Raw genomic sequence first — 131,836 nt, 5'->3', positions numbered from 1 at the left:
GTCGTATTTTTCAATACAAAACATAGGTAGGAAGATAATCTGCTGTGGTTTATCTCAAACAAAGAAGAGAGAACAGGTAACAGCAGATAAAGCAAGTAGCAAGCACAAAACAATAAGAAAGAGTAAAACTTTTTCGAGACCTTTAATAAGGATCTAGTTCAAGTAGAACTAGTCAGAGACAGATAGTTCTTGCGAACAACCTGCTCTGATACCAATTGTTGGGTCCGGGGGGTCTCGAATAGGTGTATGGGGGGGGAATACACCTATAGGCTATTTTATGACTATCTACAAACCTCAATCAGAGGGATCTCAGTCAGAGATAGAAACGAAACTTTACACGCAAACAAGACACATGTTTAACCGAAATAAGTGTTGACCAACAGGGTTGACGACTGATACTGAAAGCTCTTCAGTAAAGAGTTATCAGTTAAGTCACTGGAACTTAACTGATCCACGTAAGGGCTTCAGTCGTGTTTGCAAAGATGAAGATGATATCTCTCTTCCTTACTATCAGAGGATAGTGAGTCAGATTGATATCATACGCAGCGGAAATTAAACTTAGTTTCGAATAGCCTCAGTGGAGCAGATAGTTGGATTAAGGTTTCTCTTTTCAGTTAGTCAGCATTCAGTTTTATCAATTGAAATAACACAGTTATGAATATAAAACTGAAAGCTGTAAATAACACAGAGACTTTTACGTGGTTCGGAAAAACTCTTTCCTACATCCACGGCTGGTTGATCAGACCAACAATCCACTCCGCAAGTGCTTCCCGGGTGCACTGCAAACCGTGAACTGAAGATAGCTCTCTCTTCAGCACCTACACACCTCGCGTAGGGTTTCCCTACCTACACACCTCGCGCAGGATTTCAGCACCTACACAGCTCGCGCAGGATTTCCTTGCTAAGCACACCTCGTGCTCAGACTTCCCTATCAGAGTTCAGAACACCTTCTGAAACTCCGAGTCACTCAAACACTCTTATGGGGGAGAGGTTTAAACGAGTGCCAACTATACTTACAAAGAACAAGTTTTTGAAGCAAGTTTGACCTTTGGCTTCTGGGTACACGAATATATGCCTAGCGTCTAAGAGAATGTATGTAATCAGCAGTGACTGATTTTGGCTTTGGAATTCTCTTCTTCGATTCAAGCTTTGGGCGGTTTAAGCTTTAGGCTGAGTAGCTATTTCGGCAGAGCTTCAGCTTATGTCGTTGAATCGGTGAAGATTGAAGTGATCCTCGAGCGCTATTTGTAGGAGAACTCTTGAATAGATCCGTTGGCGTAAATCGTCCTCAAGATTTCTTCCGTTGGAGAGCAATTTGAATTTGGGCTGAGGCTTCAATCTTCGAGGTTCCTTGTCTGTGTGGAAACGACTCTCTTTGATGGACAGGAGATGTGACATCTCTGAAAAGTAACCACCAGATAGGAATGACCTCTGCAGAGATAAGATATTGAGATATCTCTGCATTTAATGCGGCTGTACTTGAGCGTACGTGGCTTCCTCTGAACGTTGGAAGATCAGTCCTAGGAGGAATGTTCAACTGATACTTGACTTTAGTATCAGTCCATGGCGCGCATTAAATAATCAGTCTCCAACTGATACTTCAACTGGTAACTGCAGTCTTCAGTCTTCAGTCTTCGTTCTTCAGTCTTTGACACCGCAACTAAACTAGAAACGAACTCTAACACTTGAGTTCAAAAACGATTCTAGTCTATTACATTTAAGTCCTATGAATTTTGGTATCATCAAAACAAGGGTTAGGATATTCCACAAGGTTCCCATATTTAACCTTTGGCTTCTGGGTAAACAGAGGTTTGCCTAAGGTCTAAGAGAATATGTGTAATCAGCAGTGACTGATTTTGGCTTTGGAATTCTCTTCTTCGATTCAAGCTTTGGGGAGATTAAGCTTTATGCTGAGTAGCAATTTCGGCAGAGCTTCAGCTTATGTCGTTGAATTGGTGAAGGTTGAAGTGATCCTCGAGCGCTATTTGTAGAAGAACTCTTGAACAGATCCGTTGGCATAGAACGTCATCAAGATTTCTTCCGTTGGAGAGCAATTCGAATTTGGGCTGAGGCTTCAATCTTCGAGGTTTCTTGTCTGGGTGGAAACGGCTCTCTTGATGGACAGGAGATGTGACGTCTCTGAAAAGTAACCACCAGATAGGAATGACCTCTGCAGAGATAAGGATATCCTGAGATCTCTGCATTTAATGCGGCTGTACTTGGTGAGTACGTGGCTTCCTCTGAACGTTGGAAGATCAGTCCTAGGAGGAATGTTCAACTGATACTTGACTTTAGTATCAGTCCATTGCGCGCATTAAATAATCAGTCTTCAACTGATACTTCAGTTGGTATCTGCAGTCTTCAGTCCTTCGTTCTTCAGTCTTTAGTCTTCAGTCTTCGACACCGCAAGCTAAACTAAAACCGAACTCTAACACTTGAGTTCAAAGCAATTCTAGTCTATTACAATTACGTCCTATGAATTTTGGTATCATCAAAACAAGGGTTAGGATATTCCACAATGTTCCCTACAGAGGTCTATCAAGATTGTGTTGCACCATAATTATTGATTTCTTTCTTTTGAGAAGCATGTTCCTTGTGGACTATGAGAGGTGGCTTGTTGAAATGTTTGGCGGTGTTTGTTTGCGTGTGAGCCGCTTCTTTACTCTGTTTTTATGGATTTTGCTTGAGGACAAGCAAAAGACTAAGTGTGGGGGAGTTGTTTAGCATTATTTTGTGATGAGTTTAATGGGTGTTTAGGTGTGATATTGGTTTATATATTGGTCTCATTCACTCAAGAGTTGATTGAATTGAGCTTTTGTGCTAATTTTTTGTCTCAGGATTTTATGCTCAAATTGATTGATATGTGGACAAATATGAAGTCAGAATTAAGTTGAATGATCTGAAGAAGAATCGAAGTCGTCTCGATATGAGTTCGTAGGCAAAAACGGATCTAAAATAAAATCCGACTTAGAACGAGGGAGAACGGACCAAAACAAAAACACTGCGCATTGCAGTGGCCTGCGCCTGCCGGAAGGCGGCGCCCGCCAACTCCACTTTGCGTAGGGGTGCGGCGGCGGCCTCCGTCTCACGGCGCCGCCGCCTACTGAGCCTCTGCCCGCGCGAAAAATGGCAATTACAAAATTTGCTTTTTAAAACTTTTTTCTAGGGTTTTGTGGCCACTCTCGCCTCCCACAACCTCTAACCCTTTTTTCCACCATTTTCCCTTAGTTTTTGGAGCTAGAAACTTGTCCTAACAACATTAGATCGCAATGGATTGTTGGTTACATTGAACTATTGTACGAATTTCTCTATTGGTTAGTTGCTACTTATGTTTCTTGATTGCTTACCTTTGTTGCTTATAGATTAATGTTGATTGATGCATTTGATTATCTCATCGCCTAGTTAACATATTGGCTTGTTCAATTTATTAGTTTAGGTTCTCCATTGAATTTTGTGTTGTGATTTCATTTACATGTTTTAGGGGTTAATGGTGGTTAGTATTCTCTATGGAATTGGATGCTTGTTTGAGTATTACTGATGTTAGATTGATGATGATAGGTTGATTAAGTGAGTTAGGTAATTGACATTCTCGGTGTTTGGTTATCTTATTGGATCGTTGTTTTTCCTCTAGAACCCTAGCCTAGATTATATGTTTATTGTCTAGCGTTATGTTTTGTAGCTTTTGTTTATTTACATTCGATTCTTGCCTAGGTAATTTTACATGCTTATTTTCAATCACGCTTTAGTTATAAGATAGCGAGTATCAGACCGAAGCTTTTGATTGGGTGTTTAGGTTTATTTTCCCGTTTTATGTGCGTAGCATGATTAGTCGCCCTGCTTAACCTTCCTTTTGAGACCACTTGGGTTAACTTATCACACTAGGACGACCTCATACGATTGCGAGTCAATCCCTTAGGTGTTTTGTGTTGAGTCACTAGCCACCATCGTTGATAACCTCCAAGCTTCTAAATTCATTCCATACTAAAGATCTCCATAAAATCAAGCTCTAAAACTCCATAACCTTGAATCAAGACCAAGAATGGAATACACCCTCCCTCTTTCTTTAAAATTTTCAAAAATTTGGAGTAGATTGCCCTTCAAAAAAAATTCATCTTTTTTTCTTAATTTGAGGTGATTTATGTGCTATTGAGAACCTACTGAATTCATTTCCATGTGTTTTAAAAAGAGGTGTAAAGGATTTTTGGATTTGATGGAGTTAAGTTTGTCTAAGATTGGGAAGTTTTGATCTTTTTGGCTTGAATGGTGAATTGATGATTAATTTATGCTATTGAGAGTGTTGATGTGATGAATCATGGATTAGATTGACAATTGATATGGAATTGTGAAATTTCTTATGAGTTACTTTGATGAAAATTAGGTATATTTGATTCTATAGTTTAATTTGCTAATTGATGTTATACTCTCTCCGTCCCAATATTGTTGGCCACATTTCCTTTTTAATTTGTCCCACTATTCTTGGCTACTTTCTAAAAGAAGAAAAAATTAGACTTAATTAAAGCCACTAATTAACTCACTAACTAAACCGTAAATACTCTTTAAACACACACACTCACAAACACACACACACACCACGCAAACCACAGAGTCGCACCCTCTCTCTCGTCTGCACTCTTCGGTCGACGGCGGCGGCGGCGCCGCTGCGCCCTGACCGCGTCTCCTCCCCTTCTCGCATCTCTTTTCGTTTTCCTCTTTCCCCTCTGCCGTTGCCAGCCTCCATCCTCGCCGCCTCCACCCTCGCCGCTTCCACCGTCGCCCGCCTCCATCTTGCCAGAAATTATGGCTCTTTCATCTCTCGTCGCCACCTTTCTTCCCACGGCCGCTTCCACCCTCCTTCCTCCTCCGTCGTCGGCTGAAAATCGAAGCCTGGATTCGCGATTTGGGGGTGAGTGATGGAGTACGATTGGTTTCTGGTTCGAAGCTCGCCTGTGCGCCGATTTGGGGGTTAGGGCTATTGATGGGCGCCGAAGCTCATCTGCTGTTGGTTCGCTTGTGAAGGTGAAGGCGACATTTCCCTTCTCGGCGGCGGCAGCACCACCACCTACCTCTGTTTCTCTCTCCCTTCCTCGGCGGCGGCAGCACCGCCACCTACCTCTGTTTTAAATCTCATCTTCTCCTCTTTATTTCTTGAAGATTTTTGCAAGATTTGAGTTGTTCTGCGATTTGCAATCGGAAGAAATTGGGGATTCTTTACAGTGGGTATTTGTCGGCGATAGACAGAGAGGCGAGGGAGGTGAGGGTGGCTGATGGTGGCGACTTCATCGAAGGAGGGAGGCAGTGGATGAGAGGTGGCCGGTGGGTAGGATGAAAGTGTCTTAATTAACTCAATAATTTTGGTGGGCCCCACTCAATTAAAACATAATACTCAATTTCTTAATCTTCGTGCCGAACAGAATGTGGTCAACAATATTGGAACGGAGGGAGTATATGCAATTAGACGAGTCTATATGCTAGATCTAAAGTTAGATTGATGATTTATGCTTGTTTAAATTTTTTTCCAAAAGTTTGGTTTACTAAAATTTGGGACTTTTTGTTTACATGCTAAATGTCTAAATTTATTGAGTTTAATTAGTTATGAGCATGTTAGAAACAATAATTGAGGGTTAATTTGGTTAATTGATGTGTATGTGTAAAAATGCTTGAGTTTAATTAGTTTACTAAGAATTGGGTATTTTTTATTAATGAGATAATTTTGGATTAATGACTATGTGCTAATTAGACTATTAGGAAGGTGAAAGCATGGTTAAATTGAATAAAAATGTTGAGTTGTGAAAATTCCTTGAGTTTAATTTGCATATATGAAAGGGATCTTCCGTGTGAGAAGATTTATGAGTTATATGTGGTTATATGAGTGTTATTGATGATTATTTGAGGCTATTTATGCGATATGTTGATGAAACGAATCCTCCCCTAATATTTTATGAAGTGGCCGGATGTGAGGTGTAAAAGGGGAAGAAGATTTTGATTTTTCTTTTGTAATATGAGCACGTATTTGTGCTATTGTGTTATGTGAGTTTAACGTGAATTTTTGAGAATTTTTCGATGAAGAAATCTAGAGGTTAGTTTGTTAAAAATGTTATAAATTGAAATTATATTCTCGTGTGATTTATTTTGAGATTTGGATTTAAGAATGTTCTATTATATGCCCTTGGCATTCTAAATTGATTTTTTGAAATTTTACCCAACTAAAAATATTTTCCGGATTTTACAAAAAGATTTTTATATGTCTTTGCTAAGATGCTATATATTGAACTTGTTTAGTTGTTATGTGAGCTAATCTAGGATATGATGCAATTGTGTTGGATAGTCTATGTGTTTATTTCTTGTTGAGTATAGTCCTAAAATAGGAGATAAGTTGTGAGTAGGATTGGTGATTACTTAGGAAGTCTAGTTGTTATGAGATTGATATAGTTGGAGTGAAGTGATGAAAAATGGTAAGAGTAACACTATGATAAGGATAGTTTTGTTAGTAAAGGTGTTTCTAACTAATTTTTATCTTATCTCATGGACCATCTATGCCGTATAGATAGTCGAAGACACGAGCAGAGGGCGGAAGTGAGCGACCTCAAGTACTAAAGGAAGTAAGTTAAAGTCTACAAGTGGGAATTTTCTACTACCCTAATTATGAGGCTACAATCTTCGAGATTCCTAATTTGCTGAAGAACGGCGTCTCAGTTACGGTAGGAAAGGCGCCTTTGAAAAGCTTGCACCAAAAAGGAACGCTCTGCAGAGAAAGGACGATCTTCAATATCTCTGCATTTAATGCGACTGTACTTGAAAGTAAGTGGTTTCCTTTTAACGTTGACACTTCAGTCCGAGGAAGAATGTCAACTGATACTTGACATTGAGTATCAGTCCGCTAATTCCACGTGGCCAGCATTAATACTTCAGTCACAACTGATAGTTCAGTGAAACTCTCGTCCAGTCATTTCATCAGTATTTGACTTGATCCTTTCACAGCAATCTTCAGTTGAGGTCTTCAATCTTCAGTCATTCGGTCTTCAATCTTCAGAACTGCAGTCTAACTAGAAAACATGAACTCTAACACTTGGATCGAGAGGTTCTAGTCTATTACAAGAAGATCTAAGAGTTTTTGGTATCATCAAAACTAGGGATAGGATATTTCATTAAGTTCCCTACACAATCTACCCAAAATTTTTGAAAATTTTAAAGAAAGAGGGAGGGGTGTTTGTTTGCTTGTTTCTTCCATATACACATATACATCACCAATAGGTTTAGATCTAAGTAGATCTATCACTTACTCAAAGACTTGAATGAGATATAAAAACTTCCTTAAGCTTAAAATTGAAAACTCTTCCAATCTTGGTCTTGATTCAAGGTTATGGAGTTTTAGAGCTTAATTTTGTGGAGATCCTTAGAATGGAATGAATTTAGAAGCTTGGAGGTGATCAACAATAGTGGTTAGTGAGAAAAAAAGTGTGTGTGTGTGTGAGAGAGAGAGGGAGAGAGGGCAAAAATGAGGGGAGAGATAGAATGAGAGATTTTGCTAAACTTGTTCACTAAGCCACTAAGGGCTCGTTTGGTTTTCAGTAAAGGATTATGTAGGATAATTTGTAACCAGGATATTTAGCGTGGATAATGACAGATTATTAATACTGAGTTGGTGTTTGCTATCATGGCTAAATACAGAATATCCTGATTTAAGTTAATCCTAGGGGGAGGTGGTATTATTAATCCTAAGAAATCTGGATTAATAATACTGGGTCGTGGGATTAAACTGGGTCATTCGCATTATTACTAAATAATACCAAACACTAGACTGATCTGTACTAAATAGTTAATACAGTGTATTAGCCAATATCAAACACGCCTATGGATCATGGCTATCCAAATCTTTTCTTATCTCTCATAATTAATGCATTGGCAAGTGGCTTGCTAACTACTTCACTTACTAAAATATCTCAATTAAAAGATTAAAGAAATAATGTTACACTAATGTGTGTAGTAAAGTTTGTAGGAAAAGATAAATTAAGAAAAATTACCCACTAATCAAATCATAATCAAACATCATGTAATTGTGTGATCAAGACTAATTATAATAATTAGTGCACACATAATTCACATCACATCTAACTCATAAAAATAAATACCAAGAAATTATGTTAGCAAAATTTATAATATGAAAAATATATGTTACCAAGTCTAAGGAAAAATATAAATTACTCAATCTAAAATATATCATCAAGTAGGTCACATAAAGGACAATCAAATTTTCTTAGCTAAACATATCATCTTAGACAAGCAATCTAGCAATAAATCAATCGTCTCATGAATCCGACAGCTCTCTATAGTGATTCTCACACTCACATCGTCTCTATTTTCTTAGCCGGGTATTCTCATAAAACTTAATAAAATAAACATCACGAAATAATTCTCCTTCCTCAATCGGAAATAAAACTACAATCTATTCTCAATTCAATCAGCATCTCTCTAAACTCATTATATCAATATAACTCACTCAAACTCCATCATCGGATTTCTAAAATACTCGCTTAATCTACTGAGAAAACTCCATCTCATCAGCTATAACTAATACTAATATCTTAGTACTCTTACTAGCATCTCAATAATTAAGTTACAAGGAAAATGACACTATCTCGTTGGTAGTCAAGTTACCCAATTTGAGAAGCTCGATATTAGCATATGGCCCGAGTATAAATCACTGTTCCGCCTGGGATCCACGCACGAGGGTTCCCCTGATTAACGATGCTAGGCTGCTACAGTGTTTCTGGAATAACTTCTTTTTTTTCGCAAAATTGCCCCCGCAATCAATTGAAAGGATTTATTATCTCATTAGGTTTTTCAAGCGCTTTAGCAAAATTTACGCTTGAAAATGCTCTGAGGAATTCGGTTATGATTTGTTTTAGATGGTTCGGTAAGAAGCTCCAATCTATATTTTGAATTTTTAGTCTGTTGAATGTAATTGTCGGTATTGACGATCCAGCTACACCGTCATAACCTCCATCCCTGAACAGAAAACGATGCAGCCCACGAAGAAATTGAGAGTCTCCGTAAACAACCAAAAATCGAGATCCAAATTCGACGATCAGAAATGAGAAATCGAGCTGCTGCCCATGAAGGACTGGTTTGTTGGGCTGAACTGAATGGTTTGCGGCGATGGCGGTTGAAGTTAAGGTCAACAAAGAGTCGATCCCCAATTTTTGGTTTGTGGAGAATTGATGGCAATTGTGGAATTTTGATTTATGTTCAGTTGGTTTAGAGAGTTGATTAAAAAAAATTGTGAAGAAGATTGAGAGAAAATTGATTTGTTAATTGATTTCGTGAAATGGTTTGTGGGGACTTAGATTGAGAGAATTGATTTTCCTGGGATTGGAATCGGTAATTGGAGCCATTGAAATGGTTTTCTTGTGAAGACGTGGTTTTTTTTTTTTTTTTTTTTTTTTTTTTGGAGAAACTCATCGCCAAACAGAGTAGGGTAACCACCCTAGAAGAAATCTCATCTCGTTGTTCACCTCATTTTTTCCTTGATTGTTTGTGAAATTATGAGCTGCTGGATTACTTGATTTTAGGAGATGGGTTGGGCTTTGAATTTATAATGGTGATGAGGTTTTATTTGCCCTTGTTGGAGCTCTTGTGAAGACGTGGGGGTGGGGCGCACTAGAGGGAGGGAGGCGGCGCTATGCCGATTACGTGGGGGGCGGGAGGCTGGGGCTGAAGACGAAAAAAATTCTGTAACAGATCTACTCATATTCACTTCCTTCTATCAAACAAAAATAGTGTTTATTTTTTAATTTAAAATTTTCAATTAATTGAATATAGGGTTAAAATAGTTTTGCTATTTAATCTATTTTTAATCTAAACTATCAAACAACTAATTCAACTAATTCATATTATTTAGATTTTATCTTGCCGACTAAATACTAAAATACATTACTAATCTCACCCAATCATATTATTTTAACTAATTTTATTTATCACTCTTTATCTCAACTTAGATATCAAACATGATACCCTAACTTCCAACTTTCACAATCAACATGATGCAAAAATTGGACCAATCTGGACCAACTTACATCTACTAATGAAAGCACCCTTAGAAACTGCTATGCCTTAATTTCTAGAAGGATATTTTAGTATATTTTTTTATTTCAATTTAAATTATTTTATCCTGATCTTAATCATTTCAAGTAACAATGGATTGTTTGATTAATTTAGTCCGAATCCATGAATTAATTCAAAAATTAATCTATCATGAAAAGTAACGCTCATTTAAGCACGTCAGCTTACTCAATGCAATATTACCATGGAACGAGGTAATGTGAATGATGTTCAAATGAAAACCTGATATTTAAGATGATTCTACACCAAAAATTTTGAGGCATGCCATTAGACTATGAAAATCTAACTAGCAGTGCATTAACTTGGTCAGATTTTAAGGGTTCAGTCAAACAAAAGAAAATTAAGGATTAGCAGAACGGTTAAAACCGGATCCTTTTCTTCTCCTCCGGCGCTTCTGCCTAATTTTCCAGAAACTCCAGAGCACAAGAAAGCCTGCAAACAGCACCATTTTGGTAGTTAAACTATGCTGGATATCCATGGTTCCCACACAAGAAACTCAGTCAATATGGTCTCTTACCAAAAACTGCAACGATAGCTGGTAGAAGCCAGTGACTGGCAGACTAATTCTGGAAAATCGAGCATGCAATGGAATTGGATAATAACGTTAGCTCTTAAAGATACAAATAAAAGCTAATATGATAGGCAGATATGTTCAACAATCTTGTCCTTACATCATTCTCCGTACAAGTAGCCGAGGTAAGTGTTCCCCAAGGAGTTGCCATCTTTGTTACCGATTTGACTTTCTGAACTGGGACCTCTGGAGTAGAGTTCGAACCTCGACCCAAATCAACTGCTGCATAGCCAGGCAATCTGTGATTTCTACCCCTCACATGTAAATCATAACCCTTTGTTGCCCAAACTTCAAACCTTGAGTCACTCCCGCAGATTAACTCCTTATTGACAACTTGAGAGTAGGTAGAGAAATTTACATCTGTTCTTCGGGAAGGTAGTTGGTTATCATCCAGATGCAATGTTTTGTCTTGTCTACTTGAATCTGAGAAAAGCACTGGATCTCTAACATTTCTTGCAGTAAAATCTAATATTTTTTCAGAAGCCAATAACAATTTGTAACCATGTGGCTGCTGTCCAAACAGTTGGAATCTCCATAGACTGCGATTCGCCCTTCTTCACCAACCTCTAGAAGACCAAGAATAGGGGAATCTGCCTGCATTGATCAGAATCATAGTTTAAGTATCATAGCAAGCTAGTATTACGCATAAAATTATGCAAAGCAAAATTAGCCACAATAATCACGGGACTTTCTATGGAAGAGTGAACAGACAATGTGTATTACCACAACAGACACAAGCAAAGAGTCCTTCTAAACTCATAATCCTGTTAATGGTAACCTAGAAAACCCATCCAACAAGGAAAAAAACAGTGTTCGAGAAGCTCATATATTATAATAACACATGCTTGCTAGAATATAACCATTACAAATATTGGTGCCCATAACAAGCTCATGAAAAACAGACAATTTCCACAATCATATTTAGGATTACGACATAAAATATAAGAACTCCCTGTTACCCTACCCCTTTACCTCTCTTTTGTAATTTATTTTTGTTAGGGTTAACAGGTAAGATTTTAGTACAAGAGAACTCACCTTGCTCATACCAGATAATAGGACATTTTGAGTAGCACCACTTTCTGGAGCTATCTAAGAAAGGGAAACGATGCAAGTAACCACCTTTCGGGAATTTCACAACATCAGTTCCGGATGCATATCGACTCTGCTCTCCATTAATGACAAAATCACCATTTAGGATCTTGTCTCCAAAAGCTATTCCAAATGGCGACAAAAGATCATTCAGAGCAGGAACATTGGCACCTCCAGTGACAGGAGTCCACCAGCTTCTCGTATTATCATCAAAAAACTTCATTTTCATCATAGAATCCACATTGTACCAATCAGCAAAAACTACAAGACCTAAACCATTAATCATGATGTCGTCTTTCAGTTTTTTAATTTCTTCAACAAAGTACTCATCTTCAAGATCTACCAGCAGAAGTGTCCCATATCGGTTAGCATCAAAACAAGTAAAAGGAGAACCAAGAGTTTCCACATAATATCCAGCATCCCTTAACATGTTATACATAATGTGGAAGTTCGTATGCAAGTGGTCTCCATGCCAGTCAAGGATATCATTCCTAACATCCAAGGAATCTCTTGGAATATAACCAGGTGGGTATTTGATACTATGAAATTGGTCCCATAAGACTCTCTGTGATCTTTGAGGTGTAGGAACAACCTTTAGTTTGAGACGTAGGATGCAGGTACTTTTTCGAGGATCCTTATCACCTTGGCCTGGGGGGCTGTAAACATTTACAGTTACATTGCCTTCAATTTCACCAGAAAAATGCACCCCTTCCTCTTTGATTTGCATGTGAAGTGCCAGATAACCAGTCCACGGCCAAATAACATCTGAATAGGTAAAGTGAATGCTGAGAAGATTACCTTCCTCACTATCAGGAAGCCACATTGGTGGACCATCAACATAACCAATCACACCCATTCCATTCAAGATGGTAACATTAAAGATGACAGGCATTGCCCCTGCATACAATGGTTGACGGCAAAAAGGCCACGAATAGGGGCAATCCATATAGTTGAGGACACTGGGAAATATGCTTGCTCGAGGTTTATAATTTTTCAAAATTTCATAAGATTCCAATCTGACATAATCCGATATACAAGAATCAATAACTGTTATTAAAGTGCACCTTAGAGGAAATAAATCAGGAGTACTCACAGATCAACCCTTCCTGCTCCTTGCTCATACATGTTTGGACCAGAGAGCTTTGAAGCACCTTCAACAAGTGCTTGTTTCATACTGCCTGGATTTAGGGTCTCTTTTCTCTTGTTTTCAGGAATAATACTAACAAGAAGGCAAACTATTCCAGCAACCACAGGACTCGCCACACTGGTGCCTGACAAGCTTTTACAACCTGTGCTAATCTTGGATCCCATAATCTCACGTCCATAAGCAACAACATCAGGCTTCACACGACCATACCTGTAAAAGAAGTAATCATTATTAAACATGGTACACAGAAAAAATAAATCACTTGAGTTTTTATTCAGGAAGTAAGCAGGTCCTCGCCCACAGACCTCTTTTTAAGTTCCAAGGTACTCTTCTCATCACATTTGTGCAATTCTTTTCAATTTGGTACATATTGGTAGTGAAATTAAGTTTTACACATTTCTTTTTCTCCGCCTATTAGTCATTAAGATTTCACCACATGAAAGCTAGTTAAGTAGAAACCAAATGACAGAACTGACAAGTTAAGAGCCAATCAATCTAAAAGAGTAACTTAGCCTAAACTTCTAAGGATGTGCCTTCTCCAGCTTCCTATTCGATAAAGAATACCATCCTTCACAAAAGATGCAAAAAGAATGGGATGAAGCAGAGTAAAAGGGACTGTCATGTGGAAAAGAACTCCCCATACTTTATGAACAATAACCTTAAGTGGCTCAGTTTAATGTAAAGCTATAGCTACATCAAAAATGAAAAATAACAGCATTCTAAAATTCATAATCATGCGTGTTTGGATGCATGTGTGGAACAAAATTTTCAACAGATTGCTGGTAAAATTTCAAATGAAATCAAGCATTCAAATTAACAAACAATCAATTTTGGGAGCTGGTGCAACATGTCACGTATCTTGACTTAAAACTGAGGGGAAAATAAATAGAAGTACTAGAGATCCCGGCATATATAAATAAAATCAGTTGTAGTTTACAGTACCCATGAGGAATCTCCCAAGTGCTCATGCCACGTGATGAAAATGATGCTATATGATCACTGTAATCAATGCCGCCAACACCAATAACATCACTTTGATCTGCAGGATTGTTCAGAGTTCCATAAAGTGGTCCGTCATTTCCGATCGCTGATACCATAATAATATTATTTGCTGTAATTTCCCAGACCTAGCAGAAAAGGACGCATAGAAGAAGTTGCATTTTTAGGATGATCGTGTCTCAGTTTGTGATATTACTGTACTCATAGTATGATCGTGTGAAGAAATCAAAAAGATTTCCTTAAACAAGAAACATATTTGCATGAAATGAGACGATTAGAGTTTCACATGATTGCCTCGGCAAATCAAAATATTTGACACTCTAACGCACTAATTAAGTCTTAAACTTGATCAGGTTACTAGATTTTGACATCATGTCAGCAATCTAACCCTAGAGGACTTAGAAATTTTAAATTACACTAATAGTAATAATTTTTTAGCAATTAATACATAATTTAAGATTCAATAAACATGATATAGCCAACTAAAGGATCTATAAAGAGCAATTTGCATGAAAACAGAGAATCTCTATTCTCTATTGATTTTTTGTCCACACATCTTTCTTTATGACTAGCAAACCTTCCATCAACCACTATCTATCTCACTTAGGAAGAGAGAGTGCACATTGCAGATCTTGTAACTAAATCTGTACACCATATTCATATATGGTAACATTCATCATGTTCAAACGTGCATATTCTTCAGGGATAAAGTAAGAACCTCCATGTAAATTAAATCCTCCATAAATTTGTTCATCTCATGAACATAAAAGGAACGGAAAAGAACAAGCATAAATCTTAAGTCATCCGAAAACCATGCAATTAACAAAATTTACATAATTGGGGAATCCGTGAAACTGTTTCGTTCCTTTATGTATGCAAGGAAAAGTAAAAACATTTGGCATAATTTCCTACTGAAGAACAAGCCCTACAGAAACATACCAGTAATCTTGCACAGAACATCTTGGACACTTTCACATTTAGAAACTTACAGTTAATGACGGAGGTATTGACGAGGCATTAAATGGGCATTGTGCATAAAGCTGAGACAGATACAAATCTAAGCAATTCCTGCAAGATGCAAAACAGACATTCCTACAAGCTGCTATTGCTACTAAAGAGAGAAAGATATCAATGTTTAGGGTTAAATACCTAATGAAATTTGCATCCTATCTGAGATTTATTCAAAGAGAAGGGTACCAAATATCTAGAGTTCCCTTCCTTAGTAGCAATAGCCTTAATTTAGAAAAGGGAATGTTCTTAACCAGAAGTATAAAGGTTGCATCTGAAAGATGTACAGACTAAGGGCACAATTAAGCAGCTAATCACAAATCATAAAGCCAGAGGAGGGAAGCAAGAAAATGGTAACAAGTATAAAGTTGGTTTGGTCAAATGAAAACAATTCGAAATTGTTTGGATCACTGTATACCTTCTCAACAAATGGGAGATCCAGATAATCAGGTCCACCAATGCTCAAATTCAAAACATCCATCTTGGTAGCAATAGCGTAATTGAATGCATCAAGAAACCATGATGTGTAAGAAACCTGCAATAAGCTGAGAAGAAGTTTCTCATAAACTTACTAAGTATAATACAGGCAAGCAAAGAAAAGTAAAAAACATGTGTAGGAGATTGCCACTGCCTTATTACATGATCTAATGGGGCCAAACAGATACACTATTTACCTTAAACAACCTGCATTTGCAATGTTACAAATTAAGGCTGTTCGAAAACATGCTACATTCACTATTAATAACGTTCACTTATTGCAGCAGTTTGTGTACAGAAAATACTGAAATGGAAGTAGTCTGCTACACTAATAAGACCCAAATCATTCAAGGGTTGTGTTACACACACACAAACTTGGCAACAAAAATTGAGGCATCAAAGTTTGATAGTTGACTTAATGCTTAGCACTCACATTAGCCTACTTTAGCATGTAATCATCGCAGAAATAATGGTGATATATTCACACAACAATCTTTTGTGCGCTAGGTATACTCACTGTTGCATAGACAAGAAATCATACCCAAGCCAATAGAACAATTACGCTGGTGCTGCAGTTACCACTATATGTCTCAACCCAGAAGTAGTATACACTATAAGCATTATATTATATGCCATATATATACAACAATAAGTATTACCTGTGCATCAGTGAACACACGAAAAGCATAGATCTCTGTGTCTGGGGCAAAACCAAGACACTCTGCATCCTGACCAGCAATAACTCCAGCCACAAATGTACCATGCCCAAGATTGTCATTTAGTGTATCTTCATTGGTCCAATTTGTGCGCTCCTGATAATAGTTCAAAATTTACCAGAAGATAAAGTGGGTAAAAAACTCTCATGAAGCTTTTCCTATCAGCAAAAAAATACCTTGATATTACGAAAATGTGGATGATTTGCACGGATCCCAGTATCAAAAATAGCCATTTTCACTTTAGCTCCAGTATAACCTTTTGACCAGAGAGCATCTGCTCCAAATAAGGAGGTAACCTGAGATTTCTGCACCAAGAGAGAAAAACCAGAAATAAGTTCACATGACAGCTAGAGGCAACGATAAATTTAGTGAAAGCCCTGACACGCATGTAAGTCCCTAAACCTAATACGAGGTACGAATTCTATGAGATCTTTAAGCAAGAAAAACTAAGATCACCAATCAATAGTCCCCCCCCCCCCAAACACACACACACACAAATAATAGTTCAATAATGACCTGTTATAATTTAAGTGAATCATAGTTTTGTTTACAAGCCTATATCTATGGGTTATGATCTCAATGACAAAAGGAGAAACCTACAGGGCTGGAAGTGTTTAAGATGTTTTTTGGAAGCAGCCAGACGCTATGCATGATTACATCACAAGAAGGAAACAAAATAAGTGTACTCAATCAAGGGATCAGCATAATCAATCAATCAATCACCCCAAGTACATCGTGTTCTTGCACCTAAAATAGCCTTGCAATATTTTCACATCAATCTGCATCCACAAGTATTTCTGAATTTCAATTCTCACCATATATGTGAAAGATAAAACAGAAGTTCACAGATTGTCACATATGTCAAGTGATGAGCTGTTGCATACATTTACGCTCTATTACTCATATAAGGCAGACTAACATTTTGTGTTGCATGACTGGATGGTAAAGAATAGATATTGGTTCACCGATGTAGATCCGTGGCCAGTTCAATCCCTCTAGCAGAAGTCTTTTTCTCTTAACTTATTATGTTCTTTCTATGGGGTGATATATTCTCTCTATTGACCGCTACTGGATTTCTATCATAAGTTCATAATCATTGATTACTTATCCTCAAACTCTCACTTCAGATAGCCCATATTCCTTGTCTTACTCAGTTCTTCTATCTTGTTGGTATCATGTTCCTCGCCGTCGTACATTTCTTGCCAATTGCTGACACCAATCCAGCAAGTCCTTAAGCCAGCTTATAGTACTGCTCCCTCAATCTAACAGCTTACTTAATTTGATAAGGCGGATCAGGTGCATAAAAATTTACTTGCAGAGTTAACCTCACTTTTATGTTAATGGCCTTGTCATCACGTGCTCCGTGGAAATGCCACAGATAGCCAATTAAGAGATAAAAGAGGCTCAAACCATCAGACTAAATCCAATAGAAAATAGATTAATTAGATCTTCATCACGTGTAGTAAAGGTCTTAATGAAACTGAATAATTGTGAGCCAAAGCTGTATCACTGACATTTGGCTAGAACATTGAGGTACAGTTATGAAGACACGCACCCTTCCCAAGCTATAATAGCACTGATAGATGTTTCCACATTAAAAGCTAATATCCATGGCCAGTGATGAAAGATAACTCTTCGGATGCCTATGAGATGGCATAATAGTATGAAGTCGTCACTATACGGAATCATTATACCTAAAAACCTTCCGTGAAAATAACTAATGAACGGAAAGTCTTAACGTTAAGTTCTATGTCCAGTAGATGTCTCTTTACTTAATATAGACAGTCGAAAATGCAACATGACATGGATCAATAAGATCTCCAACATTCCATGTTTTTCATATACCAGAGGAGCAACCTTAATCATCTTAAACCATCACAAACACAAAACCTAAACTGTAAAGTGTTCCCTAGTTTATTTCTTTTTGAAAACCATTTCTTACTTTTCCAGCTGATAGATTAAAAACTCAAACCTCAGAAAACCTAATTTACTTATTCCAAATCATAACAGAATCGCAACTAACAAACTAAGAAACAAGAAAAGCAAGGCCGACCTGCATCATCAGATTTCTCCTCCAGCTAGAATTTGCCGGGACGGCATTCTCCCGTTCGCTAAACGACATGGCAGTGAAAATCTTGCCGGGCCTCTTCTTCCCATCCGAAAATGCGCCAGCGCCACCACCTTCCTCGTCAGCATTGAGAACCCCTCTTTGGTAGCTCAAGTCCAAGGAAACATCCTTCACCAGCTCCAATTTCCCAAATTCCCCAATCAGGAAGTCCCGGCGGCGGTCCTCGATCGTCACGAGGGCGAAATCCGTGGGGAACTTCGTGGCGGGGTTGCGCCGCTCGACCCATTGCCAGCCGCTGGATTTAACTTGGCGCTCGAGGTACTCCCTAAGTTCCTGAGCCTTCTTGTATTGGAGAAATCGGATTATGTGGTTAGTGGCGGTGGAATTCTCCGGTGGGATGACTGAGGGAGTGGAGGTCGGGTTGCGATTGGGGAAACGGTAGGCGTGGTAAGAAAGCACAAGGAAAATGAAAGCCGTTAGGGAGGTGAGGCGGCGGCTCATGGCGGTGGAACCCGCATGGGGAAAATTGGGTCCTTGATGATTCGGCGGAATGTATAGAAATCAAACCTGGCTAACGAGGCAACACGAGAGAAACAGACTACTTTCTATTGGAGATACTACGGAATCGTAATCTTACTTTCCAAAAAAAAAATAATATATTCTTATTACTATATCAAGACTTCCCAGAAAATTATGACATTTTCTTTATTTGGAAATGACTCTACAAACTTTCATTTTCCATTTAAATACAATTACCACACTTCTTTTTCAAACTCGTGCCGCCTTCTTTGGGCCTCAATTTTTAGGGACGAAAGGAGTAATTAGTGTCAAATCTCCTAAATTATCACTTTTTTAATAAAAAAAATAATAATAATCACAAGAATAAAATATATTAATGTTAATCAATTTTATAAAAAAAGACAGTTTTACCCTTTCAATAAAATTTTCATCCTTTTTACATACTATAAATCTACAAAACAACTTAAAAACCAAAAATATCATTTTTATTTATTTTTTGAAATTTATAGTAAAAAATACCTCTCAATAATAAAGACACACTTCATTTGGGCACGGAGATTAATGTTAGTTAGATTAGGGAGTTAAGTGTAGATTTTAAATATATTTAAATCCTATTGACTGCATTTTAAAGAGTATTAATTTTCTCTCTCCTCTGTAATCATACGCAACTTCTCACTCTCTCATCTTCTCTCCCACTGTCTTCCTCTCTCTCCTATGCTACACCACCGCAGCACCGCTTCACTTCCTCGATCGGAATCGCCGCCGGCCACCACCACCAACGTCCTTCTATCTCCCTCACAAATCTAGTATTCCTCTCCCAAAACTGAATCTAGAAGAAAACTCAAAAATCAATCTCCCATTTATGCTGTCAAATTTTTGGTAAAAGATGAAATTATTGGTTTTGATATAGTAGATTGAAGATGATTGGCAGGGAATGGAGAAATGATAGGATGATTTTTGTGATTGGTGATGAAAGACGACACATAGTAGTGGTTCTCTCCTAATGAACACAATCCTATACAATAAAAAATTAGCACCAAAAACAGATCTAAAAGAGAACCAGAACAACCAAATTCTCAAACCCCATTTCAATTCCCTAACATAGAGCCTTCCCATTTGGGGCCTAGGGTTTCAAATCGCGACAGTGGGGGGTGGTGACCTCTATGTTGAGTCAAGGGGTGACAAGAGTGGACGAAGAAGGTGGCTGTGCAGTCGTCGGAAACTTGGGAAAGTGGCTTGTAACACCCCGCATTTTTCTCATTATAAATATTTTGATATTTACCATTAAGAGCACTGAGGTATAAACAATAGCATATGACGAGGTGAAATATCCCAATAGATTGAGTTATTATTTTTTTTAATGATGGAGCTAGTGAGTATATCACCATGAGAGAATATTTTATGATGATGCTCGATTAGAAGTAGAGTCGATTAGTGTAAGTGAGAGTCATTATAGAGAAGAGTTGAGATAGAGAGACGGTTGAGTTAACGTTAGATTTTTTTTCACCGACGTTAGGTTTTCAATAAGTTAGATTATGTGAAAATATTTGAATGATTGTTGTGTGACCTACTTGTTCCATATGTGATTGTGATTGAGTGATTATGTTTTTCTTGATTTGATTGCACACGAATTCATTTTGAATTTCCAAAATGATCAATTAAGTTTTATCGATGAATAGATTAATTATTAATCGAGTAATATTTTTTCCTAATGAATTTTCTCATAATTAATTTTTCTGAGATAGATGTGAAGTGAATTATGTGTGTACTAATTATTATCATTATAATTATTTTTAGTCACACAATTATTTGATGATTGAATAATGACTTTATTAATGAGACGTGCACCTCAATTTATTTATTTACTATACTATACTATATAATTGTGGTACATGATTATTAATACTAAGTATTTTGATACATGATTTTAATATAATTAAAGCATGTTGGGAGTCAAAGCAAGTGGCTAAGACACAAGATTAAACAATTATATCATATACTTGGAGGCTAAGCAATTGAGATAAACAAAAACAATTCTTCTCCCTATTTTTCCTCATAGTAGGCGCCCGCCCCCCCCTCTTCTCTCCCAACTTTCTTCATCCACCACCATTGTTGAGCAAGTAAAAGCTTCACAAGCCACTTCTACACCATAATCACCTATTAGATCAAGCTAAAAACATCCATAAATCCTTAAAACAAAAGCTTGGTTGAGGGTTTGAGCTTGGAGTCAAGAAGGTGGAGCTATACTTTTCTCCACAAAAATCATAAGAGTGAGCTTCTAATCACATGAATCTACTTATGATTGAGCTATATAAGCATGAATATGGATGATTAAAGCATGAAAACAACTTCTAATTCAAGATTGTAATTTTTTAAAATTTAGGGTTGGAAGCCTTCAAAAAAAAAAATCATCTTCTAATCTTTAAGTGAGACCATATTTATACTATTGGGAGTCTATTTAATCATCTTTTATATGCAAAGCATGAGTTTATTATGATATATGAAAGTTTGAATATGTTAGTATACATGACTCTAGAAAGGTTGAAGTTCATGGAGTGATTGATGAATTGGTTGTGATTATGAGCTTGTGAGATTGTTGGGATGATATTTGATGGATTAGAATGATGATTAGAGATGATTGATGAAGATTGAGATGAATTCGTTTGATGAGGAATAGGGTATAGTTGGCTATCATGCATAAGTGGGCAATTTGATGAGTTAATTTGGCTAGCTTAAAAAGCTACTGATCTGATAATTTTCAATGGGGCTGTTGAAACCCAAAACTCTTTAAATTTTTATGGTAAGTATATATAAGTGTTAGGAACGTTCATGTAAAATTTTAAGTCATTTGGACATCGTTTTCTACCTTTTTAAAATATAAATCTCCAACTGCAACTTTCTACTGAAAGTTTAGAAAAGTTTGGAATAAACAGAAACTAGAGTCACCTTTTTCAGTATTTTTCACTGAGTTTTTGCTTTCCAAATTTTTATATAAACAAGATGAACATGTTATCTAGTCACCCACAAAATTTCAAGTCATTTCGACAAGATTTACTATTATTCAAAAATCCAAACTTCCAGTTGCACAAAACTGCCGAATATGGTAGGCTGTGGGAGAATGGTCATATCTCTTGAACTACTTAGAGTTTTGCAACTTACTTTTTTTTTAAATGAAAATATACTTCAAGAGGTTTCAAATGGTATGAATCCGAAATCCAGGGGAGTTCCGAGGTAAAACAGTTTATTTCTTGAAGTTGAAACAGAGTATATGTGGTCAAGTGTAGGTATTTATAACACTCCTACTTTTGATTTATTGTAATTTCAAGTGTTAATGGCGATGACTATACACCGTATTAATTCATGAGAATGCTATTGGAGTATATATATATATAAAACTTTTTTCGAGTTTAATTTACCTAACCGAATTTGGTTTTTCTTGAGATGTTTAATCACATAATTGTGTCATTGAGTATGATCATGTGAATTTTATGTGAATTATCGAGAATGTATTAAAGAATGTGATAAAATGCCATAACTTCAGTATGTGATTGTTAGATGCTATCTGGGTTTGATTATCTAGGAGTTTGTTCCTTAATGAAATTTTTTAGACTTAAAAATTTGGTGATGAGTCGAGAGTAGAAACGGTGAATATTTAGGAAGTATTATTAATATAAGATTGATTAGTTAGAAGGTACCAATGAGAAACGAAGAGTAGTACTAAGATGAGAACAATGAACTTAGTGAGGAATTTTCTGATCGACGTTTATTTTATTACATGAACCGTCTACGCCAATAATGATGTCTGAAGATACGAGTCGAGGGCATAAGTGAGATCACTCCAAAGCACGAGAGCTAAAGCTAGGATTGCCAGGTGGGCATTACTTTCTTATACTCTATTACTGGTTTTCCAAAATGATGATTATGATGATGTTGATAACACTCATGTTTCCATGGTTTTAGTGTTCATATGATGTCACTTTTATAGGAAATTGAGTGTTGAATGATTGTTTTGTGCTTAATTTGCTTTATCTTTTGAAATATGATTCTTACTCGAACTTTGAAGGAAATTTCAGGTTTATTGAGTTCGAATTTGGAAAACTGTGCTGAAATACAAGTTGTAGATCGTCTCGATAGGAGTTCGCGAGCTCAAACGGATCGCAAATCCGAGTTCGGACGAGAAAGTTATGGCCGAAACGAAAACATCGCGCGTAGCAGTCAGAACCCGGCGGTCAAACACCGTTGACCACCGCCCGAAGAAGGATTTCCGGCGACCTGACCGGAGACCGCCGCCTGGGTCAACGGATCTTCTGGAACGTTGGAAAAGACGCGGCGATCGTCGCCAGATGAAGGAGTTTTGTGCTTGAGACAATGACCGCCGGATGGGTCGCCGGGCAGGTCGCCGGCTACCCGGATTTTTCAGTTTTGCGCGTTTTTGAGTTCTTCTGGGTCTCAAACTCTGTATTTTACCCTGGTACTATAAATAGGTCTTCTTTTGACCTATCTAGGGTTCCCAGCTTTAGTTTTTCAGTTCCCAACTTTCATATTTCAGTTTTATAGCTTTAGAACTTTTTAGCTTTCCAGTTTTCAAGGCTTGGATCAAGATTGAAGATTCAAGCCGCTACAATCGTTTTAATTTGGTTTTTATACAATTTGTTTTTACAATTGCGTTCAATTTAATTATGTTTATGTTTGATTTTATTATGTCTGGCTAGTCTTTTAATCTGAACCTAGGGTTTGTACATAGCTGATTGATTATGTGTTTTTGATTTATTGATATCAATTTGCCTTCAAACTTATGATTCATGATTCCTGGTGCCTGTTCTCTTGTGAATTATCTGATCAATGATTTACATGTTTAGCTGTTCAGTTTGAGTCTTGAATGCGATAATTGTTCAGCCGATTCAGGAATGCATGATATAGTGTTAGCCTTGAGTCTTGAATGCGATAGGTGAAGCTATAGGAAGCTATTCTTTATGTGCTATTTGGAGTTAATTTATTCCTTGGAGTCTTGAATGCGAAAAGGGATTAATTAATCTACGTTCATAGGTGGTCGTTAGAGACGCTTGTGAATAATATAGTGATCTTTCATCAGGGTTGGATTAAAATTGGTAATTGAATCAATAGGTTGAATACATGTAGTTGATTAGTGAAAGTACATCCCTAGGGTCAGAGCTTTCCTTATATTTGAGTTAATTATCATAGTTTACATGCTCTTTAGTTTTTATTTAGTTAATCTTAGTTCATAATTCACCTTCAATTTCGTTTCACTTGCATACTGTGAGAGTCTGTTTAGGAAGTAGATAGAGTAATTTCGTTTTTTGGCGCCGTTGCCGGGGACTGTTTAGATTTTGCTTTAATATTTCCAATAGGACTTTATAGTACTGCAAGTTTTTTTTTGTTTTTATTTTTCTTTTATGATCTTTTTGCTGTTTCTGTAGGTTGCATATGAACACACGATCTCACGGAAATCCTCTCTTTGAGTTTGACCCTGAAATCAATAAAACCTTGTGCAACCTAAAGAAGCAGAACGATCAAGTTGAGACAGAAACGATGGCTACTCCAGAGCAAATTCAAATTCGAGCTTTGCAAGAGCAGTTGAAGAAGCTGCTTGATGCACAGGAGACAAGAGAGGCTCAGAAACAACCAGCCATCAATGAAGCGTTCATACCACAGTATGTGTACCAGGAGCCCCCACGAGTGAACGTTAACAACTTTGAGCTGAAAACGGGTTTGATCACGATGGTCCAACAGAGCCAATATGGTGGACAAGCGATTGAAGACCCTAATGCGCACCTGGCGCATTTCCTGGAGCTGTGTAGCACGGTGAAGATGAATGGTGTCCCTGATGACATTATCTGTCTTCGTCTTTTTCCCTTCTCACTGTGGGATAAGGCGAAGTCGTGGTATCATACGCTGCAGCTGGGAGAGAATATCGTGTGGGAGGATTTGGCTCATGCATTCCTACGCAATTTTCATCCGCCTGGCCTTACGTTGAAGTTGAAGATGGACATCGTACAGTTTCAACAGTACGATGGAGAAAAGCTAGCGGAGACTTGGGAGCGGTATCAGGAGAAGCTCAGAAAGTGCCCAAGCCATGGATTTGATGAAGGCACGCTCGTGATCATGTTCTACAATGCCTGCGGGGAGCGTACAAGGATGCACATGGATACAGCTGCAGGTGGCTCTCTATTGCAGAAAAGCAGTTCTGAAGCATGGAGCATTATTGATAGCATGGCTTCTACAAGCTACCAATGGCCATCTGAGCGAGTACAATTGAAGAAGGTTGCAGCTGCGTCAAGTTCTGATCCTATGGCAGCAATGGTTACTCAACAGGCAGCGATGGCTACACAGCTGGCAGAGCTGACTACAAAAATTGGTGAGTTGAATGTTGGACGTCATGATCAAGCTGTGATAGACCCGTCAAGCATGGAAGATGTCAATTTTGTGAATGGCAGAAATTATGGGAATTTCCAGCAAGGACAACCAGGAATGTATGGCAGAAATCAACAATTTCAACAGGGTCAGCAGCAGTTCCAGCTAGGAGCACGCCCGTATCCTAACCTTTCTTACGGCAATCCGAACAATGCTTTGCAGCCTCCACCTGGATTTTCTGTGTCTAGCGGAGGAGTTATCAATGAGCCAAAGAAAGATTCGATGGAAGACATGATGAAGCAGGTGTTGGGAAAGATAGGTGGTTTGGAAACGAATGTAGGTGCGTGGAAGACCAACATGGAGACCCAAGTGAGTCAAATAGGAAATCATGTTTCATCACTGTCTAAACAAGTGCAGATGTTGGAGACTCAAGTTGGTCAGATGGCCAACCAAGCAGCTGCGCAGCACACACCAGGAAAGTTTCCTAGCAACACTGAAATCAATCCTAAAAATCAGTGTAATGCGATTCTTCTAAGGAGCGGGACTCAATATCAAAATCATACAGAGCAGCGAAATCCAGAGCAGCGGGATCATCCAGAGCAGCGAGACGACAGGAATGGCAAGGGAAAAGGTGTCGAGATTGTTGAGGAGGATGATTTGGAGACGATTTTATGCGATACGCCGCCTACTTCTAAGGCGTCGAGTTCCTCTGCTGTTAAGAAGCCTATTCCTACTCCTATGTTTCCCAGGCCATAGTACAAGCCTGTAGCACCCTTCCCGAATAGCCTAGCAAAGCCAAAGATGGATCAGAAGTTAGCCAAGTTCATGGAGATGTTTTCAAAGCTTCACATCAACATTCCTTTACTTGATGCTTTGAGAGATATGCCAGGCTATGCCAAGTTCCTCAAGGATGCAGTCTCCAACAAGAAGAAATGAGACGATTAATCTTTCCGAGGAATGTAGTGCAGTGCTACAAAGGAAGCTACCATTGAAGCAAAAGGATCCTGGCAGCTTTACCATCGCTTGTATGATGGGAGGACAGAATTTCTCTCGTGCTCTTTGTGATTTAGGGGCTAGCATCAATTTGATGCCTCTCTCTATTTTCAACCGGTTGGAGATTGGAGATATCAAGCCTACCTCTATTGCATTGCAGATGGCAGATCGTTCCATCACATATCCCAAGGGAATTGTGGAGGATGTCCCAGTGCAGGTGGAGCAGTTTATTTTTCCTGCAGATTTCGTAGTCTTGGACATGCCGGAGGACAAGAATACTCCATTGATCTTAGGACGTCCGTTCCTAGCTACCGGCCGTGCTCTTATTGATGTGCAGGATGGAGATCTCACATTTAGAGTCAATGATGAAAAATTGACTCTATCTATCTATGATGCTATGAGAAAACCAGCCGAGCCGCCGCTGGATGAGTGCAACATGATCGACTCTCTGATAGCTTTTCCTGCAGCTGTAGAGGATCCTTTGGAGGAGTGTATCACACAGAAACCTCCACCAAAGGAAGTTCCCCAGAATGAAGTGATTAATTTGGCTGACAGTTTTCTAGCAAATTTGGAGGATGAAGAGGTTGAGAAGAATGAGCCCCCCAAGTTTGAAGCCAAGAAAAAAACTCCAAAACCAAAAGAAGTTCTGACTTTTGAGAAGTGTTTGTTTTTGGAGTATGATGGGGGGTCTTTGAAAACCCATACCCCCAAAAAGAAGAAAGTGAAATTCCGAATTTTTTGGAACAAGAATGAGAAGGGGGCAATGCTTGTGGAGGATGTCCGAGCCAAGAGAAGTGTTTTTGTGGAGAGGGCACCCAAGAGTAGAAAAGCTTTCCAATGGTTAGAGTGCTGTTTCCGACCTCCATGAGTTTTTGAGGTATCGTCAAGCTCTAGACGTTAAATTAAGCACTTGTTGGGAGGTAACCCAACCGTTTTCTTTGTTTTGTTTTCCTTTCGTTTAGTTTCTTTTTGTTTCTTTGTTTTCTTTGTTTTCTTTGTTTTCTTTGTTTTGGGGTTTTTAGTGCAGCGTTGAGCTTGGAAGATGCGGGAACTCGCGCTTGGTTCATACCACCACCATGGAGCATGTTTTTCCTGTGAGTAGTGACACACATATCATCATCCCTCCAAACTTATTTTTGAACTTATGTTCTGTAATAAGTTTGGGGGAGGGGGGTGAGAGTAGATATGTGTATCACTTTTATCTTTTTGTTAGCTTTCTTGTTTTATCCTGCTTGGTTGGTGGTGTGTGATTGTTTTTGAGATGATTATTGCTCCATTAGATTTCTGGTGAGATGCCAATGATGATTTCTATGAAAAAAAATTGGAATTTGATTTTCTTTGATGATTTAAGTATAATTGGAACTAATTTGCATAATTCTAGAGTGATTTTGACCTTGACTTTTGGACGTTGAATAAACCTGTGAGGATTTGAGCTATAACTGTTTATCATGCACAGTTTATTCTTTGTTGTGAGTTTTGTCATTGCATGTGGTGATATTCTAGAACTTGCCATGGTTTCTGTGTCGAGGTTGCTGTTGTGCCCAGGATTAGGAGATGATTTTAGGCCATCTTTTGCTAGCCACATTATTATCCCAAACACTGTCCTTGAAAAAATTATCCTTTGTTATCCACTTTGAGCCTATTTAGCTTTTATTCTTTAGCTGGATGATAGGGGGTGATGAAGTATATGGGAATCTTTATGTGGTGAATATTCATAGTGGGTTGTGAAGAAGAAGGGATGATTTTGTGTTATTATTTACTCTTATGAGCTCTAGAAAAGTTATGGAAAGAAAAGAAAAAAAAAACTGTTCAAAGGAAAAAAAAAGAAAAAAAAAGAGAGAGAAAAGAAAAAGAAAGAGAAAAAAGTATAAAGTCGAGTGTATATTGAGATATTTGTTAGAAAATCGACTTTGTGTGTTGGAAATAAATTGAGAGCATAAAAGAGTGTTTAGTTCTGTATTGTGATGATTAAATCCCTTGAGTTGTGTTGTTTATGGTGATATAGTTGGGTGGAAGATGGAATTTATTCCATGCTTGATTAGTGAAGTCATATGGTGTTCTTGATTTATTTGAGTCACTTAACCTATATTTCCCTACCTTAACCAATGTCCCTACATTATAACCCAAAGAAAAAGACCTTTTTGATCTTAGTCTTGGCACACTTTTAGCGATGGAGATTGTAGACGATTGGCAAGCCTATGGTAAGTGATCTATATTGCATTGAAATCGATGAGAGCATACACGTCCTATTCCATTAAATTGAGAGTTGAGTGATACACATACCTTGTGAGATTCAATTGTTTGGAATGTCAAGGTTGATTTTGCTATAGGTTGTGTTTATTGGTGAATTTTGTGCTTAATTATTGAGGATTTGCGAATTCTATTATTCTTTATTTTTCGGAGGCATCGATGAGCTAGAGTTCTTACCCATTCGTGTTATTGATTGTGTTCTCCTCATTATTCGAGGACGAACAATGGCTTAAGTTTGGGGGAGTTGATAACACTCATGTTTCCATGGTTTTAGTGTTCATATGATGTCACTTTTATAGGAAATTGAGTGTTGAATGATTGTTTTGTGCTTAATTTGCTTTATCTTTTGAAACATGATTCTTACTCGAACTTTGAAGGAACTTTCAGGTTTATTGAGTTCGAATTTGGAAAACTGTGCTGAAATACAAGTTGTAGATCGTCTCGATAGGAGTTCGTGAGCTCAAACGGATCGCAAATCCGAGTTCGGACAAGAAAGTTATGGCCGAAACGAAAACATCGCGCGTAGCAGTCAGAACCCGGCGGTCAAACACCGTTGACCACCGCCCGAAGAAGGATTTCCGGCGACCTGACCGGAGACCGCCGCCTGGGTCGACGGATCTTCTGGAACGTTGGAAAAGACGCGGCGATCGCCGCCAGATGAAGGAGTTTTGTGCTTGAGACAATGACCGCCGGATGGGTCGCCGGCTACCCGGATTTTTCAGTTTTGCGCGTTTTTTGAGTTCTTCTGGGTCTCAAACTCTGTATTTTACCCTGGTACTATAAATAGGTCTTCTTTTGACCTATCTAGGGTTCCCAGCTTTAGTTTTTCAGTTCCCAACTTTCATATTTCAGTTTTATAGCTTTAGAACTTTTTAGCTTTCCAGTTTTCAAGGCTTGGATCAAGATTGAAGATTCAAGCCGCTACAATCGTTTTAATTCGGTTTTTATACAATTTGTTTTTACAATTGCGTTCAATTTAATTATGTTTATGTTTGATTTTATTATGTCTGGCTAGTCTTTTAATCTGAACCTAGGGTTTGTACATAGCTGATTGATTATGTGTTTTTGATTTATTGATATCAATTTGCCTTCCAACTTATGATTCATGATTCCTGGTGCCTGTTCTCTTGTGAATTATCTGATCAATGATTTACATGTTTAGCTGTTCAGTTTGAGTCTTGAATGCGATAATTGTTCAGCCGATTCAGGAATGCATGATATAGTGTTAGCCTTGAGTCTTGAATGCGATATGTGAAGCTATAGGAAGCTATTCTTTATGTGCTATTTGGAGTTAATTTATTCCTTGGAGTCTTGAATGCGAAAAGGGATTAATTAATCTACGTTCATAGGTGGTCGTTAGAGACGCTTGTGAATAATATAGTGATCTTTCATCAGGGTTGGATTAAAATTGGTAATTGAATCAATAGGTTGAATACATGTAGTTGATTAGTGAAAGTACATCCCTAGGGTCAGAGCTTTCCTTATATTTGAGTTAATTATCATAGTTTACATGCTCTTTAGTTTTTATTTAGTTAATCTTAGTTCATAATTCACCTTCAATTTCGTTTCACTTGCATACTGTGAGAGTCTGTTTAGGAAGTAGATAGAGTGATTTCGTTTTACAGTCTCCGTGGATACGATACTCTGCTTACTGTTTTAGTACTACAATTACACTGTTTAGTTGCAGTTATTGTTGCTATAAAAATAGTGATCAGATGTTTATGAGTTTTAAAAATATTTTGGGATTTAATGATGATGTTTGAACTAATTAATTTGCCGAGTTTTGTTGACGACGAGCCTGTACGTTACCCTCTACGGATGAGACGAATTTGGGTCCTGCCAAAAGCGGGATTGTGTACACAGAGGTGACCGTGAGCTATATACCGGGTTGGCAGGTTAGAAATGACTGTGAGCCGACTGTCGGGACGGCCGGTTACGGTGCTTGAGAATGAGGCCTACTTCTCAGTACCTTGATGATGATGAGTTGTGGAAGTGGTACTACATGCTGAGTATTTTTTACTACAGTCTATCATTCATTGTTTATGATGATTATAATTTATCAATTACTTACACGAGTTCTTTTGAGTAAAACTCCCGTGTATAGCATAAGTGGCAAGTTAAATTTATAGCTCTAAGAGCGAGATTGCTTATTTTCGGCTTATGTCCACTGAGTATTTTATACTCAGCCCTGCATGTATTTCTAAATATGCAGGATGATCAAGGAGAGAGATTGGTTGGCCGCTGGAGGGTTTGTTGTTTCAGACATCTTTTGGTACCGTATTCTGTTCCCATACGGTAGTGTGAACATGTCATATCCCAGTTTTTAATCACTGATTAAAGACTTAATAATTAGGGTTCGGCATCCATTAATAATAAAACTGATTTGATTTATCTGATGTGATTTAATTGTTATATATGTGTTTTGATGTGCTAAATTCTTATTATTATTTGAATCCGTTTGAGATTTAAAGGATTATTGAGTAGTCAATAATTATTATTTCGGATTATAACTGACTTAGCAAAGTCATGTTATTTAATTTATATACGATAGAAATAGTATTTCTATTATTTACTTGAAGTCGTAATTAATTTTCGACTTATAAAACGAGTTATAAAATATGTAATTTATAGAGAGTTATAACGAAGCTTCGTTATATGGGAACCCGAAATTAGTATTACAAATACAGAATAAGGATTTTATTCATCACATTCATCTAGCACCTACACATACTTTTCATTTCCACATCCATCTTACTCTTAAATAAATTGATGGTGTTGGAAACACTCATCATATGCCAACCATTCCACTAAATAAAGAGATTCTTTACACTTTCTCCAGATCAGCCCATTCCTTTTGCCAGCCATCTTCTACACCTTTAACATCTCAACATGCATCTTCTACACCTTTAACATCTCAACATGCAACTTACTTTTATTTAACCAAAATCAGCAGCCAACATTCCTCCCATTCCTCCTTAGTTCTTCAATAGCCAAAGAAGAGATTGACTTCATTCAAAGCTCTTACAGTAAACCTCAAGAGGTAAAACTTGCTTTAATACTCCATTAATTTTCAGTTTCTAACATTCTGATCCAAGCTATACGTTCTTATGCTTGAATTATAATTCACAGATTCCAGCTAGACACCAAATACCAGCTACATCGAGGTTACTCCAAATTTCTCTTTATATTTTTTTCTAGTTATTTCTAAATCAAGCATCAAAGAACAACAGAAGAATACGCACGCACACATGTTAAAATATTTTCTAAGCTATTACATTTACAAGGTTTGATTTTTGCTAAGGAAATGATAAATGAATGATGAAAGAACAGATTTCTAAACAAAACCCTAGCTTTGCTATACTTGTGAATCTGGACTTAAATTTTGGGGGTTCTTGTACTCTGTCTTGTGTGTGTGTCCGGGAACGGAGTGACGGGGATGAGAGCAGCCGGCGGCTGCTCATGGCCAGCGACGGCGCGGCGGTAACCGCCTAGCCTTTGTCCTGCCAAAAATGAGAGAGAGGAGGGTAGAGAGAGAATTGGTTAGGATTTCAGTTTAAAATAAAAAAAAATAAAAGAGAGAGAGAGACGGGAAAAAGGGGAAGAGAGAGAGAGAGAAGGGAGGACTCATCTTCTCCGGTGACGACGATGCGGCGGCATCGGCAGCGGCGACACGGCGGCGGGAGCAACGGGCTGTTCCTGACCGGCCGGAAAAGAGGAAAAGAGGGGGGAAATTTCAGATCCGGGTTTAAAAATAGAAAAGAGAGGAAAAAGGGGAAGATTTGGAACCTACCTTTCCGGCGAGGCAAGGCTCGGCCTCCACCGCGATTCCAGCCAGACGGACGACGGAGGAGGTAGCCCCAGTGACCGTGAGTCCGAGAGAAAGGGAGATGGCCGAGGGAGGAAGGGAGAAGAGGAGTGAGCAGAGAGAGGCGCCGGCAACGGCGGCTTTGCTGCTGCTGTCCGGCCAACGATGGAGAGTGAGATGGAGAGAAGGGCGGCGGCCATGGCTGTCCTGTGGTCGCCGGAGCAGCTCACGGCGGAGCTCGCGAGGAAAACAGTGAGAGAGAGACGATCGAGTGAGATAGAGTTGAGGGAAGAGGGCGAGAAGTGAGAGGGAGAGAGGGAGGTAGAGCCGCCGGCCTCCGGCAACGGCGCGACCGTCCGGTGGCGGCGGCAGGCAGGAAGCCGAGAGGGAGAGAGAGGCGTAAGAGTGAGAGAGCAGCTGTGAGTGTTTTATGTGTTGTGTGAGTTTATGTATATGTGTGTATAGGTGTTAGGGTTAGGATTTAATTGGGCTCTTTATTAATTTTGTTTGGGCCGATTTATTTATTTAGCTTGGGCCGAAAATTTTAAATAAAATGGGCCGATTTTATTTTATGTTGCTGGGCCTTCCTGCTTTGTAAAAAAAAAGGAATGGGCCGATTTTTATTTAATAAAATGTAATGGGCCCATTTTAATTAAGTTTTGAACTGTTAATTGATTAATAAAGCCTACGAATTTTTGGCCTTATTTATTTTAAAATGTTTGAATTTTCACTAAATTAATTTAGTGAATTTAAATATCTTGATTTAATTTTTAATATTTAAGGTTGGGACTATTTATTTTAAATGAGGTCCGTTCTTTTATTTAATTTATTGAAGGACTAAAAAAAAAAAAATTTGGGATTAAACCCTCATTTTTATAATATTTCAAGGCTTTTTGAGTATGGATTTTTAAATGGTTAAAATGTTTTATTTCATCTCAATGGATTTTTAAAATGTTTTATTATTTATAAATGAATAATGGAATTTCTTATTTATTTACATGATAAAAAAATGTGGAATTGTGTTATAGAATGATTAAGTATATGATTTACTTTATCAAATGAGCTTGGGATTTAATTGAGATATTAAATTACTAAGCATGTGTTTTTAAATGATTTATTTATTTAAGTGATGAAAATGTACGAAGTATGAGAAAGCATGGTTTATAATGATTAAATTTTCAGGATGATAATATATGAATTGTTCTTAATTGATGGAGTACTTGACTAAATGACGGGTGTAAAGGGAGGTTATGGATTATGTACATGTTGATGTTCGAACAATTGGGTTCGAACCTATATGATAGTTACATGATAAGTGATTACATTTTATTGATTGAATGAAACGAGATTAATATGGATGCTGCTAGAACCCTAAAACTTTAAAAGATACCCTAGGCACGTAGAATTAGACTTTGTCTTATGACAATTTCTTCACGAACTTATCGACTCTTCATCAATGAAGGTCCGGGCGACAGAAAGTGAAGCAGAAGAAGAAACGACTCCACGCCAGCTTTAAGAACAATTGAGGTGGGCATTATTTTATTATTACGTATATAGAGATCCCCTGCGTGACGTAGGCCTCATATGCGAATATATATGCATGATATGTTTTGACTATTTATTCAGTTCTTATAAAATGCTTATATGTTCAATGCCCTTTATGAAAATGAAAATGTTATGAAAATGAAATGTTTATGAAATGATTGACTGCCAAAATGTTTATGTTTTTATATGTATCCTATCTGTGTTGGTTCGCCAACTTTAAAGGAAATCCAATTGGGATCCTATGCTAGACAAAGGTCGCTAGCTAGGGTTAACGTGTACACTTATGGAGACCGCGAGTCGCTTGCGACCGGTCTTGGCGTCCGTGGTAAGGAGGCCTCCTTCCCGGCGCGTGATAGAAAGGACAGATATGGATCATATAGACTGAAAATGGGATGCATCCACCTTTATGAAAATGAACGAAATGTTTTAGTAAGCGCAGGTCATTTATGAAAACCCCTGTGTGTTACTGTTATGGCAGTTCAATTTATATATGTATGCATGTTGTATTTCGGCTTATGTCACTGAGTATTTTTATACTCAGCCCTGCATGTATTTCTAAATGTGCAGGTTGAGCAGGCGATGGAATGGATTGGTGTTGAGCGGATTTCCCTTTTGATGTTTATGTAATGAAACCTTGAGTATGCATCTCCATATGCATAACTCACACGTTTTTCCGCTGCAAACACTCTGAATTTGTTATCGTATTGTGGAACTTATTACTCCTTCATTTTGTTTAACTTTCATTTGGGGTTTAGTCGTTATGGCTGGCTCATTTGTTAATTACCCAAGTGGTTATATATATATATATACCACTAGTTTGTTGTTATTAATGTTGGTTATTTAGTAAATCCCTTTTTAATTTCCATTTCTTATTGTTCACCCAAGTCATAACCCCGGTTAACCCGTCATTGGGATAGTGGGCTGTGACAGAGTGGTATCAGAGCAGTTCGTTTGCTCTGGCCCTAGAAACCATTTTCTAAAAAGTCATGTCTAGATTGATTCACTTGACATATGTGGGATCATACGACACCGCTCAACACTCCATTGCATCGTGCTCAATCAAGGAAAAAGGTAACTGCAGTTACAACGTTTTAAAGATGTTATCGTTCTAAACTGTTTCATGAAAATGTTTATGAGCATGCTATGATGAAATGTTGAATGTTTTGCCTTTCATTGAAATGTTGAATGTTTTGCCTTTCATGGCATATCATTGCAGTTATGATGTTATGATAAGAGAAGAATGATAGAGAATTGACACATGCTTTCCCCAGAAAACATAGATTGCTATAAGTTGCATGATCACTATTCTAAAAGAACATAGACTGCTGGATTAGTAGGATATCTCTACAATCTAGATTCTTAAAGTGATGATGTAGAAGAATGAAAGAGAACTTAGAGCATTTCAGCTCCCACAAGAAAACAATGGTTCTTTTGAACTACAAAGAGGAATGAAAAGACATGTACACGTTGAAGGAAAAATACGGGATGATGATACAAGACGAATTCAAGGCAAACGCTGCATCAAGGGTTTGAGCATAGTCTCTACGTTCAAATGTTCACACGTGATGGAACACCGAATCGACTTTTAGTACACGATAGATTTTAAGAACAGTATGCTTTGCCTATATATATGTATATATTTGTGTACATGTTATACGTGGGGGTTTGAGTTCAATGGGACATAGAACTTTAAATTAAGCTTTTGGTTTGCCAGTACGAACTTGAGTTTTATTATTATGAATAGTTGTCCACGGCTCTCTAAGTTCGGGATGATGTCTCCCGTGTGACTGGAAGGTGATGATGTTGGACCTAGCCAGTCCACATGATCCAAATATCAGTAGACGTATTTTGGGTTGAAAACCCATGTGTTTCAACTTTCGGTTGAAAAGCCAGATGAGTTTTTACTCTAGATCATTTTGTTCAACCTATTAGTTACTCCTTTCTACCATCTGGTTATTCGTTTGAGTTTCTCAACAAATTTTTCTGCACCACTTTGTTTTGATATCGTTCAAGAATTGAGCCTTACAATTGTTGAGTTGTCCTAGTACCCTCTTGTGATCAATAAGGATTTAGATGTTTTGTTATGATGCTTTCATGATTAAATCAAGAGGAATATGTTATGAATTGAGGTAAGGAATATACTGAGGATCTTTTATTTTTGAAGCACAGAATGCCTCCCAGAAGAGCCCCAAGAAACAATGTGGGAACCGCAAACGAACCCCCACGAAGGGTTGAGGAACTTTTTCTTAAACAGAGCCCGCCAACATTCAACGGGACCGGCAACCCGACTGATGCCGAAATCTGGATTAGAGCAATGGAAAGGATTTTCGACTTTCTTTACTGTTCTGACCAAGAGAGACTCTCTTGTGTTGCATTCCAACTAACTGGGTCGGCAGATTTTTGGTGGGAAACCAAGAAGAGGGCAATGACCCTCGAACAATTGGAAAACCTGACTTGGGAAGACTTCAAGACGGAGATCTACGATAAATACATTCCCAAGAGCTACAGAAAGAAGAAAGAGACGGAGTTTTTCAATCTGAAATAAAACAAGATGTCCGTGACGGAATACGATCGCGCTTTCTGCGACATGTCTCGCTATGCCCCTCATCTGATCGACACTGATGAAAAGATGGCCGAGAAGTTTCGTTCAGGCCTTAGGCATGAGATCAAGATGGCGCTTGCTGGTCATGGTAATCTCACCCACTCTGAGGCACTTAGCAGAGCCCTGGATGTTGAAGCAGCCATGCCTGAAGACCGCCCAACCCAGACTCAAGCTTCGGGAAACAACGATCGTGGGAAGAGAAAATGGGATGGCAACAACAACAATAATAGGGGTTACTACAACAACCAAGATAACAAAAGGCCATGGCAAGGAAACATGATGCCACAAGGGCAATGGCAAGGACGACCAATCAATCCAGGATCAGCTGGAAACAATCAGGGCCAGCTCAGGGCACCTTTGTGTCCCAAATGCTCCAAGTCACATCACGGCATATGCTTGGCTGGCAGCAATACCTGCTTTAAGTGTGGCCAGAAGGGCCATTTTGCCAGAGACTGCCAAGGAAAACCTCAAGGAGGAATGAGAGGGCCGAATCAGCCGGGCCAAGTACAACCACTCAGGGCTATCCAAGGCCAACAGTTACTCTACCCACCACCACAGCAGCAGTATCGACCTGCGGCACGTCCACCGCAAATTCCACAGGCAAGAGCCTATGCCTTGCACAAGAATAAGCAAGGAAACAACCAAGGGAATTTGGCAGGTATGGGCACATTACTCGACACACCTGTTATACTTCTGTTTGACACGGGTGCCTCGCATTCTTTTATTGCAAGTGCATGCATAAAAACTTTAAAGCTCCAACCTGAAAAGACTAATCAGGACTTGAGAATTTCTTCACCAATAGGAGGGACGACAGTAGTAACACATGCTTGCTTGAACCTAGAACTGACCATAGGATCGTTTAAGGTCATAGCGAACAACTTGCACGTCATATCGATGGAGGACGTTGATATAATCCTGGGGATGGACTGGCTAGCGGAGAACTATGCCACGATATTGTGCCAAGAGCGGAGAATCGCTTTCAACTTTCCAGGAAGGGACGCTTTGAGTTTCCACGGAATATGCAGGAGGAACAGAGTGCCGATTATTTCAGCTTTACAGGCAAGGAAGATGATGAACAAGAAAGACTGCCAAGCCTTCCTCGTATACCTGAACGGGGGAATTGAGACCGAAAAGACAATAGAAGATGTAGAGATCGTGCGGGATTTTCAAGATGTTTTCCCAGAAAATTTGCCAGGATTACCACCTGACAGACAAGTAGAATTCACCATCGATCTAGAGCCAGGAGCGGCGCCGGTATCAAAAGCACCGTACAGAATGGGCCCGAAGGAATTGGAAGAGTTGAAAATCCAGTTACAAGAGTTACTGGACCTAGGCTTCATCAGGCCTAGTGTGTCCCCATGGGGAGCGCCGGTGCTGTTTGTCAAGAAGAAAGATGGAACCTTGAGATTGTGCATCGATTATCGAGAGCTGAACAAGCTAACGCTTAAGAACAAGTATCCATTGCCCAGAATTGATGATTTATTCGACCAACTCAAGGGCGCGAGTGTTTTCTCCAAAATCGATTTGAAGTCTGGGTATCATCAGTTAAAGGTTAGACATGAAGATATACCCAAAACGGCTTTCCGAACAAGATATGGTCACTACGAGTTCGTAGTTGTACCGTTCGGACTAACAAATGCACCAGCTGTGTTCATGGACCTCATGAACAGAGTATTTCATCCTTATTTGGATAAATTCGTCTTGGTGTTTATTGATGATATCCTCATTTACTCCAAGAATGAAGAAGAACACAGGGAACATCTGAAAACTGTTTTGCAAACTCTTAGGGATGAACGCCTTTATGCCAAATTCAACAAATGTGAGTTTTGGCTCAAAGAAGTTACATTTCTGGGACATATTGTATCTTCAGAAGGTATTAAGGTGGACCCCGCCAAAGTGGAAGCAGTACAAGGATGGAAGTCGCCAACTACCCCAAACGAGATCAAAAGTTTCTTGGGATTGGCTGGCTACTATCGAAGATTCATTGAGGGATTTTCCAAGATAGCAAAGCCGATGACGCAATTGCTCCGAAAGGGAATTAAATACACATGGACTAACGAGTGTGAAGAAAGTTTTCAGCTGCTCAAGGAAAAGCTAACTACAGCGCCAGTGCTAACAATTCCGGAACCAGACAAGGAGTATGTGGTCTACACGGATGCATCAAAGAACGGACTAGGATGCGTTTTGATGCAGGAAGGCAAAGTGATTGCATATGCATCGCGGCAACTTAGGCCACACGAATTGAATTATCCGACCCATGATCTAGAGCTAGCGGCGGTAGTGCACGCACTAAAAATCTGGAGACATCATCTATATGGTGTCAGGTGTGAGATTTACACCGATCACAAAAGTCTAAAATACTTTTTCGAGCAAAAGGATCTCAACATGAGACAGCGAAGGTGGCTCGAATTAGTAAAAGATTATGACTGTGGTATAAATTATCACCCGGGGAAGGCCAATGTAGTAGCCGACGCATTGAGCCGCAAGGTCCCATTGAAACTGGGATACATCCTTACAAAGGAAGAAGAGCTCATACGAGATTTTGATAGGATGAAATTAGAGGTGATAAACCCACCTGCTACAATAGCGGGGGTGGTCGCGATTATACCGAATTTGAGGAAATTGGTGGTAGAAGCTCAAAGGAAGGATGATAAATTGGAGAAATTACGAGCTAAGATAAGAGAAGGAAATCTTAAGAACTACCACGAAGAAGCCGATAATGCTATTTTCTTTGAGAAGAGAATATGCATCCCTCATGACGAGGAACTCAAGAACAAGATCATGAGCGAAGCCCATGACACTCCTTATGTCGCCCACCCGGGAAGCACTAAGATGTATCAAGATCTAAAAGAGAATTTCTGGTGGGAAGGAATGAAACGAGACGTGGCTTTATTCGTCGAAAAGTGTCTAGTTTACCAGCAAGTAAAGGCTTTACACCAACGACCTTACGGCGAGCTACAGCCTTTGGAGATTCCAGAATGGAAATGGGACGATATTGCAATGGACTTTGTTACAGGATTGCCAAAAACAAGACGAGGTAACACGGTAATATGGGTCATTGTAGACAGACTCACAAAGAGTGCACACTTTCTGCCTATCCCTATCACGTATAGATCAGATAAGTTAGCCCAACTCTACATCAAGGAGATCGTGCGTTTACATGGGGTGCCGAAGACAATCACGTCCGACAGAGACTCTAAGTTTACCTCCAGATTCTGGATAAGCTTGCAGAAGGAATTGGGGACGAGGTTGAATTTCAGCACAGCTTTCCACCCGCAGACCGACGGACAGTCCGAAAGGACAATTCAAACGCTAGAAGATATGTTAAGGACTGTTGTGCTAGATAGAGGAGAAGATTGGGAGCGTGTGTTGCCACTAATCGAATTTGCTTACAACAACAGCTATCAAGCAACTATCGCCATGGCACCTTATGAGGCGTTATACGGGAAGAAATGTAGATCGCCGCTTTACTGGGATGAAGTCGGCGAAAGAAGAATCTTGGGGCCAGATACAGTAGGCGAGATGATTGAAATCGTCCGTCAGATTCGACAGCGTATTAAAGAGGCCCAAGATAGACAGAAGTCTTATGCCGACAAACGTCGAACCGACTTGCAGTTTGAGTGTGGGGATAAAATCTTTTTGAAGATTTCTCCCTCTAAAGGGATTACAAGATTTGGCGTAAAGGGTAAGCTTAGACCCCGTTTTATAGGACCCTATGAGATCCTAGAAAGGGTGGGCCCGGTAGCTTACAGGCTGGCGTTGCCGCCAAGCCTTGGGAATGTGCATAATGTGTTTCATGTGTCACAGTTGAGAAAATATGTTTATGATCCAAAACACGTGTGACTCAACCCAAAACACCTAATGGATTGACTCGCAATCGTACGAGGTCATCCTAGTGTAATAAGCTAACCCAAGTCGTCTCTCAAGGAAGGCTAAACAGGGCTTTGATCATGCTACGCACAGAAAACATGAAATAAACCTAAACACTCTAATCAGAAGTTTGGGTCTGACACTTTCTCTCCGATTAACTAATGCGTAATTAAAATAAAGCATATAAAGTTAACTAGGCAAAAGATAGAAAGCCAATAAGAATGCAAGAAGGCAAACAAAGCTAGGGTTCTAAACTAGCAATCTAGAAAGCAATCATCAATTCAACACTATAAACAACGATTATCTAGGCGAAATAACATATTAACATTTAATCAAATGAATGTTAAGCAAACACACATGGACAAACTAATTAGAACATGGCATTTGAACATTAACGAAATCAACTAGAGTTTCAAACTCAAACACTAAACCAAACGATCATAAACTCGTAAACATCTAAGATTAATAACTACCTAGGCAAGAAACTCAATCAAGCATAAGATTCGAATGCAAGAAAATCTTAATCTCCATAAAAGAAATCTCTAAATATTCATCAACAAGAAAGGAAAAGGGTAAACAATAGCAACAAACTACGAATCACGTAGATTATCTAAACTCAACAACAATTATCTCCAATCATCATATTAATCAAAACACAAAATAAAGATTCAAATAAACCAAAGGATTTAGAAAACCAAGAGAATCTAGAATCAACAACAATGAACTTCAATCTTCACATTCATCAAATACATAAAACACAAAACTCAATTAACCAAAAGATTCATAAAACCAAGAGAATATAGAATCAACAACAATAATCTTCAATCATCATATTCATTAAAGACAAGAAACAAAGACTTAAATAACCAAGGGATTCATAAACAAAGAGAATCAAAGGGAGTTCTTACAAAACATAGCAATCCAAGGAAAACCAATCCGATGAAGTGTTAATTGACATCCAAAGCAATCCAATGAATCCAAGATTGAAAGTAAGTGTTGTGGAACTCTAAAAACCTTAAGAAAGAGGTGAAAATCGCCTATGGAGACTGCTGGAGACGAGAATGATAAAGTAAAACCCTAGAAAGGGGTTTTTAAACGCAAAATCGTACTGTCGGATCTGAACAGAGGCGGCGGCCGCCGTGGGACGGCGGCCGCCGTGCACGGCGCGCGCCGTGCCACGGCGCCGCCGTGTATGCCTTTCGCAGACTGCAATGCGCAGCGTTTTTGTTTTGGTCCGTTCTCCCTCGTTTCAAGTCGGATTTTAGATCCGTTTTCGCCTACGAACTCGTATCGAGACGAACTTTGATTCTTCTTCAGACCATTCAACTAAATCCTGACTTTATTTTTGTCCACATATCAATCAATTTGAGCACAAAATCCTGAGACAACAAAATTAGCACAACAACTCAAATCAATCAACTCTTGAGTGAAAGAGACCAAAATAAAAGTCAATATAAGATGTAAACACCCATAAATTCATCACAAAATAGGGCTAAACAACCCCCCCACACTTAATTCCTTGCTTGTCCTCAAGCAACAATCACAACATCAAATGGAAATCCACAAGCGATTCTACTCACCAAGCAAAACACCAACAAATCCAAGTCTTTCTAGATATCTATGTTCCCAATCAAATGTTCAAAGCTAAGGTTTAAAATGCAACAACAAGATGATACAACTCAATCCGATCAGACCCAATTCTCCGCTAGGGGTGAATTTCCTAATGCAATTTCCTTTATAATCATATCTCGTTCCTTTTTCACATTCTTTCATCTTTTCACATTTCACTCTCTTTTCTGGGGTCAAGTTATTTTTGCTCTTAATAGATAGGCCATATTTCACGAGATTGACATTTTTGGAGGTGGTCCAAAACATTCTCGTGTGGTTTCCCATGCTCATAACGATACTATTAGAGGAGCAGAGACCCAGAGCTATCAAGTACTCAACAACCAACCAAACATTTCAACACAGAGAAAGATATTAGGAAATTGCAATAAAAACACTCCCCCTAGCATCTACCGGACAAATCACGTCAAGAGTTGCTCATCAGGGTGTTACATCCAAACATTAAACTAATTACACCACACTGGGAACATATCTATCACAAGAGACAAGGACAACAATCAACACAAATCACAAACCAGAATCGCTAGTGAACCACCATCAACATGCGATGTGTACTTTAAAACAAACATGAAATCAAGACAAGGGGACCATTCGCCCCACACAAGAAAGCCCAAGAACACAACAAAAAGACACCCACAGGATTCACAACTACCAACAAACACCCCCCCCCACACTTAAAATCTGGCACTGTCCTCAGTGCAAACAAAAAGAGAGGTGAAAGAGGAAACTTCCCTAAATATCGATCCAGTGGTGAGTCTGTAGTGTCCCACGATGTCTGCCTCTCTCTCATCCATAGAACAAGCAGTCTCCAACGCAACAACCTGCACCAAACAGCAGAAGCAACAAAACACAACACAAACAAAACGAAAGAAAAACGAAACAAGAAAAAGCAAGAAAACATGGGTTGCCTCCCATGCAGCGCTAGTTTTTAAGTCGCCAGCCCGACTAAGAGAACCCCTTAACCAAAATCCGATTGAAGCTCCAGCTGCCTTAGCGCCCTTGTAAACACATCTTCTTGAATTGCAGCTGCGGGTCCTCCAAATGAGTCCTCCATGCTCGTATCCTGGGATGGCCCTCCATCCACACATCCCACGAGATTGAATGAAGCAACCTCATCAAGCTTCTCTTCTAGGAGCAAGGCACACAGAAAGCCTTGCTCAATATCACCTTCCTCGTGCAGCTTATCCAGAGATTCCTGCTCAATGTCAGCTTCATCCTGCAAGGTAGCAAGGAATTCCTCCACAATCTCGTCCTCCTCCTGAAACTTATTAAGGAATTCCTGCACAATACAATCCTCATCCAAAGCATCAAATGCTTCAACATAAGAGCAGGTTTGAATTAAGCGAGTGGGGGTAGTAGGTTTTTGATCAAAAACAGAGAATGTTACCGCTCTACCCGCCCCTACCATACTTACAGTTCCCGTACCCACATCGATGCGAGTACGGGTGGTAGCCATAAAGGGTCGGCCAAGTAGCACGAGATGCCCATTCTCGCCTCTAATCCCTTTTCCCTCATCAAGTACAACAAAATCAGTGAAAACACTAATCCCCCTCACGACCACCTCAACATCCTCAACAAGGCCTCGTGGGCTGCTAATGGAGCCGTCAGCTAGCTCTATCTTAATGTTCGTGCATTTCAGCTCTTTATTTCCCAACCTCTCAAAAATATCAAGCGGCATCAAATTGACTGCCGCGCCCAAATCAAGCATTCCCAAAACCTTTTCAACCCCACCTAAGCTAATATCAAAAATAAAGCTACCTGGATCTCCTTGCTTGGGTGGTGGTTGGTCTAGTGCAACAGTGACGGGTGGCAGTGGCTCACTGGGGCATTGGGTAGCCTTGATTGCCTGCACAGTTTTGCTTCTCCATCTCCCCATGGTTATTGGGGCCTTGTCCTTGACTACCTCAACGGCATGAGCTTGATGCGGCTGTTTGTCCTGGTTCGGGAACTTTCCGGTCGGCTGTTCTTGCTGCAGCTGATTCAGGGCTCCTGTAAGTTGCCCAACTGTAGTCTCGAGACGCTTGATGGTAGCACTCTGAGACTCCATGTTCTGTTTGGTCATCTCCATGAAAGACTGCATGGTGTCCTCGAGAGACGGCTTCTGTGGTTGAGCTTGCTTCTGAAACTGTTGGGGAGCATTCTGGTATTGCTGCTGCTGCTGATGCTGAAAATTCCCTTGTTGTATAGGAAACTGTTGATACTGCTGATACTGCGGGGGCTGCTGTTGCTGATAAGCTTGAGTGTAGTTCTGCTGCTGAGCTCTCCAACCCGAGTTAGAATTTTGTTGCCCTTGATTAAACACGGGCCTCTGTTCAAATTGAGGCCTCCCCGGATAGCTCTGAGCAGCATAGACCTCTGCTTCTCCTTCAGGTGTGCATTCCCCCATGCGATGGCACACGTTGGTTCCATGACCAAAATCGCCACATATGCCACATCCTTCTGTTGGTGGCGCATGAACTGGTGGAGCCTTCACCTGGTTCATCGTGAGGTGTTGTACTTGCCTCATCAGGTCCGCTACTTGCTTCTGAAGCTCATTGTTGGGAGCTACTGCATTGGCTTCAACCCTCCTTCCTCTAACTGATTTCTGTTGAGAACTCGCGGCAAGTGTTTCGAAAATCCCTTTGAGCTCATCAGCTGTCTTCCGGGCAATGTTGCCCCCTGCTGTACTGTCCACCATAAACTGTGCCGTCTGGATCAATCCGTCATAGAAGAACTGCATCAACATGACGGGTGCTAGCTGGTGCTGCGGGCACTGGCGGAGGAGCTCTTGGAATCTCTCCCAAGCCTCGTGGAGAGGCTCGTCAGCTCCTTGCATGAAGTTCATTATTTGGCTCCTAATCTCTTGAGTCTTGTGATTAGGGTAGTACTTGAGCATGAACTTCTCACACGCCTCTCCCCATGTAGTGATGGAGTTCGGCGGCAGGGACAGCAACCACGTTCTCGCCCGGTCCTTGAGTGCGTAGGGTAAGCACTTGAGTCTCAACTGATCCTCGGTGAGTTCCAGCAGTGGGAAGGTCTGCACTTGGGTGCAGAAATCACGGATGAACTGCAAGGCGTCCTCACTGGGCATCCCATAAAAGAGCGGCAACAGGTTTGAATCATTGGGCTTCAGATTATAATTTCGGACCGCCGTGGGAAGCACTATAGCTGATGTGCTAGTGGTCCCAATAACTGGCCTGGAAAAATCTCCCATGTACTGAACATTCTGCTCCGCCATTGCTTCTTGGTCAGGATTGGGCCAAGCTTCTTCTTCTTTTTCAGAATGCACTGAAAGTGTCTCCTCAAAAGCTTCCAGAATGGGATTGGAAGCAATTCTCTCTTCACAATTTTTCTCTCGAAACTGTGATTCCACAAAACTTCTCGAACTGGACTCGGACTCCTTCTCCAGGCTTGAAAGAACCTCCCGAGGTCGATGAATGTTGTCGTAGTAAGGTGCAAGCTTTCTCTTCAAGCTTCTACGTCCTTGCATACACAACACGAACAAACAAATCAAACGCACCGGAGGGAGAAAATAACCGAGTCAAAAGAAATAAACAAAAATAAACACGGAAAACAATGCAACACAATCAAATGCCTAAAGCCTTCCCCGGCAACGGCGCCAAAATTTGACTCAACCCAAAACACCTAATGGATTGACTCGCAATCGTACGAGGTCATCCTAGTGTAATAAGCTAACCCAAGTCGTCTCTCAAGGAAGGCTAAACAGGGCTTTGATCATGCTACGCACAGAAAACATGAAATAAACCTAAACACTCTAATCAGAAGTTTGGGTCTGACACTTTCTCTCCGATTAACTAATGCGTAATTAAAATAAAGCATATAAAGTTAACTAGGCAAAAGATAGAAAGCCAATAAGAATGCAAGAAGGCAAACAAAGCTAGGGTTCTAAACTAGCAATCTAGAAAGCAATCATCAATTCAACACTATAAACAACGATTATCTAGGCGAAATAACATATTAACATTTAATCAAATGAATGTTAAGCAAACACACATGGACAAACTAATTAGAACATGGCATTTGAACATTAACGAAATCAACTAGAGTTTCAAACTCAAACACTAAACCAAACGATCATAAACTCGTAAACATCTAAGATTAATAACTACCTAGGCAAGAAACTCAATCAAGCATAAGATTCGAATGCAAGAAAATCTTAATCTCCATAAAAGAAATCTCTAAATATTCATCAACAAGAAAGGAAAAGGGTAAACAATAGCAACAAACTACGAATCACGTAGATTATCTAAACTCAACAACAATTATCTCCAATCATCATATTAATCAAAACACAAAATAAAGATTCAAATAAACCAAAGGATTTAGAAAACCAAGAGAATCTAGAATCAACAACAATGAACTTCAATCTTCACATTCATCAAATACATAAAACACAAAACTCAATTAACCAAAAGATTCATAAAACCAAGAGAATATAGAATCAACAACAATAATCTTCAATCATCATATTCATTAAAGACAAGAAACAAAGACTTAAATAACCAAGGGATTCATAAACAAAGAGAATCAAAGGGAGTTCTTACAAAACATAGCAATCCAAGGAAAACCAATCCGATGAAGTGTTAATTGACATCCAAAGCAATCCAATGAATCCAAGATTGAAAGTAAGTGTTGTGGAACTCTAAAAACCTTAAGAAAGAGGTGAAAATCGCCTATGGAGACTGCTGGAGACGAGAATGATAAAGTAAAACCCTAGAAAGGGGTTTTTAAACGCAAAATCGTACTGTCGGATCTGAACAGAGGCGGCGGCCGCCGTGGGACGGCGGCCGCCGTGCACGGCGCGCGCCGTGCCACGGCGCCGCCGTGTATGCCTTTCGCAGACTGCAATGCGCAGCGTTTTTGTTTTGGTCCGTTCTCCCTCGTTTCAAGTCGGATTTTAGATCCGTTTTCGCCTACGAACTCGTATCGAGACGAACTTTGATTCTTCTTCAGACCATTCAACTAAATCCTGACTTTATTTTTGTCCACATATCAATCAATTTGAGCACAAAATCCTGAGACAACAAAATTAGCACAACAACTCAAATCAATCAACTCTTGAGTGAAAGAGACCAAAATAAAAGTCAATATAAGATGTAAACACCCATAAATTCATCACAAAATAGGGCTAAACAACGTGATCCAAAGGGACGACGTTATCCTAAGCCCAGATATGAGCTATGAAGAGAGACCCGAATCTATTCTAGATCGGAAGGTTCAAGTACTAAGGAATAAGTCGATACCCTTAGTAAAAGTCCTTTGGAAGCACCATGATCAAGAAGAGGCGACATGGGAACTCGAGTCTAGCATGAAGGAGAAATACCCAGAATTATTTCCTGAGGTACAAATTTCGGGACGAAATTTCTTTTAAGGGGGATAGTATGTCATATCCCAGTTTTTAATCACTGATTAAAGACTTAATAATTAGGGTTCGGCATCCATTAATAATAAAACTGATTTGATTTATCTGATGTGATTTAATTGTTATATACGTATGTGTTTTGATGTGCTAAATTCTTATTATTATTTGAATCCGTTTGAGATTTAAAGGATTATTGAGTAGTCAATAATTATTATTTCGGATTATAACTGACTTAGCAAAGTCATGTTATTTAATTTATATACGATAGAAATAGTATTTCTATTATTTACTTGAAGTCGTAATTAATTTTCGACTTATAAAACGAGTTATAAAATATGTAATTTATAGAGAGTTATAACGAAGCTTCGTTATATGGGAACCCGAAATTAGTATTACAAATACAGAATAAGGATTTTATTCATCACATTCATCTAGCACCTACACATACTTTTCATTTCCACATCCATCTTACTCTTAAATAAATTGATGGTGTTGGAAACACTCATCATATGCCAACCATTCCACTAAATAAAGAGATTCTTTACATTTTCTCCAGATCAGCCCATTCCTTTTGCCAGCCATCTTCTACACCTTAAACATCTCAACATGCATCTTCTACACCTTTAACATCTCAACATGCAACTTACTTTTATTTAACCAAAATCAGCAGCCAACATTCCTCCCATTCCTCCTTAGTTCTTCAATAGCCAAAGAAGAGATTGACTTCATTCAAAGCTCTTACAGTAAACCTCAAGAGGTAAAACTTGCTTTAATACTCCATTAATTTTCAGTTTCTAACATTCTGATCCAAGCTATACGTTCTTATGCTTGAATTATAATTCACAGATTCCAGCTAGACACCAAATACCAGCTACATCGAGGTTACTCCAAATTTCTCTTTATATTTTTTTCTAGTTATTTCTAAATCAAGCATCAAAGAACAACAGAAGAATACGCACGCACACATGTTAATATATTTTCTAAGCTATTACATTTACAAGGTTTGATTTTTGCTAAGGAAATGATAAATGAATGATGAAAGAACAGATTTCTAAACAAAACCCTAGCTTTACTATACTTGTGAATCTGGACTGAAATTTTGGGGGTTCTTGTACTCTGTCTTATGTGTGTGTCCGGGAACGGAGTGACGGGGGTGAGAGCAGCCGGCGGCTGCTCATGGCCGGCGACGGCGCGGCGGTAACCGCCTAGCCTTTGTCCTGCCAAAAACGAGAGAGAGGAGGGTAGAGAGAGAATTGGTTAGGATTTCAGTTTAAAATAAAAAAAATAAAAGAGAGAGAGAGACGGGAAAAAGGGGAAGAGAGAGAGAGAGAAGGGAGGACTCATCTTCTCCGGTGACGACGATGCGGCGGCATCGGCAGCGGCGACACGGCGGCAGGAGCAACGGGCTCTTCCTGACCGGCCGGAAAAGAGGAAAAGAGGGGGGAAATTTCAGATCTGGGTTTAAAAATAGAAAAGAGAGGAAAAGGGGGAAGATTTGGAACCTACCTTTCCGGCGAGGCAAGGCTCGGCCTCCACCGCGATTCCAGCCAGACGGACGACGGAGGAGGTAGCCCCAGTGACCGTGAGTCCGAGAGAAAGGGAGATGGCCGAGGGAGGAAGGGAGAAGAGGAGTGAGCAGAGGGAGGCGCCGGCAACGGCGGCTTTGCTGCTGCTGTCCGGCCAACGATGGAGAGTGAGATAGAGAGAAGGGCGCGGCCATGGCTGTCCTGTGGTCGCCGGAGCAGCTCACGGCGGAGCTCGCGAGGAAAACAGTGAGAGAGAGACGATCGAGTGAGATAGAGTTGAGGGAAGAGGGCGAGAAGTGAGAGGGAGAGAGGGAGGTAGAGCCGCCGGCCTCCGTCGACGGCGCGACCGTCCGGTGGCGGCGGCAGGCAGGAAGCCGAGAGGGAGAGAGAGGCGTAAGAGTGAGAGAGCAGCTGTGAGTGTTTTATGTGTTGTGTGAGTTTATGTATATGTGTGTATAGGTGTTAGGGTTAGGATTTAATTGGGCTCTTTATTAATTTTGTTTGGGCCGATTTATTTATTTAGCTTGGGCCGAAAATTTTAAATAAAATGGGCCGATTTTATTTTATGTTGCTGGGCCTTCCTGCTTTGTAAAAAAAAAGGAATGGGCCGATTTTTATTTAATAAAATGTAATGGGCCCATTTTAATTAAGTTTTGAACTGTTAATTGATTAATAAAGCCTACGAATTTTTGGCCTTATTTATTTTAAAATGTTTGAATTTTCACTAAATTAATTTAGTGAATTTAAATATCTTGATTTAATTTTTAATATTTAAGGTTGGGACTATTTATTTTAAATGAGGTCCGTTCTTTTATTTAATTTATTGAAGGACTAAAAAAAAAAAAATTTGGGATTAAACCCTCATTTTTATAATATTTCAAGGCTTTTTGAGTATGGATTTTTAAATGGTTAAAATGTTTTATTTCATCTCAATGGATTTTTAAAATGTTTTATTATTTATAAATGAATAATGGAATTTCTTATTTATTTACATGATAAAAAAATGTGGAATTGTGTTATAGAATGATTAAGTATATGATTTACTTTATCAAATGAGCTTGGGATTTAATTGAGATATTAAATTACTAAGCATGTGTTTTTAAATGATTTATTTATTTAAGTGATGAAAATGTACGAAGTATGAGAAAGCATGGTTTATAATGATTAAATTTTCAGGATGATAATATATGAATTGTTCTTAATTGATGGAGTACTTGACTAAATGACGGGTGTAAAGGGAGGTTATGGATTATGTACATGTTGATGTTCGAACAATTGGGTTCGAACCTATATGATAGTTACATGATAAGTGATTACATTTTATTGATTGAATGAAACGAGATTAATATGGATGCTGCTAGAACCCTAAAACTTTAAAAGATACCCTAGGCACGTAGAATTAGACTTTGTCTTATGACAATTTCTTCACGAACTTATCGACTCTTCATCAATGAAGGTCCGGGCGACAGAAAGTGAAGCAGAAGAAGAAACGACTCCACGCCAGCTTTAAGAACAATTGAGGTGGGCATTATTTTATTATTACGTATATAGAGATCCCCTGCGTGACGTAGGCCTCATATGCGAATATATATGCATGATATGTTTTGACTATTTATTCAGTTCTTATAAAATGCTTATATGTTCAATGCCCTTTATGAAAATGAAAATGTTATGAAAATGAAATGTTTATGAAATGATTGACTGCCAAAATGTTTATGTTTTTATATGTATCCTATCTGTGTTGGTTCGCCAACTTTAAAGGAAATCCAATTGGGATCCTATGCTAGACAAAGGTCGCTAGCTAGGGTTAACGTGTACACTTATGGAGACCGCGAGTCGCTTGTGACCGGTCTTGGCATCCGTGGTAAGGAGGCCTCCTTCCCGGCGCGTGATAGAAAGGACAGATATGGATCATATAGACTGAAAATGGGATGCATCCACCTTTATGAAAATGAACGAAATGTTTTAGTAAGCGCAGGTCATTTATGAAAACCCCTGTGTGTTACTGTTATGGCAGTTCAATTTATATATGTATGCATGTTGTATTTCGGCTTATGTCACTGAGTATTTTTATACTCAGCCCTGCATGTATTTCTAAATGTGCAGGTTGAGCAGGCGATGGAATGGATTGGTGTTGAGCGGATTTCCCTTTTGATGTTTATGTAATGAAACCTTGAGTATGCATCTCCATATGCATAACTCACACGTTTTTCCGCTGCAAACACTCTGAATTTGTATCGTATTGTGGAACTTATTACTCCTTCATTTTGTTTAACTTTCATTTGGGGTTTAGTCGTTATGGCTGGCTCATTTGTTAATTACCCAAGTGGTTATATATATATATATACCACTAGTTTGTTGTTATTAATGTTGGTTATTTAGTAAATCCCTTTTTAATTTCCATTTCTTATTGTTCACCCAAGTCATAACCCCGGTTAACTCGTCATTGGGATAGTGGGCTGTGACAGAACAGTTGAAGACTATTTCTTTTGAACTTAATTAGGATTGTCACTCTCAGCTATATGTCTTCATACATATAGTCTGATCCCGTTTTGCTGTGCTACCCAGAACATTATGAATTCTTGTAAATATTTAGCTATACTCCCTTTGTTTTTATTGACAAGAATCTTGATACTTTTGGATTTATGAAGCCAAAAATATTTCTATTAAGGTTGACGATATTTTATTTGCTTTAACATGAATTATTATTAGCTTCCGCTTGATGAGTTATCTAGTTTCCCTTGTTTTACCTTATCATTTTATTAGTCGTATCGATACCCGATCTATGCTATCACTGGCTAGATGTCGGGCTGCGACATGGCGACCGCGATTTGGGACCTAAGGTTCTAAGTGGCAGTAGTGGGGGTGGCGACCTCCGTGTGAAGTTGAGCGCCGCCTCCGCCACCCTAGAACCAGATCCGCCACTCCCTTCCTCGTCAGTGTGTGTGCGAGTGGTCGGAGGCTCGCCGGAGGGCTGGAGGGGCGGCGGGTTTTCGTTGGTCGGAGAGGCAAGGGGTGCTCGACGGTGGCTGTGGCTCGCCGGCGGCGACTTGGCTGAGAAGGGGGAGGAGAGAAGGAGGGACGTGAAGAGAGAGAGTGAGAGATGTGTTTAGAAATTAATTAGATATTCTTAAGGCCTAGTTATTTTCTTATTTAGAAGTGTGTCTTTATTATTGGGACAACCCAATAAGGAAAGTGTGTCTTTATTATTGGGACGGAGGGAGTAGTTTAGAAACATAAACAATAAGAGAAGTATAAAATTTCTTTCTTCTTATTTTTTTTTCTAAATGTTATTCTTTATTTTTTCTATTGGATTTCTTTGTTTATTATTTTTTATAGGATTATTGCAAAAAATACCAAAAGTTTGTCGATTTTCTTATTATTATCATGACCTTTATTTTTTGCCAGAAAATACATGAATTTAAGATTGATTTTGAATCGTCCCACGATAGACAATTTCGTCCAATTCAATTTGAATAATCCACTAATTAGGGGGTTTAAGCAAAGCTATAGACCAATAATAGAGTGGAACAGAACAATTTTGCCCAAATCCAATGTGAATAGCTCCACAACTTGTTATTTCCTACTAAGACATCAAATTGGATTTGGCGAAATTGTCCGCCATGAGACAATATTAAATTCATGTATTTTTTGACAAAAAATAAAAGTCAGAAAATAGACAAACTTTAGGTATTTTCGAGCCATAACCCTTTTTTCTCATTCTCTAATCTTCTTTTTTTCTTCATCTTCTTCCATATTTCTTTTTCTTCTTTTTTCTATTACAGTTTGATTGCTTTCTTCATTTTTTTTCTGTTCAATTGTTTTCTTTTTCTTCTCTAAGATAGTAAAAAATTTGCTTCTTCTCCTAACATATGTGTCTTATGATGAGGAGTAAAATATGCGTAAGGCAAATTGGGAAGAGCTGAAGATTACAGCCCTGCAACCAAAAGAGGGAAGAGGAACTTAAATAGTATCCTTTGCGGAAAGCTCGAAGGATAGAAGCTTGAGGGCCATTTCGAGAGGATTCTACCATTTAAGGAGCTAGGGCTGACATGATCAGAAAGGAAGAAGGCGGACCGAAGGACAAATCTGGAATAAAACATCGAAGAAGTAACCTGCGGACTCGGGCAGAGCTGACGAATCTAAGACTGAAGGCGTACCGGCTACTGACAACTTTTACCAAAGATTCTTCCTAACTACCAGGGTCGTTATCAGATGTAAAATTACGAACTTACCCCCATTATAAACGCCTATAAATAGGGGACGCGGCCACACTTGTAACACATGCTATTCAGAATATACAATACAACTCTTTTCTCTCATGCCTTAACGATTTCACCATTTTCTCGATTCATTTCACACTACAGGTGAATCACTTTCTCCGTGAATAAAGGGGTGTAATTATTGAACTCATCAACTAGCGCCGTCTATGGGAAAGTGCGAATCGAGTCTAAGACGTGAAGAAATCTATGCATGAATTATGCTCGTCTTAATTTCTTGGCAAAAGTTGTATATCTTTGTCGGGAATTCGGGTCGAAGGAACATATACAATTGTTTGTGGGTGTTTTCTTGTGTTTTGGTTGGTTCCGTGGTCGGGTGTTTGTCTGGGTTCTTCATATTTTACGTGCGTCTCAGCTGATTTCTGATTTTACGTGTTTTTCGTGTTCACATACTTTTTCTTGCGCTGAATTTCGTTTAAATTCATGTTTTCTGTGGTATCGGGAGTTTCTTGTTTGCAGATCTATGGAATATACGGGATTTGGTTTTCTGTCGCTTTATTTGCGGCAGGGATTCGTTCGATCTATCGGATTTCTTGGGAAATTTCTTGCATGACTTCCGTATCGAGTGGGAACTGGTCTTCTTATGGGAGTTCTTCATGAGAATTATGAGCTACTATCTCTGCGAATAGAACACTTATTATCCGGAGAGTTTACTTTATATTATTTTTGGGATTTTAAACTTTGCCTCTACAGGTCATGGTGGACACGAACATCATCAAAAATCTGATGGGGGATTTCGCGGGAGAGGGCAGGGCTCCTGTTTCTACTACGGCTGCTACCATAACTAATAAGGGAATCCGTGTTGAGGACTTTACACCTACTGCCCCCTTAGGCCTGTACTGTCAGGGCTGCAAGAGACGCCGACTGAACAGGGAACATGACTGGTTAATGTCACCATGACCGAACAGATGTTGTATTTTCTGAGCTACGCCTGCATGAGATAGGTGTTGGGAACATCCGCACTATCACTGAACTTGGGGTTACCAGCAATCGCAGGGCTAGAAACTTCAGGGCTGCCGACTCAAATTATTCCAGGAGGACTGCCAACTTGACGAAGCCGTCGTTTGAGCTTCGCGCAAATATAATATCCTGTGCCCACAGCTAGACTAGCTAGTGGTAAGTCCAGAGTCGAATCCACAGGGAAGTGAGCTATAACTTCTCCTGCAAGGGTGTCTCTAAAAAGGGTTTGTATTCTGTCGGGTTCTGACCGCAACGTGCTTATGGGCAAAACAAGTAGATTAATCAAATAACAAAACAATCCTGAGTTGGGTTCGAATCACTAAACATGAACTAGACACTCGATCATTGGTGCAAAGATAAATTACTATACTAGCATAGCAGTGGTTATAGGCATAAGAATTGTTGCGCCCCTATTGTCACTCATCACGCACGCAAAAACCCCTTGCCCAATCTATCCTTTCAGTTTATGATCCCTTAGAAGGTTTAGTTAATGGAAATCAACTACCCCGGGCAACATCCACGCTCTCTGCGATGGCCTATCGCTAGTTGTGCTTTGCCCAGAATGCTTTAAGATTTAGATAGACCCACTTGACTCTTACGCAGATATTTCACCACAGTCTCGGCTCCAACACTTGTTGTACTTGTTTGGAGGTCGATGGTGTCTCGCCTTTTGCCCAAGTTTACTTGTGGCCAAAACTCCCTAGTTAACTAGTGATCAATTAATTAACCAAGTTGTTACAACCTTATTGGAATCAAACCTAGTGTATTAGGAATATGCTCGTACAGTGATTATGCCCAAATTAGACCTCTCGAGTTAAGTGTTCATGCTTAGATCATCTTGCCCAAATCAGAATATAAAACTAGCCAGACATAAAGTAAAGAACAAAAACAAAAGACATGATTAAAGGCAAACTGAAAATACTTAAAGAAATAAAAGAGTACTTACGACCAAAAGTGCCGCAAAGAACATACGCGAAATAACCTAGAACTACGCCCACAGCCTGGGCAAGCTTGAACTCCAAAAGATCGTAAACAAAATGCACAACAGGCGGTTCTTCAACACCCTTAGCTTCGAAAGCTCTTCGGGTATATATAGGCGCAACTAGGGCAAAAAAAGGCCCAGCCCATGTTGTTGCGGCCGGATCCATGCAAGGCATGGAGATGCTATCCACTTTCAGATCTAGTATCTTAAAGATTTCTTTCCTTCCGGATAATGCAGAGGTTTAGCCTTATCGATCTCTTCTTGGATGCTGCCGCCTTCGGCCCATATCAAGCGCCTACTCCACAGTCCTGCCTCACCCGTCTGTTGTGCTTCTGACTTCCTTCCCTGTTCTCCTCCTCATGCCTGTCAGCTTCCGTGCGGTACCTATGGGCATAAGGGATGGTTTTTCCTCTGAATCCCCCTTGCTTCCGGCACATGCATCTTTCACGGAAGGTGACAGCAGTTCTGACCCCTAAAACACCTTTTGCCCACAAGCGAGTTCTGCCAAAGAACTACGCCCTCCCAGGCGGCCAAACAACCCAAGACAAAAGGAAAATACTTGATCTAGACCTAAAACAGACGCGAAAACAGAGCACAAACTTGGGCTCATCACACGCACATACTTTAAACACGATTGTGCACGTATGATTTTGCCCAAAAGCGGACACAGACGAAACATGAAACAAAACAAAAAACACAACCAACAAAGCATGCTAACATTTCTTAGTCCAACAGTCAATGATGATTAAAAAGAAGACCAATAGCAAGATCAAGTAAACAACGTGCCATCAGTCGAGTCAAGATCAGGTTCTGGGCATGAGGATGTTCCTCCCCTTTCACTCTCTCTCTCAAGAGTTTAGGCTCGTGTCTTCACTCTGGACATCTTGTTGGGTTCTGACCATAGGCTTGCATATATTCTATTGTCCCGCCCTTTAGTCAAAGCTCTAGGTGCATCTCATTAGGTCTTTTATGGGTTGTAACGTGGCTTAAGGCATAAGGTGAGAATTTTTGGCACGAGGCTAAGGTCATTCCTGAACTTCATTCTGGGCAACAAATTTCCCAGATTTTTAAAATCCTTGTCTATTCTTGCGGGCCTAAGCACATATTTCCCATTACTCTTCTCTTTTCCTTTTTTTTTCTTTCTTTTTCTTTACGGACTTTTTCTTTATTTTGGGATCAGAAATCCCATTTTGCAATTTTTGCACTAGTCCTGCCCATAGGATCCACTACACTATCTTCCCTTCTTTTGCCCTGTAGTTCAGTTTGACCAGGACGGCTCAAATCTAGGCAAATTTATAAGTGAATTTAAACGAATTATTAAGCTCAAAGGGGTTCACAAGTGATAGATGTAGGGTTGGTCAGTTTGGTTTCGTGGGCTATAGAAAGAATTGCCTAAATCATTTAACGCACCTAGACTTTGTACACAAGGTTTGACTAAGAATCAAGGCAAGTTTTAGCATCACCCTAATCAAGATGTCAATTTCACACAAGAAAGAAAGAGCTGCTTATGGGCATCAGTCAGCGCAGCTTAGCTCAAATCCTCACAGGTTATATGCCCACAACTCTATCCATCGTCCTCAACTACATACGGCACAGCAGTTTGGAAAAATCCTACTTACATAATCGAACTAAAAAACCATCAAAACTTGAGCAACCTCGAAAATATAGCATGCTGACTCAAGACTCTACTAAAACTAGAAAAGTGGGTCTTCCCTCCCACTCACACACTTTGCCTTAAGGCAAAGGGTGTGAGAACAAGGATTACCCTGCACAAAACCAACAAGAGCCGTGGCCCCCTCCACACACACACTTTGCTTTGAGCAAAGTAGGTGTGTGGAGGGGGTCAAGGAGAACAAACAGATTCCAACAAAAAGAACTAACGAAAACACAAGTGGCCAATGCTTTGGGTGCCTGCACCAAGTGTGTTACCTTTTGGGCATAACACCGGTGCAGGCAAAAGGTTACCCTTCCCTTAGCATTGGCCAAACAGACTCAACAAAAACAAACAACACAACACAAAAACAAAACAAGACAAAATACACAACAACTAAAAAAAACTAACATCCTAGGGAGGGTGAAAATTCAAGGGGCAGGTGCAGGTGGGTACCTGAAGCCCTAGTGCTTGAAGAAGGCCAAAAGGGCCTTTTGGGTTGCAGCCAACGCAACCTGGGTCTCCACAATCCTGGACTCAATCCTATCCAGCTGGTTATCTTCGTCCTCTGACTCCGATTCTTCCACCTTCTCTTTTCCTTTGCCCATAGCAGGGCTTTAGCCTTCGGCCGCTGAAACCTCTCTCTCCTCTGGGTTGGTGAACTTGGGCACACCTCTCTCCATCCTCACGTCCCTCATACGAATCAAAGCCTCAATATTGAGCTTTTCTGCCTCGATCCGAGTATTTTCTTCCTCAATCTCGATCTCGTTCAGTTGGGCGAATGCGGTGGTGAACTGGATACATGAGAGCCTTTGATTGGGCTTGCTGATTATGGACTCTATATGCTCGATCAGGAAGGCTCCAAAGTTGAGCTTCATCTTGTTGTGCATTGCCCAAATGATGTCAAGATCCTTTTTGGACATTGCATTCCCACTGTCCAGTTTTCCAAAGAAGGAGTATGAGAGGATGCGGTGGCACATCCTTAGGGCAAAATCATGGATTCTATGCCCCTTCACCTTTTGGGTCTTGAACTGTCCTCCATCTCCAATGTCTGCCCACATGACATCCCATTCCTGCGCAGTGAAGGTTGGGATTCCTCTCTTGGCTTCCTTGTACTTTTTCTTCTGCAGATCTTTTAACTTTGTTAGGTCCCGGGGGGGTCTTGAATAGGTGTATGGGGAGGGGGGGAAATACACCTATGGGCTATTTTCATAAAATCCTCAATCAGAGGGATCTCAAGAAAGAGATCTAAACGAAACTTTACATGCAAACAAAGACACCTGTTGACTGAAAACAGTTTTGACCAAACAGGGTTGACGACTGATACTGAAAGCTCTTCAGTAAGGAGATATCAGTTAAGTTACTGGAACTTAACTAATGCACTTATGGGCTTCAGTCGAGTTTGCTAAAACATAGATGATAACACTCTTCCTGACTATCAAAAGATAGATCAGTCAGACTGATATCATACGCAGCGGAAATTAAACTTAGTTTCGCAATAGCCTCGGTTGAGCACGTTGTTGGTCTTAGGTTTCTCTTTGCAGTTAATCAGTATTCAGTTTATCAATTGAAACAACACAAGTAGGAATGTAAAACTGAAAGCTGTAAACAACACAGAGACTTTTACGTGGTTCGGAAAATCTTTTCCTACATCCACGGTCGGTTGATCAGACCAACAATCCACTCCGCAAGTGCTTAACAGGTGCACTGCAAACCAAACCGTGTGCTTGCCGGGTACATGTGGATGTCGCTTGGCTCGACTGGACTCAACATTGTTTTGTCTCCATGGATGTTGTATTTCTGAAACTGAACTGATGTCAGTCTCTGACTGATGTGGCCTTTCTTCCCCCTGGACTGGTGAGGAAAATTCTTCTTGATTCCTGATGTTCCTTCCCCGATCTTTGACTGAAATATGCTTTCCAGTCTTCTCAGTAGGATGATCTGGTTGGGGGCCTCCTTTGCTCGTCTGTAGCTTGATGGAGGTGGAACATTTGATCTTGCCATCAGTTTTCGTTTGCGAACTTCATCCATATCATAATCTTTTGATTCTTCTGATGTTGTGATTTCAGAAGTATTGTCCTTTGAAATGATCATGATATTATTTCCTTTGTCAGCTGCAACCTTTCCTCCAATGCTTTTAACAAGGCCTTTTGATGGAAAGTTACTCATCATGGGTGACTGCATCATGCAGTTCTTGACTGTTTCTTCCAGCTTGTGATTGAGCCTCTTGATCTCATGAGATGCTCTATCACGTTCCAAGTTGGAGATTCTGAGCTTTTCTTCCAGTCGACTGTTCTCCATGATTAGCTGATCAAGACAAGTTTCATCCGAAAAGTAGATGATTGTCTCATTCCTAGCTCGTTCATCATTGATCTCCTTTTCAATTTTCTGATTCTGCTTGAGGAGATCTTCGAACATTTTCCTCAACTGACAGTGATCTGTTATGAGCTGATTGAACTCGTCAGTTTCATTGGATGAGCTTTCTCCAGATTCTGAGTGGTCTCCTGAAAGCATCAGGAAGTTATAAGTGTAGGGAGTTTTTGAATGAGAGATTACCTCTGAGCCATTCATTCCATTGTCGTAGCTGTTGTCAGCCACGCTTTCAGATCCATTGGCCATCAGGGCTTGACTCTCATCGTCTGAGCTAGTGCTGTCGAAGTCGGATGATTCTGATGTGTCTTTGAAAGAATCAGCATCGTCAGCAACCATCGCTTTCTTCTTCGAAAAGCTGCGATCTTTCTTGGCTTTCAGCTCTTTGCGCTCAGATTGAGTCAGTTCAGGGCATTCACTTCGAAAGTGCCCTTTCTTTCTGCATCCAAAGCATTCCATATCTTTGATGTCGTAAGCGGTTGACTTCCTTTCTCCGCTTCGATCAGTGGAATGTCTGGAGTTGCTTTCTCTTTCCTTTCCTTTGTAATGCTGCTTGTGGAACCTTCTGTACTTCCGGAACTTGGACTCCATTTTGTTGAATCTTTCAGTCAACAAAAAATATTGACTGAAGAAGTCCTCAGGGTTGAGTTCCGCTGGTTCCTTGATTTGCTTCTTGCCTTCTCTTGTTGAGGCTTTCAGTGCTGCTCCTCTTGAGGTTGATGGACCATCTTCGTCTGATCCTCCAGCCTTCTTGATTCCAAGATTTCTCTGAAGGTCGAACTCATTTGCCATGAGGTCAGAGAATAGCTTATTTGTCAGGAGCTGACTGAATCCTGGCTTATATTGATGAGCGACTGAGTAGATCTGCCATTCTCCTCGTGGCAGTGCTCGAAGAATCTTCAGGTTGATTTCTCGTTGAGTGTATTTGTCTTTAGAAATGGATTGAACTTCATTCAGGATTTGATTGAATCTAAGTTCCATTTCTTTGACAGATTCATTCTTGAGAATGAGGAAGGAGTCGAACTTCTAGCAAGCTATGGATAGCTTATTCTCCTTGATTTCCTCTGAACCTACGCACATTCTTTCAAGAATATCCCACATCTCCTTTGCAATTCCGCACTTGATGATCTTCATGACATGCTTGTCGGGAACGGTGCCGGAGATGATGCTTTTGGCGAGGTTGTCTAGCTCATCTTGCTTTCTTTCTTCGGTGGTGAAGTCTGCATTTTGCTTTGGCTGGACCTCATCGTAAGGATCCTGATATGGGTCAACAGGGATCCGTTTGACGGTGTCGGTGATGATGATTGGTCCTTTGGTGATGACTTCCCACATTCGGCAATGTTGGGCGGTGAGGAAGCTTTCAAGCCGAAACTTCCATATGTCGTATTTTTCAATACTAAACATAGGTGAAGAAGATAATCTGTTGTGGTTAGTCTCCATAAAAAAAAAGAAAACAGATAACAACAGATAGAGCAGATAGCAAGCACAAACAGAAAGAGAAAAACTTTTCCGAGACCTTTAAGAAAAAGGATCTAGTTCAATTAGAACCTAATCAGATACAGAGTGTTCTTGTGAACAACCTGCTCTGATACCAATTGTTAGGTCCCGGGGGGTCTCAAATAGGTGTATGGGGGGGAATACACCTATGGGCTATCTTCACAAAATCCTCAATCAGAGGGATCTCAAGAAAGAGATCTAAACGAAACTTTACACGCAAACAAAGACACCTGTTGGCTGAAAACAGTTTTGACCAAACAGGGTTGACGACTGATACTGAAAGCTCTCCAGTAAGGAGATATCAGTTAAGTTACTGGAACTTAACTGATGCACTTATGGGCTTCAGTCGAGTTTGCTAAAACAGAGATGATAACACTCTTCCTGACTATCAAAAGATAGATCAGTCAGGCTGATATCATACGCAGCGGAAATTAAACTTAGTTTCACAATAGCCTCGGTTGAGCACGTTGTTGGTCTTAGGTTTCTTTTTGCAGTTAATCAGTATTCAGTTTATCAATTGAAACAACACAAGTAAGAATGTAAAACTGAAAGCTGTAAACAACATAGAGACTTTTACGTGGTTCGGAAAACCTTTTTCTACATCCACGGTCGGTTGATCAGACCAACAATCCACTCCGCAAGTGCTTAACAGGTGCACTGCAAACCAAACCGTGTGCTTGCCGGGTGCACGTGCACACAACCGTACCACTGAAGAAAACCCTTCTTCAGTACCCACGTTTCACTCGCGTCGGATTTCTCTTGCTTAGCACAACCCGCGCTAAGACTCTCCGAGTCAGAGTACCTTCCTGAACTCCGAATCACTCAAACACTCTTTTTGGGGGGAGGTTTGAACGGGTGCCAACTATACTGCAAAGAACAAGTTCTTTGTAGCAAGTTTGACCTTGGCTTCTGGGTGAACAGAGGTTTGCCTAAGGTCTAAGAGAATGTATGTAATCAGCAGTGACTGATTTTGGCTTTGGAATTCTCTTCTTCGATTCAAGCTTTGGGGAGATTAAGCTTTAGGCTGAGTAGCAATTTCGGCAGAGCTTCAGCTTATGTTGTTGAATCGGTGAAGATTGAAGTTGATCCTCGAGCGCTATTTGTAGGAGAACTCTTGAATAGATCCGTTGGCGTAGAACGTCCTCAAGATTTCTTCCGTTGAAGAGCAATTCGAATTTGGGCTGAGGCTTCAATCTTCGAGGTTCCTTGTCTGGTGGAAACGGCTCTCTTAAGGGACAGAAAATGTGACGTCTCTGATAAAGTAACCACCAAATAGGAATGACCTCTGTAGAGATAAGATCCTGAGATCTCTGCATTTAATGCGGCTGTACTCTTGTGAGTACGTGGTTTCCTTTGAACGTTGGAAGATCAGTCCGAGGAAGAATGATCAACTGATACTTGACTTTTAGTATCAGTCTGTGGCACGCATTAAGTAATCAGTTCCAAACTGATTCTTCAACTGATACTTCAGTTGGTATCTTCAGTCTTCAGTCTTCAGTCCTTCGTCCTTCAGTCTTCAGTCTTCAGTCTTCCGAACCGCATACTATACTAGAAACGAACTCTAAGACTTGAGTTCAAAACTGTTCTAGTCTATTACAATTAAGACCTATGAATGCCAAAACCATACAGCAGGATATTCCACAAGGTTCCCAACAATTTCCCCCTTTTTGATGATGCCAAAACCATACAGCAGTTCCAGACAACAAAAAGACTGAACTCACAACAAAAGTTCTAAAACTGGGGTGAAAACAGTTCCCCCTTAACAATAGAACCTAAAAACTTGTACTTAGAGTTAAGAACGAAACAGTTCTAAAACAGAACAGGAGAAGACAGAAAAACATAATCAGAGCCTGGACAAAAAGTCATTGTCTTCAGGTTGAGATCAAAAAGAAGTTCTTTTCATTTATAACGGACTGATAAGTCATCAGTCAAGGTACAGAGCGAGACTTATATTGGAGTAAAAGGTAAAAACAAAAACAACATGGGAAACCCATGGACTCCAGCAGTCTGTTTGGCACGCATTAAGTAATCAGTTCCAAACTAATTCTTCAACTGATACTTCAGTTGGTATCTTCAGTCTTCAGTCTTCAGTCCTTCGTCCTTCAGTCTTCAGTCTTCAGTCTTCCGAACCGCATACTATACTAGAAACGAACTCTAAGACTTGAGTTCAAAACTGTTCTAGTCTATTACAATTAAGACCTATGAATTTTGGTATCATCAAAACAAGGATTAGGATATTCCACAAGGTTCCCAACAAACTTTACCATCCCCAAATTCAGGTTCAACTCGTTCACAGACATATCCCTGGTTTCCCCTTTCATAGAGAAACTCATGCCCAGAGGGCCACAAGCAGGGTTGATGTCCACCTGAATCGAGTCAAAAACCTCCCTTACCACTTCCTCGTATGCGTGCCCTGGCCATTCCAGAAATGTCGTCCATCCTATGTTGGCAAAGTACTCCTTGATCCTTCTCACTATGTCCAATTGCTCCAGCGACTCCATATCTGGGATTTTGGGCACAATAATCCCCTTTGTCGTCTTCTTCCTGCTTCTTGGGGCGGACGCCGGTTCTCCTTTGATCATCCGGATTGGGGTTGGATTCAACGCTTTTCTCCTCCTTTTGGCTGGTGTCTCATCTGCCTCATCGCCGGATTCTCCCTGCTCCTCTTGCAGCACTGAACCCGAAGGTTCATTTCTCTCGTTTGACGAGCCTTCGACCGGTGTGGCCGATTTCTCGACCGCTGGCTTCTTTCTCTTCGAGGCGGGGAGTGGTTGCTTCCTTTTGGTGGACTCTTCTTCACCTTTCTTCATCATTTCCGGCGTGGTTTTTCCCTCTCCTATGACAGCACGCGGCTCACCGGTGCCAAAGGTTGGCACATCAATCTCCGCCGTGAGTTGGTCGATGACGTTTTCATCCACCGACGAGGGGCTCTCGGCTTGCGGCAGGGTTTTGGACGATGGAGTTGGTGTGGTTTCCATTGAAATGGGTTTCAGACGTGGGGTTTTTCTTAAGGGGTTGGATTTGGATGGTGTGGGGCTTTCTCCGGTGAGGTCGATTGTTGTGCCTTGGGGGATTCCTCTGAGTTTGTTTTTCGGCCGTGTGGAAACCATGGTGGTGGATGGTGGTTTTTGTATGATAGGGGCCGAGAAAGGGGGGTAGTGATTATGGGAAGTTGGATAGTTTAGGGTAGTGACGTCGTGGGTAGAGGTTTAGGGTTTTGATGGATAGGGCTGACAACTGTCACATGATGTGACGTGCGTCAGGCGATTTCAGCCGCTTTTTGCCCGAGAACCCTTCTTGCCTTTGGATCGAACGTCACACCCGTGGGCTGCTCTTGCCTAAAACTGCTTCTCTTGGTTTCTGCACAAAGAAATTCAAACTCCCGCGAAGGCGGGAAACTCAAACCTGCCCACTGTTGTGGGCAAAACCTAGTTCTAGGCAAAACAAAGAAAGAAACAAACTTGCGAAAAGAAAGAAAAAAACGTAAAACAACAGGTTACCTACTAGCCAGTGCTCTATTTTATCGTCCTGAGCATGACGTAGTACCCCTAAGTTAAACCAGGTGGTTTGTGGCTGGGAAAGGATCTAGCTCTTCCCCAATGTTTGGTTCGTGCCCATAATTGGCTTTCAGTCTCTGTCCATTCAGCTTGAACACTGCTCCTGACTTAAAGACTCTTGACTTCGATGGCCCCATTTGGAAATTGGGCTTGTACTTCAAAGGGTCCAGTCTATTTGGTACCCAGCTTCCCTTTGGCAAATTTGAACCGAGTTTGTTACAGAAGTACCTTTTGCCCAAAGCTGAACTGCTTGTTTGTGATCAAGGCATCATGGCTTTTCTTCATTCTTTCCTTGTAGAGCACTGCATTATCATATGCCTCTCTTCTGATTTCCTCTAACTCTTGGATCTCAAGCCTCCTTGCTTGCCCTGCCTTATTCCAGTCATAGTTCACCTTATTGACTGCCCAAAAAGCCTTGTACTCCAGTTCTACCGGTAGATGACACCTCTTGCCATACACTATTCTATATGGCGACATTCCAAACAGAGTCTTGTATGCGGTGCGATATGCCTATAAGGCAATTTCCAGCTTTAAACTCCAGTCCTTCCCTGTTGGGCCAACGGTCTTTCGCAAGATTGTTTTGATGATTCGATTTGATAGTTCAGCCTGACCATTGGCTTGTAGGTGGTAGGATGTTGAGACACGATGTTGAACGCCATATTTTTTTAACAGGTTTTCGACCGAGAAATTGCAAAAGTGAGATCCCTAGTCGCTGATGATTGCTCTGGGCACACCAAACCTGCAAAAAATATTAGTTTTCAAAAAATTCACCACTATCTTTGAGTCATTCGTCGGAGAAGCTTTTGCCTCCACCCATTTGGAGACATAATCCACCAAAAGCAGGATGTACAAGTTTCCTCTCGAACTGGTCAGGGGTCCCATGAAATCCATTCCCCATATGTCGAATATTTCCACGGGCATGATGGGGATCATGGGCATTTCATTCCTTCTGGTTATGTTCCCTTCTCTCTGGCATTGTTGGCAGTTCTTGCGAATCGTGTAACTGTCTTTGAAGATGGTTGGCCAGTAAAATCCGCATTCCAGAACTTTGGCCGCAGTCCTCTTGTGCCCAAAATGTCCTCCACATTCTTTTGAATGGCAAAACTCTAGAATGCTTCTCTGTTCTTCTTATAGGATGCATCTTCGTAGCATTTGGTCCCCGCATTGCTTCCATAAATACGGTTCGTCCCAAATATAATCCTTGCTCTCCTTGGCCAATTTCTTCTTCTGGGCATAAGTGTACCCGGGAGGCACATATCCAGAGCATAAGTAATTGCACAAATCTGTATACCAATGGTCTTCCTTCCTTCCTTGGACGTGGAACAACTGCTCATCAGGAAACATCTCTTTGATTGGTTCCCCCCTCATCTTTTCTCACAATCCTGCTCAGGTGGTCGGCCACTTGATTCTGTGCCCCAGCCTTGTCCTTGATTTCCACGTCGAACTCCTGCAAGAGCAAAACCCATCGGATCAATCTGGGTTTTGACTCTTTTTTGGCCAAAAGGTACTTCAGGGCCGCATGATCGGTGTAGACTGTGGTTTTTCCTCCAAGCAAGTTGGACCTGAATTTCTCAAAGGCGAACACCACTGCCAACATCTCCTTCTCTGTTGTGGAATAATTGATTTGAGCCACATTGAGGGTTTATGAGGCATAGTAGATGACATGACTTTCCTTTCCCCGCTTTTGCCCAAGAACTACCCCTATGGCATATCCACTGGCGTCGCACATCACCTCAAAAGGCATCCCCCAGTCTGGAGGTTGTATTATGGGTGCGGAGATCAGATTGTTCTTCAAAATTTGGAAAGCCTCCTTGCAGTCTTCATCAAAATTCCATTCTACTTCATTTTGGAGCAGCCTTGTCATGGGTTGAGCGATTTTTGTAAAATCCTTTACGAACCTTCTGTGGAAGCCAGCATGTCCGAGAAAACCTCTCAATTGCTTGATGTTTGTTGGGTAGGGCAGCCTTACTATAATTTCAATCTTGGCTTTGTCTACTTCTATTCCTCTGCCTGAAATCACGTGTCCGAGAACAATCCCTTCTTTGACCATAAAGTGACACTTCTCATAGTTTAAAACCAAACTCTTATCGACGCACCTTTTTAGCACCTTTTCCAAATTAGCAAGGCATGAATCGAAGGTTTGCCCATAGACGGTGAAATCATCCATAAATACCTCGATGCAGTTTTCGAGAAGATCTGAGAAGATGCTCATCATGCATTTTTGAAATGTTCCAGGGGCGTTGCATAGCCCAAACGACATCCTCCGATAGGCAAAAGTGCTAAAAGGGCAAGTGAACGTGGTTTTGCCTTGATCCTCCTCTGCAACCCAAATCTGCATATATCCCAAGTATCCGTCCAGAAAATAAAAATATTGATTTCCCGCAAGTCTTTCGAGCATCTCATCGATGAAAGGCAAAGGAAAGTGATCCTTTCTTATTTTCTGATTGAGCTTACGGTAGTCAATACACACCCTCCGGCCGGTTTGTAACCTTGTAGTGATCAATTCCCGAAACTCATTCTCCACCACTTGTATGCCAGACTTCTTGGGCACAACGTGCACTTGACTCACCCATCTACTATCGGACGTTGGGTATATTATGCCCAAATCCAATAGTTTGAGTATCTCCTTCATCACGACTTCCTTCATGGCTGGATTTAACTTCCTCTGGGGATCTCGGACTGGGATTGCATCTTCTTCTAGCAATATATGATGCATACACACTGTAGGGCTTATGCCCTTGATATCGACAAGGGTCCATCCAATAACTTCCTTGTATTTACCTAGGGTCTTCTTAACCTTGCTTTCATCTTCTAGTGTCAACTCTGAGTTAATGATTACGGGCAAAGTGTCATTGTCACCCAAAAAGATGTACTTGAGATGTTTGGGCAGAGACTTCAGTTCGAGCTTGGGAGCTCTATGGAGTGAAGGCACCAATCGATCTTTATCCTTCAAGGTAGGAATGTTTAGAGCTTCTGTGTGGTTGACTCATTCGCTCCAAGCATTTAGCATTTTCACCGCCTCATGCAGTTGTTCCTCCTGAACATCTTCCTCGGTGATACTGTTCTGGATTATCACATCAAGAGGTTCCCTGAGTGTCGTTCTGGGCAATACCTCCTCAACAACCCTGTCGATTATGTCGACACTTTTCACCATCTCTGTATCGGCTGGATGCTTCATGGCGTTATATATATCGAACGTTATAATCTCTCATTCGAACTGGCATGTCAATTTGCCCGTATCACAATCGATGCGTGTCCTGGCAGTTTTTAGAAATGGTCTCCCTAAAAGCGTAACTGCTTTTGACTTACCCATGTCAAGGATGTAGAAGTCTGCTGGGAAAATGAGTTCCTCCACTTTGACCAAAACGTCCTCCAATATTCCTTCTGGGTATACATTTGACATGTCTGCCAGTTGAATTACCACTCGGGTAGGCTTCAGTGGTCCTATCTCCAGGTCCTGATACATGGATAAAGGCATAACATTAATGGATGCCCCTAGGTCGAGCATTGCCTTATCCACCTTCATGGTCCCTATCACACAAGGAATGTAGAACATCCCTGGATCTCCACACTTTATGGGCATATCTCGTTGCAAGACTGCGGATACTGACTTGCCCACCTGAAACTTGGCATCATCAGTGTATTTGACCTTCCGGGTGCAGAGTTCCTTGAGGAATTTCGCACATATGGGCATAGAGCATAGTGCGACCAGAAGAGGCATATTGACTTCCACCTTTTTGAAGATTTTCACCAATTCGATTAATTCTTTCTTTTCCTGTTCCTTGGCCATTCTGCCTGGGAAGGGGATTATGGGCTCAACATGTCTCAATTTTTCTTTGCCTTTCTCTGCTGCTTTCTTCTTGGCTTCCCTCTCTTGGGCTAATTCTTCCTCATCTGCTGACCCCATTCCAACTTCCTCACTAACCTCTGGTTCCTCTTGATTTTTCTTTCCAACTACTTCGGGTAATTCCTTGCCACTTCTAAGTGTCACAGCGTTTACTTTCTTTACCTCCACTTGGGCAGGAAGTTCTTCTTGTTTGCTTTCCAGGTGAGCTACTGCTTGGGCAAGATGTGACAGTTGGGCATTCACATTCTGCATTCCTCCCCTTGTCTCCATCATGAATTTTTCGGTCTCCTGCTGGAATTTCACTTGTTGTTGCGCCATTTGGTGCACAAGTTCTGATAGGGAGGATCCTCTTGCCTGTTGAGGTTGTTGCAAGTATTGTTGTTGATTACTCGTTTGCCCTTGGTTCGATCCCAAATAGTTGTTGTTGTCGTACCTAAGGTTTTCGTGCTGTCTCCATCCTTGGTTGTTGTATTGCTGCCTGTATGGTTCGAAAGGTTTTTGATGTTGTCCCCCATTATTTCCTCTTGGCTGTTTCCCAATAGCATTAATTTCTTCATCTTCGAACAATTGTGGGCATTCATCAGTTGCATGTGAATTTGCCATGCAGAGTTGGCAAGTCTTCACGGGCTTCCGAGTGTTGGGGGCCCCTTGGTTAGATGCTCCTTGGTTCGTCATGAACTTCTCGAACATGTTGCATAGCTTATCCAGATTATCATCTTGAGCGGAAGGATTCGGTGTTGGAGCATTCCTGACTATTGTTCCTTCTTCATCTCTGGACTCCTCGGCCATGTCAGCTATAAGTTTGAAAGCCTCTGCAGCAGATTTTTTCAGGATTGATCCTCCACAGGCGGCATGCAACCACTGCCTGTCTTGCCTTCGAAGTCCTCTCACGAAGTACCGAATAAGGTCATGATCCGATATTTGATGTTGTGGGCATTTGGCCAGCATTTGCTTGAACCTCCCCCAATATTCGTAGAGGATTTCTCCTGACCCCATCTTGATATTGCTTATCCGGGTCCTCAAATTCTGGATTCGGGCTGCTGGAAAATACTTCTCCAAGAACTTGCTCTGCAACTCCTGCCAGGTCCGAATGCTTCCTTCGGGCAAATCGTACAGCCACTCCCTCGCTCCTAATAGAGAGAACGGAAAAGTAAAGAGTCGGATGTATTCACCAAATGTTTGGCTTGCGGTGCGCACTGTTCCACATGCTATCTCAAAATCCTGAAGGTGCCTTTGAGGGTCCTCCCCGGGCATATCACTGTACTTGGGCAAGATTTGAATCAGCGTATGCTTCAGCTCCAGTTTCCAGTGATCTCCGGTAGCACGATGGCAGATGGACGGAGGTTTAGATTTTTCGGGAACATCATGTCCCGGAGGGTCTTGTTGGTGTTGTCATTTACTACTTCTGGATTTTCCGCCATTTCTCTTTCTTCTTCTAACTGCCTTTGTCTCTCTCGTGCCTCTTGTTCTGCCCTGCGTCTGTTCTCGTTGTTCAGTCGTACTAGTCGCTCAATCTCCGCGTTGAACAAAAGATCTTCATTACCTGCACTCCTGGTACGATGAAGCAACATACATTAAGGCAAAACTCACACTTTAATTGCAAAAGAAATTACTAACGCTCTCAGTTCCCCGGCAACGGCGCCAATTTGACGAAGCCATCGTTTGAGCTTCGCGCAAATAAAATATCATGTGCCCACAACTAGACTAGCTAGTGGTAAGTCCAGAGTCGAATCCACAGCGAACTGAGCTGTAACTTCTTCTGCAAGGGTGTCTCTAAAAAGGGTTTGTATTCTGTTGGGTTCTGACCACAACGTGCTTATGGGCAAAACAGGGTTTCCAACTAAACTGAAATAACAAAAGTAGATTAATCAAATAACAAAACAATCCTAACTTGAGTTCGAATCACTAAACATGAACTAGACACTTGATCATTGGTGCAAAGATAAATTACTATACTAGCATAGCAGTGGTTATAGGCATAAGAATTGTTGCGCCCCTATTGTCACTCGTCACGCACGCAAAAACCCCTTGCCCAATCTATCCTTTCAGTTTATGATCCCTTAGAAGGTTTAGTTAATGGAAATCAACTACCCCGGGCAACATCCACGCTCTCTGCGATGGCCTATCGCTAGTTGTGCTTTGCCAGAATGCTTTAAGATTTAGATAGACCTTTACGTAGATATTTCACCGCAGTCAAGGCTCCAACACTCGTTGTACTATTTTGGAGGTCGATGGTGTCTCGCCTTTTGCCCAAAGTTTACTTGTGGCCAAAACTCCCTAGTTAACTAGTGATCAATTAATTAACCAAGTTGTTACAACCTTATTGGAATCAAACCTAGTGTATCGGGAATATGCTCGTACAGTGATTATGCCCAAATTAGACCTCTCGAGTTAAGTGTTCATGCTTAGATCATCTTGCCCAAATCAGAATATAAAACTAGTCAGACATAAAGTAAAGAACAAAAATAAAAGACATGATTAAAGGCAAACTGAAAATACTTAAAGAAATAAAAGAGTACTTACGGCCAAAAGTGCCGCAAAGAACATACGCGAAATAACCTAGAACTACGGCCACAGCCTGGGCAAGCTTGAACTCCAAAAGATCGTAAACAAAATGCACAACAGGCGGTTCTTCAACACCCTTGGCTTCGAAAGCTCTTCGGGTATATATAGGCGCGACTAGGGCAACAAAAGTCCCAGCCCATGTTGTTGCGGCCGGATCCTTGCAAGGCATGGAGATGCTATCCACTTTCAGACCTAGTATCTTGAAGATTTCTTTCCGTCCGGATAAGGCGGAGGTTTAGCCTTATCGGTCTCTTCTTGCATGTTGCCGCCTTCGGCCCATATCAAGCGCCTACTCCACAGTCCTGCCTCACCCGTCTGCTATGCTTCTGACTTCTTTCCCTGTTTTCCTCCTCATGCCTATCAGCTTCCGTGCGGTACTTATGGGCATAAAGGATGGTTTTTTCTCCGAATCCCCTTTGCTTCCGGTACATGCCTCTTTCACGGAGGATGACAGCAGTTCTGACCCCTAAAGCACTTTTTGCCCACAAGCGAGTCCTGCCAAAGAACTATGCCCTCCCAGGCGACCAAACAACACAAAACAAAAGGAAAAGACTCGATCTAGACCTTAAACAGACGCGAAAATAGAGCACAAACTTGGGCTCATCACAACTAAAAATCCACCACTCTTGGTGAAGAGCACTATCGTCGTTCCCCCGAAAGGAACTGGGGAGACTAGGGCTGAGAAAGCTAGAGATATACGTCAGCAGGGACCTTTATTCCAGGAAATATGGAGGGTATCGAGGATGTTGAGGACCTGTTACAGAACATCGGGAGAAGGTACAGCTCTGGAGGATCCAGCCCAGTTGTAGGAGAGGGTTTCAGGTATGCAGCGACACCTCCAACAATTGGAGGAAGTAATCGAGGAAAAAAAGAAAGAAAGAAGCAAGGCTGTCTCACGAAAGAAAGGACAGTATGAGGACTCTACCCATTCCAAGGCTGAGAGTCACCAGGATCGACATGTTCATCTAAGGGAGAAAAACAAGCATGCCAGCAGAGCTGGTGAGAGTAAGCGGAAGCATGCCAATCAGCACTTCCCAAGTGAGGGAAAAGGGAAAAGCTGTCGTCGCCCGTATTATCCTGTGACTGCCCCTCGGATGCGATCAAGTCCTTTTTCGGAGGACATCTTGGCAGATCCGTTGCCTAGGCACTATAAACCCATTAACATGGAATATGATGGATCCGATGACCCGGAGGTACACATGGCTAGATTTGAAACCATGATCACGTTGCATCAGTATACGGAAGGGATTAAGTGTCGAATCTTTTCTATCACTGATGAGGAACCAAACTGGCAGGGCTGGTATCGGTTGAGCAAAAAAATAACGCCGAGTACGAGGAACGAAGGGTATGAGGCAGGGCTGTCTCTAAGCATTCCTATGGTCTCTTATCATTTAATTTAGCTCAGGGCTGCGACCCCAAATTTACCTTTATCCCCCTTTGTATGTATCTATAAATAGAACCATTGTATCATTATGACAGTAGTAGTGATTTCTAATACAACAACCTTTATTTTTCTCGTCAATTACTCTCAACTCTCGTTTAACGCACAACAGGTAAATTCTTCTTAAAACAATCCACCGAAAATGGACACATCAACTGGTGCCGCCTATGGGAATATGTATGTATGGAGGTCCTTGGAAACCCCCACTTGCTCCTGGGACTGGCTGACACTTCGGGAGGTGTCAGCCGCGGGTAGGACAGGAGAGCTGGTGGGCACAGCGCCAAAGTCGGCAGCTCTACCTTGAGGGTTGCTAGAACCCTCGTCTCTGGCTATTACAGGGGGAGGGAGCAGGTCCTCGAATAAAGCCATACAATCCATCCCTGAAATAGCAGAAGCATGTCCTTAAGGAAAATGAAATATGCAAGATAGGGAAGCACTGATATTAATAAGAGAGGAATCTCCCTCCTTACCTATGCGGGATTCGGGATAGCGGGGAAACAGCCCGTTGGCTGCCAGCGCTGAGTCATCCTCTACGAGGTGCTTGGCAGGGAGGACTCAATTGAAGGCATTTAATTTATTAAGGATATCTAAGTCCTTAGAGGAAGGAGGGAGAAGAGAAGCAAGAATTCGAGAGTGGCACTCGGGATGCCACTTCACATCCCAAACCCCTGCAAAGGAAAGCCAGGTTCCTTTGTCAGTGCGGACAAAACAATATTTATTGATAAATTTTTTATCAGTGGGTAGTTTGCTAAGGAAAGTGGCTTTGAATTTCGTATGAGTGGAAAAATTGTAATGGGTGTTGGTCTTTTTCAGGATCTGGGTTTGGCAAAAGAGCTGCGCTGTATCAGTGCAGCCATGGTACCCAACCACTATGTGAAAGAAAAAAGCTCATTGCAGCGCTGATGGGGTTAACTGGTAAAAGGTGATGCAGAAGTAATTACAGACCTCCACTAGGAAAGGCGGAGGAGGAAGACGCAGCCCTGCGACCACCTAATGTGCCCACATGGATATGGTGTTTTCCCTAAGGTTGTCAGGGGTTATAAGGGATTTATTATCGGGAACATTGGAGGTCGGGCCAAGAATGGGGCCTTTGAGTTTTTTCTCTATGCGTCTTACTTCTTTAACGTCGATTATTGAGAGGGGCACGGTGTGCGAAGAAGACATATTTTCTTAAAGATAGTATTTACAAACGACATGTAGAAATCAGATATTACCAACACAATAGTTCGAAAAAATCCGCCGAGAAGAAGAAGGAGTAGGGTCGAGGGCAATACCTAAGTAAGTGCGCGGGAATCGAAAATAGCGGAATAGACGCCGGAGAAAGGTGAATGGTCGCTGGAGTGGGGCAGAAAGCATAAAATCACCGGAAATTGTAAGAAGCGGGAAGGGAAGAAAGTAAAAGAAGGCGAAAGGAGGAAGATGGTGGGCTTTATATTTAGGGCGGCATGGACATCAGAAAATGAGAGGCCCAATCAGGAGCTGATGTGTGGCACACCTAAAACGGCAAACGGAACTAAAGACGCCCTTTTGGGCAAAAATGTAGTGATGGGACAGAATTGGGACCCGAAACTGACACGTATTTAATGCATTCAAATGGGCAGCACTGATGTCCTTACGCCGCAGCAAGGGCAGCGCTGGTTCAGCGATTACTTGGATAAAAGGAGACGTCGGTTAAACTCGAAGAAGACCCGATTTAACTCGTCTAGAGGGGGAGTAGCTGATGAGGAGTAAATTACGCGTGGAAGATACCAGCGCTGACCTTGGAACGGTAAGGATAAATCAACCCGATGGTTACGCGAAAAGACCATGAAGAGGCTTGAGGGGACGTGACCATGACAATTCTATACTAGCATGCGTACAGTGCTGCGGTAAGAGATGGGCTGGAACTAAACTGGCAGGGCTGGAACCAAACTGGCAGGGCTAGTATTAGTTGAGCTGAAGAATAACGCCGAGTACGAGGAACGAAGGGTATGAGGCAGGGTTGTCTAAGCATTCTTAGGGTCTCTTATCATTTAATTTAGGTCAGGGTTGCGACCCCAAATTTATCTTTATCCCCCTTTGTATGTATCTATAAATAGAACCATTGTATCATTATGATAGTAGTAGTGATTTCTAATACAACAACCTTTATTTTTTTCATCGATTACTCTCAACTCTCGTTTAACGCACAATAGGTAAATTCTTCTTAAAACAATCCACCGAAAGTGGACACATCAACCACATTAATTGGGATGGCTCAACAGTGGTTCCGAGCTCTGGAACCGGATTCTATTCATTCTTTCGAACAACTACATGATGCCTTCATGTGCCACTTTGCAAGTTCGAAGCGTGCTGCAAAGACTGCGATGTCACTGATGGACCTGAAACAAGAACCTACTGAAACTCTAAAGGAATTTGCTGCTCATTTCACCAAGGCATCTCTGGAAGTGCCCAAAGTTGAATCTTAGATTAAGGGTTATGCCTTTGTACGTGGTTTAGGGCCCGGGGCTTTCTTTGATAATTTACTGGTAAAGCAACCCCGAGATTTTGATGACATTCTAGCCCGACTCCTAGGGTACATACAGCTGGAAGAAGCCAGAGCTGCTCGAAAAATAGAATACAATGGTAACAAGCCCAAGAAAGTGGAAAACAAAGCTGAGTCAGCAGACACTCGTTACCAAGGGAGGGCACCATACAGGGGACTGCCACCCTGAGTGCTGCCGGGAGAAGCGCAACCAGCATACCAGCCCGCTCAAAATGAGCAAACATTTAAAGGAGTGCATAATGTTAACCGACTCACTGATCAGACCCCGTTGAACAAGCTTCAAGAAGAGGTCTTTCATTTGATAAAAAATGAACCATGGTTTAGGGCTCCGCGAGACTTTCTTGCAGGGGCCCCTAAGCCTGGGCCTAATGGTCTGCTCTGCCAGTACCATAATTACTATGGACATCCCATAGAATATTGTGGGCATCTTCGCCACAAGTTAGAAATTTTGGTAAGACAAGGAAGGTTGGATCAATTTGTGAAACAGACACTACCCCAACGTTTGCAAGACAATAATTATAATCTTAGGGCTGGGAGAGAACTAGGGAACCAAGGAGACGATCGCAGGGCTCCCCCTCCGCCTCGCGAGGAAAAAAGGCAAGTACACATGATTATCGGAGAAGAAAGTGGGCCCATATCCAACAGGGCACGGAAGCATAACATCCGTTCATGTAGGGCTGGAACTTTTCCTAATCACGTCATGATGATACGCGGTGCTGTGAAAGAGCCGAGCATTTCTTTTGGGCCAGAAGATCATGTCAGGCTGATCCACCCGCACGATGATGCCTTACTTTTCTCTGCAGATGTGGCGAATTGCACTGTGCACCGCATATTTGTAGATTCGGGAAGTGTCGTGAACATAATTTACAAAGATTGCTTGACAGCCATGGCCCTAGATGCCACCTTGAAATCGCTAGGCAACCCATTGTATGGTTTTACGGGAGAATCTATTTTGCCACTGGGATCTCTGGAGCTACCAATGACGTGGGGAAAGGAAGGGGCTTCCTGGACTAGTATTCTTAAATTATTGGTGGTGGACTTTCCAAAACCAAGTTATAATATCATCGTTGGGAGGCCAGCGCTGAATGCTTTTCAGGCCGTGATTCCATGTACCATCTGAAAATGAAGTTCCATCTCGAAGGCGGTGGAGAAGTGGTTGGGAATCAGATTACCTCAAAGGAGTGCTTTGTCAAGAGCTTAACGGCCCAGGCTACTTTGTTTGTTTTTGTGTCCCACAAATCCTTTTCAAACTTATTCTCTTTGGTGGTGAATAAGTTTGGGGGGATGTGTCTTCGTGGGTGCACATTTTGTTTTGGTTGTTTTTGTTCTGTCGTTGAGATTTCTTAGTCTTGCTTTGGCGGTTCTCTCTGTGATGTTACCTTGATGATGATGTGAGTAGTGTAGAGATTGGTTGGATAACTGGTTCATGATGATTTCTGTTTAAAACTTGTGAAATTGCATGCGTTTGTGTTGATATTGTTGAGATTGAGCATGAGTGATGAACGATAAGCGTGGTCTCTATATGTTTGCAATCAATGAAATAAGCTGTGAGGATTTGAGCCTTGACTGTCATTATTTTACAGTCTTATTTCTTATTCTTGAGTGATTGTTCAAGCATGCATGTTTCTCAATAGAACTTGTCTTGGTTTCTCCTTCGAGGTCACATAGTGTGCTTAATAACTTTGAGATGATAGAAGGCCATCTTTGCTAGCCTATTTATCCCATATTTGTCCTCTATCTTTATATGATCCTAGTTCACCCCCTTTGAGCCTTATTTTTCCATATTCTTTGATTTAGTTATGGGAGGGAGCTTGGAGACTATTTGATAGGAGATAATTGGGTTGTGGAGATGAATGATCATAGGTTATGTTTTGTGGTTTTAAATTGAAAATCCTAGTACCCTACAAGTTGTTGAAAAAAAATGGTGGAGAAAAGAAAAGAAAAAAAAAAGAGAAAAGAATTGAAAAAAATGGGTACATAGGATGCATTAGAGAGACATAATGTTATGAGAAATAATTGTTGAGTTGTGATGGTTCTCGTATTGAAAAATCTGGTTTTATGAGAGGGTGATAGAATTGAGTAAGAATGCTATAAGGTTGGTGATTATGCTACATTGAGAGTATCTAGTCACTTAGCCAAATATATCCTACCCTACCAAAGAGCTTACATTACAACCCTCAATAAAGACCTTTTTGATCTTGGTTATAGGAGCACACATTAAGTGGTGGAGATGTGAGACAATTGACCAGCTTATTACGAGGGTTGCTAGAACCCTCGTCTCTGGCTATTACAGGGGGAGGGAGCAGGTCCTCGAATAAAGCCATACAATCCATCCCTGAAATAGCAGAAGCATGTCCTTAAGGAAAATGAAATATGCAAGATAGGGAAGCACTGATATTAATAAGAGAGGAATCTCCCTCCTTACCTATGCGGGATTCGGGATAGCGGGGAAACAGCCCGTTGGCTGCCAGCGCTGAGTCATCCTCTACGAGGTGCTTGGCAGGGAGGACTCGATTGAAGGCATTTAATTTATTAAGGATATCTAAGTCCTTAGAGGAAGGAGGGAGAAGAGAAGCAAGAATTCGAGAGTGGCACTCGGGATGCCACTTCACATCCCAAACCCCTGCAAAGGAAAGCCAGGTTCCTTTGTCAGTGCGGGCAAAACAATATTTACTGATAAATTTTTTATCAGTGGGTAGTTTGCTAAGGAAAGTGGCTTTGAATTTCGTATGAGTGGAAAAATTGTAATGGGTGTTGGTCTTTTTCAGGATCTGGGTTTGGCAAAAGAGCTGCGCTGTATCAGTGCAGCCATGGTACCCAACCACTATGTGAAAGAAAAAAGCTCATTGCAGCGCTGATGGGGTTAACTGGTAAAAGGTGATGCAGAAGTAATTACAGATCTCCACTAGGAAAGGCGGAGGAGGAAGACGCAGCCCTGCGACCACCTGATGTGCCCACATGGCTATGGTGTTTTCCCTAAGGTTGTCAGGGGTTATAAGGGATTTATTATCGGGAACATTGGAGGTCGGGCCAAGAATGGGGCCTTTGAGTTTTTTCTCTATGCGTCTTACTTCTTTAACGTCGATTATTGAGAGGGGCACGGTGTGCAAAGAAGACATATTTTCTTAAAGATAGTATTTACAAACGACATGTAGAAATCAGATATTACCAACACAATAGTTCGAAAAAATCCGCCGAGAAGAAGAAGGAGTAGGGTCGAGGGCAATACCTAAGTAAGAGCGCGGGAATCGAAAATAGCGGAATAGACGCCGGAGAAAGGTGAATGGTCGCTGGAGTGGGGCAGAAAGCATAAAATCACCGGAAATTGTAAGAAGCGGGAAGGGAAGAAAGTAAAAGAAGGCGAAAGGAGGAAGATGGTGGGCTTTATATTTAGGGCGGCATGGACATCAGAAAATGAGAGGCCCAATCAGGAGCTGATGTGTGGCACACCTAAAACGGCAAACGAAACTAAAGACGCCCTTTTGGGCAAAAATGTAGTGATGGGACAGAATTGGGACCCGAAACTGACACGTATTTAATGCATTCAAATGGGCAGCACTGATGTCCTTACGCCGCAGCAAGGGCAGCGCTGGTTCAGCGATTACTTGGATAAAAGGAGACGTCGGTTAAACTCGAAGAAGACCCGATTTAACTCGTCTAGAGGGGGAGTAGCTGATGAGGAGTAAATTACGCGTGGAAGATACCAGCGCTGACCTTGGAACGGTAAGGATAAATCAACCCGATGGTTACGCGAAAAGACCATGAAGAGGCTTGAGGGGACGTGACCATGACAATTCTATACTAGCATGCGTACAGTGCTGCGGTAAGAGATGGGCTGGAACTAAACTGGCAGGGCTGGAACCAAACTGGCAGGGCTAGTATTAGTTGAGCTGAAGAATAACGCCGAGTACGAGGAACGAAGGGTATGAGGCAGGGTTGTCTAAGCATTCTTAGGGTCTCTTATCATTTAATTTAGGTCAGGGTTGCGACCCCAAATTTACCTTTATCCCCCTTTGTATGTATCTATAAATAGAACCATTGTATCATTATGATAGTAGTAGTGATTTCTAATACAACAACCTTTATTTTTTTCATCGATTACTCTCAACTCTCGTTTAACGCACAATAGGTAAATTCTTCTTAAAACAATCCACCGAAAGTGGACACATCAACCACATTAATTGGGATGGCTCAACAGTGGTTCCGAGCTCTGGAACCGGATTCTATTCATTCTTTCGAACAACTACATGATGCCTTCATGTGCCACTTTGCAAGTTCGAAGCGTGCTGCAAAGACTGCGATGTCACTGATGGACCTGAAACAAGAACCTATTGAAACTCTAAAGGAATTTGCTGCTCATTTCACCAAGGCATCTCTGGAAGTGCCCAAAGTTGAATCTTAGATTAAGGGTTATGCCTTTGTACGTGGTTTAGGGCCCGGGGCTTTCTTTGATAATTTACAGGTAAAGCAACCGCGAGATTTTGATGACATTCTAGCCCGACTCCTAGGGTACATACAGCTGGAAGAAGCCAGAGCTGCTCGAAAAACAGAATACAATGGTAACAAGCCCAAGAAAGTGGAAAACAAAGCTGAGTCAGCAGACACTCGTTACCAAGGGAGGGCACCATACAGGGGACTGCCACCCTGAGTGCTGCCGGGAGAAGCGCAACCAGCATACCAGCCCGCTCAAAATGAGCAAACATTTAAAGGAGTGCATAATGTTAACCGACTCACTGATCAGACCCCGTTGAACAAGCTTCAAGAAGAGGTCTTTTATTTGATAAAAAATGAACCATGGTTTAGGGCTCCGCGAGACTTTGCTGCAGGGGCCCCTAAGCCTGGGCCTAATGGTCTGCTCTGCCAGTACCATAATTACTATGGACATCCCATAGAATATTGTGGGCATCTTCGCCACAAGTTAGAAATTTTGGTAAGACAAGGAAGGTTGGATCAATTTGTGAAACAGACACTATCCCAACGTTTGCAAGACAATAATTATAATCTTAGGGCTGGGAGAGAACAAGGGAACCAAGGAGACGATCGCAGGGCTTCCCCTCCGCCTCGCGAGGAAAAAAGGCAAGTACACATGATTATCGGAGAAGAAAGTGGGCCCATATCCAACAGGGCACGGAAGCATAACATCCGTTCATGTAGGGCTGGAACTTTTCCTAATCACGTCATGATGATACGCGGTGCTGTGAAAGAGCCGAGCATTTCTTTTGGGCCAGAAGATCATGTCAGGCTGATCCACCCGCACGATGATGCCTTACTTTTCTCTGCAGATGTGGCGAATTGCACTGTGCACCGCATATTTGTAGATTCGGGAAGTGTCGTGAACATAATTTACAAAGATTGCTTGACAGCCATGGCCCTAGATGCCACCCTGAAATCGCTAGGCAACCCATTGTATGGTTTTACGGGAGAATCTATTTTGCCACTGGGATCTCTGGAGCTACCAATGACGTGGGGAAAGGAAGGGGCTTCCTGGACTAGTATTCTTAAATTATTGGTGGTGGACTTTCCAAAACCAAGTTATAATATCATCGTTGGGAGGCCAGCGCTGAATGCTTTTCAGGCCGTGATTCCATGTACCATCTGAAAATGAAGTTCCATCTCGAAGGCGGTGGAGAAGTGGTTGGGAATCAGATTACCTCAAAGGAGTGCTTTGTCAAGAGCTTAACGGCCCAGGCTACTTTGTTTGTTTTTGTGTCCCACAAATCCTTTTCAAACTTATTCTCTTTGGTGGTGAATAAGTTTGGGGGGATGTGTCTTCGTGGGTGCACATTTTGTTTTGGTTGTTTTTGTTCTGTCGTTGAGATTTCTTAGTCTTGCTTTGGCGGTTCTCTCTGTGATGTTACCTTGATGATGATGTGAGTAGTGTAGAGATTGGTTGGATAACTGGTTCATGATGATTTCTGTTTAAAACTTGTGAAATTGCATGCATTTGTGTTGATATTGTTGAGATTGCGCATGAGTGATGAACGATAAGCGTGGTCTCTATATGTTTGCAATCAATGAAATAAGCTGTGAGGATTTGAGCCTTGACTGTCATTATTTTACAGTCTTATTTCTTATTCTTGAGTGATTGTTCAAGCATGCATGTTTCTCAATAGAACTTGTCTTGGTTTCTCCTTCGAGGTCACATAGTGTGCTTAATAACTTTGAGATGATAGAAGGCCATCTTTGCTAGCCTATTTATCCCATATTTGTCCTCTATCTTTATATGATCCTAGTTCACCCCCTTTGAGCCTTATTTTTCCATATTCTTTGATTTAGTTATGGGAGGGAGCTTGGAGACTATTTGATAGGAGATAATTGGGTTGTGGAGATGAATGATCATAGGTTATGTTTTGTGGTTTTAAATTGAAAATCCTAGTACCCTACAAGTTGTTGAAAAAAAATGGTGGAGAAAAGAAAAGAAAAAAAAAAGAAAAGAATTGAAAAAAATGGGTACATAGGATGCATTAGAGAGACATAATGTTATGAGAAATAATTGTTGAGTTGTGATGGTTCTCGTATTGAAAAATCTGGTTTTATGAGAGGGTGATAGAATTGAGTAAGAATGTTATAAGGTTGGTGATTATGCTACATTGAGAGTATCTAGTCACTTAGCCAAATATATCCTACCCTACCAAAGAGCTTACATTACAACCCTCAATAAAGACCTTTTTGATCTTGGTTATAGGAGCACACATTAAGTGGTGGAGATGTGAGACAATTGACCAGCTTATTACGAGGGTTGCTAGAACCCTCGTCTCTGGCTATTACAGGGGGAGGGAGCAGGTCCTCGAATAAAGCCATACAATCCATCCCTGAAATAGCAGAAGCATGTCCTTAAGGAAAATGAAATATGCAAGATAGGGAAGCACTGATATTAATAAGAGAGGAATCTCCCTCCTTACCTATGCGGGATTCGGGATAGCGGGGAAACAGCCCGTTGGCTGCCAGCGCTGAGTCATCCTCTACGAGGTGCTTGGCAGGGAGGACTCGATTGAAGGCATTTAATTTATTAAGGATATCTAAGTCCTTAGAGGAAGGAGGGAGAAGAGAAGCAAGAATTCGAGAGTGGCACTCGGGATGCCACTTCACATCCCAAACCCCTGCAAAGGAAAGCCAGGTTCCTTTGTCAGTGCGGACAAAACAATATTTATTGATAAATTTTTTATCAGTGGGTAGTTTGCTAAGGAAAGTGGCTTTGAATTTCGTATGAGTGGAAAAATTGTAATGGGTGTTGGTCTTTTTCAGGATCTGGGTTTGGCAAAAGAGCTGCGCTGTATCAGTGCAGCCATGGTACCCAACCACTATGTGAAAGAAAAAAGCTCATTGCAGCGCTGATGGGGTTAACTGGTAAAAGGTGATGCAGAAGTAATTACAGATCTCCACTAGGAAAGGCGGAGGAGGAAGACGCAGCCCTGCGACCACCTGATGTGCCCACATGGCTATGGTGTTTTCCCTAAGGTTGTTAGGGGTTATAAGGGATTTATTATCGGGAACATTGGAGGTCGGGCCAAGAATGGGGCCTTTGAGTTTTTTCTCTATGCGTCTTACTTCTTTAACGTCGATTATTGAGAGGGGCACGGTGTGCGAAGAAGACATATTTTCTTAAAGATAGTATTTACAAACGACATGTAGAAATCAGATATTACCAACACAATAGTTCGAAAAAATCCGCCGAGAAGAAGAAGGAGTAGGGTCGAGGGCAATACCTAAGTAAGTGCGCGGGAATCGAAAATAGCGGAATAGACGCCGGAGAAAGGTGAATGGTCGCTGGAGTGGGGCAGAAAGCATAAAATCACCGGAAATTGTAAGAAGCGGGAAGGGAAGAAAGTAAAAGAAGGCGAAAGGAGGAAGATGGTGGGCTTTATATTTAGGGCGGCATGGACATCAGAAAATGAGAGGCCCAATCAGGAGCTGATGTGTGGCACACCTAAAACGGCAAACGGAACTAAAGACGCCCTTTTGGGCAAAAATGTAGTGATGGGACAGAATTGGGACCCGAAACTGACACGTATTTAATGCATTCAAATGGGCAGCACTGATGTCCTTACGCCGCAGCAAGGGCAGCGCTGGTTCAGCGATTACTTGGATAAAAGGAGACGTCGGTTAAACTCGAAGAAGACCCGATTTAACTCGTCTAGAGGGGGAGTAGCTGATGAGGAGTAAATTACGCGTGGAAGATACCAGCGCTGACCTTGGAACGGTAAGGATAAATCAACCCGATGGTTACGCGAAAAGACCATGAAGAGGCTTGAGGGGACGTGACCATGACAATTCTATACTAGCATGCGTACAGTGCTGCGGTAAGAGATGGGCTGGAACTAAACTGGCAGGGCTGGAACCAAACTGGCAGGGCTAGTATTAGTTGAGCTGAAGAATAACGCCGAGTACGAAGAACGAAGGGTATGAGGCAGGGTTGTCTAAGCATTCTTAGGGTCTCTTATCATTTAATTTAGGTCAGGGTTGCGACCCCAAATTTACCTTTATCCCCCTTTGTATGTATCTATAAATAGAACCATTGTATCATTATGATAGTAGTAGTGATTTCTAATACAACAACCTTTATTTTTTTCATCGATTACTCTCAATTCTCGTTTAACGCACAATAGGTAAATTCTTCTTAAAACAATCCACCGAAAGTGGACACATCAACCACATTAATTAGGATGGCTCAACAGTGGTTCCGAGCTCTGGAACCGGATTCTATTCATTCTTTCGAACAACTACATGATGCCTTCATGTGCCACTTTGCAAGTTCGAAGCGTGCTGCAAAGACTGCGATGTCACTGATGGACCTGAAACAAGAACCTACTGAAACTCTAAAGGAATTTGCTGCTCATTTCACCAAGGCATCTCTGGAAGTGCCCAAAGTTGAATCTCAGATTAAGGGTTATGCCTTTGTACGTGGTTTAGGGCCCGGGGCTTTCTTTGATAATTTACAGGTAAAGCAACCGCGAGATTTTGATGACATTCTAGCCCGACTCCTAGGGTACATACAGCTGGAAGAAGCCAGAGCTGCTCGAAAAACAGAATACAATGGTAACAAGCCCAAGAAAGTGGAAAACAAAGCTGAGTCAGCAGACACTCGTTACCAAGGGAGGGCACCATACAGGGGACTGCCACCCTGAGTGCTGCCGGGAGAAGCGCAACCAGCATACCAGCCCGCTCAAAATGAGCAAACATTTAAAGGAGTGCATAATGTTAACCGACTCACTGATCAGACCCCGTTGAACAAGCTTCAAGAAGAGGTCTTTCATTTGATAAAAAAATGAACCATGGTTTAGGGCTCCGCGAGACTTTGCTGCAGGGGCCCCTAATCCTGGGCCTAATGGTCTGCTCTGCCAGTACCATAATTACTATGGACATCCCATAGAATATTGTGGGCATCTTCGCCACAAGTTAGAAATTTTGGTAAGACAAGGAAGGTTGGATCAATTTGTGAAACAGACACTATCCCAACGTTTGCAAGATAATAATTATAATCTTAGGGCTGGGAGAGAACAAGGGAACCAAGGAGACGATCGCAGGGCTCCCCCTCCGCCTCGCGAGGAAAAAAGGCAAGTACACATGATTATCGGAGAAGAAAGTGGGCCCATATCCAACAGGGCACGGAAGCATAACATCCGTTCATGTAGGGCTGGAACTTTTCCTAATCACGTCATGATGATACGCGGTGCTGTGAAAGAGCCGAGCATTTCTTTTGGGCCAGAAGATCATGTCAGGCTGATCCACCCGCATGATGATGCCTTACTTTTCTCTGCAGATGTGGCGAATTGCACTGTGCACCGCATATTTGTAGATTCGGGAAGTGTCGTGAACATAATTTACAAAGATTGCTTGACAGCCATGGCCCTAGATGCCACCCTGAAATCGCTAGGCAACCCATTGTATGGTTTTACGGGAGAATCTATTTTGCCACTGGGATCTCTAGAGCTACCAATGACGTGGGGAAAGGAAGGGGCTTCCTGGACTAGTATTCTTAAATTATTGGTGGTGGACTTTCCAAAACCAAGTTATAATATCATCGTTGGGAGGCCAGCGCTGAATGCTTTTCAGGCCGTGATTCCATGTACCATCTGAAAATGAAGTTCCATCTCGAAGGCGGTGGAGAAGTGGTTGGGAATCAGATTACCTCAAAGGAGTGCTTTGTCAAGAGCTTAACGGCCCAGGCTAGTTTGTTTGTTTTTGTGTCCCACAAATCCTTTTCAAACTTATTCTCTTTGGTGGTGAATAAGTTTGGGGGGATGTGTCTTCGTGGGTGCACTTTTTGTTTTGGTTGTTTTTGTTCTGTCGTTGAGATTTCTTAGTCTTGCTTTGGCGGTTCTCTTTGTGATGTTACCTTGATGATGATGTGAGTAGTGTAGAGATTGGTTGGATAACTGGTTCATGATGATTTCTGTTTAAAACTTGTGAAATTGCATGCGTTTGTGTTGGTATTGTTGAGATTGAGCATGAGTGATGAACGATAAGTGTGGTCTCTATGTGTTTGCAATCAATGAAATAAGCTGTGAGGATTTGAGCCTTGACTGTCATTATTTTACAGTCTTATTTCTTATTCTTGAGTGATTGTTCAAGCATGCATGTTTCTCAATAGAACTTGTCTTGGTTTCTCCTTCGAGGTCACATAGTGTGCTTAATAACTTTGAGATGATCGAAGGCCATCTTTGCTAGCCTATTTATCCCATATTTGTCCTCTATCTTTATATGATCCTAGTTCACCCCCTTTGAGCCTTATTTTTCCATATTCTTTGATTTAGTTATGGGAGGGAGCTTGGAGACTATTTGATAGGAGATAATTGGGTTGTGGAGATGAATGATCATAGGTTATGTTTTGTGGTTTTAAATTGAAAATCCTAGTACCCTACAAGTTGTTGAAAAAAAATGGTGGAGAAAAGAAAAGAAAAAAAAAAGAGAAAAGAATTGAAAAAAATGGGTACATAGGATGCATTAGAGAGACATAATGTTATGAGAAATAATTGTTGAATTGTGATGGTTCTCGTATTGAAAAATCTGGTTTTATGAGAGGATGATAGAATTGAGTAAGAATGCTATAAGGTTGGTGATTATGCTACATTGAGAGTATCTAGTCACTTAGCCAAATATATCCTACCCTACCAAAGAGCTTACATTACAACCCTCAATAAAGACCTTTTTGATCTTGGTTATAGAAGCACACATTAAGTGGTGGAGATGTGAGACAATTGACCAGCTTATTACGAGGGTTGCTAGAACCCTCGTCTCTGGCTATTACAGGGGGAGGGAGCAGGTCCTCGAATAAAGCCATACAATCCATCCCTGAAATAGCAGAAGCATGTCCTTAAGGAAAATAAAATATGCAAGATAGGGAAGCACTGATATTAATAAGAGAGGAATCTCCCTCCTTACCTATGCGGGATTCGGGATAGCGGGGAAACAGCCCGTTGGCTGCCAGCGCTGAGTCATCCTCTACGAGGTGCTTGGCAGGGAGGACTCGATTGAAGGCATTTAATTTATTAAGGATATCTAAGTCCTTAGAGGAAGGAGGGAGAAGAGAAGCAAGAATTCGAGAGTGGCACTCGGGATGCCACTTCACATCCCAAACCCCTGCAAAGGAAAGCCAGGTTCCTTTGTCAGTGCGGACAAAACAATATTTACTGATAAATTTTTTATCAGTGGGTAGTTTGCTAAGGAAAGTGGCTTTGAATTTCGTATGAGTGGAAAAATTGTAATGGGTGTTGGTCTTTTTCAGGATCTGGGTTTGGCAAAAGAGCTGCGCTGTATCAGTGCTGCCATGGTACCCAACCACTATGTGAAAGAAAAAAGCTCATTGCAGCGCTGATGGGGTTAACTGGTAAAAGGTGATGCAGAAGTAATTACAGATCTCCACTAGGAAAGGCGGAGGAGGAAGACGCAGCCCTGCGACCACCTGATGTGCCCACATGGCTATGGTGTTTTCCCTAAGGTTGTTAGGGGTTATAAGGGATTTATTATCGGGAACATTGGAGGTCGGGCCAAGAATGGGGCCTTTGAGTTTTTTCTCTATGCGTCTTACTTCTTTAACGTCGATTATTGAGAGGGGCACGGTGTGCGAAGAAGACATATTTTCTTAAAGATAGTATTTACAAACGACATGTAGAAATCAGATATTACCAACACAATAGTTCGAAAAAATCCGCCGAGAAGAAGAAGGAGTAGGGTCGAGGGCAATACCTAAGCAAGTGCGCGGGAATCGAAAATAGCGGAATAGACGCCGGAGAAAGGTGAATGGTCGCTGGAGTGGGGCAGAAAGCATAAAATCACCGGAAATTGTAAGAAGCGGGAAGGGAAGAAAGTAAAAGAAGGCGAAAGGAGGAAGATGGTGGGCTTTATATTTAGGGCGGCATGGACATCAGAAAATGAGAGGCCCAATCAGGAGCTGATGTGTGGCACACCTAAAACGGCAAACGGAACTAAAGACGCCCTTTTGGGCAAAAATGTAGTGATGGGACAGAATTGGGACCCGAAACTGACACGTATTTAATGCATTCAAATGGGCAGCACTGTTGTCCTTACGCCGCAGCAAGGGCAGCGCTGGTTCAGCGATTACTTGGATAAAAGGAGACGTCGGTTAAACTCGAAGAAGACCCGATTTAACTCGTCTAGAGGGGGAGTAGCTGATGAGGAGTAAATTACGCGTGGAAGATACCAGCGCTGACCTTGGAACGGTAAGGATAAATCAACCCGATGGTTACGCGAAAAGACCATGAAGAGGCTTGAGGGGACGTGACCATGACAATTCTATACTAGCATGCGTACAGTGCTGCGGTAAGAGATGGGCTGAACTTAACTGGCAGGGCTGGAACCAAACTGGCAGGGCTAGTATTAGTTGAGCTGAAGAATAACGCCGAGTACGAGGAACGAAGGGTATGAGGCAGGGTTGTCTAAGCATTCTTAGGGTCTCTTATCATTTAATTTAGGTCAGGGTTGCGACCCCAAATTTACCTTTATCCCCCTTTGTATGTATCTATAAATAGAACCATTGTATCATTATGATAGTAGTAGTGATTTCTAATACAACAACCTTTATTTTTTTCATCGATTACTCTCAACTCTCGTTTAACGCACAATAGGTAAATTCTTCTTAAAACAATCCACCGAAAGTGGACACATCAACCACATTAATTGGGATGGCTCAACAGTGGTTCCGAGCTCTGGAACCGGATTCTATTCATTCTTTCGAACAACTACATGATGCCTTCATGTGCCACTTTGCAAGTTAGAAGCGTGCTGCAAAGACTGCGATGTCACTGATGGACCTGAAACAAGAACCTATTGAAACTCTAAAGGAATTTGCTGCTCATTTCACCAAGGCATCTCTGGAAGTGCCCAAAGTTGAATCTTAGATTAAGGGTTATGCCTTTGTACGTGGTTTAGGGCCCGGGGCTTTCTTTGATAATTTACAGGTAAAGCAACCGCGAGATTTTGATGACATTCTAGCCCGACTCCTAGGGTACATACAGCTGGAAGAAGCCAGAGCTGCTCGAAAAACAGAATACAATGGTAACAAGCCCAAGAAAGTGGAAAACAAAGCTGAGTCAGCAGACACTCGTTACCAAGGGAGGGCACCATACAGGGGACTGCCACCCTGAGTGCTGCCGGGAGAAGCGCAACCAGCATACCAGCCCGCTCAAAATGAGCAAACATTTAAAGGAGTGCATAATGTTAACCGACTCACTGATCAGACCCCGTTGAACAAGCTTCAAGAAGAGGTCTTTTATTTGATAAAAAATGAACCATGGTTTAGGGCTCCGCGAGACTTTGCTGCAGGGGCCCCTAAGCCTGGGCCTAATGGTCTGCTCTGCCAGTACCATAATTACTATGGACATCCCATAGAATATTGTGGGCATCTTCGCCACAAGTTAGAAATTTTGGTAAGACAAGGAAGGTTGGATCAATTTGTGAAACAGACACTATCCCAACGTTTGCAAGACAATAATTATAATCTTAGGGCTGGGAGAGAACAAGGGAACCAAGGAGACGATCGCAGGGCTCCCCCTCCGCCTCGCGAGGAAAAAAGGCAAGTACACATGATTATCGGAGAAGAAAGTGGGCCCATATCCAACAGGGCACGGAAGCATAACATCCGTTCATGTAGGGCTGGAACTTTTCCTAATCACGTCATGATGATACGCGGTGCTGTGAAAGAGCCGAGCATTTCTTTTGGGCCAGAAGATCATGTCAGGCTGATCCACCCGCACGATGATGCCTTACTTTTCTCTGCAGATGTGGCGAATTGCACTGTGCACCGCATATTTGTAGATTCGGGAAGTGTCGTGAACATAATTTACAAAGATTGCTTGACAGCCATGGCCCTAGATGCCACCCTGAAATCGCTAGGCAACCCATTGTATGGTTTTACGGGAGAATCTATTTTGCCACTGGGATCTCTGGAGCTACCAATGACGTGGGGAAAGGAAGGGGCTTCCTGGACTAGTATTCTTAAATTATTGGTGGTGGACTTTCCAAAACCAAGTTATAATATCATCGTTGGGAGGCCAGCGCTGAATGCTTTTCAGGCCGTGATTCCATGTACCATCTGAAAATGAAGTTCCATCTCGAAGGCGGTGGAGAAGTGGTTGGGAATCAGATTACCTCAAAGGAGTGATTTGTCAAGAGCTTAACGGCCCAGGCTAGTTTGTTTGTTTTTGTGTCCCACAAATCCTTTTCAAACTTATTCTCTTTGGTGGTGAATAAGTTTGGGGGGATGTGTCTTCGTGGGTGCACTTTTTGTTTTGGTTGTTTTTGTTCTGTCGTTGAGATTTCTTAGTCTTGCTTTGGCGGTTCTCTCTGTGATGTTACCTTGATGATGATGTGAGTAGTGTAGAGATTGGTTGGATAACTGGTTCATGATGATTTCTGTTTAAAACTTGTGAAATTGCATGTGTTTGTGTTGATATTGTTGAGATTGAGCATGAGTGATGAACGATAAGCGTGGTCTCTATGTGTTTGCAATCAATGAAATAAGCTGTGAGGATTTGAGCCTTGACTGTCATTATTTTACAGTCTTATTTCTTATTCTTGAGTGATTGTTCAAGCATGCATGTTTCTCAATAGAACTTGTCTTGGTTTCTCCTTCGAGGTCACATAGTGTGCTTAATAACTTTGAGATGATAGAAGGCCATCTTTGCTAGCCTATTTATCCCATATTTGTCCTCTATCTTTATATGATCCTAGTTCACCCCCTTTGAGCCTTATTTTTCCATATTCTTTGATTTAGTTATGGGAGGGAGCTTGGAGACTATTTGATAGGAGATAATTGGGTTGTGGAGATGAATGATCATAGGTTATGTTTTGTGGTTTTAAATTGAAAATCCTAGTACCCTACAAGTTGTTGAAAAAAAATGGTGGAGAAAAGAAAAGAAAAAAAAAGAGAAAAGAATTGAAAAAAATGGGTACATAGGATGCATTAGAGAGACATAATGTTATGAGAAATAATTGTTGAGTTGTGATGGTTCTCGTATTGAAAAATCTGGTTTTATGAGAGGATGATAGAATTGAGTAAGAATGCTATAAGGTTGGTGATTATGCTACATTGAGAGTATCTAGTCACTTAGCCAAATATATCCTACCCTACCAAAGAGCTTACATTACAACCCTCAATAAAGACCTTTTTGATCTTGGTTATAGGAGCACACATTAAGTGGTGGAGATGTGAGACAATTGACCAGCTTATTACGAGGGTTGCTAGAACCCTCGTCTCTGGCTATTACAGGGGGAGGGAGCAGGTCCTCGAATAAAGCCATACAATCCATCCCTGAAATAGCAGAAGCATGTCCTTAAGGAAAATGAAATATGCAAGATAGGGAAGCACTGATATTAATAAGAGAGGAATCTCCCTCCTTACCTATGCGGGATTCGGGATAGCGGGGAAACAGCCCGTTGGCTGCCAGCGCTGAGTCATCCTCTACGAGGTGCTTGGCAGGGAGGACTCGATTGAAGGCATTTAATTTATTAAGGATATCTAAGTCCTTAGAGGAAGGAGGGAGAAGAGAAGCAAGAATTCGAGAGTGGCACTCGGGATGCCACTTCACATCCCAAACCCCTGCAAAGGAAAGCCAGGTTCCTTTGTCAGTGCGGACAAAACAATATTTACTGATAAATTTTTTATCAGTGGGTAGTTTGCTAAGGAAAGTGGCTTTGAATTTCGTATGAGTGGAAAAATTGTAATGGGTGTTGGTCTTTTTCAGGATCTGGGTTTGGCAAAAGAGCTGCGCTGTATCAGTGCAGCCATGGTACCCAACCACTATGTGAAAGAAAAAAGCTCATTGCAGCGCTGATGGGGTTAACTGGTAAAAGGTGATGCAGAAGTAATTACAGATCTCCACTAGGAAAGGCGGAGGAGGAAGACGCAGCCCTGCGACCACCTGATGTGCCCACATGGCTATGGTGTTTTCCCTAAGGTTGTTAGGGGTTATAAGGGATTTATTATCGGGAACATTGGAGGTCGGGCCAAGAATGGGGCCTTTGAGTTTTTTCTCTATGCGTCTTACTTCTTTAACGTCGATTATTGAGAGGGGCACGGTGTGCGAAGAAGACATATTTTCTTAAAGATAGTATTTACAAACGACATGTAGAAATCAGATATTACCAACACAATAGTTCGAAAAAATCCGCCGAGAAGAAGAAGGAGTAGGGTCGAGGGCAATACCTAAGTAAGAGCGCGGGAATCGAAAATAGCGGAATAGACGCCGGAGAAAGGTGAATGGTCGCTGGAGTGGGGCAGAAAGCATAAAATCACCGGAAATTGTAAGAAGCGGGAAGGGAAGAAAGTAAAAGAAGGCGAAAGGAGGAAGATGGTGGGCTTTATATTTAGGGCGGCATGGACATCAGAAAATGAGAGGCCCAATCAGGAGCTGATGTGTGGCACACCTAAAACGGCAAACGGAACTAAAGACGCCCTTTTGGGCAAAAATGTAGTGATGGGACAGAATTGGGACCCGAAACTGACACGTATTTAATGCATTCAAATGGGCAGCACTGATGTCCTTACGCCGCAGCAAGGGCAGCGCTGGTTCAGCGATTACTTGGATAAAAGGAGACGTCGGTTAAACTCGAAGAAGACCCGATTTAACTCGTCTAGAGGGGGAGTAGCTGATGAGGAGTAAATTACGCGTGGAAGATACCAGCGCTGACCTTGGAACGGTAAGGATAAATCAACCCGATGGTTACGCGAAAAGACCATGAAGAGGCTTGAGGGGACGTGACCATGACAATTCTATATAAGCATGCGTACAGTGCTGCGGTAAGAGATGGGCTGGAACTAAACTGGCAGGGCTGGAACCAAACTGGCAGGGCTAGTATTAGTTGAGCTGAAGAATAACGCCGAGTACGAGGAACGAAGGGTATGAGGCAGGGTTGTCTAAGCATTCTTAGGGTCTCTTATCATTTAATTTAGGTCAGGGTTGCGACCCCAAATTTACCTTTATCCCCCTTTGTATGTATCTATAAATAGAACCATTGTATCATTATGATAGTAGTAGTGATTTCTAATACAACAACCTTTATTTTTTTCATCGATTACTCTCAACTCTCGTTTAACGCACAATAGGTAAATTCTTCTTAAAACAATCCACCGAAAGTGGACACATCAACCACATTAATTGGGATGGCTCAACAGTGGTTCCGAGCTGTGGAACCGGATTCTATTCATTCTTTCGAACAACTACATGATGCCTTCATGTGCCACTTTGCAAGTTCGAAGCGTGCTGCAAAGACTGCGATGTCACTGATGGACCTGAAACAAGAACCTACTGAAACTCTAAAGGAATTTGCTGCTCATTTCACCAAGGCATCTCTGGAAGTGCCCAAAGTTGAATCTTAGATTAAGGGTTATGCCTTTGTACGTGGTTTAGGGCCCGGGGCTTTCTTTGATAATTTACAGGTAAAGCAACCGTGAGATTTTGATGACATTCTAGCCCGACTCCTAGGGTACATACAGCTGGAAGAAGCCAGAGCTGCTCGAAAAACAGAATACAATGGTAACAAGCCCAAGAAAGTGGAAAACAAAGCTGAGTCAGCAGACACTCGTTACCAAGGGAGGGCACCATACAGGGGATTGCCACCCTGAGTGCTGCCGGGAGAAGCGCAACCAGCATACCAGCCCGCTCAAAATGAGCAAACATTTAAAGGAGTGCATAATGTTAACCGACTCACTGATCAGACCCCGTTGAACAAGCTTCAAGAAGAGGTCTTTCATTTGATAAAAAATGAACCATGGTTTAGGGCTCCGCGAGACTTTGCTGCAGGGGCCCCTAAGCCTGGGCCTAATGGTCTGCTCTGCCAGTACCATAATTACTATGGACATCCCATAGAATATTGTGGGCATCTTCGCCACAAGTTAGAAATTTTGGTAAGACAAGGAAGGTTGGATCAATTTGTGAAACAGACACTACCCCAACGTTTGCAAGACAATAATTATAATCTTAGGGCTGGGAGAGAACAAGGGAACCAAGGAGACGATCGTAGGGCTCCCCCTCCGCCTCGCGAGGAAAAAAGGCAAGTACACATGATTATCGGAGAAGAAAGTGGGCCCATATCCAACAGGGCACGGAAGCATAACATCCGTTCATGTAGGGCTGGAACTTTTCCTAATCACGTCATGATGATACGCGGTGCTGTGAAAGAGCCGAGCATTTCTTTTGGGCCAGAAGATCATGTCAGGCTGATCCACCCGCACGATGATGCCTTACTTTTCTCTGCAGATGTGGCGAATTGCACTGTGCACCGCATATTTGTAGATTCGGGAAGTGTCGTGAACATAATTTACAAAGATTGCTTGACAGCCATGGCCCTAGATGCCACCCTGAAATCGCTAGGCAACCCATTGTATGGTTTTACGGGAGAATCTATTTTTCCACTGGGATCTCTGGAGCTACCAATGACGTGGGGAAAGGAAGGGGCTTCCTGGACTAGTATTCTTAAATTATTGGTGGTGGACTTTCCAAAACCAAGTTATAATATCATCGTTGGGAGGCCAGCGCTGAATGCTTTTCAGGCCGTGATTCCATGTACCATCTGAAAATGAAGTTCCATCTCGAAGGCGGTGGAGAAGTGGTTGGGAATCAGATTACCTCAAAGGAGTGCTTTGTCAAGAGCTTAACGGCCCAGGCTAGTTTGTTTGTTTTTGTGTCCCACAAATCCTTTTCAAACTTATTCTCTTTGGTGGTGAATAAGTTTGGGGGGATGTGTCTTCGTGGGTGCACATTTTGTTTTGGTTGTTTTTGTTCTGTCGTTGAGATTTCTTAGTCTTGCTTTGGCGGTTCTCTCTGTGATGTTACCTTGATGATGATGTGAGTAGTGTAGAGATTGGTTGGATAACTGGTTCATGATGATTTCTGTTTAAAACTTGTGAAATTGCATGCGTTTGTGTTGATATTGTTGAGATTGAGCATGAGTGATGAACGATAAGCGTGGTCTCTATATGTTTGCAATCAATGAAATAAGCTGTGAGGATTTGAGCCTTGACTGTCATTATTTTACAGTCTTATTTCTTATTCTTGAGTGATTGTTCAAGCATGCATGTTTCTCAATAGAACTTGTCTTGGTTTCTCCTTCGAGGTCACATAGTGTGCTTAATAACTTTGAGATGATAGAAGGCCATCTTTGCTAGCCTATTTATCCCATATTTGTCCTCTATCTTTATATGATCCTAGTTCACCCCCTTTGAGCCTTATTTTTCCATATTCTTTGATTTAGTTATGGGAGGGAGCTTGGAGACTATTTGATAGGAGATAATTGGGTTGTGGAGATGAATGATCATAGGTTATGTTTTGTGGTTTTAAATTGAAAATCCTAGTACCCTACAAGTTGTTGAAAAAAATGGTGGAGAAAAGAAAAGAAAAAAAAAAGAGAAAAGAATTGAAAAAAATGGGTACATAGGATGCATTAGAGAGACATAATGTTATGAGAAATAATTGTTGAGTTGTGATGGTTCTCGTATTGAAAAATCTGGTTTTATGAGAGGATGATAGAATTGAGTAAGAATGCTATAAGGTTGGTGATTATGCTACATTGAGAGTATCTAGTCACTTAGCCAAATATATCCTACCCTACCAAAGAGCTTACATTACAACCCTCAATAAAGACCTTTTTGATCTTGGTTATAGGAGCACACATTAAGTGGTGGAGATGTGAGACAATTGACCAGCTTATTACGAGGGTTGCTAGAACCCTCGTCTCTGGCTATTACAGGGGGAGGGAGCAGGTCCTCGAATAAAGCCATACAATCCATCCATGAAATAGCAGAAGCATGTCCTTAAGGAAAATGAAATATGCAAGATAGGGAAGCACTGATATTAATAAGAGAGGAATCTCCCTCCTTACCTATGCGGGATTCGGGATAGCGGGGAAACAGCCCGTTGGCTGCCAGCGCTGAGTCATCCTCTACGAGGTGCTTGGCAGGGAGGACTCGATTGAGGTACATGAATTTATTATATGGAAGCATCTGTGATACATGATTTAATTAATACTCCCTCCGTCCACGAAAGAACTTCCTATCTTTTCATTTTGGGACGTCCACAAAAGAACTTCCAACCTATTTTTGGACTATACCCCACCACTTATAATCCTCTTACTTTTCATTTTTCACAACTCCCAATATTAATTATAACACATTTTCATCACTCCCAATACACTCAACTACCTTTTATTCACTCTCAATACACTCAACAATATTTTTTCTTAAAACCCGTGCCACTCCCTCCTAAGAGCATCCACAATGGTGGTGTCTTAGAGGGGTATCTTAGGAGTGGGCCCCACCTAAGACACACCCCTCTCCAATGCATTGTGTCTTAGGTGGGTGCTTAAATCCTCATTTCCACAAAATTCATATTTCTACACTTTTATTTTTAAAATTCAAATTTTATTAAAATTAAAATTCTATATTACAATAATTTAAAGACATAATTTAAATACAATAATAAAAAAAATTACAATAATTTTTTAGGGCTCAATCGGACCAAAACGAGACCAAATGTGCTCTTCAAATCCAATTTTAAAAAAAAATCCCCAATTCTACACTTTAATTTTAAAATTTCAAATTTTTATTAAAAATAAAATTCAAACATTACAATAAAAAAATATTACATAATTTAAAAAAACAAAAATTAAAATTAAAATCAAAATCAAAAAAGAAAATTTTAAAAGCCCTACCCCACCCCACCCACCGCTTTTTTTCTTCCTTCTTCCCCACCCAGCCCACTTTTTTTCTTCTCTGCAACTTGCTTCTCTTTTTCTCCCCTATCTAATTTCTTGCTCTTCACAGCATTTCTCTTTTTCCCCACACAGAATTTTTGAATGAGTTAGTTTAGGTGAATTTTGGGAATTTATTTTGAGGATTAAATGATGAGTTGATGATTGATATTAGTTTATGAGATTGCTAATATGTTGTTTGATGGATTAAATTGATGATTGGAGGTGATTGATGAAAATTTATGTGAGTTAGTTTGATGAGAATTGGGTATAATTGCTTCTATGCTTAAGATTGTTAATTGATGAGTTAATTTGAAAGACTTTAAATAAGCTACTGACCTACTGTTTTGACAGGGTTTTTGTTACCCAAAAATCTTAAACATTTTATGGTGAGTATATAGGAGTGTCTTAAACATACATGTAAATTTTCAAGTCATTTTGACTTTATTTACTATGTTTTTAAAATATAAAACTCCTACCGAAACTTTCTAGCGGAAATGTCAAAGGGTAGACACTGGAGTCACCCATTTCAGTAGCTTTCCGTAACATTTTTCCTTCCAACCTTTTATGGTAGGTAGATTCATGTGTTATCTAGCTACCCACCAAATTTCAAGCCATTTCGGTAATGTTTACTATTTTTCAAAAATCAAAACTTCCGATTGCACGAAACTGCCGGATACGGTAGTCTATGGGAGGACAACCATATCTCTTAAACCACTTGGAGTTTTTCAACCTACTATTTTTAAATGAAATTAGACTCAAAGAGATTTTCATTGATATGATTCTTGAAACCAGGAGAGTTCCGAGGGGAAACACTTTATTCTTTTAAGTTGAGACAGTGCAGAAGTAGTGAATTGTACGCATTCAAGATTTCTTACTTTTGAATTCATATTGAATTTTAAAATTGTTGGTGATGATTATACATCATATTATTTCATGAAAATGCTACTGGAATATATATATATATATATATATATGTAACACCCCGTACTTTTCCTTATGTTGTGAGATAGTGTCTTAACACTATTCAGAGTACTGAGATGTCGAGATGCGAGACTACTTTTTTTTTTTATGACCAAATAAGACAGATTGTCTTTTAAATAGAGATACGAGTGAACAAACCGATGATGGAGTTAGAGTGATGAGATTCGAGAAATGAGTTGAGCTAGAGATGCTGATTGAATTGAGTTGAGATTTTATTTTATTTCCGACTACCGGGAATAGATTTACCAGATACCGAGTTATCAGAGATTGACTGACCTATTAAGAATATAGGAATAATGAGTTGACATAGAGTCGAGGAAGAAAGAGTGAGAACCTTGATGAAAAGAGTCGGTCAGAGAGACGTCTAGGTTGTATGTGATTGTCGACTGCTTTGATGTGATGTTATGTGAATCTACGTGACTAATTGATTATGTGATTTTGGTTGCTAAAAACTGCCGAATATGGTAGACTTTAGTAAAACAGCCATGTCTCCTAAAATACTTGGAGTTTTTTATCCTACTTTTTTTTAAATGAAACTAGACTCAAAGAGGTTTCTTTTGGTATAAGTTACGACCCCAGGAGAGTTTTGTACATTGTCTGGTGAGGTTTTGAAGTTGAGTCAGTGCAGAGTGAAGTTTGTTTTTGACTTGTCTATGTGTGTTTTTCATATGCTTAAGTGTTTATACTTGTTTATGTGCTTGATTGCTATGAGTTTGAGCCGAGTTGAGAGTTAAGTCGATAATAGGACGTGTGAATCCTTAGAAGCCGAGTATACCTAGGGATTGAGTTTTAATGGGTAAATAGACGTTGAGTGAGGAGTTATAGTTAAGATGAGATTGGATTTAGAAATTGAGTTTCTGACTAAGGTTTGTTTTATCACATGAACCTTCGATGACGATGACGATGTGATGATGACATATGAAGGCCCGAGCGAGACGAAGAAGTAAGTTGCCTGATTTCTTTCCAGGATTAGCGAAGGACTTCAGGTGGGCAATACTTTGAGTATACGTTTATCGTACGAGCTTTCTAAAATGATTTAATGATGTTATGAGCTTATCAAATGATTTGAGTTAAATGATATTTGAGAACTGTTTGACTTGCCAATTTTGATGTTAAGCTTGTGTGCTACCCTCTACTGATGAGACGAATTCGGTCCTGCCACAAGCAGGATTTTGTGCACTGTCGCAGCCCGATTCCCGACACTAGTGATAGTGGGGTACGAGTATCGATACGACTATTTTTAAAAGAATAAAAGATAAAAAGAATAGGTCGAACATCAAGCGGAAGCTCGCATTAAAGAATGCTAAGGAAAATCATCATAAATGAACCCAAGGGTAAAATCGTCAACGTCGTTATAACTTTTTAATTATCAGGAATTTCATGAACAAAAACAAAACAGGTATAGCTTATTTTTCGTAAGAAATCATAATATGCAGAGTATCGCAGCAAAAGGCGAACCGATTATATGTATGAAGACACATAACCGTGAGTATATTACTTGATTCATATTCAAAGTAACTTCACATCGAGACTTTATCGATAAAAGAAAATACGATAAAGTAAATACATCATCTAACGATCCCCCATCAGCACCAGACCAATCTCACTCCTCGCTTAGCCTGCACATTTAGAAATACATGCAGGGCGTGAGTACATAATACTCAGTGGGCAAACGCCGAAAAACAAGAAAGGTGCTCTTAGAGCTATAAGTTTGAAGCTTGCCACATCTCAGCAATACACAGAAATAAAGTTAGCGTAAATGAATCTGTGCATGCAGTTTTCATAATCAGCATCATAAATAAGTGTCTGCAGACAAAGTAATCGACATGTATGTACCGCATCTACAACTCATCATAATAATTAAGGTACTGAGAAGTAGGCCTCCCTCTCAAGTACCGTGACTGGCCGACCCGAAGACGGCTCACAGTCACCTCTGTGCACAAAATCCCGCTTGTGGCAGGACCGAATTCGTCTCATTAGTAGAGGGTAACACACAAGCTCAACATCAAAAATTGGCAAGTCAAACAGTTCTCAAATATCATTTATCTCAAAACATTTGATCAACTCATAATATCATTAAATCATTTTAGAAAGCTCGTACGATATACGTATACTCAAAATATTGCCCACCTGAAGACCTTACTCAATATCTTCCGTCAAGGCGGAGTTACTTACTTCCTTGCTCTGCTTGTGTCTTCAGGGATCATCGTCATCATCGAAGGTTCATGTCAGAAAATGAATCTCGATTAGAAACTCATTGGCAAAATCTCATGCCTTAACTCATGCTCTATCTCATATTCTATTTCCTTATTCTACTCTATATAGACTCTTCACTCATCTCAAATCCTTAAGCTCAAGGATAGGTTTCAAGAAAATCATGGTTCTAAGTCTCGATTTATCTCTCATATAAGACTCGTCAAATTTTCACTTAAACACATAGGCAACACAATCACATAAGGCACATAAGAAAATACAATCAAACATCAACAAAACATGCTCTGTTTTCACACTGACTCAACTTCAAAATTTACCACGTTCTGACTCCGACATCTCCTGGACTCGAGACTCATACCAAAAGAAAGGTATTCGAGTCTAGTTTCATTTAAAAAAAAGTAGAGTCAGAAACTCCAAGTGGTTTGGGAGATATGACTGTTTTAGTACAGTCTACCATATTCGGCAGTTTTGAGCAATCGAAAACTTGGATTTTTAAAAAATAGCAAATCTTGTCAAACTGAACTCAAATTTGGTGGATATCTAGCCCATACAGTAAGGTTAATACCATAAAAATTTGGAAAGCCAGATCACACAGGAATCTATTGAAATGAATGACTTTGTCCCCTGTTCTCTGCAATTCCCGGTACAAATGTGCAGATTTGGTTTTGCATTTTATAAAAATAGTAAATCAAGTCCAAATGACTTGAAATTTTACCGGTGTGCTCAAGACTCATGTAGGGACATGCTGTAAAAGTTTCAAAGCTTTTTGACATCGACAAACCGTCGATCACAGTAGGTCAGTAGCCTACGAAAAATCACCAAAAACTCATCTCAAACTCTTAAATGCTCAATTCAACATTCCTTCAATTAAAACCAATCAAAGCTCATTTTAAACACATATAACACTCAAAAACATTCAAAAACATTAAAATACTCATCATACTCAAATTAACTCTCCTCTTTTACATCTTAACTCAAATCTCAAGGAAAACGTTTCTACAAACGTATCAATTCAATCCTCTTCTCAATTTCATGCTCAAAATTACTCAATCATTCATAAATGACCTCATACATCATATGACTCATTTTACACATATAGATCCCCTATAATCATGCCAACTAAACTCTAATAAAAACTCATATATCCACATAAACTCTCAACAAAAACATGACAACTTTCACATAATGGTCATAAAGCAAAATAGACCTCATTTAATCAATCAATGGCTTCTCAAATTATGAGGACTCAAAAACTCTCATAAACTAACTCAAGTCAAAATTTTACTTAGTCAATAAAAGACTTAATCAAACATATTAAAACACTACTATCATGCTCAAAAACATAAATCTTAAGCTAAATCACTTAAAAACACATAGACCAAAAAGTCCTAATTTTTATTAAACTAATTTCTTTGAAATTTTATAAACACACATGGATCTTTAATCCACTCCTAGATCTATCATTTTTAACAAATTAATCTCACATCAAAACCATCAATTTACATATAAGGGCATATATACACATATCCCTAATTTTAGTAAACTAACTCACATCAAAAACTCCAATTGACATCATATACTCAAATTACTCCATCAATCATCATCATATACATCTCATAAACTCATTTACATCATCAATTCATCATTTAACTCATTGACTCAAAAGTTCCCATTTTTGGGTAAACTAACTCCCATCAAAATTTGAATCTCAAAACATAGCTTTTCAAAACACACATCAATCATCACCAAACATATCATAGATCACTTTTCTCACCCCAATTCAAGGAAAGAAAAAGAAAAATTTTTGAAGGATAGAACACCCATATTTTCGAAAATTGTGAAGAATAAGAGAGGGGGTGATTTCTTGCTTCAATCCTTCAAATATACTCAAATATATAATCATACAAGTCTAATCTATGAATATGGAGATCACTTACCCAAACTTACACCCAAAACCAAACTTTCTCTTTCTAACTTCAAGATTGAATCTCCATGGATCTTCTTGAATTCAAGGAGATGGAAGTGTTTAGTGTAAGATTTAGAGGGTGATTTGTGTTTTTGGTGTGATTTGTGAAGCTCCGAAGGTCTTGTTAATGGTTGTCAATGGTGGAAAGTAGAGAGATGAAGGGAGAGATGGTGGTGATCGAAAATGAGGGAGTGAGGTGAGAGAGAGATTTTGCAAGATTTGGAAGGATTTGCTAATCTTATAGAAGATTTGGCAATCTTAGTGAAGATTTGATAATCTTATGAAATATTTGGCAATTAATGCCTTGATCTCTTTCTCACTCTAATCTCTCTCTAATCTCTACACTTTCAATCCTTACTCTCTCCATAATATACTCTCAATCTCTACTCTCCCAATCTCTACACTTAGTAATTTGAAGCATATAACATATGGTAGAGAAATTAAAATAATAGTGAGAAGGGTGATTAAATATTAATCACAAAAACTATGGAAATATTACTCATTAATAAAGTACCATAGTATAATTATTCATGTGATCAAATAAAATAATTATAGCACTAATATTAGTGCACTCACTCAATTATAATATTCCTCTTCGTAGGAAAAAATAATTTAAAAAAAAAAATAATATGCTTGGAAAAATTTTCATAGACCGGCATCATTCGGTTTCCCGGTAAAAATAAACTGCACTTGCTTTGTAAACTTAATAAAAATTCCAAGTGCTAAAGTCTCAAATAAAAATCATAATAACTTGGTCACAATGACTCACGTAACAAAAATCACATAATCAATTAGTCACGTAAATTCACATATCATCACATTAAAATAGTCGGCAAACACAAACAGACTAAACGTCTCTCAGACCGACTCTATTTATCAAGGTTTCTCACTCTTTCTTCCTCGACTCTATTTCCAACTCATTATTCCTATTTTCTTAGTAGGACAGTCAATCTCTAATAACTCGGTATCCGGTAATTCTATTCCCGGTAGTTGGAAATAAAATAAAATCTCAGCTCAATTATATCAGCATCTCTATCTCAACTCATTTCTCAAATCTCGTCACTCTAATTCCATCATCGGTTTATTCGCTCGTATCTCTATTTAAAGACAATCTGTCTTATCTGCTCAAAAAAAAAAAAAAGTAGTCTCGTATTTCGATATCTCAGTACTCTCATTAGTGTTAAGACACTATCTCACAACATAGGAAAAGTACGGGGTGTTACATCCTACCCCCCTTAAAAAAAATTTCGTCCCGAAATTTGAGTTATTCTACTTCGGGAAAAAGCTCTGGGTTCTTCTCTTTCATCTTCTCTTCAACTTCCCATGTTGATTCTTCTTGGCTGTGATATCTCCATTGGATTTTTACCAAGGAATCGACTTGTTCCTCAATTGTTGGATCTTCCGGTCCAGCATAGCATCAGGTCTCTCTCTTCGTAGCTCAAAACTGGTTCCAGGGACACTTCTCCTTGATGGATGACGTGTTTTGGATCAACACGTACTTTCTCAGTTAGAGAAACATGGAAAACGTCATGGACGTTCGCGAAGCTCAGAGGCAACGCTAGTTTATAGGCTACATGGCCAACTTACTCTAATACATCATAAGGTCCTATATATCTTGGTTTGAGTTCTTGTTAACTCGAAAATAACATGCTCCCCGAGATAGGGAAAAACTCACACAAACATCGTTTCTAACGTCAAAAGAATCTATCAGTGATTACTTAACTGTTTGATTTTCTTCTCTCGATTTTGCTAATCGATGCCATAATTAACGGCTATGTGGTTCCACTTCTATTGTGGAAGTCTCTAATAGGTGTAATTGTATAAGATTGCCAAAGTGGCTCCTTCACGTGTTAACACGTCAAACATCTCTCTAACGCGATCCTTAATGCTCTTCGTGTTCTCGTTTATTCTTCGAGTAAATAAAGATATGGTCTATGAAGACTAACACGAACTTGTCTAGGTATTCGCGAAAAACGCGGTTCATGTGATCCATGAATACTGTCGGGACGTTCGTCAATCTGAAAGGCATTTCTTCCAAATATCTTTGAGTTTATAGTAATGCCATAACGCATACGCGATGCCGTCTTCGGAAATATCTTCCGATCGTATCTTCAGTTGATGGTATCCCGTTCTCATGTCAAACTTTGAAAAAAAAGTGTTCACTCCTTGTAGTTGATCGAACAGATCGTCAATTCGAGGTAACGGATTCTTATTCTTTAACGTCACTTTATTCAACTCTCGATAATCGATACACAGCCTCAAGCTTCCATCTTTCTTTTAACAACCAGAACTGGTGCTCCCCACGAGGAAACACTAGGTCGAATGAAACCCAAATCTAGAAGTTCTTGGAGTTGCAGCTTTAACTCTTGCAACTCTGCGGGGGCCATTCTTGTACGGCGCTTTCGACATCGGTGTTGCGCCGGGCTCTAAACCGATCGTAAACTCAAGCTGTCGGTCTGGGGTAATCCTGGTAAAGTTTCAGGAAAAATGCCTTTGTACTCTCGTACAACTGGCACGTCATCAATGTTTGCCTTGAATTCGTCTTTCTGGTTCAGATATACAACATACGCGGTTGTATCTTTTCTTCGCAAGAGATTTCTTGCTCGCAGTGCCGAGATGATCGGCGTCTTCTTCCATTTTCTCTCAATACCAATGAAGGAAGTTGGTTCTTGGCCAGATGGCTGAAAAGGTATCCGTCTCTCCTTGCATTGTATCTTCGCATGGTTCTCCTCTAACCAATCCATTCTCCAAATTTATGTCCAAGTGCCACATAGGCATCAATCTCACGTTTCTAGCCTCGAGCTTAATCGATTCTAATTTAAATTCTAAGTTAGGGCACACGGATGAAACCGTAGTAATTCTGCCTATGGGTGTGGTTACTCTTTAAAGTTGTGGAGCAAGCTCTACGTTCAGTATCGAACAAAAATTACTATAGGCACGTCTTTCAACTCGCCTATAATTGTCGAATTTCCTCAATTCTTATCTGGTGCTTTCTACTTAAGCGCGAACAGTCTCTGGTGATGAGGTTGATTTGCCTGCGGGGCTGGTGGTTGCCTTCTTGACTGCTGTGGTTGATAGGCTGGCTGTTGTTGCTGTGGTAGAAGTAGCGGTAGAGTTCCCTCCATTGCTTTAAGTTGTGGCTGAAACTGACTCGGTCGTCATCCGCTTCCACTTTGCTGACGATTCGGACACTGGTTCGCGCAGTGCCCGACCCTTCCGCAGGTGTCACAGCTATTCTGTCTCATCTTGCATTCTCTCTGACGTAATTTATTGCTCTTCGATAAGTCGATAACCCTCGCGGTCCTTGAAGGTTTACTGCTTCTGGGGCAGTTGGGCCAACATAAGGCCGTTTGTCTCAGTTCTGATATCGCGGTGGCGCGTTCTGATTCTGCCACGGCTTTTTGTGATCTTGACTTTGGTCGTCCCATTTTCCTTTTCCTTCTTGCCCTCGTCCAACAAAGGATGGATTGCACGTTTGAGTGCTCTAATTCGTTTGGGGTGTTGAAGTTTAAATCGCATTCTCTGGCTGCATTGCCAAATCTATATCAAAGGCTCTATTTAATACTTCAGTACACATAACCGCACTCTGACTCGTTAACTCGTCTCGTACCTCTCGTCTCAAACCCGATCGAAATAATTCTGACATCTTCTCGTTCATCTTTTCTCGATATGTGGCATACCGAACCAAGTCGCGAAACTGTCGTTCGTATTCAGCTCCGGTTTTATTGCCTTATCTCATATCATCAACTCTATTTCTTTCTTCAATCGGTTTCTCTTTCTCGACAAAAGTCTAAGGGAACATATATCAACCTTAGAACTAATTCTCATAACTCACAAATCATAAGACTCTTACTCAACATCATACTATTTTCTCGATTCTCGTAACTCATCGTCAAAGACATATCTCATGTCTATCCTCACAACATCAGCTCAAGATTCTACTCAAGCATAGAGACTCTCTGGTCATCGTCATATAGGCATATATATAAGAAAATTTTCTCATTCAAGAACTCTTACTAATTGCGGGGAATAACGAAAATAAAACATCCCCTAATATTACGACGATGCTACTTCTATACTAGTCGTCATCTCAGTCTGCTATCGTGGAAAACATTATCTGCTCTAATCTGTCATCTTGATCTCCTTGAATCTTCTATTGCCTATTCCGGCTTAGCATCACTTCTTCTCGTCCTTGAATTGATTAGCTTTCGGCATACATGGCTAATATAAGAAAATCCATAATCGAAAAGTCGTGCTCGTCCCGTAAAAATATATTCTACGACTGCTCCCCTAAATCGGGTTTCTTCCAAACACTCTTCTTGTTATACCATCCTAATTACCTAGACAATCCTAACTCTTGTCGGATGTGGTAGGGAAATAGGAGGTGATGAATAAAAATGTCTGATCTTGAACAAGACGAGCTCAAGTAATGGAATGATTCCATAATAGCCAATGCTATTTCAAGGATAATGAAGAAGTTACAATCAAAGGAAGATCAAAAGTTAGAACAGAAGCTAGAATAAAACTGAGATATAATGATATGATGGTAATAAATCAATACTGGAAGTAGAAACAATCCACTAAGTGGAAAATGAATAAATTGTCCACTGTTAAAGCAAGGGGTAAAGATTTCCAACACAAACGGGTCAGGCTCAAATACAGTGGATCTGGAAAAATTTCTCAATGGCAAATAGTTCATCTCCTGTTGGAGTTCAAATGGATGCAGAAAAATTTAAATACGACCAAGCGGGATAGGGACTCAATAAGTCTACTCTTGCGACTACTCTAGCGATGATACGCGCGGTCCCGGTGAAAGTACCTCTATTTCAAAGTACAATTGGTCAGTAGTATCTATGCATCCCATTAGGTCTCCATACTACGTTCGTCCTATTAGGGTCGTGTCTCTAAATCGCGATAAAATCTCTAACTCTCGTCGTATCATCTCAACTGTTGGTCTCTCTGCTTCTCTTCTTCATCTTCTTCTCGATTTATGTTCCTTCTGTTCCCTCTTCTTCTCGGAGGTATACTATAAAGGAAAAAGAAATATATAACTATCGGCCTTGAAACTAACCGTTCGACCTTACAAAAATACTAACTCTCTTTTTCTCTCTTCGCTTGTATATCTCATTTATAATCTCAAAATTCTAAAAATTCTCGTCTACTCTATTTCTCGTCTATCATCGTTCGTAATTCTCATCAATCTCTATTTCTCATTTATCATCAAGCATCAACATCATCATCATTCTTCAAAGCTCTGATAAAGATAGTGAAACTCACTAATCATCAACATCTCTGTATATATATATATAAGGAAAAATTGCCTCTCTCTCGAGGTCTTTTACAAAAGTAGGATCCTATGTACAAAGGTCCTAACACTAAAATGATGCTCTAGCTATGCAAGCATCATAGGTACTAAGCACCTATAGATATATACTATCTACACATGCACACTATACTATGCCTCTCTACCTATATATATATATATACCAACTATGCATCTATACATATGTACGCGTCTACTAAATACACGTGATCACTAGTCGTCATCTCCTGTAATCCTGCTCGTCGCCTCGTCATCATCCATATCTTCACTCGGCTCCGTCTCATCGTTCTGCTCTGCCTCCTGACTCCCATACTCGTCAATCAGTCGATAGACGCTGTCGTCACTCGGCTCATCCTCAACATCGGTGTCCATCATCGGTCCAAAAATCGGTACCTCAGGTACAGGTACCCATGTCTCGACTCCGTCGGCTGTAGTATGACGCTGCGATGGCTGAGTCCGTCCGTAGCTGACCGTCATCTCTGGAGTCTCCTCATCCAGGTCCTCCTCATCACTGTCAAGGGGTATGGGCCGAGAACTTCCCTCCTGGGCGTCTCGGGACGGGTGATATAAAATCGGGTGCATATACGTCTGAAAAGCCAAAGTGCCAGGCTCAGGCAGCGGGGCAACCCTCGGATATGAATCGAAGGGAACATACAGTATCTCAGGCTCGGTAGTAACAATCGGTTGTGCCGACTCAACAGGTGGCAATGGCGAAGGTGCCGTCGCCGGTGTCCAATCCCAAGGCGATAACTCGGCGCTGGGAAAAGGAATAAGTTATAGAAACGCAAACGGGTCATGCTCTACCACTGGAGAGTATGTCTCTGATGAGGAGTGATATGTGCATAGTAGGGAAATGGTGTAAACCAGAGAAGTCATCCTCGCCAGAGGAGTCGCATCTGACAGAGAAGTCATCCTCCCCAGAGGAGGCGTATTTGCCAGAGAGGTCATCCTCGCCAGAGGAGTCATATTTGCCAGAGAGGTCATCCTCGCCAGAGGAGTCGTATTTGCCAGAGGGGTTATCCTCGCCAGAGGAGTCATATTTGCCAGAGAGGTCATCCTCGCCAGAGGAGTCGTATTTGCCAGAGGGGTTATCCTCGCCAGAGGAGTCGTATTTGCCAAAGAGGTCATCCTCGCCAGAGGAGTCGTGCTTACCAGAGGAGTCACCTCCGCCAGAGACATCAACATCGCCAGAGAAGACGTCCTCGCCAGAAAAGACATTTTTACCAGAGGAGTCACCAAAAGCGCGGGGAGGTCCCCCGCGTAAAACCGAAATTACTATCTTACCCTTCAATGTATTAAAAGGGGTTAAGCCCAATTATCTTAGTAAATGGGCTTGAGGCCCTAGGGCCTATTTACATGCTTATAAATAGAGACTTAGTAGTAGGTTAAGTGGATCATCTCATTATTATTCATTCATCTCTTGTAAAATGTAATTCTCTCCAAGTATAGTGAAAAAACCCCCAACACCCCGTGGACGTAGGTCTTTTCGACCGAACCACGTAAATCCGGTGTCGTTTACTGCTTTCTAGATTAGGTGTTGGTAATTGATTCACCAACTGGCGCCGTCTGTGGGAAAGAATCGGAGCTACGTCGTGAGTTCCGACGAGCTTACTGTTCATCATTGGTTACTGTTCATCGTCGGTTACTGTTCATCGGGAGAAGAAAAAAAACTTTCCAGATTTCGATTATCAAAATCGGAGCATAAGCATCTCCTCGGTCGATCTCTCCCTCCCACAGTTAGATTGGATCGGCTACAACCATTTGGAATTCCGGCCAGCGCCGTCGCGAGGGCATCATATCGCCGTTCTATCTCTTCCAGATCCAGATCGGATCCTCCTTAACTCCCAGCTGTATCACCAATTTTGGAACCAAAAATGCAACCAACCGGAAAATCCATTCATCATCTCCTGTTAAAAGTCAGATTCGGCAGAGGTCCGGATCGGAGAGCTCTTCACCCATCGGGAAAAGTCACCGAAGAAACTCATAGGGCTCAAATTGTAGCTCCTTATTCGCCGCCTCGCAGGGACCACACGCCGCCGCCGTGCTCGTCGCCGGACATCAGTCGTCAGAGAAAGATGGATCTAAATCCAATTGCCTCGGATCTCGAAGCTAAACCAACATCCATCGCTACAGATCTAACAAAAATACCCATTCAATCGAAAGGAAATCCGGACTCCTTCCTTCATTTTCAGAAAATCACACCAGCGGTTGCCGCCGCGAACCACCGCGGGGCCTTCTCTCGGTTCCGTTGCACCCATTCTCCACCGTCACCCGCGCGACTTCTTCTGGCAGTAGTCATCACCGTCGTCTGACCCAGCTGCGCCGCAGTCCAGTGAAAGCCGGCGACATGGGATCCACGGCGGATCCGCTTAACTTCTATTTTCAATTTCTTAAATCCGAACACATTTTGGATGATTTTCTCCCTGAAATTGAGGGTTCTGACTTCCTTATTTTGTTGTGAATGAAAATGTGCAGGCTGCTTCCATGTTTGCCATTTGGGATTCCATATCAGAAACTGCAGTTACTTCATGGTGGTGATGCGGTTACTCCAAGCAGCCAGCAGCGCCGCCCCTCGCTCTTGTCGCTGCTCTGCTCCGCAGAGCAGCCAGCGCCATTTCTCTGCTCAGCCGAGGCCGACACAACTCGTCCTTTTCCTCTTCTTAAACCGGTGAACGGTCAATCTTGCCTTCGACGCAGATCGAGGCCTAACTTCTTCCCTGCTCAGGCGGCTCACCGTCGACCAGAGGCTGCTCAATCAGCCATTCAGTTCAGGACATCAAGCCTCGACATAGCGTCGATTTCTGTCGAAGCCGTTGTTAAGGGAATTTCTCTATCAATGATAACTTGTTGGTTGGTAATGGGGTTGGATCGAGTTCTGCTCTCCCATTATTAAATTTTTGGGTCCAACTTCCAGGTTTCTCATATCCAATGATTACCGGGTGTTTAAATTAACTTTACGTGAGGTTGTCGTTGTGATTTTGCATGAGATTTGTTGGGACTAATCTGAGCATTACATTTAAATTTCATCGTATGAATTTGTAATTCGGCATTGATTGATTTCCTGATGTATGAACGAATTCTATAATTCCTGATTTTTCTAATGACTAATGGTATGACTACTGAGATGCTGCGTGTTGCTCACCATTCAAACTCAAGGGACTTGGTCTGTTCAATTATGGGATGGACTTTTGGGAGTGTGATTTAGTCATCTATGATTATGTTCCCATTTTTTATGTGATGTTATGCTGCTTTTGAGTTTTATGTGTACAGAATGGTGTGTAGCCTTATAGATTTTGTAAATTTACTTGTTGTCGAGATACTTGAATGTTGTTGGCTTGAAATTTATCAAGTGCTAAGGCCCTTAATGGCTGAGAACTGGGGTTTCATTTTATCAAGAGTATGCGGCCAACTTTATGACGTTTATGAATTATGGGATTCAAGGGTTCAATTATTTGCATCATTTGTGTACAGCCCTATCTCTAAGGGCTCTCATATTTTACTAATATATATGTGCTTAAGAATTTTTGTAGCACAGGATAAACAAATTTGGGGAATGATTTGAACAATTATGGTAAATACCATAATGTAAAACAGGGTAATCCACTAGTAAGTGGTAATTCAGGTACTTCGCTGAACTCTATCAATGGGAAGAGTTTGATTGGGATATGTTATAATTTAACAATCGGGCATAATCATGATTTATATGATCTTTGATGGGATTCGAAAATTTGAGTGAATTCATCAGGATATGAATATGGGAATCAAGTTGTGGCAATAGATTATATAATCTAGAGTTCTAATTCTCTTTGCAGCCCTGTCTCAAGGGGCTCTCATATTCTACTAATACTTTTGCTTAAAGAATTCTTACAGCACAGGATACACAACTTTGGGGAAAGACTTGAATAAATATGGTAAACACCATAACATGAAAACGGTAAACCACTTGTGAGTGGCAATGCAGGTACTTCGCTGAACTTTACCTCGTGGAAGCATGTGAGCATGATAGGGGAGTATTATGCTTTATCCCTAGGCAAAATTATGACCTTAGGGTATTTTTATGGGAGCATGAAAGCATGACAGGGATTTGGGAAATATTCTACTTCTTTACTTGGGCAAAACCATGACTTATATGATCTGTGCTGGGATTTATGCAATAATAATTATGTCTTGGAAGCTGCACACCTTCTGCATATGTGCCTAGGGCTGGATTATGAATTGACTAAATACACGAAGCTGCACACCTTCTGCATATGTGCTAGGGCTTGAACTGCAACTTGAATTATGTTACTTGGGAACTGTAGTTATGCTAACTCTCTCACAATCATCACAAGCATGAGCACCAAACACACACACACTTAACATGTTCATAACAGAGTATTGCACATGTCACCAGAGGGGGGAGTAGGGTGTATACCCATAGTCCCCAATTTTCAAATTCAAAATTGCTTCTCAGCAAGACTAGGGCAAACCAGAGGAATTACGCTCCACCAAAGCAGAGGGGTCATGCTCAACCAGAACAGAGGTTGCTGACAATCGTAAGCCGCGAAAGTTGGTTGTGCCGCCAGGGCCCTCCATGCTCCGCGCAGAGGTTGCTGACAATCGTAAGCCGCGAAAGTTGGTTGTGCCACCCGGGCCCTCCATGCTCCGCGCAGAGGTTCCTGACAATCGTAAGCCGCGAAAGTTGGTTGCGCCACCCGGGCCCTCCATGCTCCGCGCAGAGATAGCACTTAATCATAAGCCGCGAAAGTTGGTTGCACCCCCCGGGTTTTCCATGCTCTGCGCAGAGGTTGCTTTAACCGTAAGCCACGAAAGTTGGTGGCACCCCCCGGGTCCTCCATGCTCCGTGCAGGGTGTTCCTGTCAATCGTAAGCCGCGAAAGTTGGTTGCGCCACCCGGGCCCTCCATGCTCCGCGCAGAGATAGCACTTAATCATAAGCCGCGAAAGTTGGTTGCACCCCCCGGGTTTTCCATGCTCCGCGCAGAGGTTGCTTTAACCGTAAGCCACGAAAGTTGGTGGCACCCCCCGGGTCCTCCATGCTCCGTGCAGGGTGTTCTTTCAATCGTAAGCCGCGAAAGTTGGTCGTGCCAACCGGGCCTTCCATGCTCCGCGCAGAGGTGGCACATAATCGTAAGCCGCGAAAGTTGGTTACACCCCCCGGGTCCTCCATGCTCCGCGCAGAGGTTGTCCTTAACCGTAAGTCACGAGAGGTGGTGTGCACCCCCCGGGTCTGCCAAGCCTCGTGCAGGGTGTTCACTTAACCGTAAGCCATGGAAGGTGGTGTGCATCCCCCGGGTCTGCCAAACTCCGTGCAGGGTGGACCTTTAACCGTAAGCCACGAAAGTTGGTCGCACCCCCCGGGTCTTCCATGCTCCGTGCAGGGGGTTACTATTCAATCGTAAGCCGCGAAAGTTGGTCGCGCCATCCGGGCCTTCCATGCTCCGCGCAGAGGTGGCACATAATCATAAGCCGCGAAAGTTGGTTACACCCCCCGGGTCCTCCATGCTCCGCGCAGAGGTTGTCCTTAACCGTAAGTCACGAGAGGTGGTGTGCACCCCCCGGGTCTGCCAAGCCTCGTGCAGGGTGTTCATTTAATCGTAAGCCGCGAAAGTTGGTTACACCCCCCGGGTCCTCCATGCTCCGCGCAGAGGGTTACTATTTAATCGTAAGCCGCGAAAGTTGGTTACACCCCCCGGGTCCTCCATGCTCCGCGCAGAGGGTTACTATTTAATCGTAAGCCGCGAAAGTTGGTTGCACCCCCCCGGGTCTTCCATGCTCCGCGCAGAGTGTTCAAGCTTGGATGGGAAGCAGCAAAGGAGGGAAGCAGCAAAGGAATGCATACAAAGGAGGGAAGCAGCTGAGGAATACTCCACCGTGATTTCACTGCTTTGCCGTGATTTCACTGCTCTACTGTGATTTCACCGCTCGGCCGTGATTTCACTGCTCTACCATGATTTCACTGCTTTGCCGTGATTTCACTGCCCTACTGTGATTTCACTGCTCTGCAGTGATCCCAATGCTCAGCCACCGTCCGTGATCTCAATGCTCAGCCACCGTCCGTGATCTCAATGCTCAGCCACCGTCCGTGATCCCAATGCTCAGCCACCGTCCGTGATCTCAATGCTCAGCCACCGTCCGTGATTTCAATGCTCTACCGGGATCTCAATCCTCTGTCGGGATTTCAATGCTCTTCCGGGATCTCAATCCTCTGTCGGGATTTTAATGCTCTACCGGGATCTCAATCCTCTGTCGGGATTTCAATGCTCTTCCGGGATCTCAATCCTCTGTCGGGATTTCAATGCTCTACCGGGATTTCAATCCTCTGTCGGGATTTCAATGCTCCGCCATGACTTTAATGTTCTGCTCTGAAAGGGCATGTCTATGCTCTGACCGGGCTGCTCTGAGGGACATTTCTCTGCTCTGAAATGGTATTTCTCTGCTCTGATCGGGCTGCTCTGAGGACATTTCTCTGCTCTGAAAGGGCATTCCTCTGCCTTGACCGGGCTGCTCTGAGGGTATTTCTCTGCTCTGAATGGGAATTTCTCTGCTCTGACCGGGCTGCTCTGAGGGCATTTCTCTATTCTGACGGGCATTTCTCTACTCTGACCGGGCTGTTCTGACAGGTATTTCTCTGATCTGATAGGCATTTCTCTGCTCTACTCTACGGGCTACACTATTTTGCGCCTCTGCTCTATGGGCTGCTTTGATCTATTTTAATCGCTACTCAGCGAGAAATAAGTCGCCTTTTGGCATGCTATTGTTATCTATTGGTCTTCTCACGCGCTGGATTTCTTACGCGCTCAACAACAGGGGGTATATTGTTCAGACTCGACAAATATTTATGACGGGTTTTCTCACATGATCAGAGTATCATATTTCTCAACTTCGACACGGGTCTTCCTATGTTATTCGGGTATTCTTGCAGCGGTCTTCTGGTTTATCTAACACAAAGCATTCATATTGCTTATCTATGCAAAGTATTCAATATGGGGTATTCTCAGCGCTGGTCTTCTTATGCGCCCAAAGAAATTGAAATTATTTATCTTTGTCAACATTCAACAAACAAGAAGGAAATCTAACTTGGAACTACAATTCCAAAGTCAAGGGAAAAATGCTTATCTTTGCTTTCTTAAAATATTAAAACTTTTATGACTTCATGATTTGCAGGGACTAAGGAAAACAGCACAGCGCTGGCTTTAACGATACTTCGCTGGTTGAACACGAAGAATACCCGGTTCAACCAGACCAGAGGGGGGAGTGGTTGATGAGGAGTGATATGTGCATAGTAGGGAAATGGTGTAAACCAGAGAAGTCATCCTCGCCAGAGGAGTCGCATCTGACAGAGAAGTCATCCTCCCCAGAGGAGGCGTATTTGCCAGAGAGGTCATCCTCGCCAGAGGAGTCATATTTGCCAGAGAGGTCATCCTCGCCAGAGGAGTCGTATTTGCCAGAGGGGTTATCCTCGCCAGAGGAGTCATATTTGCCAGAGAGGTCATCCTCGCCAGAGGAGTCGTATTTGCCAGAGGGGTTATCCTCGCCAGAGGAGTCGTATTTGCCAGAGAGGTCATCCTCGCCAGAGGAGTCGTGCTTACCAGAGGAGTCACCTCCGCCAGAGACATCAACATCGCCAGAGAAGACGTCCTCGCCAGAAAAGACATTTTTACCAGAGGAGTCACCAAAAGCGCGGGGAGGTCCCCCGCGTAAAACCGAAATTACTATCTTACCCTTCAATGTATTAAAAGGGGTTAAGCCCAATTATCTTAGTAAATGGGCTTGAGGCCCTAGGGCCTATTTACATGCTTATAAATAGAGACTTAGTAGTAGGTTAAGTGGATCATCTCATTATTATTCATTCATCTCTTGTAAAATGTAATTCTCTCCAAGTATAGTGAAAAAACCCCCAACACCCCGTGGACGTAGGTCTTTTCGACCGAACCACGTAAATCCGGTGTCGTTTACTGCTTTCTAGATTAGGTGTTGGTAATTGATTCACCAGTCTCAAAGATAGTCGGCTCTGAAACAACAGGCTCAGATCGAGCTGGTATCGAATCAACTGGGGGTGGAGGTGCAATCGGAAACGGCTCCTCGGGAAGTGGGGGCACAACAACAAGCTCCCCTCCCTGGGCTGGTCCCTCTAACTGTCCATACGGCGGTGGAGGTGGCTCGTCAAAAGCAAAATAGCGGTGGCTCAACGTCGCGATAAAACCATAAAAATCGGCGCTCACATCAGATTCCATCATCTCAAACGATTCCGTGATCAAAACAATTCATAACTCATTAGTAAAACAAACTCAACTTTCAACAGAAAAGAAACAAGAAACATCATCAACCTCTTACCTCGTTAAGCCGGAGGAGATGGGGTGCTGGGGTTTCGTTTCGAATTGACTCTCTCAAACTAGCCTAAGAATTCAAATTAGACTAGTACTCAATTTTAAGAGAGTGGAAGTAATCAAAGGTTCAACTCAGTCAAGCAATAGACTCAGAGCAGATGACCTGCTCTGATACCACCCTGTCGCAGCCCGATTCCCGACACTAGTGATAGTGGGGTACGAGTATCGATACGACTATTTTTAAAAGAATAAAAGATAAAAAGAATAGGTCGAACATCAAGCGGAAGCTCGCATTAAAGAATGCTAAGGAAAATCATCATAAATGAACCCAAGGGTAAAATCGTCAACGTCGTTATAACTTTTTAATTATCAGGAATTTCATGAACAAAAACAAAACAGGTATAGCTTATTTTTCGTAAGAAATCATAATATGCAGAGTATCGCAGCAAAAGGCGAACCGATTATATGTATGAAGACACATAACCGTGAGTATATTACTTGATTCATATTCAAAGTAACTTCACATCGAGACTTTATCGATAAAAGAAAATACGATAAAGTAAATACATCATCTAACGATCCCCCATCAGCACCAGACCAATCTCACTCCTCGCTTAGCCTGCACATTTAGAAATACATGCAGGGCGTGAGTACATAATACTCAGTGGGCAAACGCCGAAAAACAAGAAAGGTGCTCTTAGAGCTATAAGTTTGAAGCTTGCCACATCTCAGCAATACACAGAAATAAAGTTAGCGTAAATGAATCTGTGCATGCAGTTTTCATAATCAGCATCATAAATAAGTGTCTGCAGACAAAGTAATCGACATGTATGTACCGCATCTACAACTCATCATAATAATTAAGGTACTGAGAAGTAGGCCTCCCTCTCAAGTACCGTGACTGGCCGACCCGAAGACGGCTCACAGTCACCTCTGTGCACAAAATCCCGCTTGTGGCAGGACCGAATTCGTCTCATTAGTAGAGGGTAACACACAAGCTCAACATCAAAAATTGGCAAGTCAAACAGTTCTCAAATATCATTTATCTCAAAACATTTGATCAACTCATAATATCATTAAATCATTTTAGAAAGCTCGTACGATATACGTATACTCAAAATATTGCCCACCTGAAGACCTTACTCAATATCTTCCGTCAAGGCGGAGTTACTTACTTCCTTGCTCTGCTTGTGTCTTCAGGGATCATCGTCATCATCGAAGGTTCATGTCAGAAAATGAATCTCGATTAGAAACTCATTGGCAAAATCTCATGCCTTAACTCATGCTCTATCTCATATTCTATTTCCTTATTCTACTCTATATAGACTCTTCACTCATCTCAAATCCTTAAGCTCAAGGATAGGTTTCAAGAAAATCATGGTTCTAAGTCTCGATTTATCTCTCATATAAGACTCGTCAAATTTTCACTTAAACACATAGGCAACACAATCACATAAGGCACATAAGAAAATACAATCAAACATCAACAAAACATGCTCTGTTTTCACACTGACTCAACTTCAAAATTTACCACGTTCTGACTCCGACATCTCCTGGACTCGAGACTCATACCAAAAGAAAGGTATTCGAGTCTAGTTTCATTTAAAAAAAAGTAGAGTCAGAAACTCCAAGTGGTTTGGGAGATATGACTGTTTTAGTACAGTCTACCATATTCGGCAGTTTTGAGCAATCGAAAACTTGGATTTTTAAAAAATAGCAAATCTTGTCAAACTGAACTCAAATTTGGTGGATATCTAGCCCATACAGTAAGGTTAATACCATAAAAATTTGGAAAGCCAGATCACACAGGAATCTATTGAAATGAATGACTTTGTCCCCTGTTCTCTGCAATTCCCGGTACAAATGTGCAGATTTGGTTTTGCATTTTATAAAAATAGTAAATCAAGTCCAAATGACTTGAAATTTTACCGGTGTGCTCAAGACTCATGTAGGGACATGCTGTAAAAGTTTCAAAGCTTTTTGACATCGACAAACCGTCGATCACAGTAGGTCAGTAGCCTACGAAAAATCACCAAAAACTCATCTCAAACTCTTAAATGCTCAATTCAACATTCCTTCAATTAAAACCAATCAAAGCTCATTTTAAACACATATAACACTCAAAAACATTCAAAAACATTAAAATACTCATCATACTCAAATTAACTCTCCTCTTTTACATCTTAACTCAAATCTCAAGGAAAACGTTTCTACAAACGTATCAATTCAATCCTCTTCTCAATTTCATGCTCAAAATTACTCAATCATTCATAAATGACCTCATACATCATATGACTCATTTTACACATATAGATCCCCTATAATCATGCCAACTAAACTCTAATAAAAACTCATATATCCACATAAACTCTCAACAAAAACATGACAACTTTCACATAATGGTCATAAAGCAAAATAGACCTCATTTAATCAATCAATGGCTTCTCAAATTATGAGGACTCAAAAACTCTCATAAACTAACTCAAGTCAAAATTTTACTTAGTCAATAAAAGACTTAATCAAACATATTAAAACACTACTATCATGCTCAAAAACATAAATCTTAAGCTAAATCACTTAAAAACACATAGACCAAAAAGTCCTAATTTTTATTAAACTAATTTCTTTGAAATTTTATAAACACACATGGATCTTTAATCCACTCCTAGATCTATCATTTTTAACAAATTAATCTCACATCAAAACCATCAATTTACATATAAGGGCATATATACACATATCCCTAATTTTAGTAAACTAACTCACATCAAAAACTCCAATTGACATCATATACTCAAATTACTCCATCAATCATCATCATATACATCTCATAAACTCATTTACATCATCAATTCATCATTTAACTCATTGACTCAAAAGTTCCCATTTTTGGGTAAACTAACTCCCATCAAAATTTGAATCTCAAAACATAGCTTTTCAAAACACACATCAATCATCACCAAACATATCATAGATCACTTTTCTCACCCCAATTCAAGGAAAGAAAAAGAAAAATTTTTGAAGGATAGAACACCCATATTTTCGAAAATTGTGAAGAATAAGAGAGGGGGTGATTTCTTGCTTCAATCCTTCAAATATACTCAAATATATAATCATACAAGTCTAATCTATGAATATGGAGATCACTTACCCAAACTTACACCCAAAACCAAACTTTCTCTTTCTAACTTCAAGATTGAATCTCCATGGATCTTCTTGAATTCAAGGAGATGGAAGTGTTTAGTGTAAGATTTAGAGGGTGATTTGTGTTTTTGGTGTGATTTGTGAAGCTCCGAAGGTCTTGTTAATGGTTGTCAATGGTGGAAAGTAGAGAGATGAAGGGAGAGATGGTGGTGATCGAAAATGAGGGAGTGAGGTGAGAGAGAGATTTTGCAAGATTTGGAAGGATTTGCTAATCTTATAGAAGATTTGGCAATCTTAGTGAAGATTTGATAATCTTATGAAATATTTGGCAATTAATGCCTTGATCTCTTTCTCACTCTAATCTCTCTCTAATCTCTACACTTTCAATCCTTACTCTCTCCATAATATACTCTCAATCTCTACTCTCCCAATCTCTACACTTAGTAATTTGAAGCATATAACATATGGTAGAGAAATTAAAATAATAGTGAGAAGGGTGATTAAATATTAATCACAAAAACTATGGAAATATTACTCATTAATAAAGTACCATAGTATAATTATTCATGTGATCAAATAAAATAATTATAGCACTAATATTAGTGCACTCACTCAATTATAATATTCCTCTTCGTAGGAAAAAATAATTTAAAAAAAAAAAAATAATATGCTTGGAAAAATTTTCATAGACCGGCATCATTCGGTTTCCCGGTAAAAATAAACTGCACTTGCTTTGTAAACTTAATAAAAATTCCAAGTGCTAAAGTCTCAAATAAAAATCATAATAGCTTGGTCACAATGACTCACGTAACAAAAATCACATAATCAATTAGTCACGTAAATTCACATATCATCACATTAAAATAGTCGGCAAACACAAACAGACTAAACGTCTCTCAGACCGACTCTATTTATCAAGGTTTCTCACTATTTCTTCCTCGACTCTATTTCCAACTCATTATTCCTATTTTCTTAGTAGGACAGTCAATCTCTAATAACTCGGTATCCGGTAATTCTATTCCCGGTAGTTGGAAATAAAATAAAATCTCAGCTCAATTATATCAGCATCTCTATCTCAACTCATTTCTCAAATCTCGTCACTCTAATTCCATCATCGGTTTATTTGCTCGTATCTCTATTTAAAGACAATCTGTCTTATCTGCTCAAAAAAAAAAAAGTAGTCTCGTATTTCGATATCTCAGTACTCTCATTAGTGTTAAGACACTATCTCACAACATAGGAAAAGTACGGGGTGTTACATGCACAGAGGTGACTGCGAGCCGTCTTCGGGTCGGCCGGTCACGGTACTTGAGAGGGAGGCCTACTTCTCAGTACCTTTGATAATGATGAGTTGTAGATATGGTACATGCATGATGAGTACTTTGATAGCGCTATCGTTTATTTATGATATCTTGATTATGAAAACTGCATGCACAGATTCATTTACGCTAACTTTATTTATGTGTATTGCTGAGATGTGGCAAGCTTCAAACCTATAGCTCTAAGAGCACCTTTCTTGTTTTTCGGCTTTTGCCCACTGAGTATTATGTACTCACGCCCTGCATATATTTCTAAATGTGTAGGCTAAGCAGGGAGTGAGATTGGTCTGGTGCTGGTGGGGGAAAGTTTCAATCGATGTATTTCGAATTTCCATATCGTCTTTATGATATTAGAATCTAGATGTTTGAAATACTTAAATTTTCTTTTGAAATCAAGTAATACACTCACGGTTATGTGTCTTCATACATATAATCGGTTCGCCTTTTGCTGCGATACTCTGCATATTATGCTTCCTTATGAAAAATGAGCTATACCCGTTTTGCTTTTGTTCGTGAAATTCCTGATAATTAAAAAGTTATGACAATGTTGACGTTTTTACCCTTGGGCTAATTTTATGAAGATTTTCCTTAGCATGCTTTGATGTGAGCTTCCGCTTGACGTTCACCTAGTTCTTCTTATCTTTTATTCTTTTAAAAATAGTCGTATCGATACTCGTACAACACTATCACTAGTGTCGGGAATCGGGCTGCGACAATATATATATATATATATATATATATATATATATATATATATGAAAATTTTCCCGAGTTAGTTTGCATGCATACATGAGATCATGTATATGAGATGAATGTGTCTATATGTGAGCTTAAATTGAATTTATGAGAATTTTCTGAAGATGAAATCTACGCATTAGTTTATTAAAAATGAGATAAAATGGCATAATTTGTTTATGTGAATTATTTTTGGATAAATAATTTAAGAATGTTTCATATTATGTCTTTGGCTTGCTAAAATAAATTTTTGAGAATTTTTCCCTAACTAAAAATGTTTTGTGATTTTTACAAAAAGTTTTTAAATATGATTGCTAAGATGTTAATGAACTTGATTAATTCTCTATGAGCTAATGTGTGTATGCATATTTATGTGTTTGTTTAATGATGTGGATTAGTTCTATGTGAGTGATAAGTTGTTAATAGGATTGGTGTTTACTTAGGAAGTTCTTTTGATATGAGAGTAAGATAGTTGGAGCGAAGTTATGAGAAGTGATCACTAAGATAAGAGTAGTACTTTTAGTGAGGAAGTTTCTGACTGATTTTATCTTATCTCATGGACCACCTATGCCAATTACGACGACTGAAGGTACGAGCAGAGAACGGAAGTGAGTCCACCCCGAGTGCTACGAAAGTAAGCTAAGGCCATCATGTGGACATTATTTTTACTATACGAAATGAGATGAATGATATGATTTAACTGTTCAGTTTCAGTTTAATGAAAATTTTCAATGATGAATGATTTGAGATTAAATGATGTTTTAACTAATTGACTTGCCAATTTTGATGATGATGAGCATGTATGTTACCCTCTACTGATGAGATGAATTCGGGTCCTGCCACAAGCGAGATTGTGGACACAGAGGTGATCGTGAGCTGTCTTTCGAGTCGATCGGTCACGGTGCTTGAGAAGGAGGCCTACTTCTCAGTACCTTTGATGATGATGAGTTGTAGGCATGGTACATACATGACGAGTATTTTGACAGCTGTCATTTATTTATGATGTTTATGATTTTATCTGCTTGCACAGGTTCTTTTAAGATAAAATCCCTGTGTATTGTTTATGGCGGACAAGTTCAATTTGTAGCTCTAAGAGCAAGCTTTCATTTATTTTTCGGCATATGTCCACTGAGTATTCTGTATTTAGCCCTGCATGTATTTCTAAACGTGCAGGATAGGCAATGAAGGAGAATGGATTGGCGCTGGTGGGGCTTATGTTCCGGATGTTTTCCTTACCGTATTTTTATTTCTTACGGTAGTATCATGATGTTGGAGTTTATTTTGAACTTGATCGAGAAATTTACTCTCAGCTATATGTCTTCATACATATAGTATGTTCACATTTTGTTGCGATATTCTGCATAATATGAACCTTTGTGAATATTTAACTATGTCCGCTTTGTAAATGTTGACGAGAATCCCGATGCTTTTGAAGTTATGAAGCCGATAATATTTATATTAATAATGATGTCATCTTTCTTGATTTTATCACGATTCAGTGTTAGCTTCCGCTTGATGATCAATCTAGTTTTCCCTATTTATCTTATTCTTGTATTTAGTCGTATCGGTACCCGGTCTACGCTATCATTGGCTAGACGTCGAGCTACGACGGGTATTTCCAAAGCCTCGGTATCTCCATGCAAAGTAGGCCGAATCGAGTTAAACTTGTGCGGCAAAATATCCGATTTTTTAATGATAGCAGGGGCTGCTATTGAAGCGTAGGAGGCCTTGGTAGTGTGTTGTTCTTCCATCAGATTCGGGGTGTTACCAATGTCTGCCAGTTTAGGGTTTTCCATGACTGCTAGAGTGGGGTTTCCTTGACAGTGCACAGGCACTGCCATGCATGTTTTCGATCACTACGTGCGTTGATGATGAGGGATCTTGATGTTTGGTAGTGACTTCAGAAGGAGTGGAGGATTTTGGAGGAATAGAAAGCCTTTGTAGGGAGGCCAGGAGTTCTCGTTCAGACCCTATAACAGCGGCGGGGACCGTTGTGGTGGCCTGAGATGGTGGAGGGTGGGGCGCCATCATGGTCGTGCGGCAGCGACATCAGCTAGGTTAAGAGGGTTTTCATTGTCCCCTCATTTTATAACCTATGATTGAATCTGCGAAAACACACATGAATCTTTTAAATATCAATTGCTCAAATTATTAGTATTCACATTAATCAAATGCAAGTAGAAATAACTTAATCGATTCATTTGTTCATAAGTACCTAATTACTCACAAGCTTGCACATCAAGTAGGCCGACAAAGGCCACAAAACCAATTGCTGGAATGAGACTATATGTGGATATAAAAAATTAAAAATCCACCATCAATGTGGGTTCGTTCATGTACACTTTAACATTATTTCTTTAATTTATTTCTACTTGCATTTGATTAATATGGATGTTAATAATTTGAGCAGTTGATATTTCAAGATTCATGTGTGTTATTTCGTAGATTCAGTTATAAAATATTTCGTTTATATAATGGGTGCCAGTAAGAATATAATCCCTCAATTGAAATTTTAAGAACTAGGGATCTTATGCATATTTTGATTTTCTAATCTTTATTGGTAGTTTATGTCCGTAGAATGAAACCCACTTAAAAAATAAAAAATAAAAATAAAATAAAAATATTGAACGAAGTTAAGTGTTCGTTGGAAATAAAAAAAATTCAGCTTCTTATGAGATATTGAAGAGCTGACAGTTCAAAATTAAGAGATATGAAAAAATAAATATGTTAAGGGTTACATGACATAGAGCTATTTGCTACTCCCTCCGTCCCACGAATCTTGACACGTTTGGTTTTGGCACGGGATTTAAGGAGTTGTGGATTAGTGTTTTAAATGTGTAGTTAATAAAGTATAAAAGTGATAAAGTAGGAAAGAAAATGTAATAAATGTGATAAAGTAGGATAGAGAATGTAATAAAAATGATAAAGTAAAAGATAGAAAATAATAATTATTGTCTTATTTGGAAATGTGTCAAAATTCGTGGAACGGCTCAAAAAGAAAAATGTGTCAAGATTCGTGGGACGGAGGGAGTATTATTCACTAAATAAATGTAAGAAAACGCAAAGGAAAATAAGGGCTATTTGCTACTCCCTCCGTCCACGAAATGAGTATCCATATTTCCTTTTTAGTCCGTCCACCAAATGAGTACCCATTTCCTTTTTTGGTAAGTGTACCCCACACAACCCACTCACAATATTAGTGGGCCCCTTATTCCACTCACACACACTTAATCAATTTCTTAAAACCCGTGTCACCTTCAAATGGGTACTCATTTCGTGGACGGAGGGAGTACTTTTCACTGAACAAATTTAAGGAAACCGCAAAGGAAAATAAAAAGGAAAGGGAAAAATGACGTGGCAGATTGTGCTCCCACACAAATATTGACTATATTTTCTGGAGTCCCCTCAACTTCAACTGGCAGCCTCTAATCACAACATGCTGCCACAAAATCTCCAAACTTTTCTTTTATTTTTTGCTCAGTTTCTTGATAACATTGTGTGGATAAGATTGCATTGCATCTGCAACTGTAGTGAAATGCCTCTCTTTCTCTCTCTACCATACAATACTCCGTTTTCACGTCCGCATTTCCACTTCCATGCAAATTGCATCCTCAGGTACATGAATTCCTCTCTCACACAAACTTCACCATGTAAATTGACTTCTCGGGTTCTCTTTCTCGCATTTCTCGACTACTGCAGCGCTGTTGATTTCTGGGTTCTGTTTATTGATGAGTCAAGTAGAGTTAATTGCTTGCTTGTTTTGCTAATTGACCTAAAGATTTCTTGGATGCTCAATTGCACGATAGATCTCCTCGTATGACAACCTTAATTGTAAAATCATGGCTTTATGATGTGTTCACTTCAGTCTCGAAGGCTTTCCGTGACTTGCTAGTGATTCGATTGAAGGAAAAAGATCCTTCTCATCGATAGTTTTTTTTATTAGCAATGACTGGTTTTGTTTATAGGATATCTCCAAAATGAGAAGGCTCTCACCATCTTGTAATACAATGCTATGATGTATGCAAAATCAGCCACAGAAGGTTGCTATTTTCTTTCAGAAGACGGATGTAACTCATGGGAGACCATAGTCGGGAAAGTATCCAGTCAATGGCAGTCGGAAAGGAGCAGAATGGATCGATGACGAACAGCGCCAAAGTTGGGCCATCAAACATGGCAGTAATACTTCATTTCATAATCTACTCATCTCATTGAAACTCATTGTTATTTGTTTGTGCTATACGAAATTGGACGTGTCTTGGTCTTATAGAATGGTTTGAGAAGATGTAAAAACTTTTCCATCTGCAGCAAGAACTCTCAATTATATCTGCAATCTATTAGTCTTGTTATATAATCAGATACAAATTTTGTGAGAATTTGGAAGGATGCCTAAAACGTTTGAACTAAGAGAGGTCATCTCTTTGCCTAACTTGTTTTTCATTCCAATTGTTACATAAGATGCCAAGTTGATGCGTATTTTCTTTTTAAGTTTGCTCATGATTCATTTACTACATTTTTTCCGAGTTAACATGGATGAAACTTAGACAGAGATATTGCCTTGTCTTTTTTTTTATTTTCAAACCTTCTTTCAATATAAACTATGTGAAAATCTACTGCAGATTGTCTGAAGTTGAAACTTGATCCTATTGTCTTAATCCTGATCAAAGCTTGTTTCTATATGAACTTGTATCAAATAAATGTAACTTGTTTTCATATTTCATCCAGTGTGTGTTTCTTGTGCAGGAGCCTCATATGAAAGAGAAGCAAATTCGTTCTTTTTCAGCTCCTCTAAGTTCTCGTAACGAATTTTCCTGCTCATCCTGCTTGAGAAATAGCAGTTGCCAAACAGTTCGTTCAAGAACGAAGTTCATGAATGTTCTGATAGAGAGAGGAAAGCCTCGAGAAGTCCCTGTCATTTTCAAAGCTTTAGTCGAAGAGGGACACAGGCCTACCCTTGTGACATACACTACTCTTTTGGCTGCTCTCACACTGATAAAACATTTCAAGTCCATTGCTTCTCTCCTTTCCAAGATAGAACGTGATGGACTTAAACCTGACTCAATATTCTTCAATGCAATGATCAATGCTTTCTCTGAATCCGGGAATACGAAGGAGGCTATGAAAATATTCAAGAAAATGAAAGAGAAAGGGTGTAAGCCGACAACCAGTACCTTCAACACTTTAATCAAAGGATATGGAATCATAGGTAAGCCCGAGGAATCTCTGAAACTATTGGATGCCATGTTACAAGAACATGTGAAACCCAATGACAGGACATACAATATTCTCGTACGAGCTTGGTGTAACAAGGGTGATATAGAAGAAGCATGGAACATTGTGTACAGGATGATTTCAGCTGGAGTTAAACCTGATGCTGTGACATACAACACAATTGCAAAAGCTTATGCCCAAAAAGGGGAAACTAGCAGAGCTGAAGCTATGATTTTGCAGATGCAAGATGCAAAGGTGGAACCGAATGAGCGAACTTGTGGCATTGTTGTGAATGGTTACTGCAAGGAAGGAAACATGACTGATGCATTGAGATTTTTGTACAGAATGAAGGATCTCAGAATGCATCCGAATCTTGTAGTTTTTAATTCACTTATCAAGGGATTTCTTGAAAATAATGGCCCTCCTGGGGTTGACAAGGTAAAGTTTTTTATGCTAACCTAATCTAGTTTTCTTTACCATATATGTTCCTTCAAGAAACATTGTGCATGAGATCACTCCAGTGGAAAAAACATGGATTCTTCATCAAGTATTTATCTACTTTATGGATATGATGGATGTTTCGGTACTGTTTTATTATAGAAAGAAATGGAACCTAACAGATGGTGTCAACTTATTCGTGGATTCTGTGTTAGAATTTAATGTCCTTGTAACATGTTTTAAATTTTTCTTAATTAAGGCCACAGTTTACAATGTCACTCATTTTGCTACATCATGAGGATTGGAACTTGGAAGTTTAAGATAGAAAAATTTGCTCTCAGACCTCCATATTTTGTTTTGTCTAATGATATGATGTTGTTCCATATACAATTTTATTATTTATTGCATATAAGAAAGTCCTAATAATTATCTCCCAAACTGCACTATAAAACCTTGTCAAGTTTCTTTTTGACCTCTTCAGGTTTCTCTAGATTTCACCTTAAGAAAATATTAGCTTTATTAAGTTGACATCCTTCACATGTATAGTGTACTTCTGTAATGTTCTGTTACCATCTTCATGCTTGTGCAGACGCTGTCATTGATGGAAGAATTCGGTGTTAAACCCGATGTTGTAACTTTCAGCACCATCATGGATGCCTGGAGTTCCACTGGACTCATGGACAAGTGCCAAGAAATATTTGATGACATGGCTAAGGCTGGAATAGAACCAGACATCCACGTATTCTGCATCCTTGCAAAAGGCTACGTGCGTGCTGGGGAACCAGAAAAGGCAGAGGTACTCCTGAAATCCATGGTCAAATCCGGGGTTTATCCCAACGAAGTAATATTCACTACAATCATAAGTGGATGGTGCAGTGCTGGAAAAATGGAGTATGCTCTCAGAATGTATGAGAAGATGTGTGAAATGGATGTATCTCCGAACTTGAAGACTTTCGACACTCTCATATGGGGATATGGAGAAGCGAAACAGCCATGGAGAGCAGAAGAGTTCCTCCAAGTCATGGAGGAGAAAGGCATTCCTCCTCCGAAGAAAACAATACAGCTCGTTGCTGATGCGTGGCGAGCCATTGGATTCTTGGGTGAAGCTAAGAGGATCACCAATATCTCGGACAACAATCAAATTGCTGCTACATCAAATGGTAGCAAGCTTAAGATCCCTCTTGATAATGTTGGATCATTTCATCAGAACTATAAGCAGAATGGTTCGTACTCGAGTAATATGGGAGCATCGGGCGACGTCATAAGCCATCAAAATGGGACAACTGCTGCTGCTGCTGCTGGGAAAAGTCCCATGATGTTGAAAACATCAAGATATTCTTGTAGATGCCTCATCAAAATGGCTAAACCAGTTTTTCTTCCTAAGGCTTGTGGTTTGGGAGCAAAAATGTCGGTGGTGTGGAAGATGCAGATGCAGTTCCATGGGCTGGATACGAATTATAGGTACACGAGTTCATGTAAATTGGTCTTCTGAAATATTGGCCACAGCTTGTTACATATTATTCGAGATATGCTTCTTGAAGTTGTAAAAAAATGCATTATTTTTTAAATCCAAGTTATTCCCACTTGAAACGATTGATTATGTTCCTAGAAGGTTTTATATCAAAAATTATAGGAATGAAGGTGTTGATACAAATTTGACTATTGTTAAGAGTATTGCATCAAGTGTGAATAAACAACCAACATTTCCAATAAAATGTCGTATTACTAGAAGAAAAAAAATTGTTGAGCGAGAAAGTAAAAAACGATTGCGTATTTTATAGTTGTTGTGGACATGTCGATTGCTTCTTTAAAATGTAGATTATAAGAAATGAAATCATTTGATTAAATATTTGATTTTTTGTTTGATTCGAAAACTTTAAAATCTTTCGATACTGAAAAATTAAATTCATCGTTGTGTTATTTTGAAATCTTCTTTTATTCATGATAATATAGTCAATGTTGAGTTAAAAATATTACAAATGACATTGCCAAATAAGATAATGTCGGCTATTGAATTTCTTGAATTAGTGAAAATTGTAGATTGTTATCCAATTGTTACAATAACTTATAGGATCTTGTTTACTATGTCAGTTACCGTAACTTCAACTGAGAGGAGTTTCTCGAAGTTAAAATTGTCGAAGACATATTTGAGATTCTCGGTGCCGCAAGAAAGATTAAATGGTTTAACAATTTTGTGTATTGGAAAAAAATATCTTGGAAAATCTTGAAATAAATGATATTATAGATGACTTTGCAAGTAAAAAGGCGAGAATAAGTTATTTTTTATAATTATTAATAACTTTCTTTTATAGAAATATTATATTGTGACTTTTATTTTGATGAAAATACGTAAATAAATAAATAACGAAAAAGAGGTACAAAAGAACTTGGGCATACCCAAGGGAGTACAGGTCGCCAAGTCTCAAGTGAGAACAAGGGACGAAAGGGAAATGCTATTCCTAAAAAGAGGAAAGCAAAAGTACAAGCTTAGCACGTCCTTTGCATTTGGACGGTGCCATGAGGGAAACAATACAAAATATCAATCAAAGCATGGTACTTCAGTATAAGTTCCTACGTGAGTTTGCTGTGGTAGGAGTGTTGGTTCTATAACTGCCGCTCTGTTGCTTCAGCTCACGAGCATCAGCGATCGAACTTCAGTTCAGGAACCACCACGCAGTATGAACATCAATGGGAACTTCATCTCGAGTGCATTAGCAAGTAGAACAAGCACTTGCTATCCATCTTAAGGGTTGTAGCATATCTTCTGGAAAGGTTGCCACTTAAGGATCGAGCTCGGGATCTGCGGTTCTGGATAGTTGGCATTGGTTCAGCACATGGGGCGTTGGCTTTGGATACTCCACAATGGGGAAGTTGAACTGGAACAATCATCGCCAAAGGAGTTCCGAATCTGGAGTATTGGTGTTGGAGCTAAAGTTCTTGAAAAACCAGCTCAAGAGTTTAATCTTGCAAACTTCAGCTCAGTAACTTGGGATCTGGAACTTCCTCTTTTCAAGGTCGGCTCTGGGGTCCACAATAGGGTATGGGCTCTGATCATAAATCTCGAAGGGACTCCAAATCTGAAAAGAGAAAGGAAGGAGACGAAGATACTATTTCCAACGGGTAGAGACTCCGTTCCACTCAAGGTGGCCACGGACCTCTTCCGGTGCAAACAACTCAAAGAGACAAGTAAAGATATTGGTTTTAATGACATGAATTACCTTGTCTTTAGCAAAAGTTTCACCTTCAAATACAAGCTTATTTCTAGCAAACCAAAGATGATTCACGGTAAAAGCAAGTGCGAGAAGGCGGGCCTTCACTATTATTGCCGAACCCTTCTTTTTCGTGGTGAGGTGTTTGATAGCACTTGGAATGGAAGACAAGAGTTCTCTAATACGAATCCATGCTTTGATAGAATCCCACACCTGTTTTGTAATAGGACATTGAAAGAAAAGATGGGTTTGGGATTCGTTATGTACCTTGCATAAGGGGCAAAGCTTCGGTATTCCTTGTATAGCTTGTAGGCGATCCGTTGTTTTGAGACGGTGTTGTAGAGCAAGTCATAAGGTGATGGAGCAACGAGGGGGGATGAAGTCCTTCCAAATAACTCTATGCCAAAACGCCTTTAATCCTTTAACCTGGAAGCACTCATACGCCGATGCCGTGAGTCCATTTTTGCTCCAATCAAGGAGTGCGTCCTTGGCATGTGGAATGGACTGTTGGTGTTTTTGGAGGAGGGTGTCCCTTATCATGCAAATATTCTTGATAAGGGGGGAATCCGTCGAGTGGGGTATTAAGGTCCAAATATCTTTGACCTTAATGTATTCGGTGTAGATCCAACGAACCCAAAGAGACTCCGCCTTGTTGTGTATGTTCCAAAGATTCTTTAGGAGCAATGCTTTGTTCCATACGCCGAGGTCCCTAAGGCCGAGTCCTCCTTCCTCCTTTGGGAGATAAATTTTCTTCCAAGCAACTTGTCCCGATGCTTTCCCCCAAACGAAAGTTCTCACAGTTTTATCAATCCAATGAATGACTTCACCGGGGAGGGGAAAAATCTGTAGCCAATAACACTCGGTACCTTGAAGCACCGCTCTTGCAAGATCAAGTCTTCCGGCCATCGAGAGATTGATATCCATCCACTTGTAAATAGCCTCGGTTATTTTCTGGATCAAGGGCTCGTATTGTGCAGCCAAGAGCCTCTTCGATGCCAAAGGGATGCCCAAGTACTCGATAGGGAGTACGCCAACTTCGAAGCCGAAAAGGTCAATAACTTGAGGGTGTCATCAATAACTTCCATGTACTTGAGCCCCGATACCCCCGCAAATTCCTTGAGGGTGTCATCAATAACTTCCATGGATCCGAGGTCGCCTCTTCCGAACATAACGAGGTCATCGGCAAAAGCAAGGTGTGTAATCTTAAGCTTGTCACACTTGGGATGGAAGTTGAACTCTCTCTCCCTTGTGCGTAACTTGAGAAGGCGTGTGAGATATTCCATACACAAGAGGAAGAGGGTCGGAGACATTGGATCTCCTTGTCGGAGGCCTCTCTTGCCTTCAAAGAAGTGGTGATGTCCTCCATTGATGGCAAGGGTAAAGGTGGCCGAGGTAACACACGTCATGATCCATTGGATAAAAGTCGTGTGGAATCCAAGGCCTGCAAGGACTCGTCCAAGAAATGTCCATGAGATGGAGTCATAGGCCTTTTGGAGGTCGATTTTCAGCATGTACCTTGGTGAAATCCCCTTCCTTTCATACTTCCTGATTAGTTCTTGGGCCAAAAAAATATTATCAGTGATCGAGCGACCCTTAACAAAAGCGGATTGGGAAGAATGAATGATATTATTAAGGCAAGATTGCATGCGATTTGAAAGAATTTTTGTGATGATCTTGTAAAGCACATTCGTGCAAGCAATCGGTCGAAAATCCCCAACGGTTGGATTATGAGTGGTTTTTGGGATGAGTGAGACCACCGTATGATTAAGCTCCCTTTGGATCAGTCCATAGTTGAAAAACTCATTGATTGCCTCAAGGAGTTCAATCTTAACTAGTGGCCACTCCTTCTAGAAGAAGGCTGCCGAGAAGCCGTCGGGTCCCGGCGCTTTGTCATTGCTGATGTCCCACAGCGCGTCCTTGATCTCTTGATCCGAGATTGGTGCAACCATAGCATTTCTCTCGACCATTTGCAGCCTAGGGCCTTCCTCAAAGGCCGCCCATTCAATGGGATCCGGTTCCACTTCCGTTCCAAAGAGGTCTTTGTAATGATCTCCAAAGAGTTGTATAATTTCGTCCATGTCTCGCGTCTCTTCTCCATTATCCTTACAAAGAAAAGAGATGGAGTTAGTGATATGTCGTTTTTTAATCATGGAGAAAAAATACTTGGAATTCTTATCCGCAAAATTGAGATGTTGGCTTTTAGCCTTTTGTTTGAGAAAATCCTTCTCGGCAAGGTCAAGGAAGAGAGCCTCTTTTCGAGCCACCACTTCCTTTTCCTTGAGTGCCGCACATAGTGGATCCTTGTCAAGAGCTTCTTGGATTGAGTTCAGTTCGGTCCTAGCAACATTGGCTCTTTCGGAAATATGCGAACACTCCTTGTTATTAAATCATTTAAGGACTTGTTGTAAGTCCTTGAGCTTCATGGAGAAGTTGTGTTAAGCTTTATCATCCAATTTATGCATCCAAGATTCTTCCACGAGCTTATGAAACTTCGGATTCTGCATCCAAAAATTAAAAAAATTGAAAGGCCGAGAAAAGCTCTTAACCTTATCAAATAAATGAATTATAGAAGCAGAGTGGTCCGAGTGCACTCCCCTAGTAAGGAACTCTGCACGGCAGAAGAGATTTGCCGTGGCCCACGCATTATTGAACATGACTCTGTCAATTTTTGAATAAACCTTCAGATTTGTCCAAGTAAAGAAACAGCCCGTTGAAGGGGCATCCTCAAGTCCACCCGCCGTGCATGCATCGGCAAAATCCACATATTCCCATGGCATGGGGGTTGCACCTCCAGTTCTATCGCTTGGTACCCTAACATTGTTGAAGTCTCCTGCAATAATGTTAGGCACATTTTGCACCGCCAAATCCACCAAAGTTTTCCACAATGGTTTCCTCTTTGGAAGTGCGTTAAAAGCATAGACACAAGTGTAATAGAAAGAGTTTTTTGCTCATAATGCAGTCCACATTCAATACCAAATGTTGTTCATCCTTAGTAATGCAAGTAGCCGAGATAAGGGATGGATTCCATAATACCAAGATACGGCCACCCTTGCATAAGTCAAAATTATGAACAAATTTCCAATGTGGTAAGATTTTCCCCATGATTTTTTCAACCTTGTTTGAGTTTAGTTTGGTTTCAACTAAACCCAAAAGACTAACCTTATGTTTTTTTAAGAATTCCAAAATTGCATTTTGTTTGTGGGGTTTATGCAATCCCCGTATATTCCAAGTAGCACAAATCATGAGGAAACAATTTGGGGGGTGTTACTAACCTTTCCTTTACCTTTGCCTTTGGCCTTTCCTTTGTTATTTGGATTTTGTTGCTTCTCGGCCTTGGATTTTTCCAAATTCTGGGCTGCCCTTGCAGGGGCTTCAAGAGCCAGTATTGGTGAACGTGGAGCAATCTGTCCAATAGGCGAGCATGGT

The 131,836-nt window shown here is 40.8% G+C and overlaps 3 protein-coding genes and 4 long non-coding RNA genes across 8 annotated transcripts; 4 read left to right on the top strand and 3 right to left on the bottom strand.

Annotated features, from left to right (window-relative positions):
• Positions 1-10,406: 10,406 nt before the first annotated feature.
• LOC131014087 (subtilisin-like protease SBT6.1) lies at positions 10,407-18,814 on the bottom strand. The gene is given in 14 exon segments (XM_057942013.1): positions 10,407-10,551; positions 10,637-10,676; positions 10,678-10,702; positions 10,796-10,845; positions 10,848-11,161; positions 11,164-11,284; positions 11,726-11,770; positions 11,772-12,795; positions 12,873-13,136; positions 13,869-14,053; positions 15,352-15,468; positions 16,070-16,222; positions 16,303-16,431; positions 18,180-18,814. Coding segments are annotated over 14 exon segments (3,075 nt in total). The 5' UTR covers positions 18,696-18,814; the 3' UTR covers positions 10,407-10,459.
• A 1,969-nt stretch (positions 18,815-20,783) lies between these two features.
• Positions 20,784-23,242, top strand: LOC131014117 (uncharacterized). Its single transcript, XR_009098061.1, has 3 exons — positions 20,784-20,983; positions 22,522-22,584; positions 22,787-23,242. It is a non-coding gene; the product is annotated as an uncharacterized LOC131014117 (long non-coding RNA).
• Positions 23,243-30,702: 7,460 nt separating this feature from the next.
• Positions 30,703-32,468, bottom strand: LOC131014099 (uncharacterized). The gene is made up of 3 exons (XR_009098043.1): positions 32,119-32,468; positions 31,233-32,024; positions 30,703-31,202 (listed from the first exon to the last, which is right to left on the bottom strand). It is a non-coding gene; the product is annotated as an uncharacterized LOC131014099 (long non-coding RNA).
• Positions 31,456-34,532, top strand: LOC131014112 (uncharacterized). Its single transcript, XR_009098057.1, has 3 exons — positions 31,456-31,492; positions 33,596-33,660; positions 34,246-34,532. It is a non-coding gene; the product is annotated as an uncharacterized LOC131014112 (long non-coding RNA).
• A 13,450-nt stretch (positions 34,533-47,982) lies between these two features.
• Positions 47,983-50,899, top strand: LOC131014118 (uncharacterized). The gene is made up of 3 exons (XR_009098062.1): positions 47,983-48,019; positions 50,121-50,185; positions 50,771-50,899. It is a non-coding gene; the product is annotated as an uncharacterized LOC131014118 (long non-coding RNA).
• Positions 50,900-67,169: 16,270 nt separating this feature from the next.
• Positions 67,170-69,062, bottom strand: LOC131018662 (uncharacterized). The gene has a single exon (XM_057947376.1). It carries the CDS (start codon positions 69,060-69,062, stop codon positions 67,170-67,172), a length of 1,893 nt encoding a protein of 630 aa, XP_057803359.1.
• A 53,873-nt stretch (positions 69,063-122,935) lies between these two features.
• Positions 122,936-126,794, top strand: LOC131014066 (pentatricopeptide repeat-containing protein At5g25630-like). Of its 2 annotated transcripts, none has more exons than XM_057941986.1 (4): positions 122,936-123,170; positions 123,521-123,731; positions 124,296-125,201; positions 125,791-126,794. In XM_057941986.1, exons 2-4 carry the CDS (start codon positions 123,630-123,632, stop codon positions 126,691-126,693), a joined length of 1,911 nt encoding a protein of 636 aa, XP_057797969.1. In that variant the 5' UTR covers positions 122,936-123,170; positions 123,521-123,629; the 3' UTR covers positions 126,694-126,794. The 2 variants fall into 2 exon arrangements, with proteins under 2 accessions (XP_057797969.1, XP_057797970.1); XM_057941987.1 differs by having other exon boundaries at positions 122,979-123,170; positions 123,587-123,731.
• Positions 126,795-131,836: the final 5,042 nt, after the last annotated feature.

The sequence above is a fragment of the Salvia miltiorrhiza genome, chromosome 3, assembly GCF_028751815.1.
Source record: "Salvia miltiorrhiza cultivar Shanhuang (shh) chromosome 3, IMPLAD_Smil_shh, whole genome shotgun sequence".
Classification (NCBI taxonomy): domain Eukaryota; kingdom Viridiplantae; phylum Streptophyta; class Magnoliopsida; order Lamiales; family Lamiaceae; genus Salvia; species Salvia miltiorrhiza.
The sequence above is the reverse complement of the archived record's forward strand: the minus strand, read 5'-3'. Positions and strand labels throughout refer to the sequence as shown.

Coding starts and splice junctions, on each gene's coding strand:
- LOC131014066 (XM_057941986.1), top strand. CDS start 123,630: ATGGGAGACCATAGTCGGGAAAGTATCCAGTCAATGGCAGTCGGAAAG. Junction 123,732..124,295: donor TTGGGCCATCAAACATGGCA/GTAATACTTCAT, acceptor TTTCTTGTGCAG/GAGCCTCATATGAAAGAGAA. Junction 125,202..125,790: donor GCCCTCCTGGGGTTGACAAG/GTAAAGTTTTTT, acceptor ATGCTTGTGCAG/ACGCTGTCATTGATGGAAGA.
- LOC131018662 (XM_057947376.1), bottom strand. CDS start 69,062: ATGCCCGGGGAGGACCCTCAAAGGCACCTTCAGGATTTTGAGATAGCA.